The sequence below is a fragment of the Molothrus aeneus genome (genome assembly GCF_037042795.1).
Source record: "Molothrus aeneus isolate 106 chromosome Z unlocalized genomic scaffold, BPBGC_Maene_1.0 scaffold_33, whole genome shotgun sequence".
In the NCBI taxonomy this organism is placed as follows: Eukaryota; Metazoa; Chordata; class Aves; order Passeriformes; family Icteridae; genus Molothrus; species Molothrus aeneus.
Window position 1 is genome coordinate 892,238 of NW_027098761.1, and position 144,179 is coordinate 1,036,416.

Genomic DNA, 144,179 nt, shown 5'->3' on the forward strand with positions numbered 1-144,179 from the left:
GCAGTGGAAGAAGATGCAGTATTTGTTACAGGGTTTTGCAGTACTGAAAACCTTGGTTTCTGTTCCAAAATCCCATTAACTCTTTCTGCACTAACTCTGTGCCATCAGTCATATGAATAAGGCTGCACAGGCCCCAGCATGAGCCTTGGGAGTGACAAGGTCCGAAGGTGGTTGGAAATGATCCAGCTAAAGGTATCTCTGCAAATCGGGGAGCAGTTCTGCACCACAGGCACCACTGACAAAGCTGAGCATTCGCCAGGCAGGTGCACAGGCTGCAGAGAGAGCAGTGCTCTCCTGAAATCCATCAGTTCACTCTACCCAGTGAGCCTTCCTGATCTGCTCTTCTTCCCAGCAGAGCCTTCCTGCACCCAAACACCAATTTTCAGTGACAGTCAGAGTTCTGTGGCCACTCAGAGCACTCTCAGAGCAGATTCACAGAGGCAAAATAAAGCAACATGATTGATGTTCCTTGCAGAGGTGCACTCACAAGGAGGCACTGCTCCATTAAAGACTTTTCTTAGCCAACCAGCCCTGAGGAGCTGCCCAATGGCCTTCCTGGGAGAATGTTTTTTTTCATTACTGGAAAACGAGAAAAATATCTAAGAGGGAAAAAGTAATTTTTTCCACAAGATAAAATGCAGCATAAAGGATAAAGCCACGATCTGGAAGGGTAAAAGAAGGCTCAAACAGCATATGCAGCTCAGCCAGGTATGTCTGGCAAATGGTCTCACAGCTGCCTCCAGCTCTGAAGTGAGCTGTCAGGTCCTGAGCTCAGTCCTTGGCACAGGCAGGCCACAGGTCTGGGATTGAGCACTGAGCTGCAAAAATGCTCTGCTGCTGCTGCAGTGCTGCCAGTGCCAGCCTGTGTGTGAGGCAGAGCCCAAAACAGGCTCATGGAGGGAACAAAGCCCAAAATGTACCAAAATGTGCCAAAATGCACCAAAATATGGCACCTCGTCACAAGCTGCAAAGCAGGAAGGGCAGCAGAAGTGGAAACACTGGAAAAATGTGACAGGTGCAGTGAAGGAAACAGCAAATGGAGTAAACAAAGGATGTGGTAAGAAGGACTAAGGAAAGATTTGTGTCAAATCTTGAAAAAAAAAAAAAACTGGGGGGAAAGCAACAAAAAAACCACATCTTGCTTATGATAGAAGGGTACAGCCAGAGCTGAGGGCTGAAGATGTGGAAGCTGCTGGGGCTTTGTGATCCCCAGTGCAATCCATCCCATGTCTGTCTCTGAAGGCCCCACAGTGCAAAGGGAACATTTCCTCTGTCCCTTGTGGGAGCGCTTGACCAATGTCCTGGCATAGGAAGAAATCCATGGGTCTCAGGTACTCAGCTGACAACTCTGCTTCTGAAATCCCCTTTCAGTGGGAAACTTCAGCAAGGAAGGCAAAAGATGTAGAAGTTTTCTGTGCCTACCCAGGCATGAGGTTAATGAGAATTGAGAAGGGGTGGTGACACTGCAATGAGTTGGCGACACAGTTGCAATGAGCCTTTGGAGAAACGGTTCTGTTTCCTTCTGTTCCAACCACAGAGAGGACAAAGGGAGTCACTCAGAGCTCACCAGCTGAATTCAAAGGCCAAAGTTTGGTCAGGCTGAAGAAAAAGACACCGGTACTGCCTATTTGATTCACCAACCAGTTATCTGTGGCTAATACATTCCCTGATACAAAGAACAAGTGATCCCCCTGGAATCTGTCACAGAGCTCAATTCCATCTGTTTTTTCTCCTGTTTATGCAGGAAATGTCAGCTTGCACAGCAGTCTGCTTACAGCAAAACAAAACACGTGAAAGAAATCCTCACCTACAGCAGACCCACCTGAGAGGGACTTGTCCAGGCCAAAGCACTTGTATGTCATGCACCTCTATTCAACAAGTGTGATTATGCCTAAATGGAAAATTAGCTGCACGTTAACATCCAGACACTACTTATGCCAATTTACATTATCTCCATGCTGGCCTTGGTTCAGCTCATTTTCCAAGAGCTGGCTGTAAACACTCACTTCCAAAAAAACACTTTGTTTGACTGCAGTTCCCTCTCTTTTTATTGCCACGTTTTCCTGTCTTCTGTTGATTTTTCATTTCAGGCTCACCAGTATCACCTCCTGCCTGTGTCATCTCCCATCAGCAGTGCTGGACTGCTGCTGTGGCTGATCTGCTTTCTGGCAGGTCCATCCTCACCCACACACATGTCTCTGCTGCCTGCTGGCCTCAGCCTGTGCTTGGCTGTCTCAGGGCTGTCCCCAGCCTGTGCTCCAGTGAATGCTTTTCACTGCAGCTCTTCCTGTCTTCAGTGCTGCTTCCATGGAATTCACACTCCAGTTCTCTGACAAAGCCCCACCATAACCCCTGCACATCTGTCAGTGTCCTTACATACCTCTTCTTTACTCTGACTGAGTTTGCTTCTTTACACTGGTCTTCATCCTCCACTTGTATACACACACTCCTTTAAGTCACTACTCCTTTCCCCCCACAGCTGTCTCCATTTTTCCACTCCAGCAGCAACTTCTCCCTTTCTTTGCTAAATTGACCTTGATGTCAGTTATGTGTTTGTTAAATTCTTATTGTCTAAAAGAAACATTCTAGTTGCTAAGCAATGGTTTTCTCTTTATTAAAATCTTAAAACCATTCAGATTTTCAAATTTAGTCAGGGATCATTTGTGAGCAAGACAAAATAAGTGCTTTTCCTTCTGCTAACAAACAGCAACAGGGTGCCCAGCTTTATTGATGTTTTGTTCCTTACTAAACAGAATTTAATGCAGGTGCTGTCTGGTTTAGCACCACTGTAATGCTACAAACAAGAGCAAGTTTATCTGATAGAGGAATGGCAATGTCACCTGGTCTTGGCCTCTCCGGATGTGCTCCCTGGAGTTGTTCTTACTGTAGTATCTGTCGATGTGCAAATGCAATGCCAAGCTCTGCTGGAACTGAACCTCAAACTTACTTTGGTCCAAAAAAGGAATAATTACATAACTTGGCCTTCCTAGTTGGAAATCAGGACCAAGCCATGTAGGTTTCTCCTCTGAGATGTGATTCTCTTTATGTCAGACCCATGAAAACCCCAGACCAACAGAGCCTCAACATTACAATGAAATGAGACTAGGAAAAGGAACCATGACAGGATCTCTGTATAAATACCTCTAAACCTTCCCTTTGCTCAGAAATAACCAAGTCCTACCGTCCCCTTCCCCTGTGCTTGTTTCTATAACTGCTCCTGAGACACTGCTCAAGGGTTTGAAGAAATCTTGTCATATATTGACTCTTGTCACATGCCAAGCGTCTGGATCAGAGAATGCAAAGGGAACAGAAATTTGTGTCTCTCCAGGCAGAAAATGTCCCAGTGGCAGAGAAGAGGGAAACTCTGAAGGGAGAATGCTCAAGGGTCAGAATTCAGGAGTTGTAGCTGAAGGCCCTAAGGCTGCAGTAATTTGCCCATCCTGGAAGTTACACAGTGGCTGACTCCACCAGAAACCAGATGTCACTTTATTCTGTCCTCTGAGGGCTAAATTCAACAGGGATGCAGAACAGCTGGGAAAAGTGTCAGCAGACTCAATTGTCTGTGAGGAATCCCATCTTAAAGGGCCTTTGATGTGAGCACTTTGTGTGCTTTGAGGTGTCTCTGCATTTCTCTCCCACCACTCAGGAATGCAGAGATTTTTGTCTCATAGTACTTCCCAAGGGTTTTATTTATCTTGTTTTAATTTTGTTTCTCATAAGGGCAGTGAACTTGAGCAAATACTTTCTTATTCATGAGAGAGTCATTTGTGTCCTTTTGCAGCTCCTTCCTCTGTCACTTGATGTCATGTGTGTAAACCACCTCTGTCTCTCACATCTCTGCTCCATAAAATATCCTCAGAAGCAGCAGGAACTGTGACCAGAAGAAAGCATTTCTATGGAAAGTATATTGCAATTTCCTGCACTGGACAAAGAGGGGCTGCAGGTGGATGTCAGCTCCATCATGGACCTCCTGGGCAGCTGGGGACTGCCTTTCTCCTCATGCTCTTCCTCACAGTCTGTGCCTCACAGGGAATCAGCTCAGGCCTCTGGAACAGAGACTTGGCTCTTCTTTGACTTTGGTGCTTGTTCCTCTCACATATTCTCTCTCCCAGTTGCTGCTCAGTGATTTTTGTCCTTTCCTAAACCTGTGATCCACCAAAAAAAAAAAAATTTGCCATGTAAACCAAATTCATTATCTTATTGAAAAGATTTTGAAAACAAGCTCAGAATGAAATTATAATTTGGCTACAGTACAAGTTCAGATGCTCTATTTTCATAATCCTCTTACTTGGTGTAATTATGGAGTATGAAAAAAAAGGGAATGCCCAAGATGCAATATTTTTTCTGGACTTTTACAACCCTGGTGGACGTTGAAGACACTTGTAGCTTCAGAGACTTGTGTATGAGGTTTCAGACTCTGCAGGACAGTCAGTAAGAGAACAATAATGAACCATTTCTTCTGAAACTCGGCCCTTCTAAAATCATATCCATAAAAGTATCTTGTTCATTTTCATTTCTGGTGTCCCTCTTTCTCTTCCCAGCCTTTGTCACCTGTCAGTAAAAAGAAGAACTGTGCAATGTGAATAACTTAAAAACTCTTGGGGGGAGCTCAAGTTTCAGTCACTCTGCCAATCCATAGATACACCTACCATCTCTTAGGGAGCAGCAGAATAAAGGTTAATTAGCTGCACACTGGCACAATTAGCACGTAATATTGGATTTTTAGCACAAAGACAGTAATTTTCTATTAAGTGCATCACAGTGCTCATTTATGAACAACTCAGTTTAGAATGTAAGCTATCTGGCATGTAAGCGAAATATGAGTTAGGATACCAATTCCAGATAACTCATCCCAAGAGCAACAGATTCAATAGGATCTGATCCATCGAGAGAAGACATTCAGAGTGGGAAATACAAATCACTGGGTTTTGGCCAGTGTATTGCATTCCAAAGAAATCAGAGCAACAACAAACACTTTTATCCCTCTCTGACAATTTTATTGATCTTCTTTGTCAGGATACAACTTTCCAGATACACTGCCTGTTTAGCAACACAGAATCACAGAATGGTTTGAGTTGGAAAGGACCTCAAAGACCAGTCCCAACCCTTGCCATGGGCAGGGACACATCCCACTATCCCAGGGTGCTCCAAGCCAAATCCAACCTGGCCTCGGACACTTCCAGGGATCCAGGGACAGCCACAGCTTCTCTGGACAACCTGTGCCAGAGCCTCCCCACTCTCATCATAAAAATTTTCTTCCCTAGGTCCAATCTAAATCTATCTGCTCTTGGTTTAGAACTTTTGGCCTTTGTTTTATCATTAGAGACCCCAGTAAAAGGGGAAGTAACCTCAGTCTATTGGGTTGGGGTTTTATTCTTCCTTTGCTGCTTTCTTTGCCTTTACTTGAAAGACTTTCCAGATGAGTTTTCACATAGTATTTCTAGTGGAATCTCATTGCAGCTCTACTCTCACCATTTCAGAGGGGTCAGCAGCCCTGTATCATAGCTTTTCTAGTCCATGAACTTCATTAATAATGACTACTTTCATTACTTTTCACACATTTTTATTTTGGTTCATAAAGACTGTCTTCCCTGTCATATTTTTTTGCTCCCCTAACCCCAATCAATTAACATCAAATTCACTTTGTAAAGTGATCACATATTTGAAACCTGTGTTCACATCCACTACACTGAAGGTCCATCATTCTTCCTGCTTTCCCTTGAATTGTTGTGATGTTGATTTCAGAGACAAAAAAAGGTTGCATGCAAATTTAAAAAATGGCAAGCAAAACCTATTCATAGCTAACGAATATTGTAATAATTATTAAAGATATTCAGAAGCTGAGAGCAAGAACCCAAATCTGATTCTCAGTGCAGTATCTGTCACCAACTACTAACTATAACCCCCAAGATTCACTGGAGTGAGTAAATGGGAGCTAAATATTGATGGACCAGAAGATAACTCTGTTACTGCAAATTGCTAAAAAGCTGCTGTCACTTAATTAAAATAAAAAAAAAAAAGAGAAAAAAAAACCCAAACAAAAAACACCAAACCCCAACCCCCAAACTTAGTTTTAAGAAAAATCTTGCTTATTCTGAAGCATTTTAGTTTTTTCTCAATGCCTTCTACCCAGCCAGTGTCCACCACATGCCCACTGTGCAATATCTAATTAACTGCAGCAATCAAAGAGGGGACAAGTTTGTCATAAAACCCAGCCTTCTGAAAGAATGATTTCTGTTAAAGACTCCAGTAGCTCTTTCTGATTAAGTCTCTCTCCTCCATTAATTCCCAGTTCTCATAAATACTACACAAATTCATCCTTAATGCAGGGCCTTGTGCTGAGTGTCAGTTCTTGTCATGGTGAATGTGTTTCTTTATCTTGTACTTGATTGAGTCAATTCTGAATTCTGCCTATTCATTTGTTCTACTTTTTCTCCATTTTCAGATTTCTCAGTCATAACTACAGTGTCAAAACACAATGCTCCTGACGACTGACTCCTTTTTGCCAAATTTCACATGTGTTTTCAAAGATCAGTTGTGCAACTTTCACTTCACCTTTACTGCCTCACATTCAAATGACAGATGAACTTTTATCAGCCTTGCAAAATGTAAATTCAGCTCTTCAAGAAGCAATCAATTACAAACCAATCTGTATTTCCAACCTTGTTTTTGTAGCCTCTTCATCACATATTCACTTTTCAGGTTTGGAGAACAGTCAATGTGTTTTGAGAGTACAGCTTCAGAACCCAGCTTCTCCCTGTTTTAATGTAAAATAAGTACAGATAATAAATACAGCAAACACTTGAAGTGATTTTCTAAGGTGATCTGCAAAGAGACTGATGGCAATGGTATTTGAAATTTCTTCCAATGACCTCTCTGCTTCTGTGGTTTCAGCTCAGGCACACCTGGTGCTGTTTAGCCTGTTCAGGGCATTAATGCTTTTGTATTTTACCTTTCTACCATCAAATGCTCAGGAGTCTCCACTGGGCACCCACTGATGCACATCCCTTTGACCTATTTTTTATGTCTAACCCAGCTGCCTTTTTCCAGCTCTGCCTTGTTCCTTCTTTACTTCCTGAGAGACTCCTGAATAAAATCTTTAACAAAGTGATTACAGCCCTTTGTTCAATCTAAAGCTTAGCAGGCCTTGAGGGCTGAGAGCCCGGGCTGGAGAGTCATGAGCCATCATAAACTGAAATGAGGAGTCATCAGCATGTCAGCAGGAAATGCCTTCAGTATCCAAAGCAGCTGCCAAAGGGCTGAGCTTTTGCTGAGCTCCTTAGGATCCATTGTGGAAACAGCCTGAAAGATTGTTGAGCACATTCAGGATTCCTAGAAAAAGCAGTTAAAAACTGTAGAGACTGGGAGCAACAGAGTCCTTTTGAGAGGGGACACCAGGGAAAACACCGGGAAAAAATGACCATGAGCAAGAGATGTGCAGCTGGAGATCAGGGGAGGCAGTACCACAGCCTGGCGCCATTCACAGGGGCCTCTGACAAACCCTTCTAACACTCATTTCCATATTTTATGAATGGTGCTTTGGAAGTATTCCTTCGACTTCCTTTTCTCCTGTTTTCTTTTGAAGTAGAGAATTAGAAATAAGGTAACAAGTATAAAACTTACCTTTTCTGATAAACCAAACACCACAACAGAGTGACTCTCTTGCTCTGCTTCAATCTTCTCCCTTTTTTAGCCTGCAGGAATTATTGGCAGGAAAATCAGTGCTAGACACCTATTTTTAAGCAAATGCCTGCTTGGCTTTATATCTGAAAAACAGTATAAAAGGGAAAGATTAGTATAAAATGTGTTCTCAAAAGCACATATAATTGTGCAGATAAATAAATAGATAAACAAAAAAGCTGTTGTTCCCTCCCTATGTTTCAAAAATGCTATATACAAATTTAATACAATTCTATATTAGCCCCTGTCCAGTAGAAATGAAATAGAAATACTCATATTAGCTGCATATATAATGAAGACAGAGATCCAGTGTCTAGTTCTAAAAGAATGAAGTATGAAAATCATACAGTAACATCTCAGTTACACTTTATCCTGAAGCAAAATAAGCATTTGGAGAAATGAGCAGCACTTCAGGAAAAAGGCAGAAATTCAGGAAAGCAGTAAATCAGTGATTAGACTTGAAGACACAAATATATGAGCTAATATGCAGAGGCACTACAGGAAAATTTTACAGATGGTAGAGGTCTGCATTATTGAAAGACTTAAATCCACTTGGTTTTCCCAACTCATAGGTGTTTGTCCATACCCTCCCCAAAGTTTGCCAAAATGAAAGCAACCAGAGTTCAACTGAACTCAGTGTGGAAAGAACCTGTCACTAAGGCCCAAACCAACATGCAACTCGAAATAATTTCTAACTTAATTTTGTTTATTCAGTCAGCTACTTGTCTAACAGATTTTCTTTAACTGATGTAAGATTCCATTATCGAATTATTTTTGTCCTCCTCAGACTGTATTGCTGGGTCATCAGTAATGTTTTTATTCTACTAGGAAAGGTGTAATTTAAGAAACAAAAGGAAAATACTTACAATTTAAATTAAAAAGTGACATTTTGTGTGCAAGTCTCAAATTGAACAGGACCAAATGCAGTTGATAGTCCACAGGACCAGAATGTCCACAAATGAGAACTAATTCCCAGAGTTCTTCTGCCACCACTGCCCTTGTACACAAACAAACATAAACACGGAAAGACACAGCCACAGCACATCACAAAAGGAATATTCCTCACCACTTCACCTCTGTCCTTCATGAGAGCATCCTGAGGCACCACAGCTTCAATCTGGTGGAGAGAGCTAATGCCAAAGGCAGCTAAGAGGGCTTACTGAAGTCATGGCAAATGAATTCCCTGCTTGGGGCTCTGGAATTGATTCTGACTTCCTGGACAGCAGAGAAAGATTCATCACTTGAGAGAGCAGCACTGTAGCAGTAAAGCAAATAGGATGTGACAGGGGAGGTGTATTGAGGAAATGAATTAGCAATTTCAGAATATAAAATGGATTGTTGGAATCAAAAAGGACTCAGATGCACTCTGGATTTCATGGCTCTGTAGGAATGTGCAAGGAATGGAAACAAACTCCTTGCTCAAAGTGAAATGTTTTCTCAAATGTTTTCTTCTTATGTATACACCCCACATGCACAGGGATATTGTCCAAGCTGAAAATAACTGCAAATGATTCTGTGGATTAGGTGTTGATAGTCCAGAGACAGGGAAACCTTTTTCTGGAATCAGAGAATTAGAAAATCAGAGAATCATTAAGTCTGGAAAAGACCTCCAATATCATTGAGTCCAACCTTTGACTGATCTCCAAGTTGTCAACTAAACCACAGCATTAATTGTCACATCCTGTCGTTTCTTGAACACTTCCAGGGATGGTGATTCCACCACTACCCCTGGCCAGCCCATTCCAATGCTTGGCAACTCTTTTGAGGAAGAAATTCTTCCTGACATCCAACCTGAACGTCTGCGGACACAGTTTGAGGCTGTGTACTCTTGCCCTGTCACTACCTGGGAGAAGAGGCCGAGCCCCACCTGGCTACAACCTCCTTTCAGAGCTGATCTTGCCACTGTCATGGTCACTGACATTGCAATAACCACAACAGAAGAAGAAATTATTTCATCTGCCCTTTGAAGACTGTAAAGGATGGCAAAATCTCTGGTCATGCTGACAAAATATTGGCCATTCCCCTTCAAGCCTTTTCATATCTATTCCTTAACAAAAATGCGCTTGCTGCTGTTGGCAGTCAGCATGCTGGAAGGGGTTAATACAAATAGATTGAGACACCAGAAGGCTCTTGCCCCACCAGGCCAGCAGGAAATATGCCATCTGTCCTCTGGGCTCTCATATACTCAATGAATATTATTTTGTCAGAAGTTGCTGGAAGACCTAATTTAAACCACCACTTGGGGTTTTTTTAACAACATAAGGAAGGGACAGCAAATCAAAAATGTTGGGGAGGACATGTCTGTAAGTCCCATCAAACAAAAAGGTCTGACCCTGCTCTGTCAAGGATTGCCAGAGTAGTTTTTCTTATTCTCTGGAAGAAGACTGTAACCCAGCATCATGCACTGCAGAAAGTCTGGAGGATGCTCCCTGGAAAAAACTGCTGACACCCAATTCATCTGAAATAAAAAGTTAAAAGGGGCATTTTTCCCTAGGACCAGTTTTACTGGCCTGTACTGTCCTTCTGTCTAACACATATAAGTGGTACAGACTACTACAGAAAAAAAATCCAGATACATAAAAGTGTTTCAGTTCCTTTCTCTGTGGCTGTCCTCATTGTGATCAGTGAAATGTTGCTTTTTTTAATTGCTGCTAATTAGTGAATGGTTCCTAATTTTCTGCATCACCCACAATTTGACACCTCACACAGGCTCTCCTGGTGTGCCCTTTCTCTTACATGAATGTCCAAGCAGCAGATACTGGTCCAGGGCTTCCAGCTGAGGGTGTTCCTCCTGGTACAAACAAAAGGAAGCCACTTAAATCAAATGCCCATCTGCCAACACATTCAGTAGTGAGAGAGCTGCAGAAGCTGCATTCCACAGGGGAAAAATCAATGGACTGTGCATTCAAAGCATGGAATCACAGAACTTTTGCACAGAATTGTTTTCTGTCACACAGAAATGTTTGCTATCAGGTGCTAAAATAATGTGCAGAATTGTTGCTGTTTTCATGAAACAAACTGGACTTGTGCATGCAGGTTTTGAGCGAGACACTCAGGCAAGAACTACCAATCCCACTGAACTACTAGTTTTTGATGCACATGATATTTCTCATCACAGGATATGATAATACAGAATAACAGAATCATTTTCATTGAAAAAGACCCTTAAGGCCAAGGCTCACCAACAGCCCTTGGAACTGCAGGACTTCCTGTGAAGCATCCCCTCTGAGCTCTTCGTTCTGGCCTCTGTGAGGACTGGATGGCTGGGATGCAGATGCCAGCAGGGAGGACAAGATCTGTCAGCTGAAAGGGGAAGCATGGGCAGCAGCTTCTAGCTCTGCAGCAGGCACTGCTGGAAGTCTGGCACTCACCTGGAAGAGGATGCTCTCCTGAAGGGCTGTGTTTTAACACAGCTCCCTCCTGCTGGCTGGCAGTGCGATTTTGGGGTAATGCACGGGAAGCCTTCCCTTGCATGGGCGTGGGGGAAATCGGGAGCTGGGAGGCAATGCCCTGCGTCCTTCCCCCAGGAATGCAGGAGCCCTGACGGCTGGCTGAGAGCTCCTGCAAAGCAGCCGCTGGCTGCCCCCTGCCTGATGCCAGCTCTGGGGTGGCTGTGGGCAACATGGGCCTGCCTTCCTGTTCCCTCAGGGCGGCCAACAAGCTGCCAGCAGTGAACCTGCTCCTCCCAAGGCAGCTGCTCTCACTGCTGAGACACATCAGCCAGCACGGGGCCACCAGCAGTATGACCTGCAGCAACGTGGCCATCTGCCTGGGGCCAAACCTGCTGAGCCCAGCCCAGGAGGAGCAGATGGAGCTCCAGGCCATGCTGGCTGAGAACAAGAAGGTAATGTTGCCTTCAGCAGCCGGCTACAGACTCCCCTGCCCTTACAAGCTTGGCTGCCCAGAGGTGCCTGTGCCTGGCTGTCCCCTCTCTCCAGCCAAGGCCATGCAGGAGCTGCCCCACAGCCAAAGCCTTCTGTGCAGAGGAAAAGGCTCAGCAGGGATGGCAAGGGCTGCCTGGCACACTGTCAGCACCTGGGCTGAGACCAAGGCTTTTCTTTGTGCAGGTGAAGCTGCTGGTGGCCGTTTTGATTGAGAACATGGATGACATCTTTGCTGAGCAGGTGGCTGGCCTGGAGGAGACCCCAGCTCCCACAGACACATCCACAGGTATGATCAGGTACAGAGGCTTGTCCTAGCCTGGGACTCAGGGTCCCAGAAATCTCAGGATCAAGAAGAAAAGCAGTGTGGGGTTCCCCTCTGGGTTTTGTTTTGATGTCCTTGTGTTCCAAGTCACTTTGCTGCACATGCTTTTGCTTTCTAGAGCTGGGACAGGAAGAGCAAAGTGGCCCTGCAGGAAGAGCAGAGGAGGAGCCCCAGGCAAGAAGTGATCCTGATGCATCCCCCTCTCTGCCAGATGTCCAGCAAGAAGATGGCAGAGACGCCACAGTGCTGGAGGCCCAAAGAGCAGAGGTGTGGCAGCTGCACAAAGCCTGGCGCAATGCAGGCCAGAGAGGTGGGCAGTTTTACATGAGGCCAAGGAACTGCTGTGCCTGCTCCTGAGGGCGCAGCCCTGCAGCCTTCCTTCCTGCCTGCCTTTTCTCTCTCTCCCTCTCTCTCTCCCTCTCTCTCTCTCTCTCTCCCTGCCTTCCTCCCCCCACACTGACACATGCCAGCAAAATCTCCACAGGTTGCTTGCCCAGTGCCTTAGGCATGTATTTCATTAATTTACAAAATAGTTGCAAATTAAAGCAGCAGTGGGGGAGCTGTCACCTTGAGAGGCCTTCTGCTCAGACCCCGCTCATGCCAGCTCCCTCCAGTCCCTTTGGGGGCAGCTGTACTGTGTGAGAGGGGCTGATGAAAAGCAGAGTCTTCTCTGCAGAGCTAAGGGGACGATTTGGCAGTTGCTCCCTTCCTCCTCCAGGCTGTCTCTTGTCACCTCTCACCTCCAGAATTTCTGCTTTAGGCACCTCCGGCTTTGCCTCCAAACACCCATCAGAGCTCCAGAGCTCCACAGAGTCACTGGCAAAGGCCAGTCACAGGCAAAGCCCTGATGAGCCTTTCTGCATCAACAAGATAGGCTGACAACAACTGACATTGGTTCCAACAAGAAGGGACTAAGCCAGGACAAGAAGGGACTTAGCTCATGGCTCCTGGCTTTGCCTCTCTAATCCAACTTTGTGGTGAAAGGCTTGAAGGCGGCTATCTCCAGGAAGAGAAAAAGAGAAGGAAAAGACAGTGGGAAGAGGCCTGGCCAGAAGACAGGGAATGTCAGACAGGAGGGAAGCAGAAGAGGACACACCAAAGAAGACTGGAGAAATGCAGGAGGCTCCGGCAGGCCAGGAAGCCAAGGTAGGGATGGCCCAGGCTCTGCTGCCTGCCTTTCTCTCCACACTGCTCTCAGTCAGCCCGAGGCACTGGTGAGGGCTGCTGATGGGCAGGGCTTGGCAAGAGCTCCATGGCAGCTCTGCAAGGGCTCTGCAGCCCTTGGCTTCCTCCATGCCCATGTGCTGAACCTCGGCAGGAGGACAGCTCTGTGTGGGACAAAGTGGCCGAGGGAGAGGCTGTGAATATGGGGCAGAAGGAACCCCTCTCCCTCTAGTTCAGTTTCTAGATGTTTATAGTGACATGTGTCAGGCTAAGGTTTTCATTGTAGAGGCTGCTTTTTCACATTATCTATGTCTACGGATAATTAGGTACTTATAGAGTCATATGCTGTTTTGTCATGTCTTTCCCCACATTCTGGAGCCTGACCAATATGTTTGGATTCTTGCAGCCACAGCAGACACTTCAGCCCCCAGTTCTCCACCTGGCAGAGCTGGTTGTGCAGCATCAGTGGCCTCCAGCTCAGCACAGAACACACCTGAGGAAGAGGAATCACCACCAGTGGACCTGAAGCTGAGAAAATTATTCAGGAGAGCAGGAGGTTCCTTTCTGAAAGATCTCTGTCTGGTCAGGTAATTCCATTGGATGGGAACCAAAGAGTCTGGACTGAGAACATTGGAACATTGTTTAATGGCTGAGAAGCAAAGGCTTCTTTAATTGAATTTAATTTATTTCATTATTATTTAGTTATGTAATTATTCTTGGTAAAGTAAAATTTCTAAAAGAGGAAATGAAAAAGTCTCCCCCCCTTAGTGGGGATGAGAGGTGCAAGTGTGTGTTGGCCTTGTTTGGGTACTCATTTTCCTGGGAAGAATCCTTCCTGCTGGGGCATTTGTGGTGAGGAAGTGGAAGCTTGGTAGGTTCTAAGAGGCTTTGTTTGATGGGAAAGAAGAGAAGAGTGTTTGGAGAAGTGGCACTAAAGGCCAAGTGTCCCATGCAGGGACGGGCATGCCAGAGGTGCCTCTGTTGCAGCAGCAGATGTGGGCTGTGCCTCTTTTGGGTGGGAAGGCCAAGGCAAAGCAAGGGCTGGGCTGCAGCTGCAGCTGCTGTGTGAGCCCTGCCGTGCGTGTAGGTGCTCCCAGAGCCGTGGCTGGGGCTGGGCTGGAGCTGCAGCTCTCTGTCCTTTTGCAGATTATTACACGTGTTGGCCAAAGAATGTCTGTCTCTCTTTCTGTTGATGTGCTGACCCATTGCCTGCAGTACATTTGTGATTATGACTCAAGGGGGGGAGTGGGATTTTTTGGATTTACCAATACCTTATTCCCAAGTGGCATGACTTTTGTCTTCTGTAAAGTCACACATAGCAGTTTAGGGGGAAGCATTTTGTTCCATAATAACAGGAAACATTGCAGGCTCAGAACCATCTTCAGAATCTTTAGGGTTCTGATGGATGGGCTGTTGCAGAAGAGATGAATATTCTGGAACTGGTCATAGTGAGAATATCTTTGTGTCCAAAGGTAATTTGCTTCATTGTGGACATTTACTTCCTCAGTGGAATAGAAACACCACTTGGTTGTCTGGCTTTTGTGACAGTGTTCACAGGGGTTTTCAGGTGAGAGAAGAGATGAAAATGTTGACTCTATGTTCAAAAAGCTTGATTTATTATTTTATGATATATATATTACATTATAACTATAGTAAAAAAATAAAAAGTTTCATCTCAGAAAGCTAGCTAAGCTAAGAATAGAAAAAGAATGATAACAAAAGCAGCTGGCTCAAACAGAGAGAGAGAGCCAGCTCTGCCGTGACTAGTCACTAAATCTAAACATCTACACTAGACTAATCACAGATCTACTTGTTGCATTCCACAGCAGCAGATAACCATTGTTTACATTTTGTTTCTAAAGCCTCTCAGCTTCTCAAAAAGAAAAAATCCTAAGAAAGGATTTTCATAAAAAGATGTCTGCGACAGGCTTTTCCTGTCTTTTGGCTTGGTTTTTTTTTTTTTCTTCCACCCTCCAAATTTACAGATTTTTGCCCCTGGAAATGTGATCCTGGAAATACCCTGGGTGCATAAATGTTTGCCTGGATCACACACGTGGGGCAGCAGCAGAGGGCTCCGAGAAGCAGCACCTTGTGATGGGTTGTGTGAGCAGTTGGCTGGGGGTGCTGAGACTCCCAGGCAGAAATGTGCGCTTTGCCTGTGGGTTTGCAGCACACAGCCCTGGGCAGGGCTGGGAGCGAGCTCTGCCCTTGCTGGCAGCCGTGCTGGCAGCAAGGAGAGCCCCTGGCTTTGCACTGGCTGATTTCTCCCAGCTCTGGGGTAAGGCAGGGTCAGAGCGTGGGGGCACGTCCCCCCACTTGGTGTCTTCTGAAAATCTCCAGCCATGCCCAGCACATGCCCCACCTGCACTCAGGCTGGGCAAGGGAAGCGCAGATTTGGGCTGGCAGCAGAGACCCCCGTTGGCTCAGAACTCGCTGCAGAGGCCTGCTGAGAAAACTCCCGGACTCCACTGAGAGTAGAACTCCAAGCAGGAGCAACCCTGGCAGGAGAAATCATTCACAATGAAGAAAAGACAGAAAATGTGGCAAAAACAGATGTGGGGATACTCTGTGAGGCTGATAAAATGCTCAGAATCACCCCTGCCTAGGCACGTCTTCTGCAAAAATGTTTTGTTAAAATCTGAACACCTCCCATGAAATACAGATTGCACTTTCCCCTTCATTTCCCTTGCTGTGTGAGTGGAGACACTCTTTCCTTATCACTGAGAAATTTTGCCCTTCAGCACCTCGCATTTTATCAAAGATGATGTACTACCACTTGGTGCCATCAATGAAAACAGCCCTGCCCTTGTGGCAGTGTTTGCAAAGTCTTCCCTCCTCCTGTCCCCATATGTGACAGACAGAACCATCCCCTTCTGTGGAACCATCCCCTTCTGTCCAAACTGTGCCTGAGGTGAGTGAGGGCTCCAGGAGCTCAGGAGGGTGCAAGAGCACGGCACTTGGGAAGGTTTTGCAAAGCTTCCTAAGCGCCAGTAAACTCTGTGTTTGCCAGTCTTCCCCTGCAATATTGTCCTACTCAGGAATGATCTTGGAGGACACTGTGCCTCCAGCTCACTCAAGTAAAGTTTGCTTTCTTCAAAGCTTGAATAGAGGAAAATGAAAATTGTGATTTTTTAGAGTGAAATCCGGGGGTTTGTTGTAGCTGGGTTAGCTCCACCATGTGCTGTGGAAAGTAGGGTAAAAGCTTTAAATTCCCAGCAGAAGCTGACTACCAGCCCACACAGACCTGAATGAGGCCCAGGGAAAAGCTGGAACAAAGTCCCCTTTTATTGCAGATGGAGCCTGTACTGGTGTCTCCAGGGCTGTCTGTGGTAAGACACAGCAATCCAGCCAGAAACTGTGGATATGAGAGTTCCAACAGCAACCTGCTTCTCCAGGGTGAGGGACGAGGCCAGCCCGAAAGCCTGGAAGGTGTTCTGGGCACTGGAGAAGGCCAGGCTGTCCTTGTGCAGGGATGGCCTTCAAAGGGGACCTCACACCTTGTGCTGCTGACCAAGGGCAGCTGGTGGCCTCCCACAAAATGCTTATTTTGTCCAGCTCTTGGAAAAGTTCCAGCAAGCAACAATTCCTGCTGCTCACACCAGCCCTTTCCAAGCAGGAGGAATTTGTGTCAGCAGCCTGACAGCTTAGTGGCAGGAGAATAAAACACTCAGCTGAGCGTTACCAACTCTCTGTCAGAAGCCACATCCTTAGCCCCTCATCTCCTCCAGTTGTCTCTGATGTGGAGGAAGCAGCAGGAAATCTCTGATCCTGGAAGGGAAAGCAGAAGGAGGAGAGGCAGTGGCCGGTCCCTGGGGCCTTGGGAGCAGTGAGAGCCATCCAAAACAGGATCTCTGCTGGGCTGTGGAGATAAGAGTGACCAACCAGCAATGTCTGTGTGAGACTGGAGCCATCTGTCAAGGTGAGCATGGAAATCTGACCTTGCAAAACAGAGAAAAAGGTGTCCTTGGGTAATTGCCAAAGCTTGGAGGGGCTCTGAGCCACCTGGTCTAGTGGAAGGTGTCCCTGCCCACGGCAGGGGGGTTGGCTCTAGAGGGTCTTCAAGGCCCCTTCCAACTCAAGCCCCTCTGTGAGTCTGAATTACAAACCCACAATGACAAAGAGAACACAGCAAACCTGGCCCCCCTCTGCGTTATTGGAGGTGGCTGCAGTCATTTGTGTCACCTGGAGACTGGTTTGGATCTGGAGAAATTTTCATGGTTCCACAGTATTTGGGTGTGACTTTCCTGGTTCAGGGCCCCAAAAGATGCCAGAACAGATTATTTACAAGCACAGAAGCTGCCTGTGAACCTGATGGGGGAAGTATATTCATGTTATTGCAGCATTTACCCTGTACAGATGATATTTGGTTTCCATTTTGAAGATGCAATGTTCTCGCACAATGCTTGTATATGCAGAAATACTGGCTTTAAATCCTAATTCCATCATCACACAAGGATGTGTAATCCATCAGAAATATTTAACACAGAGCCATATTAGCTTTGGGCTTGACGGTATGGGTTGCTTAAAGTGTGTGATGAGTAATGGCAGCTCTAACAAATACCCCTCTTGTTAATTTGGGTCTGTCCTTTATCAACCCTTTTGCATAGAAATCACTTCTTTACAGCAGAGACTAAATGAAATTCCTTCATACAGGGGAGAATTGTGCAATTCAGGCTGATTAAAGGGGAAGTTTTCTGTTATTGTGAAAGGACAATCTAGATAACCTGTTTGCTGTACATCCTAGAGGGGCTTTGCAGCTAAGAGTGAAAAGGAAAAAGACATTTCTCTTAAGAAGTGTTTTGAAAGAGCTTTTTGTATCACCAGAAGCAACTACACTGATATTGACCTCCACAAGTAGAAATGCACAACAACCACTTATGTGACTTAATCATCCAATTCCAAAATCTGTTGCTATCCTTTAAACAAGGAAGGAGAGCACAAATACCAACAATTCTCATCAGCCTTCTGGGTTGGAAAGACCATTTAATTTATGCTCCCTTAGCTGTCAGCCTAAACTCTGCTGTGCAAACCTTAGGTCTACATTGGACCTTATAAACTTCTTGAGCACCAACTCAGGTGCAAACCTGCTACAAAACCCTTCAGGCACCACACTGATTTAGAGTGGCAGGACTTCACTCTTCCAGCACAGAATTTTCTTTACTTGCTCCTGCAAGTCATTTCCAGAGTGGAAATGAAATCAGTGCCTTGCTATCTGGATGTCATAGGATTTTCCTCCTGTCCCAATAGACAACAGGGAAAAAGATTTGTTTCTATTATACCATTACATCTAAATCTTTGGTTTGAGAGCAAAAGGAAAATGTTCCTTTAAGAAGTAATTTCTTCCTGGACTTTTTGGCATGAGGACAAACTGTGGTGTGCTGGCAAGAGCAGCACCGTCCCTGTGGGTGCAAACCCCCTGAAGGATGAACAGGCTGCTGTCACAGGGGCCACACCTGCAGCATGAAAACCCACCATGCCATTAACTCAGTGCAAACTAAACACAAGTGACACAGCTCTGCATCCTCAGCAAGGACTTGCCTCTGCAGAGATGTTACTGACAGACTCAGCTCTTGTTTGCAAGTGCTGTTAAATTGTCACACAAATCAACCACCCCTCCCTCTCTTGTCCTTCTTGGCATCCGGCTGCTGAGCTGCTGCTGAGAAAGAAGAGGCAGAGTCCTTCAGTGCAAACGGGGACTTTCCAATGGGCAGAAACTTCCTCCTTTCTTTTGTTTTCAGTGACAACAGAGGGGTTTGTCTTCAATCCCTGTGTCAGCAGGGAAACTGTGTCTGCCCATCACACCTAGGAGCTGAACAACCTGGATTTTTATTGGTGTAAAACCCACAGTGACCTGACCTTCTGCAGGAAGAGTCAAAAGGGATTCCTGGAATGTTGCAATAAGCAGATAGTGGTATTTAACATATATAGATGAATAGGCATAAAATCTCATAAAAGCATGTGGAACTGATGTAAACCTAATAAAAAGAAGCATTTTATTGTAATAAACAGTGAGGATTGCAGAGCACAGGAAAAGAAGTTTCTGGTGGGAGGAACACTGGTTTTAAAGGTAGGACCAGCTCTTGAGGTTTGATTTGTTCCCTCTTTCAGATTACAAGGAAGTCATGGTGTTCCAGGGTAGAATCTGGTGCCAAAAGTTTGAGAACAGGGTGTGATAAGATCACCAGAGTTTTTTATCTGTATCTAGGAAGAAGCCCTGCAGAGCTTCTCTTTGGCTTTGACTGAAAGTAGAAGTCCTGTTTTTACCAAGAATTTTGATCTCTTGGTGTTTCAGAGGAAGAAAAAGAAAACCCCAAACCACCTGAAGTCTGCATTGAGGTGAGGTGTATCCCAGAGGGCTGAGGGCTCACCAAGGCAAGAGACCCTCCTGTAATTTAAACTGTTCTTTCAATAATAACAATAATTTCTCAGTACATGTTGATTTCAGCAGGCACCAGCAGAGTAAGTGAGAGTCTCTTTTCTTATCCTGGCCTTTCACATATCACTAAGGAAAGGTGAGGCTGTGTCATTCTCATTTGGATTTTTAATTCTTCAGAAGTCAAAACTGAATTCAAGTCAGGTTCATTAACAGTGTAACTTACATACTTCTAGAATCTTGTAGCCTTTTATATTTGCCTGGAGATTTGAGCTCGTTCCTTGACAAGAAGAAAAGACTACATATGGGACTAATCCTTTTTTGAAATTAAACAGTTTTCAACAGAAAACAGGGAAAAATGGCTTTGAACACATCTTTGCTAGGAAGAAAGGTGGCTGCTGCAGCAAATACTTACCAGGACAAAAAAGCATGAGCTGTCCTTCTTTATGTTATTGTGTGTGCATGAAATACTGTTACTAAGCCTCTGTTTTCAAGACTATAAAACACACAGTGCAATCTGAATCTCTATTTAATCGCCTCACCAGTACAACTTATGATGGATTCTGAGAGCCCTGTTTAATTACTTTAATGCTTTGATCATTCCTGTGAATGTTCAAAAGCCATTAACCATAGCACTCAGTCTCTAGCAGATATTTGGTCTTGAAGGAAAACTTTTTACTAATTTTTTCCCCTCTCTTTTAAAACTCACTGGGTTCAGTTAATATCAAGAGCTAAAAAGCCAAAGCATGTGGGAAAGCACTATTTATTGTAGCAAACATCTATGTTTTGAGAAAATGTCCTTTAGATAAAATCAGAATTTGCAAGAACTCTATCCTCTCCCTCTCTCCCCTTCTCTTTCCTTTTCCTCTTTTTTTTACCTTTTCCCTTTGCCTTTCCCACTCCCTCTTCACTCCTATTGTCTCTTTTTTTCACAGAGAGAGGTTTTTATAACCCGACCCCTTCAAAGGGATTTACCAGCCCTTCATTAACTCTGCCAGATGCTGTTTAAAGGTGTTCTCTCCGTTCTCTGAGAGGCATCTCTGCACCATCCTGCCCCTGGAGATGCTCTTGCTTGGTGGCAGAGGCTGTCACAGCAGTGCCAACAGCAACTCTGCAGCCAGAGCTGCAGAATTTGTCATTGCTGGCCTGAAAGTGCCAGCCCTGGATGGAAATATCAGTAGGAGCTCACGCTCTGCCTCCCCGTGCTGACAAATCCCTGGAATCCCTCCTGCTGGGCTCTGTGGCAGCACTGCCAGAGGAGACAGAGGATGTGACAAATCCTCAGGGACACCTCGGGCTGGCTCTGGGCAGCAGCACCTTCCCTTGGCCCATGGTCAGTTCTACAGACAGGTATGGCCCCACTGCTCAAAACACTCCTTGCTTTTTGGGGGAAATCCCTTCAGCTTTAGTCATTCAAGGCTCTGAAAGGGCCCAAGGACCCAACCCTCTTTTTCTGAAAAAGAAGATGATGGGCAGTTCTTCAGCCCTTGGAATTAAAAATAAATTCTTTTGATCTAAGTAGCCTCCAGCACATATTTTGTGAGGGAATTACTTTGCCACACATGGTGCACTTTCCCTCTTTTACTGCTAACAAAATCCCAGTGTTTGATGCAAACAGCCCCAGGATATTTTCATGAATAGTTCACAAAATAGCTCACAATCAACCTCTTGAGAAAAGCAAAGTGTGTTTTCTAATGTAACCAATTAGCTTGAGTTTTGAATGTTTTGCATTTGCAACTGAGGCCCTGTAAGCAATTCTAATTGTTGTCAATAGGTGAGGTACTTCTGAACAAAGAAATAAGTTTTACATGGGATTTCATAATGGAAATGGTCATAAAAAAGAATGGATGTTTGGATAGTGTGTTATTATAATGTGATATGTTCAAGGTGTGACACACACACACACACACACACACACACACACACACACACGCGCTCTTTCTTTCTCTCTGTTGTACACAGAGAATGTACAACATCTCTCCTTTATACTTTTGCTTTATAAATACATATTTCTAAGAATTTATAACTTGTATTTGGCTTAAAAGCTCAAAGACTCAGTAGTAAACACCTGTCTAGCCTCCTGGCCCTAAGTTCTGGCCATCCAGGGCCATAGGGTGCCACTTCAAAAGGTATTTTCCAGTCAACAATAGCAGACACAGGCCCCAAGGCACCAACCTGCCCTCTTTGTGTATCATCAGCAATAGAAATCAGTTTTAAATTATTAGAATTTCCAGTTCCCAAATGTCAAAATGTATGTATTTTTGCATGGAAACTATGATGACTTTTGCTGATGTTTGTAACATTTCACAGGGCCAAAGATGATTAAGATTTCTGAAGTTTTACAAAAGAGAGATGCAAATGTCACAGCAAGCATAGCAAGGATGAAGGTTTAATCAGCCTGCAAAAACCCTCTCTTGCTGAAGTATCCATAGAATCACAGCTTCATGCAGAGTGCACCGGTACCACCTCACCCTGTCCATGAGCCATCCTGGAAATGCAGAGCATGCCAGCCCCAAGTTTGGTCCTAGTGCCCATTTTTATGCACAATTGTCTCCAAAACCTGCAGCAGCACAGGCAAAGGTCCTGGCAGAGCCCATTCTGAGGGCATCTCGGGGACCCTCCACACGTGTTCCGAGCGCACGGGGACAGCAGGTTCTCCCTCAGCAGCAGGCTGGTGAGTCCCACGTGCCTCAGCCTTGTGCTGTCCCTGTCCTGCACCTCCTGTGCCCCGAGCCCAGGCAATGTGACACTTGGGCGCTACCAGGGACACCATTTCTGCTTTGGCCGGACACTGCAGCGTCTCCAGGCTGCCCTGGCTCTGTCCAGCCCAGGCCACTCCAGCCTGGGGCAGCTCTCACCAGCAGGAGAGCACAGCCCAGTTTGGTGCAGCTGCTCTTCAGCTCACGGTGCCAGGAGTTGTTTTGTGTGGGGTGAAGCCCCACGGCTGCACCGGCACTGGGGCAGAGGGCAGGGACAGCACGGGGACAGAGGCCAGCCTGGGCACAGGTCACTGCAGGCTCCCTCAGCTTCATTGGCCACGGATGGTTCTGAAGACAGCAAAAACCCCAGGAAAACTGCACAACTGGGAACCAAGGGGATAAAAGGGAGCTTGTGGGCAGATTTTGAGGAGAAAACCCATGAAAACCAACTCAGGTGGACCCAAAGGCGGGTAGGAAGGGGTTACCAACATCAGTGTGTTCCTCCTCCCAAGGGAGAGGAGGAAACTCCCAGCAATACCATCACAAACCTCCCAGCAAGAGAGCCAGGACACTGATGGCTCCTGTGAGCCCCAGGCTGAGCCTTTGAGCTGTGGGACCTCAGGAAGCGTTGGAAGGGCCGGGACAGCACAGAGAGGTGCTGGGGCTGTTTCTGTACCGAGTTCTCCCTGCACTGCTGGGGCTCTTCAGCATCAACTCATCCCAGGGGTGTGTGACTGGCACAAGTGCTCCGGGGCTGACACCATTGCTGTGTGTCATTGCAGGTCCTGCACATACTCATAGCCCAAATGCACGGCATTTTATCAGGCACTTCCTTTTTTCTCTTTGATACTAATGAATTTAAAGAGTTTAATGGTGATTTATTTGATTTAGACATTTTATAATAAACATACTGAAGTAAGAGGTTGGCACTAAATTTTGAATCGATACCATAATTATAGAATGTGTTCCCAAATGAAGTCAATTAATTTCTATTATTTTCTACTCCCATTGTTTGCACTGAAATTTGACTTGCACTCCATTTATTGGAAAATAAGAGACATTTTCCAAGCCTTCTTAACATTTATCAACGTTTACCAATCTTTTCATTTTTAACCTAATCTGCTCTTTGAGACCAAAATATATAACCCTTCTGAACCAAAAAAAAAAAAAAATTATTTTCTGCATTTTAGATCACATCACATCTAAATTCCAAGTAAAACACATTTTTTATCTTCTGTTTATCTTTTTAGTTTTTATCACTTTGTCTATCTTTTTCTGACTGTACTCTCACCTCCAAGACCCTGACCTATTCAGAGGTATCATGTAAATGTCATTTAGTGCACCATTATGGACAGTTTGTGGAGTTGCAGACTGGTGGGGGGAGTGTAAAACACTTACACACATCATTGTCAACTGCTCATTGCAAACTCAAGCTTAACATTTCCTTGTCCCAGCAATTGAGCAGTAACATTAATTCAGCTGCCACAAATCCAGAAATTGTTTAAACCAACATAAAATGGGTCATTAACAAATAGGCATCCTCGTCATTGTTCTGGTGATTATGGACAGAAAATCATGTTCTACAGGAACTGGAAATGTGTAGGCTGTGCAATGGAGAACATTGGATGTTCAGATGGCAGAGGTACTAGGAACAGGCAAAAAGTGCTGGTTTCAGTCTTATCTATCTCTATGTTATCTCAAATTTATGGACAAGAAGCCCTTTGCTCCTATTTACAGCACAGCTGAGTGTGCAGCCCTTTCATACTATGAAAGAACATGGCTCTGTTAAGGGAATATCTCAACACTTCATTAATCTGAAGAACAAATTGGCCAGATTTTCCTTTATCTCCTTCATCTCAATACTTTTGCCCTTTTGTAAGAAGCCAGGCATTTTCTCTTCCCCCTCAGGGCCAGGCTCGTTTCTCTATCCCCTGTCTGCTGGCACATCTCCATGGACTTGGAGCTCCTCACCTCTGGAACCTGGCTCTGGCTGGCTTTGGGGCCCAGCCTGGCTATTTGTCACTTGCAAGCAGCACGTGTTTCTCCTGGCATTTTCTGGGAAGAGCTGAGTGCAGCACTGGGAACGTTCTCCAAAGGAACCTCAGCCTTCTGCCACGTGCTGCTTCCATGGAGCAAATCCAAGGGTGCTGCGTGACCGTCGGCTTTTCATCAGACAAAGCGCTGGGAAGGCAATGCACAGTGTCCTGAAACTGGAAGGGGATGAGGGCTGACCCTTTGTTCCACCCTCCAGAGACCTGCAGGCACAGGGACAGGTGGCTGCACCCCAAACCACGTCTGTCAGCAGCGCCCTGAGCCGGAGCATTTGCCCCAACTCCCCTTCCATGGGCGCTCCCCAGCAAAAGCCAGGATCAGCTCCTCTCAAGCTGTGCTGTGGGCTTGCTGGCCTGGAGGGCTGACCCCACACATGGTAAATGGGATTTAACCAGTGAGACACCAGTTCCAGGGTACCTCAGGGGCTGCATTTACACACCCTGACGTGTCAGTGCTGCCCAGTGACTCTGTGCTCACCTCACCCCCATGGAGATGTGTCCGTGTGCCAGGAACACACTGGAAAAGTGGGCAGAGTGTGGATCCACGTCATGTGAATGTCAACTGCTCTAATTAATGGTAGGCCTGGAAAGATGGACTCCATGATCTTGGAGGCCTTTTCCAACCTTGAGATCCTACGATTCTGTGACTGTTAAGGCACCATTTTGGTCATATTGCAGAGAACATAACCAAACACAGCAAAAACCAGAGGAGGTTTCACACCAGTTCAGCCTGATATTTCATGCTCTGTGCCTGGTAGCGAGTTGAGGCATTTTACTATATCTTGCAACATTCTATTTTAAGCTCATAGCATCTAAAATATTTTCCAAAATTGGCCCAGTGCAATCTTATTATCACACAATCATCCAAGTTAAGGAATACATTTTTGAAAAGTAGTTCATTACAAAGCCCTTTATTGTACTCTGGTGTTGTCAAGGATACCAGTATTTATGGCAAATGCCTTCCATAAGCAAGCCCTGACTGCTGTAACAGGAAATAATCACAGAGACCGAGTTGTATTTCTGTAATTTGCTCCTATGATAAACAAAATGTCAGTTCAAGCCCTAGAAGGTTTTGTTACTATACCATCTACACAAGATTACAGCTGATTTTGAGATTCATCTTGCTTTCAGTGCACTCTGAGTTCTACCTAGAAGCTGAAAAAAACCAAAAACTGGTGTGTGAGAACAGCACATTGATTGCTGGCAAACATTAAGGTTTCAATTCCTTATTAGAAAGGTGGTACTGGTGACCAATATTCTGCTTCCTGTGTCCTCACAACTTATCTGGTGGAAGTCTGACTGTCTGAAGGAAGTTTCCTTACTTGTCAACCAAATATCCTAATGTCCAACAGCTATCAGCAATCCAACTATTAAATATAGGGAATTCTCCAGCAAAGGCTTGTTCCTACTGCAAGAATTGCTTTTTCCTGTTGACACAAAACCCCTCCCAGTGTTACCTGCACTGTTGCTCCCTGTCTTCTCCACGTGGCTCTTTGTGAGCAGAGATGTTCTGTCCTCTTTGTGTCTCTGCTCTAAATTCTGGAATCATATGATGAACCTCATGTTCATCAGGGAGAAAAGACCCAACTGCTCCAGTGTTCCCTCACAGCAAAGGTCCTCCAGCCCTTTGATCATCTCTGTCCCTCCTTTGGACCCTCTCCAGTCTGTAAGAGCAGTAGGGGAGAACAAAGCACTGAAGGGAGAACCATCCAAATTCAGTGGAAGCACAAACTTGGACTCAGTGGATGTGACCTTGGTTGTTGCTGGAACAGGTCAGGAGATGTTTGGAGGAAGCAAGAATGGAAATGGAAAATGAGTAATAAAAATAAAATTAAATAAAAATATTAATAATCAAAGAAAACTGAAATGAAGAAGAGAGAGGAAGAAAGGTATGCCTAATGATCCTTTTCTCCCAAGAGTTTCTGACAGGGGAGCACTGTTACAGCTGGCACCAGAGAAACAGCAGCAATTATTTCTTCAGTGAGGACTTTATCTATTGTGTCCACTCTGTCCTCCACTGCTCAGGCTCCATTCAGGCTCAGCAGCTTGTTTGTAAATCATCCAGTTTTCCTTCTTTCCAAAAGAGACTGATGACACAGTGTTTGGTTATCAGTTTCCCTTGGACAAAGCAGGAGAAGCTTCTTCCTGACTGACCTGCGTGGGAAGGGACCTGCTCTATAAATGCACAGTGCTAGAGGACCTCCACCACTTTCTGTAGCTGTATCACAGTGTAAAATGCAGTTCTGCTGCAAAGTTTGGACAATTTGATCACAAACTAATGACCTCTCTTCATCGCTGCTTCAATCTGAACATAATTTATGTTAGTCTTATAGAAACAATTTAAAGAGAAAAGCAGTTTAAACTGCTTCTGTACTCTCAGCTGTTTTCTGTGGTGGTTTGACAGGAAATGTGTTTTCTGGGATGCTGTGATTAGGCCAATGGATGCTCAGATTTTAATATTGGCACCAAATGTGGCCATTGGGACTTTGGATCCACCTCTGAGAACACGGGGTTAAAAGCAGGGCTCTCCCCGGGGAGGCTCTCTTGGGTTCCGGTCAGGGAAAGGCTCAGAGCTGCCCTGCCCGGCTGCGGGCTGGGCGGGGCAGGGGCAGCCATGCAGCCAGGTGAGGTAGGACAGGCCCTGGACAGAAGGGAGGGGAAGGCCCCTGCAGGATGGAAGGATGGAGGAGCACTGAGAGGCATCAGGCAGCCACCCCCCACCCCTCCAGAAGAGACACAGAAAGAGAGAGAGAGAGCCTGTGCCGGCCGAGAAGGAGAAGGGGGGGTGAGAGAAGGTGCCTGGCTGGGCAGCCATGGGAGTTCTGGACAGACAGAGCCTCAGATTTTTAACCCTTTTCTGGGATGATGGAAACCTTGCAAATGCTAATCCTCCTGGAGCTGAATGAGAAGAGAGATATAGATGAGATAAGAGGAAATGGGCCATGAGAGAAATAGAGAAGAACTCAGGTGGAAGAGATGATGGAGTAGCTTATGCTGGACTCTTTTTGTGCAGCCATGGACAGAACCATATTCCTTGTGATACAGGGACTGCATTCTAGGGGGAGGCAATGCCTCAGGACCAAGAGGGTTTGGTGTGGGTACCTCTCAGCCCCAGGGGGTGAAAAAATATGGGGGGACAGGTGTCCCAAAGTTGAGACTGTGCCTTTTTGGAGTGGGACGAAGCATCCTTAAAAGTCGACCCTAGAAGCAGCTCTGGTCCTTGTTCAGTGGTGAGAGCACTGGACATGAAAGGAAGAGGTCACCATTGGCACAAGAAGGACTCCTTCTCCTCTTGATGAACTGAGGATTGAGTATTCTGAAGGGTGGTGCTGGACTGAGAATCGATGATTTGGGGGATGTTTTGTATTGGGAATTTGGGTGAGAAGGAGGAGGAGATGTATTTGTGGAGTTTTCATTTTCCTTGTGTGTTTCTTTTTCTTTTCCCTTTCCCTTGTAGTTTAGTTAATAATTTTTTCTTTCCTAAGTGGGAGCCTGCTTTGCTTATTCCTGGTCACACATCTCACAGCAGAAACCAGGGAGAGGGTATTCTCATGGGGGCACTGGCATTGTCCCAGTGTCAAACCATGACATTTTCTTACCAAAATGTCAGAGACTTTTCCCCTGTTTAAAATAAAAACAAACACACAGAAAGGATTGCTTGTTCTCTCTACATACAGAATGTAGATATTTTCCCTCTTTGACAACTAAAAACTATATCCACTTCTCTTCACATATTTTTGAGAAATGAAATTAGACAATTAATAGTCTAATATGACTAAAGTCATATTAGACTATTAAAAAGTCATAATTTGAGGAACCAGCTTTGTTGGGACAAGAGAAGTTTACTTGAAGGAAAAGCACATGACTTTAATATTTCACACATCTGCATGCTGTCAGCTTGGACTCACCTCTTGAAAATGTCATTTCATCTTTCACTGTGTTGGTCACAAGAGCCCAAGTCACTGTTTTGGAATGGATATTCTTGTTCTGAGCAGGGAGATAAGGCTCACATTATTCAAAAGTAATCATGAACCCAGCAATTAAAATGTACCTTCTACAAAACAATACATCCTTTCAAAATTTCTGTTGATATCTGAGCTAAACAGAAACAATGCAGTGAAATGGAAAATATCCCAACCCTATGGTTTGCACACAATCCAGTAATTATGTTGTGTAGTCATTAATAAGTCGATTACAGGAAGACCATAATTTTCACTGGCACTATTAAAATGGCACAGCACAAATTCTCTCAGACACTTTGGAACCAGGACATGGATGTCCTCCAGCAAGCACTGAGCTAGGTTTTGAATTCATTGATTCTGTAGTGATTTGTACCAGCTGAGTTTCTAGCTCATTGTCTTTTGTAACCTAGTTGTGTCTGCAATTTTCATTTTAATTAATTCCATCTCAGAGTTTTCTTGATATGCCTTTGTGAAAAATTCAGCTGTTAATCAGCATTAATGCAAAGTTATCACTTGCACCACTGGGTTTCTGGGAACCCTAATGCTTAAATATTCTAATGTTTAAATGCCTAATGTTCTAATGTTCAAATATTCACTCTAGACCTTTCAACAACCTGCTTTTGTTAAAAGAAGAACCAAGAACACTGAACATGTACTAATAACTGTTTTGGAAAATCTGTTAATGAACACAGATATGCTCTGTGTGGGTTTGATGATGACCCTTATCCTGTCTTTTGTGAGATAGAATAACTCAAATTCTTTGCCAATTTCTTGCGTCTTTTCAAATGCAAATAATGTGAATATTTTTCCCTTTTATCACAACTGTAGGGTAAGAAGAGAGAGTTGACAACTCTAAAACATCAAACAGAAAGACCAGATTCAAATTCTGTCATTAATTTCTAAATTGTAATGTAATCCAGAGATCAGAGAAGGTTTAAAATATCTGGCCATTGCTACAGGGTGGGGGTTTATTTTTGTGCACCCTGCCCTGCATTCTGTGCTAAATCTTGGATTTCTGAGACATATTCTTTTAGCAGTCTTGCAATCCAGAGTCATGCTCAGATTTGTGTGTTGCGTAGCAGTTCTGTAAATCTCAGCCTGATAACCTGCAGATCATGGTTCCATCTCCTCAGGGCATTCATTTAGGGACATGCACAGTGAATAGATGCACTGAATCCATTAATTCAGTGCACAGCATGTGAATAAATCCACTGAAACTGACAAAAGTGCTAACACAACTTGAGTCTGCAAACCTGCGGTACCAGGCTGAACTAGGCCCTGGAAATCACTCATCCTGTCTGGTTTTGCCATTCCCTTTCTGCCACAGAGTAAAGCCAAAGTAAAATATGACTTTTAGGCTGATTCCTGTGACAGACATAAGCAGCTTCCGAACCACCAAAGATCCCCCCTCTCTCTCTGGCAACACTTTGGGTGCTTAGGAAGAAAGGACAAAAATTTGTGTCTGGCTCATTTGCTAAGGAGTCGCTTCTCCTCTTGTATGGTTCATGGATGTCTGGTTGCATATTGTACCCCATATGTACCCCATATGCCAGAACTCATATAATAAACAAAGATGTGAGTAATGAACTCACATCATGTGAGAACTCACATGATAAATGAAGAAAGTAAGTACTTATTTCTGCAAGTTAAGGAAAAGAAAGAGAGAAAGAGAGAAAGAGAGAGAGAGAGAGAGAGAGAGAGAGAGAGAGAGAAGAGAGAAAGAGAGAAAGAGAGAAAGAGAGAAAGAGAGAAAGGAAAGAAAGAAAGAAAGAAAGAAAGAAAGAAAGAAAGAAAGAAAGAAAGAAAGAAAGAAAGAAAGAAAGAAAGAAAGAAAGAAAGAAAGAAAGAAAGAAAGAAAGAAAGAAAGAAAGAAAGAAAGAAAGAAAGAAAGAAAGAAAGAAAGAAAGAAAGAAAGAAAGAAAGAAAGAAAGAAAGAAAGAAAGAAAGAAAGAAAGAAAGAAAGAAAGAAAGAAAGAAAGAAAGAAAGAAAGAAAGAAAGTCTATAAAAATGTTCTGTCCTGTTGGGCCATTATGTCTAAATTATTCTGGTAGGTAGAACTTGATGGAAAATATGTCAGACATGAGTTGGGGAATGGTGTGCAACCTTTCCAGCTAATAAATGATAATTTATAAAACTGAAGCTCATTATAATTCTTTTGGTGTAGTGTCATTTAACAATCCTTCTTATTTTTATTTACACCATGCTCAAGAAACTTGATACTTGAGCTTGATAAATGAAGAAATTACTGATAAAAAAGAGGCATTCAGTCTCAGGTTGTGTAGAGATGCTCCCATAACTCCTGGCAGAGCTGGAAACACCAGCTGTCCTCAGCCTTGCTCAAGCCAAACCTCTCTTTAGTGAAGGACAGCTTGACAGCTTTTTCTAACACTCCTCCCACCCCACTGACATTCCCTCAGACAACAGGCTGCTCCAAAAAACAAGTTAAGCATTCTGAAGAGTAGGGGTGACTCTGGGAGTGGTGATGGATGAAGTCTATGCTGTCCATACATTACCATCTGTTAAAAAATTGCATTTTTTGCAAGCTTTACCGCCCTAGAGAGAATGTTGAGGCATTTCAGGTACAGAGGTGTAAAGCACAGTCAGCTCCTGCTTGGATGATGGTCCCCAAAAGGCTGAAATAACTGTGAAAACATCAGATTTTACAGCATAATAACATTGCTGACATCCATGTACCTGACCAACAGAAGGTCAGTCAACAAAACCCATGAAGCTGCAGCAAAGAGGGAGGCAGTGCAGAAAATTTAGATGTTCCAGGTCGTCTCAAGATGTACATTCATCACAACTGTTTGAAGGCCACTGTGACAAATAACTCCAGGAGAGACTCACATGGAAAAGCCTTCATCTCCATGGAAGTCAGAGTGGCAAGCTGGGTACATCATTGCAACACTGGGACAAAATCCCATTTTACTCAGTCAGATATTCTGCCCTGGATACACATGCTGCATTTCTCAGAAAAGCCAAATTGTTCTCCAGTTCCTGCAGCCTTCCAAAAGGGAATTGCTTTAAAGGGGAATGCTCTCTGCTTCTGTTTGCTAAGGCTTTATCATTTTATTGAAAAGATTTTATTACTGTTAGGACTTCATACCCAAGCAGGGCTAGAGCTAAGTGTCACGTTGCTGGGAAGTGCTACAGTCTGTGATGGTGGGACACTTCCTGCTGACAGAACAAGATCCCATGTTTGCAAGGTTCAGCAGACTCCAGCTAAAGGAAGTATTTATAAAAATGCTGCCACATCAACTGCTATTTTCCTGCTACAGCTTTGCCTCAATTGCTTTACCTCAACTGCTTTACCTCAATTTGTCCTTTTGAATGCCACACAAAAACTATTTCCTTGTTCTCCTTTTGACATCTAGAGGTAATTTTTTTTTCCTTTACACAGATGCAAATCCAGACTAAAGGTACCAGTTTCTATTAATTTCCTGTGTTTCTGGCAAGAAGTCTGTAAAATTATGCTAGATATTTACATTTATAAAAATGGCTGACAAAACTTTTCCTTTCTTTGTGTGTATGTGTTTATGAGTGCTGATCCTAGGATTAAAGTGACCTGTGCACAGGGGATGAGCTAGAAAAGCTGAAAAATCACATGTAAGACTAGATATCTCTGAGCACAGAATATGAGATATTAAACAACATAATTAATGTCAGAACATGTACCATTTTCAGTCTATTAGAGACAAGGGAGAGAATCATAAATTGGATTAAATGCTCTATATATCAAACTGTCCAGAGCAAGGCAGGGTGTGTGTGTGTCTATGCAGTGGTCTTGAGCTGAGATGGGACAAAGGAAGGTTCTTAAAATGCACAAGAATGAAGGCAACACAGACAAAGAATTAAATTTTCAACCCTCATCTGGCACAGATATCAAGGCAAGGGATTTTCAGTCCTAAATTCTGTCTCTAATGGGAAAACACAGGAAAGATGCAAAATGAGCAGAAAGATTTTCTCAGCAGGACCTCTGGAAGCTCTCTAAAACAAAAATATATAAGGTCAGCTCATGTTTCTCATTGCCTTATTCAGCTAAATGTAGATATTTCCTTTTTGATTTAAGTGATTGACTCTAAAATCTATGCCCTCAATCAGCAGGATCTCAGAAAATTCAAGACATCTTCCATGTTTCATCTCTACCTGCCTTACCCCAGGAAGCATCCTCCACAAAGTGAAAGAGGCACAGGAAATAGAACCACTTGAAACAATGACAGTCATCAGTTTTACTCAAGTTAGAAGATTTTTCTTTTGCTCTCCAGACCATTTATGTTGAAAGGGCCTGGTTTATTCAAACAGCTGAGGGATCCTAGAAGCAGGAACACAGTCAACAAAATTACTTGCAAACAGTAGGTAGCTAAAAGGAAGAAAGGGATTTCTTTGCCACTTCTGTGGTGAAAAGGGCAGGACACAAACTTCAGCAGATGAGTTTTAGGTATACCACAAGGAAGCATTCGCTAACAGTCATAATGACAAAGTCCTCAGAGAGATTTTCGTGGAGATTTTTCATTGGTTCCAGGTGTGAGTTGTTCAACTGTGACTCGTGTGACTAATGATAGCTGAATTTTTACTGTTAATCTACAACATCTCCTACTTCACTTTTGTAGTTCTTCCTCTACTTGTTCTCCTAATCCCACTAATTCTAATGCCTAAATCCACTAATTCTTTGCCAGTCAAAAATCCAGAGCATGGCTGTCATCCCCTAAATTGAATCTGCATTGGACAGACAACACCATCACTGGCATTATGTGTCCCTAGGATGACTTTTCTAACACTGAAAGCACTTCACTCAGTACAATAGAATATTTTTTTTTCACTTAAAATGGACCTGCAAAGACCATCTGATCCAACTGCCTGACTCCTTCAGGGCTGAACAGAAGTGAAAACTGGTTATTAATGACAATGTCCAAATGCCTCTGAAAAAATGATAGGTTTTGGGCATTGACCACCACTTGTGGAAACCTGTTGCAGTGTTTAGCCACACTCTCCCTAAAGAAATGCTACCTTGTGTGAAGTCTGGACCTCTCCTGATGCAGCTTTGAATCACTTATTCCTGCCCTGTCACTGGATCCTAAAGAAACCTTTGAAGGTCCCTCCCAGCCCAGACTTCTCTCTGATTCTAGGAGATGAGATCAGCACCTCTCTCTCTACAGCCCCTCCTCAGGAAGATGCAGAGAGCAGTGGCCCCTCAGGCTCTTTCTCTTCCAACCAGACAAGCCAGGGAGCTCAGCTGCCCCTCCGAGGACAGGCATTCCCTGTCCCTGGCTGTGCTGCCCTCTTCCATACCCATTTTGTTCCCGGTGCTTCCCAGTGATACCTCTGCAAAGTCTCTGGTCCCTCAAGAGAGTCACAGCACCTCCCAGTCTGGGATGAGCAGCAACCTTGGAATGGGGCATTCAGCTCTGGCATCCTGACAGCTGGTGAAAATATTGAACAGAGCCAGACCTAGGAGTGAGCCATGTGGTCACATCCCTGGTGACCTGTCACTAGCCAGGCATAGCCCCATTCCCTACAAATCTAAGTGCAGCTGGTTCTTCACCCAGAACAACATGAGCCCATTCATCCCCTAGCTGGGCTACTTGTCCAGAAGGCTGCTGTGAGACACAGTATCAAAAGCCTCATTAAATATAGAAAATTATATCCACTACATTCCCTCCATCCACTGGGTGGGTGACTGTCTTAGAGTGAGATCAGTTAAAAAGGACTTTCCCTCCGTACAGCCATGCTGGCTGTCCTGCCTTTCAATAGTGCCCCATATCATCTTCTCCATGGTTTTCTGTAAGCTCCCTGAATCAGAGGACAGAGAGGTTCTTCCAGGGACCAGTTCTTCCTGCACTCTGTTAGTATGAGATTGCTTTTGGAGAGGCATGGTTCTCTCTGATTACCATAAAGGCATTTTAAATTGCTGCCTTGGGTGGGATATCTAACTTCTACCTGTCCATCTACAAATAGGGTGAAGATTGTAACTATCACATAGTGCAGGATTCATTGATTTTACCAAAATGGGGATTTAGCCCTTAAAGGATGGAAGCCCTTTGAATGTGGCTGGAAGTTGCCATTTTACGGTTACTATATGATATGGACTTCATAGAAGAAAAAATATGTGAGGCAAGTCTTAGCTACAAGCCCTTTTCTACCTGACCAGTCTATGCCAAGAAGATAGTAACCTGCCCTGTGCTGTATTATGAGTAAAAGCAAGGTTTAATCATGAAACTAACATTCTAAGTGCACTGGTTTTTAATGTCCTACTCTGAAATAAAAGGAACAATGGAAACAAAACAGTCACAAGGTGTCTGGAGGCCACTTTCCAAATCAAGAGCACAAAATTCTCAGTGATGTCCTTGGGGCATGACAGGTGCTCATAATCCCAGGACTGGTGTAACCCTACACTGATGTCACCATAGGTAATTCTGTTTTTAAGAATACGGCACAGAATTATTTGACTTGTGAGCCTTTTTTCTGTCTTTTGGTGTTCCTAAGTGTCAGAGTCAGACCTGAAACAGGGCAAGACTTAATGCTTAAATAACTTGCCATTGCTCTCTAGATTGCACTGTTGATGTAACCCCCATTCAGCTCCAGGAAAGCTGAATAATAAATGCATCACTGTGTCCCATGGCAAAGTCCCATCTGCAGGCACTGACTTCTTATGCAAGCAAAAAAATACACATCAGCACTCAGGAGCTGAAAACTGAAATGGAAAACATTTAAAATTGAAGAAAAGCTCTGACTCTATGCAAGAAAGCTATTAAGTGTTAAAATGTATTATCCAAAGAAATGCAGGGGTTTTTCTTCACTTGGAAGTGCTGCACTGTGTACTGCTCATTATCCAACTGGTTGTACTAGGTGATGCTAATGATTCCAGTTTTGCAGTGTGGGAGTTTTTCTAATTTGGGGAAGGATTATTTAGGTCTCTGTGGTTCTCCCAGCCCTATCATGAAGCACCAGCTCTGCCTGTTTGTGCTGTAAATTGTCATGAGCAGAGACTGTGCTTGTGCTGTGCTGCTTTACAGCCCAACTGGTCCCTGAATGTTGCTCCCCAGTGCTTCGATGGCTAGAAAATAAAAACTGTTATAATTTATATTAACTGCTTCTATTCCCACAACTAGTATGGGGGAAAATAAAATAAAATAAAGGTACAGGTATAAGAAGGCAAAACAGTGTTAAGAGTAACGGCAAGACTGAAACACCAATGAAAATTGATGGGAAGGGTGTTCAGCCCCTCCCTCTCTCCCTCTCTCCTAAGCCCCCTGTCTCTGATGGCCTTTTTCAGCTACATCAGCCTCTATTCTGCCCCACAGTTATACAGATCCCATTTCTTCCAGTGAACTGGGGCAGCTCAGAGTCAGGATGCTCACCTGGATTGTCCCTCTCAGTTGGCAACATGAGGACAGGTCCCGCCAGAGGGAAGGCAGATTGGTAACCACAGTGAAACTGGATAGTTCCTCTTCCTGGCACTTCCAGCTCTCTGCCACAGCTGCAAAGAAAGCACTGAATAAATACACTCCAGTGCCTCAGCCTGCAGATCCTTCTCCAAACTAGGAGTTTTTATTATCAATTTAGATGGATAAAGATTTGGGCCAGTGGTGAGAGCTTTGACAGTGGAAGGATGGCTGAGGGTAAAATCAGAGGAAACTGAGAAGTTATATCCTAACAGAAGCTGTAACAGTATAGAAATTATTGGGTCCTTGGATGGAATGTGGCTGGAATGTTTGAGACCCATCTCACAGTGACTGCCACACCCACAATCTGCGCCTGCAGCACCTGCTAAGGGCGATGGAATGGAGGGTGGGTGGCTGCGCTCTGCTGGAATCCTCACAGGGAGGGAACTCGATGGCTCTCTGCAGCTGATGAACCCCACAGCACCTGTCAGCCAGGGCAGGGAGATGTCCTGCTGCTGAGCCAGCAGCTGGGCGGGATGAACTCTCCTTGGATGACCTGGGTTCATGATAAGCTAACTGTGATATTAACACACCCCTCCAACCAGTGTTACCTGCCCCAGGGTCTGACCACCCCTCACTGGGCACCTGCTCTGTGGTTCATCAACTGTGTATGAGCCAGGGAGAGAAATTTACACCATCAGTAACAAGGGCATGTATGACCTGAGCCACTCCACCTCCACTTAAATATGAATATATAGTATAAAAATAAGTCAAGAATGGGTAAATTTAGGGAAGATGGCATTGTAACTGCTGGGATCAGTCAATAGGCTGAACCTGCCTTCTCCAGTGCAGGGACAGTGGGGTGAGACCTCTGTGTGTGCTGAACACCTTTATTGGGGTTCAGAGCTCGTCTGTGCTTTGATCGTGTTTCTGCAGTCAGATACTGTCAGTGATGCTCCCCAAACCTTGGTCGGTCACAGTTTTGTGTTAAAGAGACTCTTATTCCATAAACTGTCCGTGGCATCCTTCGGGCGCTGGCAGCGCCAGCCATGGGAACAGACTGGAACCAAGTGGGGAGACCCCTCAGAGCTGTTGGGCTGTGTCCCTGAGAAAGTCAATCAAAGCCCCTCCAATCCAGCAGGGCTGTCCAGTGAAGGGTCCCTGTAATGGGACACTGACAGACTGGTGGGGCACAAGGGGCTTGGCTTTCCTGGGGTGCTGACAGACAAATCCAACACCAAGGGTCAGGACATCTCCCCTTCCCACGTGACACAGTCCCACCTGTCTTGTAAGTCATGTAAGTCCTGCTAGGTTTCTCTTCAGGCTCTTTTAGAGAGCTCAATGCCACCATTTAAAGTGTTTCCTTTCAGCAAGGCATTTTTTATTCTGCCAGAGTGCAGAAGGGAGAGACCACCTTGGCATTGATCCTGAAGATGCTGCCGCTGACTGTTGCGAGCATCAAACACAGCCAGTGAATATTCAGTGCCCTGGCTTACACTGAACTGTTACTGTAATGAAACCAATTTTTCAAAAATCATCTGTGCATCATTGTTCAGATTATTTTACTAATTTTAATATGCAAAAGGAACACAACATTGCCAAATGTAAATGCAGTATTACTCAGTATAATTAACAATATTTTGCTGACTGACCATGATAAAATATCCCATTACTTTACAAACCTGACACCTCTCATTCCCTCTCTACAAAATTTCCTCTTATTCTACTAGCCTTTGGAATGGTGAGCCCTTTGGAACAGGGACTTCACATTATTTTTGTACATCTCCATTGCTTCTTGTGACATAGACATGGTTCTGGAAATTGTTTTGTCTAATATGGATCATTTCTAAATTGCTGTAACACAGCTATTACCAAGAGCCAAGCTGGGACAGGGATTGACATAGCCCAGAATTTTGAGTTTCTCTTTGAATTTCCCACACTCACAAATTGTTCCTGCTGCAAAGGCATAAAATATATGGAATATAAATATTAGTATAGCCAAAATCCATAATGCCATTAATCATCTGAAATGTTTTAACTCCTAGATAATATTTGCCCACAATTAATACATGAAAAACTGCTGGTGCAGATGTAGTCTTAGAAGACACTGTTACCCCAGAAGATCACAAAATTGTTTTTCCATTTACAATGAAAATTTTAGCCCTGGATCCAAACTCCTCTGATTTCTAGAGGAAATTAGGTGAATAGTGGATCTCAAATTAACCTTCATGTCTCTGGATTTTCTTGTATTGAAAGATGGAACACCTTTCCAGAAATCTGCATCAAAATATCTCCCAACAGTCTGTGCTGAATCTTCTGTACTGTGAGCAAGAAATCTGATATTGGAAATCAGTGATTAGTTTACAAAAATCTTTTACTAGGCACTATGCTGGTGAGGTGGCACAGGAAAGAGATAAATTTTAACAACAATAAAACTCCAGCAGGAGCAAGTTGAGTGTTCAGAAAAGCTACCCATTGCTTTGATTTCTTGCAGGTGATTATAATTCTGCTGATGCCAGCCCTTTATCTCTAACTAGGACAGGTTACATACACATCAGCAGAAGTGTGAGCACTCAAAACACTGCTAAGGTGTGTGATGGAATGCAACCAATTCATTAACACAGGAGCAGTTCTCTACCATGACAAGGCAGGCAAGAACTGGCAGGGCATGCAAACACAGTTTTTATTAGAGGATACAGTCATCCTCTATCCACTTTCATTTTGCTCACCAGGTTGTGCACAAACTACAGAGAGAATTAGTCAAAATTCCTCCATGGCAACCTTAAATTAGCTGCATTTAAGCATTGAATCTTGATTATTCCTGTTTTATGGTCCATTTCTCACCAAAATAAAACAGTGTTTTTGCAGCAGTGAAATGTAAGAATCATCATGTTGCAACAATGCAGAAATTCTGTTTAAGTATGCAAATCATAGGTGAGAGCCTGACAACCAAGAAGTCCTCCTACATCTTTACCAGGGAGAATAAAGAAAATACCTTCAAAGAAATTTATGCATTTAAAAAAAGAAAGGGATGGGTTATTACAATTTATATCTCTCACAACCTTGAAATCTGACATCACAAATGCTGTGAGAAAATGCAGAGACTAAACTGACATCCTAAAAATATTAATAAGCAAATGCAGCTGTAACTGTAGCTGCAAATCATTGCCCCTGTTCTCATTGACTGAAATGGAAGAATAGTGTGGCCAGTTTATGTTGCAACTATCTGTAAATTAATACCACTCGGCAAGCTGAACTTGTGGGTTCATCTCCCAAAGATTTTTTTCCATTAAAAAATACGAAATCAGGGAACGTAAAACTTTTCACCAGAAAGCATGTAAATGAGTAGATTTCCCATTTCAACAAAGTTTAACAATCTATACCAATGCCTTCTAAGTGATATTGCTTTGTAGTTCAATATTACAATGTCTAAATTGTGGGGTTTATATTTTTATTAATAGATCAAATTTGATCATAAGATGTGATATGTCCAAAGGACAAGAAAATTATCCAGTGAAACCACTTGTTATTTTACTGGAAGTTGTTGAAATTTTGCCTTCAGGGAGTGGAAAAAAAACCTATCAAAATATCTGGGATTTGCATGTTTTTGATTCCATGGCTCTTACCAGTCCCTCCAAGCTGGCAGTCGGGACAGGAGGATTTGTTTTGTGCTCCCTATAAATAATCCAAAATCAGGAGCAGTAGTTGAATGCTATATTAAACTCATCAGGTCATCTATGATTGCTCTGTAACACATCTCTCTGTGCCATGCAATGCCCAAGGTTGGATGGGATGGAGTATTTCCAGGGGTGGTAGGCTAACAATACACACAGGATGGATCAGGGAAAAAGAAATTCTGGCCAGTCACACATCACAAGAATTAATTTTTTTGCTGCAGGCAAAAAACTTTCTTCTTCAGTGAGGCTGCACAGCTACACCTCCTGCTCTTTCCCTCTCCTCCACATCAGCTAATGGCAATTGCAATTCCTGATTCAGCCCCCTCTGTCCCCTATCACCTTCACTCAAGCAGTGAAGGAAAAGAGCTTCAGGGAAATGACAGAGAAACACAGCAAGAAAGTCTCAAGCGTTCAGTATCAAGTTCAGACTTTGACATTTATTGCCAGAACCTGGCAGCAATCAGCACAGGAAACACTTTTAGCAAGTAATTTGCATTGTGTTCCTTATACTGGTTTTCTCTGTTAGACAAGTTGAAGAGGAATAATGTCCATTTTATGCACAAGTAGTTTATTTCATCATTTCCATCCATACTGGTTTTATATTTGCATATTATATACTGGTGTATTTCTGAATAGGTGCTGCTGCTTTTATTAGAAATAAATAAATTCAACAAACAGGGAGAGTGTGAGCATTGCAGCTCCTTGACTTGGACTGTTTTTTAACCCATGGATTAAAGGGAATCATGAACAGCCATGTCTTGGTGTCTGCAACATTTTCATTTGCAGTGAAACACAACACAGCTCGTGATTAAAATACCACTGGGAAATATTAACCAACCAGCACAAACACACACCTTTTTTTTAAGGTGACTGCAACAGATCATACTGGTGCATGACTTTGAAAAATGAGCCCAAGTTTTGAATGGTCTGAACTCCAGCTTTTGGCTTACCTGTTTAGAGCAATCTGGCTCCTTAATGCAGTGGTGGCTGTGGGATGCTGCTAGAAGAACCTGGCAACTCAGTGCTGTTAGAGGCATTCCTCAGAATTTTTCCATCCTCCTATCTCATTCCAGTTTCTGCTTCAAAGTAAAGATGACAGGGATGAGTATGAGAAACTATGAAGTTACACTGTCCTCTGTCTCTCCCTCCCCCCATCCCAAGCTTTCCATCCGACTCTAATAATCCTTTTCTAAATATTTCAAACAGTTAGTCTTCAAAAGCTCACTTCTCCAGTGTGAAACACGGTAATTATATCCATATTAACTAAACTAAATATTTCAACACATTGTTGAATAATGCATTATTCATAAATTCTTTCAATAAATACTAATTGGCCTCAAAGGAATTTATTTTGTTTATCACAAAAACCACACCTTCTGAAACACCTCATTGATTGTACTTGTACTATGCTTTTGTGCAGCTTCTTTAACCTGTTGTCTGAGCATATGGCATTCAGTAGGTGTTTTAATTTTTTATTTTATTTTAAAATGTAGAAAGCAGCAGTGCTGTCTATAGGCACTGGTTATATCCAATATGTGCTTTCTGTTCACATTCTCACAAACCCTTCTGCCTGCTTCTGAAAATACATATCTGAATCTGAATACACAAATGACCTGCTGTCTCTTGCAGATTATTTTTAAAGAAATATACTAGGCAGGGAGAGAAATGGAACCCATTTCTATCACTAGGTGTAAATGTCCAGACAGGCTGGTGTATCATGACAAGTCTCAATAAACTGCCTTGGTTCTGTGTCGTGAGACAGGGCTTTTTAACAGAGCAGCTGGTTTCAAGCAACTCATCTTTAAAAAAGAAGTGCTGTTTTTTTCTAAACCTAGAATTCCTCCCTGGAAACAACATAGTGTCCATTGCCCACTACAGAATGACTGCTTGGAGAGACTTATTTTTCTCCATTAGCTGTAGAGGAAAATCAGGAAAAATAATTTTCTTTAGGATGAAAGTAGGGTTTTTTTTCATTTTTTCTTCTTCCTAATACACCTATATAAAATACAAAAGGGATGACTATTACAATTTGAATTAGTGCAGAGAAATAATGCTGAACAAAACGCACAAGCACAACACATTCCTGCAAAGGGCACAGGCAAAAAGCACAGATACTTATTTCCTGTGGATTAAAAAAGGGATTAAACTTGCAAGTGAAATAAAGAGTAAGATTTTACTACCCTAGAATTATTGCTCAAAATCCCCTTTAATATCAAAGGGACATATTTCTGATCAGAAAAGGTTTTTTACTAAGGAAGGGTCAATTAAGTCTTTCTAGTGTAAAGACTGACAGAACGATGATAATCAGAAAACCTTCCCTATCCTTTGAGTTTTCCACTGGAAATTCTTAGCCTTGCACATAGCACGGGAGTTTTTATTGCTTGTTATTTCCTGCAGACACCACACCAGCAGCACTAGGAAATGTTCTCCTTTCCACAGAACAATTCCCTGAATCCCAGGTAGCCACATACCTGAAGGCAACACTGAGTTCAGCAGCAGCAGATCTTCTGGTACCTCTCAAAGCCAGTGCAGACTGAGAACATTTGTTCACTCCAGCAGTTTCAGGGACTGGCTTTTCTGTTGCACAAAGCAAATGGATTCAAGTAGTCCCAACTTTTGCTTGGATCAGAGTGCATGCATTTCCCCTTCCGCTGCACAGAAAAAAAGGTTAAGGAAGAGGTAATGTGAAACATCCTGCAGAAAGAGGAGAGAGCCATCCTCCTGTGGCTTCCCATGTCCCCATGCTCAAACACTGCCTTCTTTAGGGTCATCTATCAGACAAAAACAAACCCTTCTCTCAGCACTGCTGGGTCCAGTTCAGTGCTCTAAAACAGATCAGCTCCTCCTTACAGCACACCCTGCTTTACTCTGGAAAGTATTTTCCTTCCTAGTCTCCATATTTAAACTGGGTAGTTTTAAACCATAGAATTATAGAATAGTTTGGGTTGGAAGGAATCCCAAAAGTCATCCAGTTCCAACCTATTCCACCATGGGCAGGGACACTTTCACTATCCCAGGTTGCTCCAAGCCCTGTCCAGCCTGGCCTTGGACACTTCCAGGAATGGGGCAGCCACAGCTTCTCTTGGCACTCTGTGCCAGAGCCTGACCACCCTCACACTGAAGAATTTCTTCCTAATATCCCATCTAAACCTAATCTCTTTCAGTGTAAAGCCATTACCCCTGTTCTGTCACTCCATGCCCTTGTCAAAAGTCCCTTTGCAGCTCTCATGTAGCCCCTTCAGGCACTATAAGTTCACCCTGAAGCTTCTCTTCTCCAGGCTGAACAGCCCAACTCTCTCAGCCTTTCCTCACAGCAAAGTGGTTCCATTTCTCTGATAATCTTCATGGCCTTCTTTTGGACTCACTCCAGCAGCTCCAGATCCTTCCTGTGCTGGGTCCCCAAGCTGCAGGCATCACTGCAGATGGGGTTTTACCTGAACTGGGCAGAGGGGCAGAACACTCCTGTCCTCTGCTCTCTATGGGGCTTTTGATGCTTCCCAGGACATGTCTGGCTGGCAGCACATGTTGCTAGATCATGTCCAGCCTCTCTTCCACCAGCACCCCCAAGTCCTTCTTGGCAGGGTTGCTCTCCATCTGTTCATCAGCCTGGCCTGATACCAGGGGCTGCCCTGATCCAGCATTTGGTCCTGCTAGATCTCATGAGATTCCCATGGGCGACTTCTGGAGCTTGCCCAGATCTCTCAAGGTATCCCCATCCTCCATGTGTGTGAACTGCACCACTCATGGTATCTGGAATGTCCATCTCTGGAAGTCTCACCTGAGCTGGGAGCGTATCATGCCCTCCTGGCAAGCTGAACCTCAAGCAAAGAACACAAGATCATGAGAGATCACACAATTCTTTGTTCCACAGTTCAGAAACTCAATACACCCACAAGAAAAGAAACTACACAATGAATTGTCAAAGTAAGTAACAGTGCAAGGGAGGACAAGGGATATGGCAGAACTGTCTCATTTCCTGAGGAGCCTGTCTTTGCTGCACAGATCAATGGAGCCAGTTGGATGTGAAAAGGCATATTAAGGGTATGGTGACCTAATCTCTAAGCCCTCCACACCTTAGGGGCTGCCCTGATACTGCCCCACAGGGCCCATGGGCTGCAGTTCAGGGCACCTCTTGCTGCTGTGAGGCAAAGTTACAGGGCAAACCCTTGCATAAGTATGGCAGATAGAATTTGCCTTGATATGTCTCTTTCTCAGGCTATCAATTTCATCACAGCCAGGGAACACAGGAGCATGCACAATACTCCAAACTAATTTAATCTTCATGTTTTGTGCCAATGTCCTTAAATCCAGATTGAGGAACTGAGATGATCCAGAGGAGAGAGTAATAAAAAGAAACAACAATTAAGTGCATGAAGGAAAGGCTAAGGGTAGGGATGATTATCCATTGGATTGGAACCAGAAGTGTTGCAAAGGTTCCCAAACATGAAATTGGCCATCACCAAACTGAGGTTTCACCACTGCCAACAATAATAAGAAAGCAACGCTATGGATATGCAAAGCAATGCAGTGGATATTCAGAAATAAGACAGTGAAAAGCATTTTTATGATGTTTCTAAAGTCTTTAAAAATGCTATGGTCAAAAGACATCACTTTATTATAAAATCAGTGAGAAAAGAAAAACAAAAAATTATTCTACTTAAATGAATACACTCCAGAGTGCATATATCAATACTATTAAAAGTAAACCACCAAACAAGACAAATTTCTGTTGCAAAACTCTTTTTTTCTTTTTTTGTAGACAAAAAAAGGTATAATGAATACAGGTGTATAGGATATACACAGGAATTGCAGCATATTTTATATTCAAAATTTCTGAAGATATGAAAGTGAAAAAATATTTTCAGTGTAGATATCTAATTTTTTTATAAGCCTTGTGTAGCCCAAGATTATTCACTAAACCCATAGCTAATACATGGTTTTTAAGGTTTTGTGATATTTCCATCTTAAAAAAAAAAAAAGAACACTCCATCAAAACAAAAACCTACAAATGAAGAAAGAAATCTGAGCAACCCTTAAGTTGCATTACAAAGTTTTGGGGAAAAGTGATGCTATACTTAAAATGAAAGGTATGAAAACAGCTAATCAAAGAGGTTTAGTGAAAGTAGATTTTCAATCCATACCACAAGTTAAGTGCCTGTGTTCCCAGTGTGACTTTGATGCAAGGTGTGATTGAGAATGTTCATTTCCATAAGTTGAAACTTTTTGAAGCATCAGGCTTATTGGTTTCCAGGGGTTTTGTTGGTGGAGAGGGGGGTTTAGCATGGAAATATTTTAAGTTATTGAACATCCTTATTAAATATGATCCTTCATGATTTTTTTAAGAGTAAAAGCAAAGAGAAAGGCAGATGTTGCACAGAAAAATTACCGTGAAATCAATGAAAAAAGCTGAAGTTGATAATTACAGAAACATTAGTACTGTCTGAATGTGTCAGAAACCTGCACTCTAAAAAATTCCAAAAAGACAGGTTTTATCACAGATTCTGGGCGTTTAAAATTTGTTTCTATCTTTAATTTCTGTTAAAAAATATATTTATTCAATGAAATACTTAAAAAACACTTTGGAATAGCAATTGCATGTCTAGTTTTCAGTGTCCAGCGGACTTTTGGAAACAAGCCACAATAAAGCCCTAGTGGGAATTGAATTTCAAGTCAACCTTTGCTATACCTTTTCCACAATGATTTAAATCTATGTTGAAAAATAATTCCTGCTAGGCAGTTGTTTAGGTTCTGGTGGCACAGGTAGGGGTGTGGCACAATGCCTGCAGAAGCTTTTGTTGTTGCAGTCCTGCTGAAGGAAGCAACATTTCTGAGCTAAGGCACAGCTTCAAGCTGATTATCAAACCTGAAGGTCAATATCACTGAATAATACAACACGGCCCCTAAGACAAATTTCTTCATTCCTCCCATCTAAATGCACATTATCTAGACACTGATATAAAAAAGTGTATCTGCCCAAGCCTGGTGATAAAATACCATCTTGGATCTCGAAACTATTTTACAGTAGAATCATGCTTAAGTATTTTTAAAATATCTGTTGGAGATTAAAAAAAGTCACAAAGAAGCACAGGAACAGTACTCCCCTTTATCCTTAGAGGATAAAAAAGAATGTAATTTTCGTGGCAAAAGAGCAACCATATATATGTATACATGTTATATAATGACATTTACATCAAATAGATGGGTATCTAGATAATTGACTATATATATATACACATGTGTGTATATAAATACATATAATTCTATATGCATGTAAACATTAGTAATGTAGTAATTAACACAAATCTCTGTATATAGACATATGTAGGGACAAAAATGCACATTTAAATTATTATTCATATCTAGGTATTTCTATACTTGGACAATATAGACATATAATTACCTGTTATTATTTCTTACCAATATACCTATGTCTGTATATAATAAACATACATTTAATTATTAATTGCAACAAAATTTCTCTGAGTAACTTCTGCTGTACTTTGGTACAACTTTGTCCAAAGTTCTGTACAACTCTGGTGTCCAGTTCATGCCCCCAATTTTCAGCTAAGTGTGAGAGTGGCTCTCTACGGTAGATGTGAATATCCAGTGCCTTACATTCAAAAAGAGCAAAATATCCACACATATGGATTGAAATAAACCTATGTGAAAACAGCCAAAAGAAAATGCCATTGGTACCACATTTAGAGGGTTTGTTTTTATGATGTGCAGGCAGTTCCAAGCCATTTCAAATCTAACTGCTGTATCCTTGAGCGGCTTCTTGAGTAGAATAAACTGCTGAGCCTGGCAAAACTGGGCAGGGGATGATGTGAAGGGAACATTTGACAATTTTCATTCACCAGAAGGCAATTACCAGCTTGTTTTGTATATGAACTGAGCAGGCAGAACATCAGTACCAATGAACTGTGGATCACCCTAGCAAAGGCACCACCCAGGAACTGCACTTCCACTGAGGAGAAACACAGATGAGGAGCAGGGATGTTTGTCAGTAGCACTGACAGAAGATTTAGCATTTAGTCTCAGCACAGACCACCTGGCCTTGAGTGCTATCCACAGCTTAGATCTCCTTCTATCATTCATCACTGGATGTCTCATTTTAGCGCATATAATGTTGCACTGAATTTACCAGTGCTGAATTACTCTGGTGATGGAGTTTTCCAGTGACCATTCTGTGAACTCAGTCTTGGCTTTGTCTTGTCTTGGACAACATAAAGAACGTGGAGAAGTTCCCATCTTACCGATTCCTGGGGGTTTTGGGGTAGGGAAAGTGTTTATGTATTCAAGAAGAAAAGCCAGACCTGACACAGCCTTCAGCAGTGGCTGCTGCTCAGCTTTAACCAAGCCAAAAAACAGCCATCTATCTTCTTGTTTTGTTTCATGTCTCTTAGCTTTGAATCTATAAAAGCACTTTACATCTCATCTATACATCTTATTAAACAGCCTTCTGTGGCAAACTCTGACAGAGCTTTGGAAACTGCTAATAAAAGTGCCAGCTTGCTTACCTCCACCCTCCATGTTCTGATTGCAGTAATGAGCTGCAAGGGAATTCCTGCTGGAAAATGCACAAATCCACATGGTTTAAATGGCAAATTTTTAATGAGTTGAGGAGCTGGTAAATTATTTCAGAGAAAATTTTATTCAGAGAGAAGTTTTAGTTTCAGCCAGTCCTGAATATCTCCCAAATTCCATTCAAATATTCTTGATAGCTTCAGCTGGGGAAAAAAAAAAAAGGTAAATAAAAAAAAGTTTAAAAAGAAGGGGGTGGAAGTAGTTTTTTTCCTCTGAATTATCAGGTAGAATTACAAAGATCCTTTAAGCACTGGTCTGCACAGTCCCCAGCAAGATGTCCTTACCTACAACTCCACAAGAAACACATCTAGTCAGGTCATTTCTCTAGTTCCTCCTTGCTGAATGCCTTGATTGCAGCATCATCATTTCTCTCTTCTATTAAACAGGGGAAATAAAAGCATTATTCAGAACACAGCCGAAACACTCACCTTTTTCTCTCTAAATGAATCAGGCAGAATTCTGAGAAGTCATGGTAGTTATTTCAATCGTGTGCATGATAAAGTCTATGATACTTTTTCATGTAGTGCATCTTCAAAATTCAGGATTGTTTTTCAAATATGTGGTTCTAGAAAGCTAATATATTGTTTCATATATATATAATATTTGCTAAAACAAATATATTTCACCATGATACTTAAGAACACTGTGTTAAAGTATGTTAATGTCTAACATTTGCCAGACATCACACACATTGTGGTTTAACCCCCGCCAGCAGCCTGGACCCTCACAGCTGCTCACTCACTGTCCCATCAGTGGGATGGGAGAGAGAATCAGAAGGATAAAACTTGTGGGCTGGGATAAAGACAGGTTAATAGGGGAAGCAAAAGCCGCTTGCGCAGCAAAGCAGAACAAGGAATGAATTCCCCCTTCCTATGGCTGGGCAGGCGTTCAGCCATTCCCAGGGTCCCACTGCATATCTCAGTGACTTGGGAGGACAAATGCCGCCAGTCCACATGTCCCCCCTTCCTTCCACCCCCCACTTGTTACACTGATCATGATGCCACATGGTCTGGAACATCCCTGGGGTCAGTTGGGGTCACCTGTCCTGCTGGGTCTCCTCAGCACAAGGAGCAGCAAAGGCCTTGGCTCTGTTCAATCCCTGCCCAGGAATAACAAAAACATCTGTATCATCACCCCTGAGTTCAGCACAAATCCAAAACACAGCCCCACACCAGCCCTGGAAAGGAAATTAATTTTACCCCAGCCCGAACCAGCACATACATCAAAATAAATTCAATTTGCTGTAGTTGAACTAGGGAGAAAATTTGCCTGCAAACTATGAATTGACAGGCTATTTCACTTTTGATTGCAAACACTGGGTGAGCCTGAAAAAAAAACCAACCTTTCTCAACAGCCAGGTTTGAGGAAAATGTGAAAATACTATCCAGTTTCATAATCCTTACAAATATTGTTTAAAATTTCCTCTTTTTGAGGGAAAGGACTTTTCTTCATAACTGCTAGCTCTGTTTTCAGAAAAGAGTTTCATTCAAAAAAGTCAGTTTCATTCCAAATCTTGAAATAGAAAAAAATAAAGAGGATAAATACTAAATAAGATATTACTGTCTTGAAAGTACTTCACCTGAGTTATCACTTCAAGGAAGATGCTTTTTCTAAAAATAGAAACACAACTGTATTTGAGATAAAAACATAACACAAAAGAATGCATATCACTTTTTCATAATAAAACACACCAGTGAATCTTGACATCAGAGAAGCTGGCAGGGAGAAAGTGAAAATACAGTTAAATCTGACAAAGAGGGCTATGTCACACTGAAATGCAGGAAAAATCAAAGTTCAGAAAGAGCTGCCAGTTTAGGAGTTAAGAGGCAAGAACCTGCAGAGTGACTCCTAGAGGAACATGCACATCAAAATTGAACTAATGAAAAGAGAAAATTAAAATCTTTTAGCAAAGTGAAATTCCTGGACTTCAGGTGGAGGGGAGACCTGAAAGGACACTGAAAGGCAAAGGAGCTCAGGAAAACTAGCAGACCTTTAAAGAACAGCCCACTCTGGTGTGAAGGCAGACAAGTCATTCTGTCAGGACTTGGCTAAAAGGACATGATGGCAGAACTCCAGCATAAAAACACAGCAAACAGGGCTGGGAGCAAGGACAGAGCGCAAATGAGGAATTTAGTAAAGCTGCCTGGGCATGTAGGGCTGGTGTCATTCAAGCCAGAACTCAGCCCAAGGACAGAAGGGCCACCAATCACACACACCTTCAAAAAAGTACACAGGGATGATCTATAAATCAGTCAGCCTCATCTTGACTCTTGGTAAAATCACAAATACAGACCTCTCATAACACATTTCTGGGCATATGAAAAAGTAGAAAGGGACTGAGTACAGTCAGCATAGATTTATCACAGGTGGAGCATGCCTGACCCAACTTACCTTTTCTGACGAATAAAACTGGATTAGTCAGGCAGGGGAGCAATGGACTTAACTATTTGTCCAAAGCTGGTCAACATATTATGCCACAATATGATTGTGTCCAAGTTTGGACAGTACAGCCTGGCAAGAAGTGGACTGCTGTGGTTTTATTGCAGGACAACTCATTTAACACCTCTCAGTGACCTGCAGGACACACTGGTGGGCACATTCATCAGCTTTGTAGGTGACGGCAAGTTTGAATGACATTTGAGGACTCTCATCCTGATAGGCAGGACAGGGCAGGGGAAACTGGGCCAACAGGGTCTCCATAAATTTCAGGGAAGAGCAATGAGCAGCTTTTACCTGGGATTGCAGACCCAGCCAAGACAGTAACAGCCAACCATGCAAATGCCTTTTGAATGCATAATCTGGAGTTAAAGAATGCTTTTTAATCCTGAAAATAGACAGGCAATGGAGCAAGTTGCTCAGAGATGTTGTATCACCTCCTTTTTTGGAGATTTTCAAGAATCAGTTGGAAAAAGCCCTCAGCTTCTTGGTCTAATCTCAGTTCTGACATTTCTTTGTATATGAGGTCATACTTGACACCTCCTGAGATCCCTTCCAGCCTGAATTATCCCTGTGACATTAATACAAAGTACTCTTCCTAGGCACATGAGGGAAATGTGAAGGATACATGAGAATGAACATCACTGGCAGTGCCAAAACAGAGCTAGCATATGAGCATTGGTGCTCCTCATATTTCATTTGTTCTGCACAGAGCAGTTAAGAATAAAAGTAACTGCAAACATTTACACCTATTACCTATCTTCTAGTTCTGATGAGCTGAACAAGAAAATAGACCGCTGAAATCCATAGAAAAAAAGCAGTGGCTCTCTGAAAAATGAACATATAATTATTTTTAAAGTTAATAAGAATGATCTGAAGCAAATGTAAAATGCATTAGACATAATGTAAAGTTGGTTTCTAAATAGGCTGGGATGTTTTAGAAGAAATTTCTACTACACCAATGAAAATGCATCTACACCAGAACAGTAACTGGGGCAATGTAGATGATAGTGAATTACAAATTACACTCTTTTTCAAATGAAATTCCAGTAATTTGCTATTTTAAGTAAAATCTTTTTAAATTTTTCAATATGACAGTCTGCGATTTTTTTACATTCTTTTCATTACAACATCTCTACAGTGAATTCAAAGTTTTACCATTCTTATGAAATAGAACAGATAATTTTGCTGAAATCATGACAGGTAATTGAACACTGAATTTATTTTTTTTTCTTTACTAATTCTTTCAGCACAAGCAAAAATTGGAGAGATTGAAAATTGTACTCTAGTGTGATGCCCATCTTGAAACATTTTATGCTTTCATAAGGAGTCAGGGCTTATGTCCTAAGAACTGACTTGAACCTTCCATAACAAAGAACAGGGGTGAGCAGCAATATCATGGAGTAATAAATATAAAAGTAGCAGCAGGAATATGTAACTTTATAATTACTCAGGCTTTCTTTCAAGTAATTACTCCATTAGGTTGGCATGAAAAAATATCTGCTACTGATGAAAACATGTTCCAGCTGTAACAATAAAATACTGCCTACAGAGCAAGCTGGAAGACTGCAGTCAAGATCAGGCATACTCTGAATTGTCCTCGCCATAATGCACCATCTCAGAATCCACTATATTCATTTAAAAACACAACTTTTGTGTTTATTTTGTTTATTTTATTCCACAAAGTATGCTATTGTTCCAGTGCAACTTTTCATGAGAAGCTCTGGCAATTTAGGTATGTGACCTCATTTCAAAAATTACTATGCCGGCTTCTGTCCCACAAAATATCTTATTTTAATTGGATTTGGTGCCTTTAGCTATCTAGCTAGCCTAAACACATGGATCTGAACTTTACAGTGTTGCATACAAATTAAGTCTGAGTTCTGAGTCAAAGCTCCTTTGAAAGTTTGTCAAAAATATTTCAACTTTACAGGACCTTGCAATTCATAAATGAAAATAATTACTTCAAAAGACTTATTTTGAGTAAGTGTTACTTGAATTTTTCAAGTATGTCTAATAGCTGAGAAGTGTTAAAAGATGCATCATGTTTCACAGTTGAACACCTTGCTATTTTCAAGACTTCAAGTCAGTTTCCAAAATGCTTTCAAAGCTCTGGCTGGTTTATACAGTGATATTTTTTGGAAAGGTATCACAGGTGCACAACACCTTGAGTAAAACTTATGTGAGATCACCATTAATGTCATGGTATCATAATAAATAAAAAACAAAAGGGAGGAATCAAGAAAACAAGAATGGGGTGGTTCTAAAGCTAAAGAATGTGGTTTCCCACTAATTCTTCTTCACATGTTCTCAAACATTTCTGATTACCAATATTTAAATGGTTTAAATACCAAGTCAATTACATTAGTGTTTTGTATTAGAAATGTAGGAACGCTTGTGTTTATGGCCGCACTAAAGCATTTTTATAAATGTTCTCAGAGGTATTTATTTAAAGAAACTCTTCTTCCTTTCAATAATATTTCAAGTCATAATCTCAAATCTATTTTGATTAGGCATGTGTTTTCCATAGTCATTGCAGCAAATAACAGAGACAACACTTTTGAAATATTTTCCTCTATATCCACAAAGGCAGACACCTCTGTGTTGGACTCACAAAATCATGCTGCTCAAAATGACAACTCATGAAAATACTTTCTGTCTTTCATTAATTATTTCCTGCCCTTCTCCTCCTTGGTTTCTTTCTTATGCTCCACCTTACCCTTCCCTCTCTGCACAACCAGCTGAATTGGCAACTATGGAGCCAAAACTGACTCTTAAACCTGGTAGGAGTTTTGTTCCTGCCCCTGGTAGAAATATTTCAAAGGAAATGTGCTTTAGCTTGAGAAATTTATTGGAGTTTTTTAACCTGTCCTGAATACAGAAAAGGGTACTCTCTTTTGCTGGCTTACTTTCATCTTCCCAGAATAATAGCTCTGCTGAATATTCTTCCTTTTTCCATTATCATGGTGTACCTGAGATACCAAAGGCAGGAAAGAAAATGGAACATAATGGTTTTGAGGCAAAGCAGCTTTACATCCTGCTTTCTTCAACATTGCCCACATTTGAGAAGTTAACTTTGTAGAGCTTCAGCTTTATATCACACATGAAACAATAATTGCTCTATGAATTAAACCATAATGAGAATCCATCTCTTCTGGGAGGAGATTGCCTGTCTGGCAATATCACTGTGGTGTTCAGTGCAAGAGAATCATAAATGGGACTGAAAACTGCATCTGTTCTCACAGGGTGGTCCTTTTGATTTCCAAGAGACTGCTTTGTGCAGAATGCATTACAAAGTGCATGCAAAAATGAAAGTACTTAGGCATTCATCAATGTGAGAGCATTGGGGGTTTTATGCCCAAACCAGCCACAGCACATGTCACATATCCTGAGGAGCACAGTTTGTAGATTTAGTAGTTCTGAAGCTCTTTTTCTTTTCAATTATTTGGATTTCCTCCCTGTGGCAGCTCAAAACTGTCCTTTCCACCAACTATATCATCACCAAGGAAGGTGGGGAGAGGTAGACAAGGACACTTTCACTCCCAAATCTCCCCAAGACCCTCATATTCACTACTTATCTTTGTTTCAGTTACAAGGGAATCTGTAGCTGTGAGAAACATTCAGTAAAGCAGACAGCTTCCCCTTTTAGCTATCAAGCTAGGAGATGCTCGGTGACTCCTTCCCTGTGGTAGTGGAAATAAAGGTTCTTTGGATATCTTACTGCTAGACATGGCCCAGAATTATTTCAATCTAATATTACTGTGTTTATTAACATTTCACCTGCACATTTTCTCATTCCTGTCCCACTTGCAATCAGTCCACACAGGTACAATATTCAAAGTGTATGCCCAGCAGGGATACACTTTAAACATCCTGCAAGCATTTATGGAGAACCACTTTTATTCCACTCTCTTCATATCACCATTGGAGAACTACCCTGATTACTCAGTGTCTTCAACATTCAAACACTGCAAAATTTAAAGTATCCATAGTGAGAAGCCAGGCTAGGAAAATGCTGCTGCTAAAAATGCCATGGGAAACAAGCACACAAGCATCTCACAGGTTCACTTGCAAGAAGATGTTATACTGATATTAAGGTTATGTCAGTTCTAAAGGGAATTCCAGACTCTTGGACTTGGTTCTAATTATTTCAGGGAGAGAAAGAGAATCCCCTTTCAAGGAACTGCCACAAAGATAATTAGAGGGCAGGAACACATTTCTTTTATGAAGACATGATAGAGAAAGGGCTGTTCAGCCTGTAGAAGACAATGTTCTGGGGAGACATTAGAGCTCCTTCCAGGACCTAAAGGAGGTCCAAGTGAGGTGGAGATGAACTTCTGACAAGGGCCTGGAGTGTCGGGACAAGAAACAATTTTTTTGTACTGAAAGAGAGCAGGGTTTAGACCAATATTAGGAAGAAATTCTTCCATGTGAGGATGGTCAGGCCCTGGCACAGGGTGCCAAGAGAAGCTGTGGCTGCCCTATCCCTGGAAGTTTCCAAGGCCAGGCTGGACAGGGCTTGGAGCAACCCGGAACAGTGGAAGGTGTCCCTGCCCATGGCAGGGGCTTTTAACAAAATGGGTCTTCCAAGTTTCCTTATAATCCAAACCATTCTATGATTCAAGATCTGCCAAAAAAGCATAAGTATCACTAGATGGAGTTCCTCTATTTTGGATACCTCTAGAGAATTTGGACACCTCCATGCTCACCCATTAGTGAGTGACCTTAACTGGGCCCATTCACAATTTACAGTTGGGCTGCAGGTGCAGATTTTTTAAAAAACCTTCTATCACAGTAACTCCCTCACTGACATAATTATTTACTGACCTAGAAGGTCTCTGTGCAAAACAGCTCAATCTGTTCCAGAAGACAAGGCCTTAGGAAGCCATCCAGCCTCAGAGCGCAGAAGCTTCCATATTCAGAGCAGGCAGTGTTCTTCTCACAGCCCCACCAGGGCTCAGTTGTGGGGCTGCACTCACAACACCTCAGCTGCAATTCTAATTGTGACAGACTTCAGGCCTGACCTGGAAAGCACCTCCAAATTCCAGCTCCTTCTTTCAAATTTTCTTACAGTTTATCATCCAGACTCCAAAGCAGGCTGATTAACCATACATAAAAGGGTGTCCTTTCTCTTATATTTCATAGTCACCTCTTCTACTGCATCCAACTTTCTACAAGCACACAAGACCCTGTATTGATAAAAAAAAAAAACAAAACTAGTGAGTATCAACAGGAATTGTAAGAAAATGCAACATAAGCAGCCTTATGGTTATTCTAGAACAAGGTTATTCTCAAAATCTTTCCACATATGGCATACTGACATTATTCACAATGAATAGAGTAGTGGGTGCATACACCACTGCGTTTTGGCAGAGCAAATTAGACCAACTTCAATATTTGTATCTAACTTGTCAAATTGGCTGTATAACTAGTAATAGTTAATAGGGGCCCTTCATTAGCTCAGGCAATCAAGCAGTGATTAATCAGAAGTCACACTGGCAATAACCTCCATTAGTACCCTGTGCCTCAACGTTAGAGGATGTGCAGTGCCTGTGGTAAAAACAAGCAGAAGGATGTTAAAGGAAGAATGGAAAAGTGTTTCTCCTTTGCATTTAGAACAGACTGTTAAAAAAAGGGACTGAAAACATTTTCACCACTCTGCAAGAGTTCCTGACATTTTCACTGGCTTGAATCAAGCCTAAGTTTCAAACCTTAAAAAAGGCATGAATAGCAAAAATCTCATTCAAATCAAATAAAAGGGAGTCAATCAAATTCTTTGTTTCAATAATTCTGAAGAGTTGTTACATTTCATCTGTAGTACATACTATAGATCATGTTTAGTGTCCACATAAGCAAATTCTCAAAGCTGTTCTTTAAATTAAAATGTTTGCTTTTACACTTTTTTTCTGGTACTGGTAGTCTCATTGAAAGGGACCTTTATGCTCAACCAGTTTGTGTTTTAATGACTCAAGTATTTTCCTCTGAAAAAGTAATTTGAAAACTATTCAGCCAGCTGTGCTTCTATTGATGTGACTGAAGGGTACCTTTTTGCAAGGCTGATCTTCTGAAACAGTCATCCCATAATCAAAGGATATTGAAGGAGATGTCATATATCAAGTAAAATGGGAGGAAATTGAAGTACCTTCTTTGTGGCACAGGCCTTACAATTACTTTACCGTATCCTGATTCCACTAGAAATAGAGTTTAAAATCATAGTACTATCAGGTACCCAAAAAAATATTGATTTACAGAGATACATGTTTGTTCCAGTCATTGCACGTCTTTGCACTGTTAGCAGTTGCTAGGGCACAGCTTCATTTACTGAATTGTGAGCATCGCACATCCAGTGAGTGCCACAAAGGTTCTGAAATCAAATGCCATTCACAACAAAATTGCCCAATTATATCTTTGAAAAGCTGATTGTGTTTGAAAAATGTGCATTGTGCTTGAAAATAGCAAGAGGATTAACACAATGAGGATTATCACATTATTGATGGGACTATTTTGCTGTAAAGGGCAGAGTCAGGCAACTTAGAGCCATTCCATTTTAAGAGAAACATGCTGGGATGATCCCACATCACTCACACTACAAAGTTACATTTCCCTCTTTGCTCTCTCTGACTCATTTCTTAAGGATTTTTATCAGTCTCCTTTCAATTTCCTTTTCATTTTCTTCAGGACTTAAAAAGGAAGACAATACAGTATAAATTAGTCGAGTTTTGTCCTCATATAATTCTTTCTTCTTCTGAAAAATAATTATCTTCACAACCCGAGACTGTCTTTGTAGCAGAGTGAACAAAAAAAACCCACAAAACAAAACAACAAAAACAACAACAACAAAATAAACCAAAAACATTTTAATGTAGCAAGGAAGGACACAGACGCTTGAGGACTGGTAGGGAAGGTGAGGAGGGGTCACCTTCCATGTCAATGACCAGCTGGAGTGAAGGGAGCTCTCCTGGGGATGGATGAGGACCTGTTTGAGAGATGATGGATCAGGATTTAAGGGAGGTGACCAGGATTAAGGGTGACTTTATGGCGTTGTGCTCCATGCTCCAGGAAGACTGAGGAGATGATTCCCTCTACATGCAGACAAGAGCAGCCTCTCATTCTCAAGCCCTGTTTGTCACAGGGGGGTTCAACCACCCTGAAATCTGTTGGAGGGGCAACACAGCAGGAATAAGCAAGCCAGGAAGTTCCTGGAATGCACTGATGATGCCTTCCTTCTCCAAAGAATAAAGGAGACAGAAGGAGGGTAGCCGCGCTGGATCCTGTTCTCATCAACAAGGAGGGGCCAGTAGAGAATGTGAAGCTCAAGGGCAGCCTGGGCTAAAGGGACCATGAAATGCTGCAGTTTGAGATCCTTAGGGCAGACAGGAGAGGGCATGGAAAGCTCAGTACCCTGGACTTAGAAGAGCAGACTTTGGCCTCTTCAGGGACCTGCTGGGTAGAGTCAGATAAAACCCTGGAGGAAAGAGCAGCCCAGTAAAACTGATTGATATTCCAGGATCATTTCCTCTGAGCTGAGGAGCAATGTATCTCAACAAAAAGGAAGGCAGGAGACCTGTGTGGATGAACAAGAGGTTCCTGGACAAACTCAAGGCCCTAAAAGGAAACCTACAGAGGGTGGAAGCAGAGACAGAATGTCTTGGAGGAACACAGAGAGACTGTCCAAGCAACAGGAATCCGGTTAGGAAACCTAAGACCCTGAAAGAATTAAACCAGACCAGGGATGTCGAGGGCAACAAGAAAACCTTCTGTAGATGTATTGATGGTAAAAGGATGGCTGGGAAAAATGTGAGCCCTCTCTAAGGAAACAGGAGACCTGGTTACTCACGACATGGAGAAGGCTGAGGTACTCCATGCCTTTTTTGTCTCAGTGTTCACCAGCAAGGTGTCCAGACACACCACCCAAGTCACAGGAGGCACAGGCAGGGACTGGGGGAATGAAACTGGGGCAATGAACTGCCCACTGCAGGAAAATATCAGGTTCCAGAACATCTATGGAACCTGAAGGTGCACAAACCAATGGGACCAGATGAGATCCTGAGGGTACTGACAGATGAAGTGGCTGAGCCACTCTCCATTGGGTTTCAAAAGTTGTGGCAGCCCAGTGGACTTCTCACTGACTGGAAAAGGGAAAACATAACCCCCACTGGTAATAAGAGGGATAGGGAAGACACAGGGAGCTACAGACCAGTCAGTCTCCCCTGTGTGCCTGGCAAGATTCTGGGAACTGTGCTAAGACACAGGGACAGCCAACATGGCTTCACTGAGGGCAAACCATGCCTGATAAATTTGGTGGCCTTCTATGATGGGCTACAGCAGTAGTGGATGAGGGGAGAGCTGCTGATATCTTCTACCTGGACTAGTGTAAAGCATCTGACAGTGAAATCCTTGACTCTCACGGTGGTGAGGCCTTTGCACAGGTTGTCCAGAGAAGTTGTGACTGCCCTGGATCCCTGGAAGTGTCCAAGGCCAGGCTGGATGGGGCTTGGAGAAACCTGGGATAGTGGAAGATGTCCTGAACCAGAGTAGGGCATTTGTAACTAGATGACCTTTTAAACTCCCTTCCAACCCAAACCATTCTGTTACTTTATGAAATTCTGTTACTTCTTTAAAACTCTATCCTTCTGCTGAGATCCAAAAGATGACAGAAGAGAAATGAATACAACAGTTAATTTTTTTCCTAACATTTGTTATAAATTGAAGTTCTGTTCTAGGAAAACAGCCTACTCAAAGCAAGGATTCTTAAGAGTTTCATGTGTCTTCAATTACTATATCACTGTTATGTTTTTCCCTTAATCCAGGTGTAAACCAATAAACTATTAGAATATTAGTCATCCAATTGAAACAAAAGAGTTCCATGACTAATCATGTTTTGTCGGTTTTCTGTTTATTGTTTATATATATTTAAATAAATTGACATAAAACAATAATAGCCCAATAGCATAAAGAAAAGATATTTTTCTTTTTCTATGGCTTCTGAAATTTCGTATCTACTTTAACTCTGAACAATTTCTCTCTGGTGTTCCTGGCTCCCTCCCTGGGAAAAGAACAGGAGTTACACAATTCTGCATACAGCAAAGATATTCAATGGGCAATTAGTACAGGCATATCAAAGGTTAATTGTACAGGAGGACTAGGTAAATGTGTTCCAGTTCTGCAAATCTTTGAATTAATAAAATGCCCAACCTATGTTTAATCAAAAAAGAAATGAGGAGATGATCAGAGAATCCCTGGAACACTGCTAATTAATGATCCCTTCCTGTACTTAAATCACTATTAATTTAATTCTCAGAAGTATTCATGGTTTAAACATATATTTGACTAAGCAATAATAGAAGGTAATAATAAGACTTGTGGATTCACTCAACAATCTTGTATACAACTCCTGATTAAAGGAGTTTAGGAAACCCTAAATGGAATGATACAGAAGATTATGGAAAGAAGCATGTCTGATTAGACAGCTCCAGACCACAGATATTTTGCATTGAATAGTTATAATTAAGTATTTGTAGACCATATAATTCTAGAGAATCTGAAACTCCAAGTTTATTCACTAGAAAGATATCCAGAAATTAGGACACTGAAGTAATTTGGATAATCTTCTTGGTCCAATTTGGCTGACAATTCAGAAAAATTTCTTCTGGAATCTTAAATCTTTACAATAATGAAGACTCACACAAAATAATTTCTCTTGTAAATGTAACAGCCAGGTTAGGACACTATAGACACAGAGCTCTCAAAAATATAACTTCCAGACTTAAGCAAGATTAACAGTATGAGAAGCCAGAATCCATACCATCCCTAAGGGTCAAAAACACTTGTCTTTTGAACAGGAGTTTTGGATTTCCTTTACACACAAAAAAATCAACTCTTTCAACTCTTAAATCATAGAGAAGCTTTAGAATAAATACAGGAAACCTCTTCTCATGAAAGTAGTATTTTTGCTAGTAAGGGGCATCCTTTTGCCACAGCATCAGTCCTTGAGGACACAATGTCTGCTTGAGGACACCTGAAAAAAAGACACCTGAGCAATTAGCAATGCTAAAGCTGAGGAGTGACTTGGGTTTTTTTTCTCAATGCTATTAGCAAAGAGATAGAAGAAGAAAATTACTCAGTTTAATGCAAAACAGAATGTTGCTTCAATAAGAATCTTCTGAAAGGCACTAGAACAAACTCTGTGAGCAAATCCACATACCCACAGAGACAGTGTTGATTTCCAAGGAGAGGACAAGAGGCAGCATTTAAGTAGCCAGACTCCTTCCTACTCGGAAGTCAGTGGTAAAATTCTCAGAGGTATCAGTGAGGGCAAGATCAGGCCAGCAGCAAAGTCTTTTTTAAACTGCATCCTACAAAATCCCCTCTGCTGGTGTAACTATGCCACACATAAACGGTACCCAGGGAACTCCTTGGAAAAGCTCCAGGTAAGTTATAGAGGCGTAGGAAAAGAAACAAAATTGGAGAACAGAGAAACAAAGGGCTCCACACCTTCCAAGCACTACCTTGGGAATTGCTTTCATGTGCATGTTATGAGTAAGGTGTGGAGGTCGGCTCATGCAAATGAGGCGGAGTTGTTGAGAGTGATGAGAGAGGTTCTGTTGGGGTTGGCGGTCCTTCTGACGCGTACTTTTGTCGTTCCGCTGTGGTGCTGGACCCTTGTCTGCTCTCCCTTCAATCCCCCGCGGTGCGGGGGCTGCCGGGCAGCGCTGGCCGGGGCCAGGCGGGGCCGTGCGGAGCAGGGCGGGCGCTGCCCCTGAGGGCGGCACGGGGGCACTCGCTGCTGTCAGGCCTGGCCGGGGAGCACCGCACCACCAATCAGGAGGCGAGACGAGCTCCACCAATGAAAGGCACGAAACGACGCATGAGGACTGCTCATGAATATTAATGAGGTTGTGCTGCCTGTGAGCGCTCAGCCAGAGGGTGCAGAGTGGGCTGGTAAACAATTGTGCGGGATTACTGAAAAAAGAGAGGGGGAAGGAATGCAGCAGCTGCAGGTATCACTTGAAAAGATTAATATTGCTCACTGTGAAACAAGGACCAAATGCACACAAATAATGATTACCAAGAGAAAAGGCCGGCTCGCAGCTGCGAGGACGCCGGCAGCCCGTGCCCTGAGGCCGAGGCCGTGGCGGGCGCTTTGCAGGCAGGGCTTTTCCGAGCCGGCCGCAATGTGCTGCCTCCCGTGTGGGCCCGGCTGCGGCAGAGGCGGGCGGGAGCGCGGCGGGGCCGGCAGCGGCGGGCAGAGGCCGCAGAGAGCAGCAGCCCGGCCGGGCCCTCGCAGCCCTCGGCCGTGTCTGTGCGCACAGGGCAGGAGCAGAGGCCGGAGCAGAGACAGGAGCCGGCAATAGCGGTAGCGCGCCGTGCCCAGGGCCGCAGGCCTTCGCCTTGAGCCCTTTGCTTCGTTTCCATGAGCCCTGATCCCCATCCTTGGCCAAGGGCCCTTGGAGCCCTTCCCGGGTCTGCAACAAAAGCTCTATCAGCCATGAAAGTTAAAAGAGATAAAAGACAGAAATAGAAAGTTTACAGATTTATTCTACCTGTTTTCAAAGTTGCCACAAATTCTTGAGTTTATTAAAACAAAAAAAAAAAGTTCATTACAGAATAACTAAAATTTCATCCCATTTGTTACACAGCATAGGTGGTATTCAGGAAACAAAGGCGGCAGCTCTCTGGCCCACACGGTGCTGCTGGCAGAGCCGCTGCTGCCTACTCCAGGCTCAGGCAGGCACCTGAGCTGCCTCGCTGCACGGCCAGAGCCATCTCGATGCTGCAGTGCAGGCCAGAGGCGCCGCTCAGCCGGAAGCTGCAGGACTTGCCGCAGGGCAGCGCCGTGAGCTGGCAGTGGCGCGACTGCGGCAGGAGCAGCCAGGCCGACAGCACCAACGTTTGCACCCAGCAGGTGACTTTCTTGGCATCCAAGTAGGAGCCCGTGCAGAGGGTGTCCATCAGGTACCACTCCTGATCCGTGGGCAGCTGGCCACCAGAGGCGTGCAGGAAGCACGTGTGCCCCAGCAGCTGCTCCCCGGAGCACAGGCACTCCAGCGCCACACGGATGCGCCTGGCTGGCGGCCACTTCGTGCTCTCCAGGCTGAAGGAGTGGCCGGGGGGTGGCCGCAGGATGACCAGCGGGCGGTAGGTGCTGCTGTTCTCCTGGACACTGCAGGCTGCAGGGCTGGTGTCCGTCCCAGCAGCTGGGTGCAGCTCCGGCATGAAGCTCCTCCGGGAGAGCACTCGGCAGACACCGAGGAGCTCGTCCACCAGCTCCTGCAGCACCTTCGTGCTGGGCAGGCCCTGCTGCAGAATCACAGAACAGCTGGGCTCAGGGGTGACCTTTATGGACCATCCAGTGTGAGCCCACAGCAGTGAGCAGGGACATTCCCAATGAGATCAGGTTGCTGACAGCCCACTCCAGCCTTATCCTGGATGTGCCCATTGGTGATGGGCTGGGCACAGCCAATGTGCTACCACCCCAGTCTGCACCCTTGTCCTTCTCATGCTCACTGACCTTCTCCTTGCTGCTGGATCCCTCCTGCCTCCTCCTGCTGGCAGAGCCACGCTTTCCTCTCCTGATCAGCCAGAAGGCCATAGCAGGAACCAGAAGCAGGGCTGCTGCACCGACCCAAAGAAGCCACTGCTTTTCCAGTGCAGAACAGAGCAGGGTTTCCATGGTCCCACTGCTCTCCTCAATCTCCTGAAGGAGCCGAGTCATCTCTTGATGTAAATATTCCTCGCACTCCAGCATCCGTTTAACTTCATGTTTGTCAACTGGAAGTTCCACCTTCAGCCCACCGTGGGTGGCTAACAGGGCCAGGATGAAGGCCACTGTTGGAAACATGGTCTGGTGGAAGAAAGGGGGCTCAGCTTGTCTGGCTGGGAGGGAGCAGGGGGCAGGTGGCACCTGGAATGTCCCCAGAGCCTCTCTGGGCACCAGCCATGCTGAGAGCCCCAAGCCCCTCTTCCCCCAGCCCTGGGGACAGTGCCCTGCCCTGAGGGTCCCAGCTCTCCCTCTGGCTTTAAACCCCCAGGGCACCTTTCCCAGCCCCCATCCAGCCCAGCTGTCCCCCTGTGTGTGCACTCACTGGCTGCCAGAATCCAAATGCCCGGTGCTGCCCCTGGACACAGGTGCCAGCGTGACCTGTCCTCTGTGATGTCACAGCCAGCAGAACCATATCACTCAGCTGCCAAGCTGGCCATGCCCCTGCTCACAGCTCCCACTGTGACCCGTGCCCTGGTGTGTCACAGCCCCCAGAGCCGCACCTGCCAGGCCACAAGCCCCAGCCCTGGTCCCCACTGCCGGCCTCGGGGGCTCCTGGGCATCCTCACCCTGAGTGCAAAGGCAGCCACAGGAGCCCCCCCAGGGCGCTCTGGATCCAGGCTGCAGACACCCTAAAGCCAGCACTGAAAGGGACATGGATGAGGACTGCAGCTGGATCTTGCAGTGCTCACCACCCCTACCTGCCCTCTAGGTGAACCCAAACCTCACCTGCTGCACCTTGAGCACATTTACTCTCCTCCTGTCCCTTGTTTCTTGGGAGAAGAGATCCATCCTCATCCAGCTACAGCCTCATGTCTGAGACTTGTAGAATTTGGCTGGAGCACCCAGCAAGCAAACCAAAGGGTAAATCAACACCTTGTGAGTGTTGGGGAGTTCTCATTAGTGCCCCTCTGCTCTCTGGTGCAATGGCACTGCCAGGCTTCTGGGAGAATGGGAATGTTTTCCTCAGAGCATTTCTTGTTTGTTTATCTGCACCAACTCTGCACACTGAGATTTGAGACTGCTGAGGTTCATTCTTCACAGCACACGTAATTCTGGGCTTGACAGTCAAGTGGTTCCAGTCTTTGGACAGTCCTCACCTGACCCTACTTAAGGCATAGGAATAGTACATTCCTGGGAAGAACACTCCCATTTTCCAAAAAAAAATCCCCTCATTTCAGGCTTATTTATAATTAAAAGTTTCTTAAATTTCAGAATTATCTTATTTCAGGAAAAAAAATAAAGAAGAAAATTAAGCCCAATGATGGAACAATCACATAAAATCAAATTTCAAATACATACAACTCTTGAAATTTCGCTTTCTGTCAAATTTCACCTCTACTACCATGAACAAATCATAACAGCTTCAGTCCAACTCTTGCCACATTTAACAGTGTGCCATGTTTTATATTCTGACTTCCGAATGACCTTTTGAGTCAGATTGTGTATGTGAGTTCAATTCACCTGAGCATCATTCCCTGCTGCCATAGTGGATAGACACCTTTGCAGTTTCTGACTGGCATGATGTTGATAATCCAGCCTGGTTTCACATAGCAGATCTACGCTGGATTAAATGCCTGTGCTTTGGTGGTTTCAGGTTTTTAGCTTTCTGGCCAGTAATTCTTCAAGGCCCAGGGCTGTCAGTTTCATCCTTTACGGAGGCAAACTCGGTCCTTTGCATAGTCACATGTGAGCTGTGCCATGAAAAACATCTCCATGATCATATATAGAATTGGTTGATTCGCCAAGCAGAATATTGACGAGGTATGGGCTGATCCAGGCTCTCATTAGGTATTGCCTCCCTCTTTCTATAATTTTTTACTTGCTATGTTTCCACTTAGGAAGGATGGGGAACTTCAGCTCCCCATCTAGGGTTTCTCTCCTCTTTTCAGTGCTATGAAAATACTTCATAAAGCATTTCTTGCTTTTCAATTTTAATCTGATTTAATGCAATCAAGATTTCAGAACTTTAAGAGCTCAGAGAATCCTCTGGCAAAAAACAGTTAAGGGCACTGAATTCATATATAACTTTTTAACATTTCCTGTCCAGTGCAGCTTAAAACTTCCAATAATTTGGAGAAATAAAAGTGCAGGAGACAACCAACACCAAGAATGCTGACACTTAGAAATACAGAGCACAACAGAAGTCCTGGGAAATGGTTCAATGGAAAATGGCACCAGCAGTGAGCAGAGCCCGAGGCTGCTCACTGCCACCGCAGGGGCTCCTCAGTCTCCTGCTGCTTTGTGTCTGATCCCTGCTGGGCTCTCTCTGCCCCTGCAGCAGACGCAGCCCTGCCTGGAAAGGGCTCCATGCTCTGGTGTTCCGGCCTCCTCCAAGCTACATTCTTAGCAGCACTGAAAGAAGAGGTGAAAGCAAGAGCCATTTTCTGTCCTGCCTGGAAACTCCTCTCCTTCAGTGCCACTGCCAGAGATCATCCCTGTGTCAGCTTGGCTCTGTGCCTGCTGCATCCTCGTCCCTGTGCCTTCCATCAGCTGGAACTCTCCTGCACATCAGCACTCGCTGTCCCACATCATGAACAGAGAGCTGTGTCAGAAAAACAAAGATTGCATTTTCTTGGCATTCATAACAGACACAAGAAACATGAGTCACAACAACTGCTTCTTGGACATGATAGAAAATATTAGATTCATGTGAAATTCAGTTAAAAAGACTGCTGCTATCTAAGCTTCCAACTAAATGCAGTGGTATTGAGTTTTATGAGTGGCATCTGCATTTCAACTAGAGTGTGTTTTGTGATCCAGAAATTTGTTTAATTTAAAAATAACTAAAATTCGTATCAGAAAAGCTTTTTGTGCAAGGGATAAAATTGCCTGAGGCACTGATGATGGAATACAGAATACTTATTGCCATCTCAGGTTACATAGGTGTCCCTGGTAAGTAATTAACTTCCAAATAAATGCATTGACCCAAAGAAGAGTATTAACTGGAGCATAATTTGGGGTCCAGAAATTTCTTGAGTTTAAAAAGAACCTCACATTGTGTTAGAACAGCATTTTGTGCAAGGGATAAAATTGCCTGCAGTGTTGGAATACAGGATCCCTATTTTCATCTCAAGTTGCATGGGTGACCCTGGTAAAGTAATATTGCTTTCATGCACAATGCCAATGTTTTCATATTCTAAAGAAATAAACAGTTCCATTTTGAAGCTCTATAATGGCTTGTGAGATTTTGAAGGAGAAGCTTCATTGTTTTATGTCTCTTGGTGAACCATTGGCCTGGAGGATGAAAGACGCCATACACACAGCAAGTCCCCAATAGGAAGAGATACTCAGTTTACCTGAAATTATGGATTTCTAGAGTCAGTTTTGGATGGAAGGTATGTTGAAGGCCAGCCCAGGACACGGTTGGATTTCTGGGCTGCAACTGCAGCACTGTAGAACCTGGTGACATTCCCATGGCCCTCCATGTTGAGTTTGTCCAGGTCCCTCTGGATGGCATCTCAGCCCTCAGATGTGTCAACCACACCAGTCAGCCTGGTGTCATCTCATCTGTGTGTTTTTTCTTGGGTTTGGGGATTCTTTGATGGGTTGAATAGTTGGGTTTGGTTCTGTTCTTTAGTGATTATTTTTAAGCACAGCTGCTAGATCCCCACGTATGATCAGTGTCCATATGAACCCCGCTTCTGCTATTGCCTCCTCTTTCTCTGCCCAGTTTCATGCTCCATTCCCTTTCTTCCTGCCCTCCTTTTCTATCACTCTTTTCTGCATTCATGCAAAAGTCTCTTTTCCACAGTCAATTGAATGAACTTTAATTGGCTGTAGTAATAATACATGTTATAAAGTGGTTAATGTTGTTACAATTGCCTAGTTGTAAAATTGGCTTTCATGAGGACAGTATCGTTTCGTGTGTTGTAATGGGGGTTTATGAGTTTGTATTGGGCAGACTGTTCCTAAACAAACTTTTGAGACATGACCTTAAAAGGAGTAAAATTTCATCCACTGAGGACTGTGATGACCACAGCAACAAAACTATGTTGGTTGTAGCATCTGCTGGTTCAGATGCTCTCACATCTACAGAATGCTCTATCTCACTGAAAAGAGTGAGATAGGGCAGGACTATCTAAAACCAAAAATAAATATGCATGTAATAAACAGATAGTGCCATGTTGGCTCTCATGAACATTAAACATATCTTATAAGGTTAAAAGAAGTTCTGTTGAGGTGTGGTGTTTTTATATATAATGATGTTGAAAGTTGTAATGTTGTATATGTTGTAATGTTGAAGGTTGATCTCCAACCACTGGGAAAGTTGAAGCAAGACTGCACAGACTGTGAGAGGTGGGAAGGTGGGATGGAGGAGGAGCTGGGTCAGAAGAGTGCCACATGCACCAGTGTGGGGAGGGCCGGCTTACCAGGGGCTCGGTGTGGCAATAAGATATATACAAGGATTGTTACAGGTTAAGGTGGGTATGCCTCTGGCTGCTAAGCACCCATTGCTGCCCCTTTTTCCTTATTATTCAGTCTCCTGTTGTGGTTCAAAAAACCTTTTAAAATTTTAAGAAGTGAGATGTTGTTTCTCACAATGCATAAAGCTGATGCAATATCAAGGGTATAAAAGGCCAAATTTGTGCACGAGCCTCTGGCATTTTGCCATGCACCCAGCACTGTCCCTTTTGCTTTGCTGATTTTTTTATTGTTCTAAATAAAACATCTATAACTCATTCCCACTTGGAGTTTGGGTCATTTATAACATGCCTGGGCTTGTGGAGAGCTGCTCCTGGTGCTCCTGGTGGTCACTGTGCTCAGCCCTCTGCACCAAGCAGTTGTGGCCATGGAGACACTGGTGGGAGCTCTGCCTGAGGCCGGCAGTTGGCCAGGGCATACATAACATGTTTCTGGCACCTCTGTTTTCCCTGCATTGCCCTGTAGAAAAAAGAGAATCTGAATGGGAAAAAAGTGTCAGATTTTACTTTTTATAACAGATGCAGGTTTACATCCCACAGTGTCACCACAGGTAAGATTTAATTACATACAGAAACTATCAACTGAAAAGAAACAAATGCTACATCTCATAGTCAGGGAGCCATATCTACCTACTTTTTTAAATATCACTCTTCAATAAAATATTGCAGATTACAGCAAGTTCTTATTTGACATTTCCTACTCCAATTATTAATTTCACCATTTCTGTTTTCATCTTTAGAGAAAAAGAATTTACCCAATTGCTCAGAATTACTACAAATGCTTATCAACAGAACTGTTCCAGAAACACTTGGAATGTTCAAATTATAAACTGACTCTTAGGAAATGGACCATGTTTAATAAATATTCAGTTCTTTCCACTGTCACTTTGATTTCTGAACTGCATCATGACTGACTCTACTCTTTTCCATGGGGAAGTGTTAGAAGACTTACACTCAGGACCAAATTTTGAAGCACCTCTCTCAGTCTCCCTTGGAGGATGTTTTTGTAGTTCACATCTAAAAAATGTGAACTCAAATAACAGATACTCACAATAACAGATATATACAACGTATATACTCACACAGATATAACAGGTGTTGAGATATTCCCCACCCTGGTAATAGCCATTCCCACTTCAATGGAATTAACTGAATTGCACCTTATAAAGGATGTCTTATGAAAATTCAGGAGCAGTACAACAGAAAGAAAGAAAAAAGAAAAAAAGAGAGGGAAGGGGAGGTCAGGGGAAGGGGAAGGGGAAGCTGTAGTGCCCTCTCAGCAAGGTGAAAAAACAACCAAAGCTGAAGTGGCCACATCCTTCATGCCTCCCAACCCATGTGCCAAATATTACTGGAACACTTCTACTTTTATCCACATGATTCTTTTCATTAACTTTTCAGATATGTTTTTTGTTGTTTAATTCCATGCAAAAAACTGAACTCTAGATGGTGCCAGGCAGTATAATTGAAGCCTCTGCAGGATGAAGGGGCAGAAGGGCTGGATCATGGAAAGATTCTGTGACATTCTTGTTAAACTTACTTCAGGTTTTCAGGCCTTGAGGTTCAAGTGTTGAGAATTTAAAGAGGATTCACAGTTTATGAAGAGACTACAGAGATACCAGCTACTCCAATTCCTCCTTGTGCACGCACAAGCACAGAGCACATCTTGGCTCTGGCAGTGCTAGTGAAAACCTGCCATTGATACAGGCAACTCCAAAAGAAAATTACCACAACAATGCACCCACTTGCTGGCTTTGTACCATGCTTGGTGTTGATCCATGCCTATAACACTGCACAAAATGCAGGACTGCTTCCCATATTTTCATCTTTTCTAATGGAGAAAATTACATCACGTGTTATTCATTCTTGTAGGCCCCAGGGTTTTGGGGTTTTTTTGTTGTTGTTGTCGTTGTTTTGTAAGAGCTGCATATTTCTTTAGTCTGACATCTTGAAATAAAAGTTTTCCTCCAATTTCTCTGAAAAACAAAGAAAATACTATGGAGAAGAAAATGGAGGGGGGGAACTTTGTATTTTTTACAACATAATAGATTTTAAATTAATTTTAAATTCAACAGAACTGCGGCTGTTCAAAGAAATTTCTCTAAAATGACCTGTAAGTTTACAACTACCTGGCTGGTGTACTGAACATAGTGCAAGCTGACCCACAGAGAGTGATGCTGCAGATCCAAATGCATTTCTTTTTTTATCCAAACCTCAAACCTCCTCTTCTGTGCCTGATGCTTTTTTACACACTTATTTTGAAGGTGGAGCCCACCATGCTTAAAAAACTGGGAAGAGAAGAATTCCTAATTCTAGTTAAAGATTATATTGCCAGGAAGAGTATTACTGCAACCATTTTTCAGTCTGTATGTTGTCTGTTAAAAGGACTGCAGAGCTCTTACAAGTGATATATCAGATACTTTTCCTATCTGTCTATGATAATCCTTTATGATTTCAATCACCCTACATGTTAAAGGAGACTCTTTTTTTCTATATTGGTAAACAGAATAATAAAATGTGACAAGAGTCAGCAAGGCAGGGTCCTGAGGTCACTGATCCCTTTGGTAACTGCACTGGGTGGAATGAGACTTTGTGAGGCACCTGAAGCTCCTCTTCTACCCAGTACTGTTAAATTTCAGTTTGACACAACCTTAACTGGTGATGGTGAACCACCTGATGGAAATACAGAACACAGATTGCTCTGCAAAATGCAGCTTCTGATAGAGGGATGAAGAAGCAGCAGTAGTTTTGCGCAGAGAGAGAATACAAGTCTTTCAGTCCACAGGAGGTACTTTCTCATGAGAAAGTAACAAACTTCCTTAAAGAGTATTGGCAAAGACATCAGGAACTAAAACTGGATTAAGGAAGGTCTAGAAGAAAAATTAAGGAGAAATGTCAGAGAGTCTGTGGGATTGCTGTTTCCAGAGGAAAGTGAGGAGCCTCACTTTATGACGTCTTAAATACCCTCCAGCCTTCTCTGTCACAACTGCAGTTTGTGAAGGTGCTATTATTTCTCTAGAATCAGGGAAATAACTAGTTACATAGTCTTCCATAAGGCTCAATAAGCAGCTGTTTCAGCAGGTTTTTTTTTCTGCAAAAACTTGATTGTTTTGCTTATCAACAAAAAAGGTAAAATTTCAGTCCCACCTCACCACTTCACTGCAGGCCAAAGAAGAGTTAGCAAATAGACAAGCCTGTAGATATTCCAGTCTATAGCACTGGGCCCAGTATTGCTTCATCTGTTTCACACAACTAAAGACCCCAAAGTTCAGAGAAGAAGAGCAATGACTGGAAGTATTAAAAGAGATTTCTGGAGATCACATACTCTGCTCTTCAGGAAAGTGCTTCCCACCTTTGGGGCCTGGTCCTCCTCTCTTTCCACACAGATGGAAATAAATCTGGGCTGGGATACAGGTAAAGTGAGAGACCAAGAGAGTGATTTCAAATTCCTGCATTGTATTCTGGCCAAGAGGGCAGAACATCACCTCCTGGGAGAGCCTGACAAAGTAACACTGCTGCTTCCTCATCCTGTAAACTCCAGAGCAGCTTAGAGATCCACATGAAACAGATCCCTCCTGTGAGAAGTCAGCATGCTGTCAACATGGCATTTCTCTACTGAGAAAAAAGAATCTGTAAATTTAGAGCTTTACCTCAATACTAGCCCAACAGGAAAGAAAATATGGAACCCGAAGAAAACACAAGTCTGGTAAGCCTGCAAACCTAAATTTATAGCCTGTTTCTAAATCTGTCTAAGAGTGTATGCCCACCAACATGCCAGTCTGGGCTTTATGCCTGGATTTCTTTTGCATGGAGACAGACATCTGGAAGAATCACATAGTAATATCCTGAGTTAGAAGGGATCCACAGGGATCATCCAGTCCAACTCCTGGCCCTGCACAGGACACCACAACAATCCCAGCCTGTGACTGGGAGTGGTGTCCAAATGCTGCTGGAGCTCTGTTAGACTTGGGGCTGTGACCATTCTCTGGGGAGCCTCTTCAGTGCCCACCACTCTATGAGGGAGAACCTTTTCCTTATATCCAGCCTAAACCTCTCCTAACACAGCTCCAGCCATTCCCATTCCTGTCACTGGTCACCACAGAGAAGAGATCAGTGCTGTCCCTCATGAAGAAGTTATAGACTCTGATGAGGTCTCCCCTCAGTCTCACAGAAGCTGATAAAAGCTCAGGCCTTCCCTGGTTCAGATGCTCTCACATCTACAGAATGCATCTTTGATGAAGGATAAAGCCCAGCATCCTGTCCCATAGCCATGACTGTGTTCAGTCCAGAGCTAAATTACAGAAGCATTTGAAAACAAATGAATTTAAATACCCTGCAACCTAAGCTATTTTGATAGATACACTCTTGGTTTATTTTATAACCCATTTTCTCCTGGTACAAACTCTGGGTGGAACGGCACCATTGACTGTATATAAATGAAACATTTGTCCAGGGCGAGTCACTTCAGGGAAAGCTCTTCAGAAACCACAGCACTGCTCTCACTGTGCAACCTTAATCATGCACCCCAAACAAATCATATAGAAATCATGGAGGCAGAGTGTGTGTTATCGAAATATTGATAGGAGGGAACAAAAAAAGAGTCATTTAGCTGCACAGTTAACTTTCTGGCCCAATAGAAAGAGCATGAATTTCTGTTAACTTCTCCTGCTCCCAATTCTAGTGCATTCTACTGCAGTTCATTTATTGATTGAAGGTCCTCTTAAGAGACAGAGATGGCAGAATTGCAATGAATCTATGACAGTCTTGAGCAGATCCATCCATCATTGTCACTGACCTCAACTAGGTTATTCACTTTGTTCAGAAATCACAAATAACATGTTCATTTAAATGTGCCTGTCATCATATACCCGAGACATTTGTGATGCTATAAAAACATTACTTTTAAGCAGAAATCTCCTGTGCAATCTTATCAGATCTGTTCCTTGGTGCATATATGCCTTTCTCCTTTTTTTTCCTCTCCAAATGTTTTGAAACGAGCACAACCTACAAATACAGTGAAACTGGCAGTTCAAAAAAAGGTTACTATTCTCAAAACATAAAGAATATGATGACATTTCAGTAAACACTGTATTTTGTAGCTTAGAACATCAGTTAGAAGTAATTCCTTCATAACATCTCATGTCAGGAAATCACTTCAGCAAAAGCTATTTTCAGCTGATAACTCTGAAAGAAGACATCAGAAATTACACTCTAAGTTCAAAAGCCCAATAATGGTAAAAAGATAGATTCAAGTGGAGCTGGTCCAAACATTTTGGCTGTATGTGTGTTTTTTGTTGTTGCAAAATGCCACTGAGGAGCAAAAGTTTTATTTTTATTAGACCAAATGACTTCAAAGATAAATAAATAAATAGATTGTGCTTTTCTTTTTCTGCCAGACTACAGCAGGCTAACTGGGCATGCAACCTTGCTTTTTTTCTAGCCATCAGGATTGAATCTTTAGAAAGATAATCTTTTATTGTGAGCTATTTACCTCTTAAAACTGTATTAGCTTTGCAACCCTGTGTCCTCCTTCGCAAAGCAGAAAATGGAAAATCTCAGTGGATTAAATGCTCTATTTGCTCTCCACATGAATATGTCATAAGTGAATTACACTGACCATGTTCCACCCCTCCTGCTCACTGTGCACAGGCAGACAAGCAGGAGCAGGTCAGTACTCATCCCCCATGATGATGTGCACCAAGTAACACTGATGTTACCTGGACCTTGCAACCCCAAAATGATATTATTCTTCACTTTGTTTCCTGTTATCCTTGGCCTTCCCACTGTCCCCGTTTACACAGCATTAAAAATGTAACACTTAAGAAATGCAGCCTTTTGAAACCATGGAGTTTCCAGCAGCATATTTTGAGCAGGTGGCATTTAACATCACAAGCACTAAAATAACTATCTCTTTCACTGTATTTTTCTCTGGAAATGGCAAATCCTCGAGGACACATTACTTTCCACAGTTTTCTGATGGGGAGAATGAGGCACCAGTGGAAGTCAGATTCAGCAGCTCTGGGAAGCGATGAAGTTGAAGCAGAACTGCAGCACCCCCAGCTTCTGCCCTAGCACTCTCTGCTCTGTCTTGGCTCCTCATGGGCACACCAAAGGTGCCTTTTCCTTCCTGAGGTGGAGCCTCACTGGAGTATTTGGTGTAAAAATGATGAAGAGCCCTGAGCACCAGCCTTATTTGGAAGAAGTAGAAGTGGTTCTTTCTCCAAACTAGGAGTTTTTGGGGAAAATTAGATGAGACTGAGACCACTTTCCTGAAGAAAATCCCTGCCTACCGTAGGCGAAAAACCCATCAGAACTCTCCTGTGTTTTTCCTCTTTGTTCTCAGTGTGCCAAGCAAGGGGACTCTCCTCTGGGATCTCAGGGTCTGGTACAAAGAGATCTTGTTCCTTTTCATCAAACACAGCCATACAGCACCACAGCATTCCACTTCCTCTGCTGTTTCCCACTCTGGCACTGCCCAAATGTTCAGGCAGACAGGAATGAAGCACTGTCAGATGCTACTCATTAACAGAAATACCAGCAGTGACAACAGCCACTGTTGATGATAGAACATCTCCAGTGGAAAAAATGCAGGGAGTTTTACCAATTCTCACCCTGCACGTCCTCTGCTTGGGAAGAAGTTTCACATGCACAGCCCAAAACCTACTGACCTAAAAAAGGACAGCCCTTGAACTAAGAAACCTCTTAGCCACCACCATGTTGCAACCATCAGCTGAAACTGTCTCCACATGCATATTTGTCACCATGGTATTTTCTGAAAAATCCCTTCACCAGGATTTTTCTCCCGAGAAGCTGAGAAGCCTCAGAAAAGAAATGTAAACAAAAATTATCTGATTGCTTGGAATGTGGTCTGGAGGTTGCTTACCAACGGGTGCATCTTTGATTGGTTCCATGTGAATTGTTTTTACTTAATTACCAATCCCAGTTCAGCTGTGTCAGACTCTCTGGTCACTCATGAGTTTTTATTATTCTTCCTGTCTAGCCTTCTGATGTCTCCTTTCTCTTTCTTTAGTATAGTTTTAGTATATCATTTTCTTTTCATATAACATAATAGCATAAAATAATAAATCAGCCTTTTGAGAACTTGGGAGTCAATTCTCACCTCTCACCTCGACCTGGGGACCCACAACACCACAACAATTAGTGACCACACAGATCAGGATTAGATTATGCGTATTTGTTTCATCAAACCAGGAAAAATGTCAGTTGTTGCAATGAAAAACTGCTTCTTGGCTGGGAAAAGAAGGAAAGTCTCCTTGTCAAGGTGCCTTGTTCCTAATGCACTTTCTAATGCACTCTGCCTTGGTGCAGGAGCTTGTGCCTCCAGCTTCCACAGCAGCAGCTACCTGGAGGTTGGATGCTGTGCAGCCTGGAGAGTGCAGCTGCCCAATTCATGTCAAAAAAGCAATGGTTTGGATCACACCAAAGTACCCAAACATGTCAATTGAAGTATCTGCTGTAAATTGGAGGTGTGATGAAACAATTTTTATTTGGCCATGTTGTCATTAATTGGCTTAAGTTTTGTTAAAAGTCTCAGTTGTTTGTAGCCATGGATGTGGGAGTTGAACAGAGTTGCAGAAATTACAAAAAATTTAAAAAAAAATTTAAAAAATCAGCTCTGAGAAATGCAAAGTTGCTTGTCAAAGTCTGGATTTCCATCACATCTCAGTGAACTCCAGGTGTTTCACTGAAGGTGACAGACTGAAGGTTTTGCAAAGCTACCTCTTGGGTGTACAGTGACTGCTGCCTAAGAAAAACATAAGAAAAGTATTATCTCTGTGAAACAACTTACAAAAAAAAAAGAAATAAACCACCAAAGGCGACATAATTGAACATATGGTGTGAATCAATTACATGATCCATGCATGGTTAAGAACAAGCAGGGATGCTAATGAGCATCTGAGGGCAATGGTGGGAAGATACACACTATCCTGGAGATATTTACATTGCATCTGAGGAAGATTTGTCAGTGAAAAAGATGTCACATGGAAATGATACTATTTTATGGAGCAAACAAAAAAATTTCTGAAGAACTGCATATAACCTAATGCTTAAAGGTCTGGATCTTTAAAAGACACTTCTGGCACCATGAACTAAGCCAATGCTGCAGGTCAGAGAACAGAAGTGCCTAATTTCAGAGATAAGGAAAAAGCAAAGAGAAACTCTAACACACAGCTGGTAAAAACACACTTACACACACTCAGAGTAAAATATTGTGAAATATTCTGTATGTAACTCAACTAAATTTTAAACTGCGAATTTTATTTTAAGATATTCACGCTTTTCAGAATGACATCTTTATTGCAGCTGTCACTGAAGCACAAGGTCTGGTCTTAAAGGTAACAGTTGGTGCCAGATCAAAGTAGCTGCCTTTCAGCAGAGCATAAATGTTCCCCTCCTTCTGTAACTTCTCCACAGCCTGTCTTCAAAGCAGAAATCACACACATTTTCCAACACTCCCAAGAATATGCAAAAAACTGATTACCCAAATCAAATTATCTTTCTCCCCCTTCTGCAGGCTGGGGAATAGCTCTCAAGACAGGCTATTTTATTCCAGGATTGTTTCATTTCCTTGTCATCATTCCTCTTGTGGGACTTTGATCCCTGAACCTTTGGGTGCATTTGCTATCAATATAACCATCTACATCACATCACTGTAATTTCCAGGATGATGATTGATACCATGAGTTCACACCAAGGGCTGGATTTGCCATTTAATCCAGCAAAATGCATCTGAGATTTATTTTTTCCTCCAATGCTATGCAAAGGTGCCTAATTAGCTTTCAATACTGTGAAATGAAAAACAGAGCAAGGTATTTTGTTCTGCATTTTGTGTTAATGGTTTAACCTCCACAGCGTATCTGTTCCGCAAAATCTTTGAAAAGCATACAAATTAATGACAGGATATGTACCACAAAAACCACAGCAACTTCACCATCTAATTAGCACAATGTGGCAACATCCACACTGATATCATGTTCAGCACAATCATCTTTGCAAGACTTTATTTTCTGCTTCCAAAGTAACATTAAGGAAGACAGCTGCTCTCACATTCCACACATCAAGTCATAAAGATTATCAAGGTGTCAATGGAGAGCAACACTTCTGGGTTGTCAATATTTAATCAGCAGTAAAATTAAATGACAGGTCATTAGAACCAGTTCATTAAGTCAGGAGTTCAGTGCAGATGCTGAGCTGGACGTCAGGAAGCTTCTGAGCAAAGCATATGGAATTTTCTGCCACATTTGACCATGGAAACCTCACACAGGATCTGTATATGCACCCTACAGACACACAGCCCACAGCCCCCCTCTGTGTTTTTAGGAACAGGCTGCATCAGCACCATCACCCCTGAGGAATCACCACACTGCAGCTGTGGACAGGCAGCCTTGACCCCTTCATTGATGTGGCAGAGTCCAGCACAGAACAAAGGGCTGTCATTAGCTTTCAGCAATGGAATAATTTCCCAGCTTTGTCCCAGGGAACTTCAGGTAATGTGCTAGTAAAAACCACACCTGCTAACCAAGAAACTCTGTCCCTTGCTCCTCTTTCTCATTTGAAGACCACTGGAAGGCAGAAATTAAAGGATTTATGATCCTCTGTTAGAAACCTGATGTGGTAGTCCTCCTCTTCATTAAATGACTGAAAACGGCAAATCACTGTGCAACTCTGTTTTTCCTGCATGCTTTTCCTTCCCAAAGGAGGACCACAACCATTTCTGGCTTATTATAAAGTCTCAGCCATCAGCAGTGCAGAGTAACAACACTCATTTGTCTGACTATTAGAACTTCTTCCATTTCAAAGACTTCTCCATGCTCTCTAAATTTTAACAAACTTGGCTTGATGGAAACTCCTTCCTCAGACCACCCTGGGAGAAGCACATAAAGAGAAAACCTGCTCCTGGGCTGACTATCAGCAACCGTGCCTTCACACCCTTTGTGCAGCTCAAAAATGAGGCAAAGGAAGTGGTGAATGCTGAAGAAACTTGTCTGACCAGGTCTAAGGAGAGGACAAAAGCCCCTCTGATTATGGGTGTAGCCTTGCCACACAACTTCCTTTTACTCATTTAACCAGTAATGGGTAAAATAATAATTACCTTCACTAAAGGAAAATTTCCCAACCTACAGCCAAGCAAATCCTTTTACTTCCTCCACACATTCTTTGCAAATAAGAAAAAGTGCACTGCAGTTCTTATACTAGCACAGACCTGAGGGCAGAATGTAACTGTGTACGGCCTGTTCCTCATATTTCCCACTAGTTTATGTTTGTTCCAGTTCTCTCTTTTATGGGCAATTTTCTTCAAAAAATTTTCTCCTTCACAGCACATTACTGTTCTTAATTAGAACATTCCTAAACAATTCCCATTCAAACTTCTGTTCACCACAGATAACTCACAGGCAGGTATCACCCACTACTGCCATCATCAGAAAGGTGCTTGGGGAGCTGCTATGGTCTTTGAAAAGCCCCCTTGTGAGAATATCAGAATCAACTCTGCTCTTCAACTCTACACTATTTCTTCTTTCTTGCAAGGTCAAAATTCTTCAAAGTAGTGTCACCAAAATAAAGTTTTTAAAACGTAATTAGGTGACTTAATTATTTGTAGGTATATTTCTCTTTTGCAGTGTGAGTGTGGTTGTAGTGTAATTTTCACCTGCTATCACATGCAGTATGTGCCCTCCAATTTGATTTTTTTTTAACACATCAGAAAAGAAAAGCCAGACCTGCTTTCTCTGCCTGTTATGTTAATCTGCCCCTGCCCTACTTATTGTTCGTGTGTCTAATTTGACGTAAGGTGACAAACATCCCTGGCACAGGCATTTACATTTTTGCATTATTGTGGCTTGGAAGATTATTTTTTACTTAGAAAAGTGTCCTTCCTAATTAGACTAATAGAGGAAATTTATTAATTTCACCACTCATTTCATCTCATGAACCTCAATATGTTATCATTTGCTGTATCCATTTCCAACATCACACTCCTCGTACCAGGCGTGTCCTCTCTGAAAGTGTTCTGTTCCTGAAACTTACTTTATTCTGATTAATCTCTTTGAAACAGCCTCGCCTTTGTTATCAAGACTTCCACACAACTCCTAGCACTCAGAAGATGCAGCAGAAATGTTACTGCTTGCGAGTTGTGTAACTAGTTGATGTGATTAAGGCAGGGAGACAGCAGAAGGAGTACGGTGTGGGGAATGTAGATCTAATACCTTTAAGCATGATTCCTGTACTGTCTTGGAATTTCATCAAATTATTTATATAATGAATGTACCATTTAAAGAACCTTAAAATTACAGAGAACACTAACAGTACAAAATGAACCTCACTCACATAAGCACTCCAAGTATCATCATCATTAAGGGGAATAGCTGGATTATTCTCTACAATAGTTCTCAAAGCCTGGCAAATTCCACTGAAAAGCAGTAAGGCAGGAGCAGCCAGTGGCTTCCACTGTTATTCAGTCAATGAGATCACAGAGTCTTTCACTTTACAGAGACAAGTAAATCTGCTAAATGCTATATTCCTTAACAGGAGGACAGAGAATGGAAATCAAAGTAATAAAACCCCGAACAGATGTTCAAAGTATCTAGAAGGGAAAATGGGAATTTATACAGAAATGCAGATTTATTACAATCACTCTGTTATTGCTACCATTTAAGTGTGCTAATGCAAAATGTATTTATTAAAGACCCAATTAAGAAAATTGTTTAAGTAACTCGCAGTAGTGCAAGCAACACAACTGTGAATGACGATGCAGCTTTAACATACAAAAATAATAAAAAAAATAAAACAAAAAAGATAGTACGAAAGCATATGAACTTGTAGGAAAAGATAAAGAGCAGAAATGAAACAAAAATTACCACTGAAATTCTGTATGGGTATTTTTTAATTTAATGCTGGGGACCTGTGAAAACTTCTGTGACTTCTTAGTTTTGTTCAAGAGAATGATTTCATTAACTGTGGGTGCAGTCCTCCAGTGCTGAGCAATTGGGAATTTTGTCTCTGATTTGAGCAGACTGAGGCTTGCACATACAAGTTACAGCTGCTGAAAGCTGGGAGCAGCACAGAGGTGCAGTGCTTCAGGGAAAAAAGACAGACAGGAACAGGTTTACTTTGATCTTTTCACTTTCATGCAAATCAAGGCTCACAGCTTTTTTTTTTTTTTCAGAATTACTGCTGTTTTATTGAATAAAATCTAAATTTCAAGCATGTGTCACAGAGACTTCTACTTTAGGTAAGAAAAACATTAAAGACTTCTTGCTGGAATATTAGCAATATGTCAATCTTTTGATAGAAAGAATTAAGTCTTCACACTCACCGGATGTCTACACAAAGATTCATGTAAAATATTTAAAAGGAAACAAACCTAAATTTTAATACAAATGTAAATGTTTTGATCACGATCATAAAAAATATCATCAAACATAGCTGAGTTAAACTGGAATAGCAGTACAATGGAGAATTCTGTTTGTCTGGAATTCCATCAATTTGCTAATAAACCGAGACACACTGGACGTAAGACTTGAGGCGGTAATAATACAATTTCTTGAAGAAGCTGTGACAAATACACTCTAAGAAATGAATTGGGGCTTCAAACTACGGCAGACAACGTGGGAGTTGCAGGACACACAACTCGGGGGGAGGTGTGCACAGCGCCAGGAGGAGGAGGAGAAGGCATGTGGGTGACAGCGCGGGCAATGCCACGTAAAAGGCTTGTAGTGAGAGACTAAGGCTTTTCACGCGGTTTTTAAATTGTTCTTGGGGTTTTTGGTGATTTTGTTTTGCTTTGGTTTGGCTTCTTTACAAAATTACTTTACTTTGAACTAAAGAAAGATCCCCGCTGCTGTCCCGGCCCCGTTTCTCCCGGTGCTGCCACAGCACTCTAGTTCTGCCGGCGGTAAGCCTTCTTGTGGCCCCGGCTCTCCTGCGCGCCGCCGCCTCTGCGCCGCCCGGACTGCCAGGAGCCCCCGGCGCCGCAGCCGCCGCTCTGCCCGGCGCCCGAGGTCCCGGCCCCGTCCTGCCCCGGCCCCTCACGGCGCTCCTCCTGCGCCCCGCTGGGGCCCGGCAAGGCGACAGCGCCGGGGCCGGCCTGCTGAGGGACCGCCTGCTGGGGGCCCGCCTGCTGGGGGCCCGTGTCTATGTGGAGCCGCGCCAGCTCGCCGCACCGGTCGGCGGCCTCCTGGACGAGCTGCCTGACGAAGGCGGCCGTCTGCTCCTGCAGGAAGGGCTGCAGCTCCCGCGCCAGGGCCTCCTCGTGCAGCCCGTAGCGGCACAGGCTGGCCACGATCCTGCCCTGCGCGAAGGCCACGTCCCACGAGCAGGCCCCGCACAGCACCTCGTTCAGCCACATCTCCAGCGGCCACAGGATCTCGGCGTAGTTGCTAAAGAAAAATGCCCAGGTCTCGGGAGTGAACCCCGCCACGAGAGCCTGGGGCTGCGGCCCCGCGGCGTCCGACTCCTCCTCCGGGCCGGCGCTCCTGGACACCGAGGGCTCCGACACAACCATCTCCACGAAGCCCTGGTTGTGCGGCGCCGGGTAGATGATGGTGTGCACCGTCTGCCTGCACAGCGGGCACGACGGGTTCTTCCTGGCCCAGCGCACGATGCAGCCCCGGCAGAACTGGTGCAGGCAGGAGCGCACGTAGGCGATGTTGGCCGAGGCTTCGCGGCAGATGGGGCAGCTCCACTCTGCCCCCGTGGCCATGCTGGCGGCGGTGGCAGGCTGGGGACAGCTCAGGAACGCGAGCTGCTCGCCCTCGCTGGTGTCGCACGCTGTCGAGAGGGAGAGGCTGTGGTCATTGCTATCCCAGGGAGAGGAGGAAGGAATGGCCAGGCCCCCGGAGATGCTATCCTCCCGGCTCGCTGAGTCCTGTCACCCACCCAGAGGGACCCGGGGGACACAGCTCACCTCAACTGCCTGTGCCAAAGCAGGGTGGGGAAACAAGAGTGGTGCCCCGGGACTGGGAATGGGAGCTTCCAGTGGCAACCACCCAGCACCGGAGGAAACCTCACTTCAGTCCCTTTTCAATCCATTTTAACTCCAAATAACCGGCATGAGGATGGAGGAAGAGTGAGATAACATTTTACCATGGGGAGGGATATATGTCTCGCGTGGTGGGAGATCGAGATTATTGGGTTTTGATTTGGCAGTGTATTGAAGCATACCGAAAAGCTTTTGCAGATGACTGGAACTAATGGCAAGTCCGCTCTTCAAAACAGCAATAATTTAAAAGTTTCAGGGTAAACCACAGGCCTGCAACATGAAACAATGGTATTTTACTCATTTTGCTGTGGAGGTGTGCCTTTGAGACAAGAGCTTCAGGGATAGGTAGCATTTTGTGCATAGTGGTTTACAAAAGTTGATAGTCCTAAAATGGGAGTTATATAGCATATATCTAGATATTGAATTTGTGCTTGAGTAAATAATTGCCAGAATTAGCTAATTCCACACTAACTTTGCCTCCTAAGCAGAAGTACTCATCAAGGGAAGTTCTTTCTTTCTTACTTTCGTTACCAAGCTGATAATTTTATGATTTCTAGTACATTAATTAGCCCTAATAACATGTAAATATGAGTTACAATTTAAGGATATGCTTGAGGCACAGTGAAGATTCTATTGGGATCAGGGAAGTCATTTCACCAGCATTAAATCAAGTGTCAAACTGCCAAATCAGATCGTGTCCAAAGTTTTGTTTGGGCAACAGTTTTCTCTTGAGAAATGGCCATAAGTATTTTGTGCCTGGAAGTCTTAAATCAAGTGTCCATAGCTCTGCCCTGAAAGCTCCTGTTTTAACTTTCTGAGGTAATCAGATTACCTAGAATAGACCCAAACCCTCTGTGTGCAAGCCCTGAGAAAATACCAATTTAACTTCAGTCCTGGTTCTATATCTCAGAGACATATTTGCACATTACTTCTGTAAACCCTATGAAACACAGGATATAATTTTATTCCTCTTAAGAAAGGCAGTAAACAAGCCATGGCAATGGCATTCTTGAATTCATATTCAGGTCTGCTCAACTAGAATCAAGAACTCAGTGTTGAATTAGGATTTTGAATTTAGTGTACTATTCTTCTGTTGCTGGCTTTCAGCAGTGGGAACGTTTCCCAGAAAAAGACGAGGACCTTCTGCTTCTACAGTCATTGGACTAGTGGAAGTGTTGTCACATCCCTGACAGATCTCCAACTAACTTATCATTATTGTAATAAATAATAGATATCAAAGCTGTGTCTTTCATGAAGGGCTGCTGCCTATTACAAGAGTAAATTTCCATGTTCTGTTTAAAAACAAATCAAACATTGGCATCAGACTTACATAAAAGTAGAAGTACAAGTCCAGTACACCCAGAGGCACAGTTGATTTATGCTGGGTGGGCGTGTTGGTGTGATGACCAGCCCGTAAAGGGAAAGAAGCACCTAAGAAAGAAGAAAAAACTGCACAGCCTCAATTGCAGAGGCAACATTATAATGAACCCCCTTTCCCCATCCCCCTGTGACTGCTGAGGGACTGCTGATGAAGGTAGAGAAATTGGGTATAAAATTAAGCCTGGGAAGAAGGCAGGATGTGGTGGGAGGACTTTTTAAGATTTCTTCTAATTCTCATTATTCTACTCTGATTTGATTGGTAGTAAATAAGCAAATTCCCCAAGCTGAGTCTGTTTTGCCCATGAGATAATTGGTGAGTGATTTCTCCTTGCCCTAATCTTGACCCACAAGCCTCTTCTGATATTTTCTTTCCCCAGACCAGCTGAAGAGGGAACTTGATAGAGTGGCTCTGGTGGGCATCTCTGATCCAGCCATGGTCAACCCACTGCAGGTTTTCACCGGTGAGCAGCATTTTGTCATTCCACATGGTATTGTACTGCACACAGCTGTAGGCACACCCACCACTATTGAAATGTTATTTTTGCCCCAGTCCATATCCTTTCTCTTCCCATGTGTCATGATCATTTCTGCCAGACACTGAAATGTAAGTGGTTTCTTAGTGCCCTAAGGCAGCAAAGGCATTTAAGGAAACTGAAAAGACTAGAAATAGTTCTAAACTCAGAAACTTCCACATAAGCTTTGTTATTCATGAGCTGTCCTGCAGAACCAGCAAAAGCCCATAGAAATATGACAAACTAGCTCCTTGGCATTAAAGATTGTGTCAGGGACCAGTTTCCTCAGTCCCTGTGATCCTGACACAAATTCACCAGAGTACACCACGGTTCTCATAGCACCAGTGCCAAGACCTGCTGTTCTGCAGAAAATAAGGTAATTAAGACATCCCTGTTGGAGACAGGCTGTGAGTAAAATACTTCTTATTTAACATTTTCAACGTGTTTTCCCTCGAGGGCTTTTCAATACACTGTAATGTAAGATTGTCAATAGAAACTTACTGATATCTTTGTAATGGGATTCAAGAGAATAAATTCTATCCTACAAATCAATGCTATATATTTATGCATTCCCTATGAAAGCCAACAGAGAAATGCTTAACACAAGAATTGATTTGTCACTAGATAGTCTTTTGAAGGGATGTGTTAATACACAGACCAAGACACCTCTGAAAGTGCCCTGCGTTGATGAGAAAGGTGATAAGTGTAAAATGAAAAGACAAAGCACAGTCAATGTAGAAAAGGTTTTGAAAGTTAGAATCTGTTGAAATCCCCTGAAATACAAATGTTAACAGGAAATACAGATGTTGGCAAGGACTGAAGGAAAAAGAGTCTAAACACTGTATGCAAAATTTATGCTATACTCACAAACTGAGGTTAAGAGAAATTCAACATTTTCCCATGGAACTGAGAAGTAACAAGGTATTAATGAGAATAAATATGTGATCTTAAAAGTTTTTCATTTAAAAAGCAATAGCAACTATTTCTAGAATAAAAATGCCAGTAAGTCTGCAAAAACAAAATCACTACATCTTTTCTTCTAATATCCCAAATAATAAAGTCAAAGCTCATTTAGACTGACCAGATTTGAGTTTTATTCTGTCATCAAACATAATGTCCCAGCATGACAGGAAAGATCTAGTTTCCAGTTCTTCCCCTCCCAAAATCGTTCAAGTCAACAGAGTGTGGAGGTGGGGACTGGCATCATGCTGGTTTGTTTCAGGGAGGAGGCAGGGGGTTGTTGCCTGCAATCTCCACCTAGGATAAGCCTGAGACTGAGAAGAAGCCCTTCCCAAATAAAATCTCATTGAAACCTCTTATAAAACAAGAAAAAAAAAGTTCATTTTTATGCCTGAGGATTTCTCTGACCTAGCTCAGCATGGGGTCATGAAAGGTGTATGGAAGGAAGATGGAATCAGTAGGAATGTTTTCCCAAGTCAAGCAGGGAACAGAACTCCTACCTACTGTGTAGTCCACCACCAGTCAGGTGTCCTGTCTATGTACTCTCCCTCCACTGTTTTATGCCTCTCTGCCAGGAAGATGATCAGGACAACACTAACTCCTCTACCTCACTCCTGTTTAAAATTCCCACTAGGAGTTTTTAGGTTTTTGTGTTGGCATTTAATTGAAAACAAGTAATAAAGGGCCTTATAAGTGAAAGTGGGAATTAATATGTGCTAGTGAATTCTGGGTGTAAGTTACCCCTTTTGCCTTTCTTAAACCCATCCATGCTGACCAGGTAACCTGCTGACCCTATAAACTCCATGTCCAGCCTCCTCAGGTAGCAGTTAAATAAAGAGCAGATGATGGAAGAGTAATAAATTAACTGTGTCTAGAATCATGCTTCTCCACTCCCTTTTTTGATTATTTCTTCTGCGTGTGCTTCTGTGGTAGTTACAGAGCAGATCAGTGACCTCAAGATTGCTGGAACTGCATACAATTCCCTACAAAAGCCACTGCAGGAGGGGTGGCCTCACCTTCACATCAGGCAATCATTTTTGGGAAATAAATAAAACTACCAAAAAAAGGTGTCTTTTCTCCAGAAGCCAGACACATCCTGCTCTCTGTGCCACCTCTTCCTGGACATCATGTTGCCTCCCTCCACCTTTTCTGCTGCAACTGCATTGCAGATACTTTCACAAAGACCAGACATGGTATAAATAATTACATCGGGAAATTAGTTGTGCTTTTCTGATTTTCCTAATTTAATACCCTTGTTGTAGGCATAGAAGCCAGACTGAGAAATACATTAGAAAGCCTGTGAGGTAAGTTCACCTAAGGTGTGGCTAAAAGACTTAATGGTAAACATCAAAGAAATCTTCCAGCTAAAGACTCAGAACAGGAAATGAAACACAATCTTTCAGCTTTTGCAGCTGAAGGAAATCAGTGGCTAATTGCAAGTTTCTGTAAGCATTTCAAAATTAAAATACTAGGAATGACCAGGAGGAAGGATAGTGAGACTTTTTTTGTACAGGTCCAGTTAGAGTCCATGAAAGTCACAGGGAATCTGTCCTCACCCCAGAGCCTTTCTCTTTGCCCAGCAATTGCCCTGAGCCACGTGATTAAATCACATCTTTGTCTTCCTTTGGTACCGCTAGAGTAGATTGAGATACTCCTTTGCTTTCTTGCATCAAACAAACAAAAAAAAAAATCAAAGAAAAAAAAAAACTAAAACAAAAACAAAACACTCTCTGCTTTAAGGCTGAGGACCAGATGCTTAAATACTGCCAGTCCTTTCTTTAGTGAAAGAGAACTGTTTTGATGAAGTCTAATATTATGATTGTACTCTATGCACAGGATTGTTTAATAGCAGTATAAACCTGATAAACCTGCAGCATAACATTTGAATATATTTGAAATGTATAGGTCCCTTTCAAAATGAAAACATTACCATTAAAAACAATAAGTAGGTTTATAAGCAACACCTCTAACACTTATTCTATGTACAAAATCAGGACAACTGCAGGCTAAATTCTTCTCTCATTAGTATGTTGGCTGTTTGAATGTAAAATAAGTCAGTCTTTGTGCTAAAATTCATTGTTTTCCACAGTGTTAAAGGACTACAAAGTTGTATTTCTCAGGTATTCAAAAACCTGAAAATCAAAGTCTGTCTTTTAAATCATGAATCACAAGCATTTGAATTTAAAACATTTTTTATCTGTAATGCAAATAAATCAGATCTAGGAGAAACAATGATCATAACTGAGGGTGAAACAATTTTCTTTCACCCAGAAGTGTACACCTTTTGTTAACAGTAAAGGTATCAGGATGGGAAAATATTTTGTTGAGTTTTTGGGGGAAGTTTGTTTGGGTTTTTTCCTAAAAGGATGAAATATTTTTCTTTTTCTTTTTTTTTTTTTTCACTGCATACTGGAAGCACTGAAACAGTATTAATGCACTGAAGACTCTTTTGAATTGTTCCCCTTTAGGTATCATTAGATGGTACCATGTCACAGATTCCTTTCACTGAATAAAACAGTGGTTTAAAGAAATTCTATTATTGTAGTAGAATTTTGTTCTGTTACATTAGTCTATGATGCTTATATTCATGTCTGTGTTTTAAAGACTCAGTGATCCAGGAGGAATATGAGGCTGGATGGACGACGTGTATCACTGAGACAGGGGATCTAAGTCTAAGCCTTCATTTTGACTTAAGAAAGCAACATTCACTGGTTAAGGTAAACTTTGGACTCCAAACAGACACCAGGAATAAGAGAGTTCAGAAATCTTTTAGTGGAAGTCTTAAGAAAATCAAACCAGCTACCCAAAAAATACCTGCAGGGGAAGCACCCATAATCCAACTGTAACAATATTTTCATTATAGTAACAATATTTTCATTATAGTCATGATGTCAACATGACATGAATAATTTTCTTTCTGCAGAAAGCAAACCCAAAATCTTATACAACTTGAACAAAAAATGAGAATGTTTTAACCTGTTTAGAAGATCTGTGCTGCAGATTACTGACCTGACACACACAGTGTGTCTATCTATGATAAAGAAAGAACAGTAAGGATTCCATTTCAAGCCTCCTTGTGCAGAGAAATTGAAAGCTGACTATTTTGAGGCTAATGCAAATTAGCACAGTCAAATTAATGACTTAGTAGCAATCCGGAGGTGAGATGTTCTCAGTTTCCGTAGGTAGGGGGAGAAGTGAGCATGGAACATGTGTCAGTAAGTAAGGCTCACTGTCTCATACACCACAAGCCTCCTTGATCATTCAGCTCTTTCTGGTACTGCTGTCCTCCAAGACTGCCGTGTAAGCATCCATCGAACGTGGTAAAAAGTGCAATTTCTTTAAACACTTCATCACTACTTTACCACATTGTTACCACTTCATAATACTTCATTCATTTGTGCTCCAAAGTAATTTGTACTCATCTCTCAAAAACATCTTGATGTCATTTTGACTGGAGTTCTGTAATCAAGAAAAGGACTGCCCTTGCTCTGCTGTTGATGCCTTCCAAGTTATAGAAGAAATAGGCTTTGAATTAAGGTCTGCTGATTAAATTTAAAGACTTTTATGCTACTGTAACCAGTATGAATATTTGCATAATCATAATTAGGTTTCAAAGTTCAGTTTACACTTGGATTTTCCATCAGATTTCTCTCCACTAGCATGGCATCTGCCCTTAAATTTGCCCTCCCAACTGTGTGAGAACACATATGTCAATGCTTGAGGCTTTCCCCTCTACCCAGAATGTTTGCAAGGCAGACACCTATTGAACTACTGTGGATGTAATTTTTATGTCCAGCTGTAACAGCAGCCATCAATTGACTGTAGATCACAGACTATAAACTCTGTTTATTGCTAGAAAAGTTATAAGCCTAAGCATCATTTATCCAATCTCTCTAAGTATTTCAACACAGAAAAAAAAAATGAAGCTCCAAAGCAAACCCAGGCCCTGGAAGCACATCAGCTCCCTGACCTTACCAGAGAACTGTGTTAATTCTACCAGCCTCTCGTTTGTACAACACCAACTCTCTGTCTCCTCAAGGCAGGAGTGCACTATGCAGCCTCTGAGCTCCTGTAAGAAAAAAGAGCCAAAGCCACAAGAGGCAACACAAGATCCCCCTTCTCTGGTTCTTGTTATATAAGATTTTGATGTCACTCTGGAAAAATCTTCACAGAAGTTAGTGCTACTACGTGATTTTCTAAGTACCAATAAGCTTTCCTGGCTACCCTCAGTCATTAGAAGAAGTTCTCTCACAGCATTCAGGCCACTGCTGTAGTTGCTGAATCACTCCTCTTGGGACATATCTTGGTACCCTGGGATGCTCTATGCAATGTGGAGAGAGGCAGGCAGAGTCCCACCATCCTGGTTAAGTTTCCTGTGCTGCTGTGTGAAGAAGCTTGTGCTATCCAGTTTACTGTGAAATCATTCTTAGCTCAGGCCACATCAAAGTAAAATGCAAGTAAAATCATTCATTGCTTTCAGTATAGAAGCAGCTACAGAGACTTAAATGAAGAATGAACAAAAAAGGACTTTTAAACTACTTATGGCTAAATTCAATCAGAAGTGGTATTGCTTCCCCACTGGCAGACTGACTCATCACTTTTCCTAACACTTTGCTAGAGAATCTCCGCTTACTCATTTTAATGAGTAAAAGTCTGTTTCTTATGGCACATTCTGGTTTGTACAACCTGGCCTTCTGAAGACTTAAGGCTGAGACAGACTAAATCCTTCTTTACCTTGGCCATTCTGTCATGTTCATGAAATTATCTGTCTTTTCCTCTGTGCTGAAATAGTTTCACTTCCTTCAGAGAAACCAGCTTTTTGAACCCAAGTATCACTTTCTGTGTTTGGTTAATTAACTTTCTCACCTAACAAATTAAAATCTCTTCTTTTAGTACGTATCTCCTAGATCTTTACTTAGGAAGTGTCTTTGCTGCTAAACCTCTTATGAATCTGTGAGTGATTTATGGTTGAGAGGACATTTATGTGATTCATCTGAGAGGACATTCATGGCTGGGGTAATCCCCCCCAACACCTCACATCTGAGCACACTGAATGCAACATCCACTCCATGTACAGAATTTCATGGCCCTTTTGTCATCCATGTCTGATTTTTCTTTACAGAAGGGTCATTCCTTCAGAAAATGTGGCAGAATATCACTGATGAGGTACACTAAAGGTTGCCTTCCAAAAGGTTCAAATTCAGCCAGACAGAATTTAAGCAGTCTTAGAGATATCATCTCCTTGTTATCTTCCATTTCTTCCTTTCATTGTTTCTTACTAAATGATACCTGTGCACCATCACATTTGTTTTGATTTCTTGGCTTTTCTGTTACCTTTTTTCTTATGAGAGTTCTGAGCTTCAGGTGTGTTAAAGGACATTATGCTTCTATGGAAATATAACAATTTTAGCTCTAAAAAGAGCAGTGCCTCTGTCTTGAAGAATGTAATCTCTTATGCCCTGTGGCTTACACCTAATTAGTGTTCTTTTCCTATATCCCTTTTCTTTGAAAATTAATAGACTTCATAGTGCAATGGGGAGCTAGAAGGAAGCAGAGGGTCACTGAAGAGATGATCTGAAATAGTCCAGCATGCCCTTAGGACAAACTCCAGAGATATTAATAGTCCAGAGACTATTAAGCACCAGCATTTTAAGAGGAAGAAAAAGCAACTCACCAAAACAAGAGTTGAGTAAGGAGCACAAAGGCATTAAAAATCAATGTGCTATAACTTCTGCTACCAACCAGCTTGGTCAACTCTGTACCAATGTGCTGGCTGGCTAACTCATAAGAGCTCACAATCACAAAAGGGAAGTTCTGTGCTAAAAGTAAGTTTTAAAAATTGGAATAATGCAGAGTTTCTGACCAGGAGGTTCAGAGAAGTGGACAGTGAGCAGACCTACTCTCTGCCTGTTCAGCCATTAGAGAAAGTTAATTCCTTTGACAGGGCACTTTGCCAGCTCTGATTTACCTGGCCGAGCCATTTTGGAGTAATTAGGACCATTTCCATTTCAGAGTAGTCCTGTCCCACTCTTGCTGCTGCTCATTGGAACAGGCAGCAGCTGAGAGTCTTGCAGAACAGATAATAAAAGAAAAGTGCAAGTATGGCGGGTTCTGCTGGTGCACATGCATGTTAAAACACAGAGAATTACTCTGTGGCAAAAATGGCATTTTCAGACAACAAACACGGAGGTAACTACTGTGAGGGGAAAGGGTGGCACTGCTTAGAATTGCCTGGTAGGAGAATTTAGGTAGAAATTATTAGATGGCAATTATTAAGTGAGGAAAGAATGCTTAATAATTCTAAAGATAATAAGCATCTAAAGATGCTTAATAATTCTAAATTTCCCAATCAAAGCTGACAGGTATTTTCAGAACATTTTGGGAAGAAAAACATTTGAATGATATTTCATTAAGAACTTGATCTTATTTTCTTTGTTACAAAAGATTTGCAAGAATTATTTGCCTAAGCTTGTTTTTAGTTTAACATACCTGAGCACCTGCGTCCGCATTGATTGTCCCACTCAGAAGAATAACTGGGGGGAGCGGGGGGGGGAAGGGAAACCTCAGCAATCAAGTTTTAGCAAATTGCTGTCTTTTTCCTCAGCACTTTCCTCTCCCACTCCCTATGTCCCTGATAAGAGCAAAGATCTTTTTATTCTCACAGCTGCTGCTCAGCACATCTTGACCTACCATGTGCTGCTGCAAGTATTGGTATAGGTCATTAAAAAACTTAAATTAGAGATTTGGATGAAACACAAAAATTCCCAGCCTGTGAATTCTGGATGAATTTGTAGTGTGATGGTTTTTTTATTTATGCCTTTAATCAATCTATTTGTATGCAACTTTACTCAGACATAACAATAGAACTGTGCTTATTATAGATTAACAGGAATTTTGTCAAACCTCAACAAAATGTGAAGCAAAGTGTCATCAGGTACAGCATGACCAGTTTCAACTTCACTTTTAAATTAACTTGTATAACACTGTAGCAAAAAGACACATATCTGCATCCAAAAATGTTTTACAAGCGTAGCAGTGCTTTTTCTCACCATTCTCTCATGCTTGTCACAAAAAACTTACACTGTCTGGAAAATGAAATGTTCTAGGGCATATGATCAGTCATTAATTTTGAAAGCTTCCAAAATTCTGTAGTTCCTCCTCTTCTAGAACAACCTTTTTACTTCAGTTATTCAGAGCTTTCCTTCGAGGGAAAAAAAAAAGGAGAGAAAAAAAAAAAAAAGAACAGAACAACAACAAAACCAAAAGCATCTAATTCAGAATTACTAGATTTCACATATTTCATATCCGTTTTACCAAAACATCCTAAAGAAATAATAGAATAGCAGAATTAGACAGAAGGAGGCACAAAACATGCAAAGATAACAAAAGGGGATTTTCACCTTTGAAAAAATGACCAAAAAGAGCAAAATTTCACAGGAATTCTAGATGGTTCCTGTGGAAGGCCCAGAACTATAGCAAAATCATGTTGCACAAAGGAAGGCAACACAGCAGAAGTCAGACTGATGGAGGGGTGAAAAGATAAAGGATGAAGGTTTTTACAGACCACATTTGAATCAAGTACCTGGAGAGTCTTTATGCAGAAGCTGGGGCTGGGGGGAATTTTGGTAAGTACCTGTTCTCCAATGTTTGGACTCCAACACCGCAGCTATTTGGGTCCCAAGATCTTCATGCGCAGATGATCATATCTTGGTGCCTAAAATTAGGAAATAGAGGGATGGCTTAAACACTGTGCAACTGGTTTGCAAAGGAAGGAGCAAACTGCAAACCTGATGCAGTTAAAATGGTTTTCGTGCCCTTACAACCCACGTAAGTTACAGTCCCCAGGCCGTGCTTTGCTTACTCAACATACAGAAAAAGGAATGAGTGCTGTGTTTGGCATGACTGTACGTACTTCTGATGACATTCTTCTGAAGACAACCTGGTACACTGAGTTCCAGTGAGGGCATTGATACATAATACAAAGAGATCCCAGTGGTTTCTAAAGGCAACAGGAAAGTGAATCTTGTGAGCTCAGAAATGAACAGGGTAAAGCTCAAAAAACAATTCTTCAGCAAGTAAGGCAGGGGTTTTGTGCCAAATCTAAGGACTCTGGTCCTTTTTGCTGAAATTCACAACAGGAATGTTGCTGAGAGAATACTGAAAGAAATACTGAAACACAAAGTGCTGCAAGGAGAAGTATCTGTGGGGGCAATAATTCAGCAGAAACAAGAAGTCTGCAGCCCCAGGAGCAGGGACACTGAGGCAGCCTGGTCTGCTACTCTGAGAGAGGCAGGAAACAAAGGATGGAGTGGCATGGAGGTGTTGTGGCCATGCTCTGTTTAAAGCAATGTAATCAAAGAGACCTAAGACAAGGAAGGGTCCAAACAGTGACCAAAAGTTGAACTTTGCTTCATTAACTCAAAAATATATATTGCTTTTAACACTCCCTCATATGCCAACAAAATAAAAGCTGCATATGCATGGCAAGTGTGAATAAAGACCCTCAGATTTCACCTGGTCATAAAATTACATCAGTTAGAACTTTACCTTTTTCCCACTCTCAAAGTAAACAGTAGGCATGTGACTTAAGAGGGAAAGGAGGTCAGAGGAGACTCCACCTTTCTGTTCTGGGGCTGTTGAAGGGCTATGCCCATCTCTGCCCATCTCCTCCCCCATAAAGAGGCCTATGGAATAAGCTCCGTTCTCTGGTGATATCACTGACTTACCTTTCTGATACCAGTGCCATGGCAATTTCTGACCCATATTCTGCCACAGCAATCAATAAATCACATTGTTCATGAAACAGCATATTGACCATGACCAGACTTACAGCACTGAATTGGTTCTAATCAGAAATGGAACCCAGCCACAGCCAGCCCCTCTGATCCCTGAGGCCCAGATGGAGCACAGGGTAGATGGAGTATGTTCTGCCAAATTTCATACTTTAAAAATATTTTCTGTGAAAGTGTATGATTAAGTTCTTTCAGGTGTTTGGACAGACAGATAATATACAGCTGAGAAGGGGAAGATCTTGCTGCCTCTGGGCCCACTGTGTCTGCTTCAACTCTGCTCTGAAGTTTTCCTAGGCAGTGGCTTTTTGGCTTCCCAAATGCTTCAGCTTTCCTTTCCATGTGAGACAGAAGGTGTATATACAATATGTACAATCTGCATGTTTTCAGTGTGGGCTCTGCCCCTTTCTGGAGGCAGGGCAAAGCACAACCCTTTACAAAGGGAATATGTTTTTTCCTTCTCTCAGGTAGCAGCACAGCCGAACCAGGACAAAAGCACCACGCAAAACATGGCAGTCGCATAAAAGAAAAAGGAGTCACCATTCCGGGAACCTGCTGGTCACATAAATAAAGCAGAACACTGTGTCAGGAAACCACAAACATACAGTCAGGCTTCATTAAAGAAGGGAAATCCATCTCCCTTGAACAACTGTGAGCTGCTCAAGGTTTACTGCAGCTCCCTCTCCTGAATTTGAGACTCTTCCAAAGACAGAGTGGGAAACTGAGACAGAAATTGCTCTCAGTTTTATGCTAATTTCATGACTAAAGAGTCTTCCTTTTTTTCACTAAGCAAATTGGAAGTCACACCTCATCCAAGATTTTCCGGTCTTTTGGGTCAGTTCTAGAAAGATCTAGCTCACAACTGTCTCTAATCTGAAGTCCTATCACTGCTGGTTTTTGACTTCTGAATCTAATTCCTCCAGGTACCCAGACCTGAGAAGATCCTAGTATCTACTGGTTTTATTAGGGCAATGATGAAGCGTATGTCGTTATACTTCTTTCAGACTTCATTTTCCAAAGGTCAGTTTCCTCATCCAAATGAAAACAATGACACTCACTGACAACACAGAACTCAAAGCAGCTAGAATGCAGGAAGAGTGTGATTTTTTGCTTTCTCTTTAAAAACTACCCCCTCCGTATTAGCTCAGTAGATTGTAAAATACTCATTTTCAAATGCAAACTTTGGTTATTACCCGGCTGTCTAAATTCATGCCCCCAGGTATTCAAGTGTTCTTTTTGCCCAGATCTTAAACCTCACAGCCACAACTTAGAGCTGTAGTGAATTTAACAATCCAAAACAATGATTGCACAGAATCAACTGACAATGGGTAATTGCATCGGGAAAAAGAAGTATGATACCAAAAGGTTTTGTTGCAGCCATAAATGAGCTACCTTTATAAGAATTCCTTAATCTACTAAGCATTTCTAAATGGGTTTACTCTAATTCTCCTTCAAATCTTGAATTTATGACTTTAGTTTTAATGGACTTATTCACTGAATTCTGAGTGTTCTGAACAGGTTCAACTGAAACATTTATTTTAAATAAGTGTAAATTATACACTGCAAGCAATCACTTTGTTTTCTTCATATTATACAGTTTCAGTTTATTACAAAATAGACTTTTTCCCCTTGCTCTGCTATTTCAGTTTGTCTTTTATGGATATAGCTTATTAAACTTCAATAACTTTAAGGCTAGGGTTTACATTCTCCCTGTTGAGCCTTTATGTGTGAAACATTTCACACTTGTATTTACTTCCACTCTGCAGACAAATACAATGTGTACCTCAGAATTGTCTTTAGTGTTTTCTGTGCTCTTTCACACTACTAGTTATTAACAGCTTTTAAAAAGAGGAATTAGATGTTCTCCATTTTTTTATTTTCTTGATTGTAGAACTCATAAAAATCTGGTTTATTGCTCTTTGAAAAAGCATCTTTTCTCTATGGCTCTATGAGCTCTGAGCTAACCCATTCCTTTAGTCAAGAAGAAAAAGATAATGATATTTTTATATTATTAGTATATTTTACATTATTAATGTTAAGTTGACAACCTGCAGGTCTTCTCAGTTTTTTTCCCAAACAATTCACCAAACAATCAGTGTCTGAGGGCCAGTGACAACCAGTCAAGTCCGCACTTTTTAAAGATCAAAATTTTCCATGTAGCCCAGATCAAAGCTGGGACTTTGAGCACTGCACTACAGGGGTTTTGTTTTCAAACAGAGGCATCAATGTCCTAAGTATCTGTGGATAAACTAGTAAGGACTGACTCCTGACAAAGTGACCTGCTTCTCCATCCCTCCTGCTGCCTGGACTGTCCAAGAAGCTGTGGAGCTCCTCAGGGAAGAGACTTTTTGGCTTGTGACTCAAAGAGGTGTTCAGACACAACAGCTGCATTCTCAATTGCTCTGTGCTCAGCAGCTTCTAGCTCAGTCTGGTAAGATCTCAGATGTAGCTTATGATTGATGAAGCCTGAATTTCAGGAAAGCATCCAGGATTTTTCACCTATACTAACATTTTAGAAACAGACATATTAGCAGAGCACAGCTACCTGAAACTTTGGCTGTTTCTTTGACATTTTATATCCTGGTAGCCAGAGAACACTAGACAGAGCAAAACAGAAATTATCTTGTTTCTGATTGAAAGCTGAAAGTAGAATATATCACTGAAGGGTAGTCATTTATGGTATCTACATGTTCCATTCATGAAATCAGAATAACATGAAGAAAGAAGGAGGAAAACTGGGGAATTACCACAGGAGGATGAAGAAACTCCTTTCTCCTATGTCCCTAATTAACGTGACATGGATCACTAGCTGCAGGCTGTGTTTGTCACCTTTGAATTATTTATCATTTGATAAAAAAAAATATGGTTACTATTTGACAAATGGCTTCTGGACAGGGACTGCTTAATCTTTGCATGCTTAGGAGTTTCCATGGCAACATGCAAGTCCTTGGCAAAACTCAAAAGAACAATTAAAAGTAAAGAGTTTTTTATATGTATGGGATGCTTCCACTGACAGAGAACTTCAAAAGAAAAGGTGGATCCCTCTCAATTACCCATCCTTCATAAAAGTCTCATAAGAAACAATAAACAGAAAAGAGCTTTATGTTCAGAATTTCCAGCCAGTTTTACATCTTAGGTTTAAGCCCAGGGAAAAACAACTGTTCACACAAGCCGGAACCCCACGATCTTAAGGACTGTTTCTAAAACAGGCCCAGAAGAGGATGAATATCTTGCAAAATGGAGGAATTAAATGCCTTTCATTTCATTCTGAAACCAGTTTACATTCTCTTATCAAGCTGTGACAATGGCAAGGTGCTAAATGTCCCGCTGAAGAATTGGAAAAGAGACTTTTTCCTCCTTGTAGTTCTAACAAGTGCAGAAATGAAATTGTGAAAAGGGGAAAGAGATGAAATTTTGGTCTTGGCAGCAACTAATTCCTGATGTAAATGGAACTGGTTGAATTCTCTGTCTCTGCTTCCCACCCAACATTATCTGTGTTCAGTGTGTCCAAGCTGTCAGACCTCCTCTCCAAGCAGCATTCCTGTATGCGGTACCTCATCACCGGACTCAGGGCTGCCTGGAGACTGAGACAGCACAAGAATATTGTTAATAATGTGCAGAAAAGCTCTTCAGATACACTGTTCAAAGCCTTTTTTAAAATGACCTGGAGTTGCATGCTCTGAGTCACATCTGACAAAAACTTCTTCCTGATGCACACAAAACCTGATCAGGTCAATGTAAAGAGAGAGGAGCACTTTTGCAAAACAAATCATGAAACCAGCTATCCTAGAGCAGGGATGCCCTGGGAAGGTCTCTACATCAGCTAAGCAGCTGACAAACTGTGAAAAAAGTCATGAAGGAGCATGAGAAGAAACACGTGAGAAAAAAACAGAGAAGCAAGCATGACTGGAGGAAGATCCATTGTTCTCGGCGGCTCCTAAACATCATTACAACAAAAATCATAAATGATTACAGCAAGAGAAGGACCTGCTCCATTGTCTTGGGCAGTTCCAGCCCTGGAGGAATGGGTGTCTCATCTCAGCAGAGACAATTGCTGCTGCAGTTTGAGTGATCTTTAGCAATGCCCTTTAGAGGACCGTGGAAAAGGCAGCAATTTCTACTGTGCTTTGTTAAGGATTGTTCCATGTTTGTTTATGACAAACATGTACACAAAATCTTCTGGAGACACCCCAGAAGAGGGGAACTTTCTTTAATTCAAACAAAATTTTAAATCCTAGTGAACTTCCAGTGCCTGCTTTCAGTTAAATTTGCCAGGCATTCTGAGGGATATGAAACTAAATAGTCAGAACAAATTGACACTTGCTTTCCTTCTCTATCAATATATGTATTTTAGGCAGCCTTTTATGGCCCAAACAAAATGCATTCAACTTTCCCCTGTGAGTTAAAACCTTTTTTGCTAAGTTGGTCTATCCTTCTTGCTCTTCACAGGATGTGTGACCATTTTCTTTTTGTCATCCAGTTAGAGGCCATCAAAAAGACGCCAGAATTAAGGAAAAAATTTCTTCCACAGTGGACTCTCATCACTGTCTTGGTTAAATACAGACTATCATATTGCCTGAATTTGCTTTATCAATAAACCCTAAATCTCTAGCTTATGAGTGCCAAAAAACCTTGGAAGAGAAAGGCATAAAGATAAACAATGTCATTGAAATCAGGCTGACGACTCCAAGTAGGTCTTTAAGAGTGATTATTTATCACTAAATCAAATATCAAGGAAAATATTAAAAGGTTACTGAGTCAATAAGGTGTAAGTGCAATAAGTTGAAGCTGTAGGAACTGAAGGTTTTGATCATTCAGCATGCCAATCTTACCATGGCTCTCCAGTTTTTATGTTTGCACCTCACATTGCCTAAGAAAAATAATCCTCATCAAAGACATTTACATATTTCACTGTGAACTTAAATGTCTCCCTCCATAATTTCTCTTATATTACTTGAACTGAAGCATTTACACCAGTAGCATCAGCTACCAATTACTTGTGTGCCCTGTGGCAGTGCATCAAGGAATTGAGGCCATCATTGATTCCTCACGCTTAGCTCCATTCAAACCTGAATAAAATTGCAGTGCCTATTCCAAAGGTTGTACATTTCAAATCATGAGAACTTTTTCCATTACTTTTAGTGATCTTTGTAGCTGATCCTTGAACTTCTTTTCAGATATTTTCAGGTTTATACCAGCACAGAGCAAGGGTCTGATTGACCAAAGTGACCGGAGAGAGGAATTAATCCAGAGGGATATGTTTTAATTAATTTTAGCATTTTATCCACAACACGCTTTCCAAAGGGCTGTTCTGCTCACTTAAGATTGTTTAACTTCACAGACAGTTACTGATTGATGCAGCTGCAACAAAGTCATTCAGTCAAAGCCAGACATAAAGGACTGACCCACCCTACAAACTAATCTACAAGGTATGGTCACACAGCTGAAAAGGTTTTCCTGTGAGGCACCCAAAAAAGAATGAAAGTTTTTAAACTGACCTTGACCTCAGACCATGACACTTAGCAAATTAGCCAGGAGACACTGGCTTGTAAAGATGCAGCCTCAGTGATCAGCCTGCAGAAAACAAATCAACCTACTGCAAGTTCTTTATGAAGATTTGCCAAGAACCATCTCATCGTTTGCCAGTACTAAGAGTGAGTTAAAAAGCATTCATGTAGCAACAGCAGGCATTTCACCCATATTCAGTAACATGCAGTGTCAGTCAAAATTAGGAAGCCTTTTCAATAAAGAAAAGCTGGAGAAGTCAGAGATCACCTGTGCTGAAGTCAAGAAATGTTGGTGAAGTCAGGGGAAAAAGCTGCAATCATGTCAAGATATTAGGAGATTACCAAAGCAGGTAAAAGAGAGAGAAAAAAACCTGATTCAAATGTGGTTCTTACAAATTGTTTTTTACTAATGAGCTTTTTTCCTAACCTTTTTGTTGGGGGCAGGGTGTGTTTGTTTTTTTGGGGCTTCTTTTTTTGGTTGGTTTTTTTTTGGGTTTTTTTTTTTTTTGGTGTTGGGGTTTTTTTTGTTTGTTTGCTTTGGGGGTTTTGTTAACTAAATGGTTTTTACTAATACAGCTTCAAGAAATCGTGAAAGATATTAAAGTTAAAAAAAAAACCAGCCAGTAAAATTGAACAGTTTTAGGGTAATTGAAGCCAGGTCAGAGAAACCTTGGGGAAGGTTATCAAACTGAGAGTAAAAAAACCAAGCAAATGATTCTGAGGACATGATGACAAACCAGTAACTAGAGCCATTTCTTCTGGAATGACTTGAGGAGCTGTTTTTAAAAGCCCTGACCTGTACACCCCCACAAGCTTTATTAGCAGAGGCATGCTAAACTCTGCTACTACCAAAACTATGGAAGAGTCAGTGGCACCACAACAGGGTTTTCTCTTCTGAGCACTTGATTTGAGCCAAAAAACCTCCCCCATATGTTTGTTCACAATTAGGAAAGTCTCACCTCAGATGCAACTTGGACCTTCAATAATTCACATTGAGCCCACAAGCAGCTGCACAAGACCATCTCTTAAGCACTTGTTAAGGGATCAAATCATGTTAAGGAACAAAACATAATCAAAGATTTGCATGCTACAAAATGCAAAGGGGACACAAAGTATGATTTTCAGAACAAAGCACTGCAGTGAAGGCAGCAGACTCATTCCTCAGAGTCAAAATCTACAAAGACAGAGGTCAGGCTCTGAAAGTTATCTTTTCCCAAATGTGAAAATGCCTGAAAATTTGAACAACTGACAAAAGAGCCAAGAGAGAGATATGTGTGCATATTGAAAGTGGAAAAGGTAGTTGTTAGGTGGTGCTAACAACAGGATTGGTTTTCACAACTTCGTGGCGCAAGTGCAATGGGTGGTGAGGCTGAGGATGCATTCCCAGTGGGTACACATGTGGAAGCACAGCTGTATAACACCTACATTAATGGATGCACAAGCCAGACAGGCAGACTAATATGGACAGAGGGCAGCCAGTCTGAGGAACAAGGGCAGACTCTCACAGGGAGTATAGTATCAGCATCCTTCCATATACAGGGGAAAAAAAGCACCGCATCAGTAAAGATGCTTTGCAGGTAATTTAGTAGTCAAAACCAAAGGGAAATACACTGCCTTTATAGGCTTTCAAATCATTACTGTGCTGGTTTAGGTAGGATGGAGTGAATTTTCTTCACAGTAACTAATATGGTGTGTGCTTAGGATTAGTGCTAAAAACAGTGCTGGTAACACAGGGATGTTTTCCCTACCCAATGTTTCCTGTAGAGTTTCATTTACAAATTAAAAATCTTTATGGGGCATTGGGATACAGGTCGTAAATACTGTATGGGACTTCACTGTGTTTTGCTTGTTATTGTCGCTTTTGACTTACTAGACCCACAGATGTTTGCTCTGGCAGAGGAGCAAAGCAAGTGAAAGATTCCCAGTTCATCAGGCTGCTCAGAAAACCTGGAGCAATGGGTATGAACAGCACAGCCCTGGTTCTTCTGAAAAGGACCAGTGGCTCAGACTGGCTGCAGGATTTCATGAAACATAGATCCTACAGCTGGTCCCAGTGTAAGTACTAATTAAATGTCTGATTTTCCAAGAAGTCAGTTGAAACTTCCAACTTATTTCCAGTAAGGACTAATTAAGTTTCTAAATTCCTCAGCAAGCTTGATAAGTAATGCTCAGGGAGTGTGAGAGCTGTTAAAATACCCAGCTCTTCTCTCCAGCCCAGAAAAATATTATCTGGTGATGATACAATAGACTTCAGATGGAGACAGTGAATTGTGCATGAAAACCATCACTGAAGAGGGCACTACCTCCCTCCCTGAGCACTGGCTTCAGCTTCCCTCACTGAGGGCTGAGGGAAAAGATCCTGATCAGGACTCTGATAAATGGAAAATAATTCTTCTTCACATGGATCTTACTACAGCCAGTGGATGGCACCAGCACCAGAGGCATGCCATCATGGAGTTGTGTGTTTCTGCAAAACAGTACAGAGCAGTTTATGAATGCCAGCATTTCATTAATGAGCTGTGAGAACCAATCACATTGATCTCTCCCTTTTTTCCCAGTCAAGGCTGAAACTTCACCTGTACAAATCACAAGAGCAGGCTCAGTCCTCACACAGGCAAGGGAGGTGTTTGTACTCAAAGACAATCTGACTTTGCCTCATCTTCTCCTATTTTTTGATTTATGCCACATCATCCTTGTAGGGAACTATTTGTGATTTTTCTCTGGCTGGACTTTCAGGGGCTGCAGAGCAGTGTCCTGTCAGATATGCTGGTGGTGACAAGGAGCATGTGTCAGAGAAATTATGAGAAACATTAATCAAAAAGTCAGGCAATAACAGACCTACCACAGAAACTGTTATCCCAGTTATTGCTGGGACTTAAAATCCAGTTTTTCCAGACTGGCCATGTCCTCTCTGACACACAGACTCCCAAATGGTCATTTTTCATTGGGTTTGCCAAATCCTGTGCAGGAAAGGCTTCTCAACAATGCCCAGTCTCTTGATTACTATTATGTCATAACAGACAAAGAGCCAATTCAAAATGACAGCCTGGCATCCTTTTCTTGCACCATGGAGATCATATGGAGCAGGGAAAGGACACTGCAGAACCTTCTATGTCTTATAGCAGTTTCAACTTTGTTGTCTTATATATTACAACAGTTCTATTATCATTACGGTGCAAGGATTCCATATCCTCAATACCTCCTCAATGTTTCTCACAGGCAGCTCCTCTAAGCACTGACTCCTCTTGTCCTTGCAGTAGCTATCAGCTGACCCCTCTGGCTTCGTAAATTACAGAGACAGCAAGCTGACTCCAATTCTGCAGAACTCCCTTGGAGGAAATGCTAAACCAGTTATTATTTGTACAATTACTCCTGTTTCTTTTGATGAGACACTCAGCACTCTTCAGTTTGCCAACGCAGCCAGAGGAATGTAGAATGCACCAAAAGTTAATGAAGTTCTTGATGATGATGCCCTCCTGAAGAGATACTGCAAAGAAATTTGGGATTTGAAAAAGCAGCAAGCAGCTGGAGGAAGTGTCTTCAAAACCTCAGATTCATGCAATGGAAAAGGACCGAGTGGCCCAACTGTTGGAAGAAAAAAAAATTCCAATCAAAAAGTACAGGAGGACAGAATACAAAACTTAACTGACATGTGGGTGACTTCTGCTTCCTTTGCCCCCAAAGAGAATGTTAAAGCCAAGTGAAGAAGAGTTACTTGGGCTCCTGATAAAATAAACCAGGCAAATGTGAGCTTTTTGAAGACATTGAAAATGCAATGCCGACTGAAACAAAGAAAATGAAGTTGTCTCTGCCAGCAGTACCAGATGTAGAGGATTCTATCTTAGAGAACTCTGGATATGACAGCCATTGCCTGATGGTTCCTGATCAAATTTCAAAAGCAGAATGGATTGCTGATCCTAACATGAATTGGACCCAGAAAGACTTTGAAGAATCTGTGCAACTCTGTGAAGCATTAGCGCTAGAAAAGGATATTGCTGTAAACGAGGTCACCATCCTACAAGCTAACTTTGATAATGTAGTGCTGAAAAATGAGCAGTTAAAGTCAGAAATAAATGAACTGAAAGAGAGACTGAAGGAAAATCAGAAATAGATGAATTTGAAGCACTGGAAAAGCAAACCCGAAAAGATCGTGAGATTCAACTAATGCATGAAATTACCAACTTAAAGAATCTAGTTTCAAATGCTGAAGTGTACAACGAGGAACTAGAGGCAGAAATAAATTCCAAACTGGAACAGCTGAAAGAGAACAAAATAAAAATATTACAGAATCATGTGGAAGAACTACAAAAAGCAGAAGTGGAAAAAAAGGAGACATCTTTTGCATGATGTCTCCTTTCATACCTCCTCAATGGTTCTCACAGGCAGCTCCTCTAAGCACTGACCCCTCTTGGTCCTTGCAGTAGCTATCATCTGACTCTGACTTCTCTGACTCCTCCCTTTTATGCCACTTGTTCTTATTGGTTACAGGTGTTGCCTGTTATCATCCGGCCTGCTCCTAATCTTTAGTAATAGGGTTCAGCTGCAACTTGTTGGGGGATAAGATTACATTCTACATTACCCATACTGTGTCCTCCTACACAACTTCAAGTAAACATGATCCTAAAATACCAGTGACAAAAAATACTGCTGAGGGAAACACAAATAAGTCACCATGCCATAGTATGTAGTCATCACTTTGTGCAATGTTCATTGACTTGAACAAAATGATGAGACTTTATTCCCTGGTGAGAAGTTGAAGTAGTGCAAGCATATTTATAGCCCACAAACACACAAAGAAAACCTGTCGATCTCTACAGTGCAACTCCCATCTCGCCTTTCAGTCGTCGTGAATATTTTTGGTTGCAGAGGGCAGAAATAGATGGCAAACTAATTAACTCATTGACTTGATTCTCCCATTCAAAATGTTGCCATCTTTAGGAAATAGCAGGGGACACAAAGGGTCATCCCTTATTGCAGAACTCAGTGTACTGCATGTATTTTGGGTTACACTTTGGTTGCACTGGCTGGCTTTTCCTTTTACAAAAATATCCCTAAAAATGCAATACATAAAATAATCTTTGACTCCAGAAAGTTTATGCTCAACTCAAGCAAATATTTAATCCTCTATTACATAAAACATGAGCTGACACTGCACTTATTGTCATAAGCACTTCATTAAACACACTATTGGTCATGTATAATGTAGCAGAAATTGTTTGCTAAAGGAGCAGATCAGTTGGCATGTATTGGCTTACACTTTGCCAGGCCATGAAAATAATTTTCAGTCTGATGGTCAGACGTTAAAAATGGGAGAAAAAAATTGGAGATATAGCAGAGTTACTCTTGAACAAATTCTTGAGCAAATTTTAACAGTCTATGTTGAAATATCAATTTTAAGATGTACTTGTAGATAATTAATTAATCCAATTTGATTAATTTTATGCATAAAAATGGCAATAGCAATTTAATACAGCCTAATAAACTAATATTTTCCACTTTTCCTCAAGACAGCTAAACAGTTACAGAACCTTCCCAAGGGTTTCACTAGAGTAATTCTTTTTCCTCTGGACTGCAAAAACATAATTTCCTAACTGCTGCCTCTCCTTAAATTACTCAGGAATGAGCCTCTGGATTCTGAAGAAAATCTGCTGCCCTCTCTGTACTCCTCCAGCTCTGTGAGGAAGGAGTGGATACTCACAGGGGTGTCAGCACAACAGCCAGAGCAGAGGCTCACCTACAAATCACAAAAGTACCAATCTGCATAAAATTAATGTCATTTTGGCTTGAACTTGGATATAGGTGTACCAAAGTGGAATAACAACAGGATGCAAGGTTTCTGTGATCCTGGAAGCCAGGCACAGTTTTGGATAAGGATGTGACTGGTGTGATCATGCCAAACGGCAACAAAAGTGGGGAAATTTACACAAGAAGATTGAGTATGAAGAAGAAAATCCAAATAAATGGAAGAGTGAGCAGAAGAGAAACCCTCCCCATATGGACAGGGAGGACAACAGCATAAATACAGGCATGAGGAGGGAGGACCTGAGAAGGAGGAAATCAAATTGAGCTTAGCTCTGACTTTTCTCCCTGAAGCTCTCTCACCCCCACTCACCATGATTTCAGGGCAAGCACCAATGTGGGACTCCAGCCCTCTGGACTCCCTCTTTGGCATAGGCTGTAAAAGCCACAACTAATTTAGAATACAATTATTTAATTAGTGGTTAAGCGTATAACAAGTGCTGATTAACGTGGTGTGAGAACTGGCCACCAGCAACAAGGGCACTGTTAATGAATTAATTCAATAAAGCTTAAAAGTGGCCTGATTTGTCAGTCTTCTAAACACTCCCATCATAGCAATCCCAAATTCCCTGAGATAGATAGGTAGATAGATAGGTAGGTAGGTAGGTAGGTAGGTAGATAGATAGATAGATAGATAGATAGATAGATAGATAGATAATGTACACATATATTTTGCTGCAACACAGTACATAGATATAGGTGTTTTAGAGTGCACACAGGATCTCCCAAAGAAAAAAAGGAACCAGTGTGAAAAGTCTTGCATTCCATCTGCCTAATGGAAAGCTGTTTTTCTGATAAATCTCTTATGAGAGAAGACCCAGTGATAGTCTTCTACCAATAGATCTTGATCTGAAATAATGGTTGGATTTCTCTCTTGTCTAAATGCGTAGAAAGTGATCTTTCTAATTGTTACACACTATTATACGATACTGTTGATTTAAAATTATCTGTGAAAACAAAGAAAACAGACACAGATCTCTCAAAAACACCTGAGCTAGTTAAAACTGGGCAAAAAAGTTGCAGCTTCCAGATACATTCCTCATCTAATAATTTGACATCCAAGAGAGAGTTAAGACTGCAAGTGATTGTGTGAAGACAGATCATGTCAAACTTTCTACATTAATCTCACTTGCATATTTCCTTTCATTTGTTCAGGTTTCTAGACACAAGAAGAAAAAGAAATCCAATCCTCAAATAACTTCTAGCAACAGAGCTTGAAAAGAAAAGAAATAATGTTCAGGAACTGACATTTCAAGAGGTAGGCCTCAATGCTTCTACTCACAATAAACAGATCCTAATGTAGCTTGAACAATATTTTAAACAAAGGTGTAAAATAAAATCTGCTCTGAGTTGGATTTGGTCATTTTTCAAATTATAGTTAGAGCAAATGTTTTGCTGTATGTAGATTTATTACCATGGGATTTTTTTCAGGACATGTAATTCACTCGTGGATCTTCTGAAGTCTTTTCTATTCCAGTCTGTAAATAGATGTACAGGCTACCATTCGAGCATGACCATCTCTCAGAAAAAAATGATGACAACAGTTTTCCCTCAGGACTTCTCACTTATGTGAAATAACGAGGTCCAGAGACTCTGAGGTTGGCAGGCTGGTTTACTGAAGTTTAGGATTTGGTCTTGTTGGCCATGACAAGGTGCAGTTAGTGAAGCTGTTGGATAACAATTTCAGTATGTCCCATTTCAGAAATCAAGGAGTAACCCTGCATTTTCTCACCTAATATGCCGTTAGAAAGAACCATTTTTTCCAGAAGTCTCTCACTGTACAGGAAGCTAACCCACCTGGATCTCCCCATGATTTCACAGGAAAACCTCTGGGGGCTTGGATTGTGTCTGTTTTTCCTCTTCCCCTGCAGCTGAGCCTGCAGCCACTTCTGACCCAGGGGCAGACCACTGGCTGTTCCTCACCAGCAGAATGGTGAGAAAATGGCACAACTTCACCTTAACCACAAGGTCAAGCTATCAACTACAGAAAGTTCCCATTCCCCTCACCTCCAACAGAGAAATTCTATTGAATTTCACTCAGCATTCAGCCTTTGTTTTTTTGCAAGCAATGCTCATTCTGACACAGCCTTGCTGTGTGAGTATACAAGTGAATATATATTTGCTTTAAAGCAAAGCCTTGGCTTAGAACAATATATAGTGTGCTGGGCATGTAACTTGTGGGAATAAGATTCAATGTCTTTTTAATAAAATCTGTACGTTCAGGGAGTATGTTTTTCTTACAAAGCCTGTTGTGAGAGGAGGAATTCTCCACAAAAACTATGTACTTCAGTATGAGGCAACAATTCTTCCTTAACTTTTTCCATCCTTCCATCTCCTCCTTGATAAATGAATCTAATATACTTTCACTAACTAAAAAGAAGGAAGTAATTTAATTTACTATCAATAGAAAATGTTGTATTTCTTAATGCTACATAAGCTCCTCTTAACACTGGCAAACCCCATGCCTATGAAATACAGTTACCAAATACCCACTACCTACTTTGATGTGCCCCTCTCTATTTCATAACTGGGAGCTCTAAACTTAACTATTGCTGGAAGAAGAAGCAGGAAGTAATACACATCAGTAACTGTCTGTACACAGCCCCAGAAAAGTTGATTTTGCTTGTGAAACCATAGACACAAAACTCTGATATTGAGATTTAACAGCAACAATAACTGAGCAGCTGAGACTCAAATATGACTACTGCTACATGATACCCCCATATGCCATTAATATGTGCCAGTCCTGTGAGACCTCCATTAAGTTTTAAGTTAATTTAAAAATTAACATTACAGTAAACTAGGAATACACATCAGAAAAATATCCTGAACCCAGTGCTGTGTTGGACTTGAACAAGATGACATAACTGTTACCTAATGGAAGCCAAACATGTCCTGATCAATGCAGTTTTCCACTCCATTACCAACACAGAGTCATTGAGAACCCCTAAACTGGTTATTCATCTAAGTGTTTTTTTATTGGCAATAAAACTTTCAAGCTATGACTTATGCATTAGTGCATATTTTCTTCTCATTTGTTCCTTGCTCAGTCCTTGTGTCCAAACAGATGGAGCAATAACAAAAAAAAAGTTATTCTAATGCTCTGTATTCCCACTGTCAATTACTAGAACACACAGTCTCAATCTCTTAGAATACTAGCAGCTCTGCAGAAGAGGTCAGATTTCATAAAAACCCCAGGGGGTTTAGTGACAGTAACTTAGAAACGCAAAAAAAGGTAAGTGTTCTCTTCCACACATCAATGCAAACAGCTTAGAGTGAAACACAAATGATGCAGAAGGCTTGGCATCAAGAGAGGCTCTGTGTAAAGAGGTGCTTCCAACTCATAGGAATAGGGAGAGAAATAGTGGATTTGTCTTTACAAACAAGCTGTGGGTCTACTGGTAGATAAAACTAGCACTGGGAGATAAAAGAAATAATGGGAAGGATTCCACTGATTGATGAATGGAAAAAGATATTTGCTTTTACAAATAAACTTTAGGTTTGCTGATAAATGAAATTAGACATTGAAAGATGAAAGAAACAATGGGGAAGAAAAAACCCTAAATTCCATAAGAATTAAAAATGAAAAGGGAGGGTTATATATCAGAGGGAAATCTTTGGTATCAGGCGTATCAGGGAGTCTGTACCTCTCAAGTACCTCAGCTGGTGGGGAAAGAGAGAAGGGAAATGCAGCTGGGAAACTGGGATAAAAAGGTGGCTGCATCCTCCAAAAATTCGAGAGTTCCCAGGGGAATGCCCCATGGCCTGTCCCTTTATTTGAATAAAGCCAGAAAGGACTCCTCTGTCTCTTTTTTGGACATAAACCTCTGGTATTTGTGGATTAATTTTCATAACAACAGTAATAAGTAGAGTAAATTTTTCAGGACAAATAGATTTACTTATGAAATGGCTGTTTCTAAAACCAGTCAATCTAGCAGGCAGCCCAAGGAATGGAAATTCAGCTCTCTGGGCAGTCAGTGGAGGCAGGTAAGCACTTTCAGAAGGATGAACCTTCTGAGCAGCACAGAAGAGAACAGCACCTGTCTGCTGGCAGCTTCACAGCTCTGAATATGCACTTTGTTCAGAAGCACTACTGTGATCCAGAAGGATGTGTTTTCAAAGAGACTTCTCATCTCAGGCATTCAAAATCTGTTCTTCCCTCCAAGTGCTTAAGTACCCTTGAAAAAGAGGAACTTAGGTGAAAACAGAACTTACAGATATGAAATTACTTTTAACTTCTATTTTACTCTCATCTTCTGTTTAAAATCATGGGTAGAAGCTGCAGATAAATATTACAGGATCCTTTCTGACATGAAGTGTGTTTTGCAGGCTCATAGTCAGCATGACACCTTGATGCTCACAGGAACAAGGGACACAGAGAGGAGTTCAGCAGAAAGAAGGAGTGTAAACTGTCATCACGTCCTTCTTGTCAGGACTGACTAAAGAAACTTCACAGGACCTGCTGTATCAGAAAATTCAGTTTCCTGAGAATCTTGCTGTTTCCTGTGAACTGCCTCACTTTGATAAGATGTTGTTCAGCATATTGAGCCCACTTTGAATCACAACAAAGCATTTCATTATAACTCCTCTGACAGCAGTTCTGAGCCAGATATTCCAAACAATGCTTGGGAAAGGCCATTACGTGTTTATTTATCCTTGAAATCATTGAATTTTAAACTTCCACTCCATAAGGCTCTTCCAGCTTGCTTGTGCTTTGGACTCTTACAGAGTGCAGAAACTGCTTATGCCTGTCTGCTTTTTTACTCAAAACTGGTTTTCTAATCAAAGAAGAGGACAGCAACCCATTAAATAAGGTGCTTACATGTAGCATTTCTCCACAGCATGCATATTATCTCAGTGCTTTAAGGGAGAGAACTTTCTATGTGCCAGGTCTGCCACTGACTGTACAACTGGCCAATAAGGCAATAAGTATTTATTATTATTATTATTATTATTATTATTATTATTATTATTATTATTATTATTATTATTATTATTATTATTATTATTATTAATATTATTATTATTATTATTATTATTATTATTATTATTATTATTATTATTATTATTTAGAATCAGAGAGGGGTTGCAGGTTTACTAAAACATTGCAGCAAACAACACTCAAAATCCATTTTTGCAAGAGATTGGCAACATCAGGTCTCTTTTTGCTCAAAATAATCAATGAGCTTTGAGTTCACAGTTCTTTTTTATCTGCATCTAATGCACCTCTTGCACTACTAAATGTTTTCATTTATATCCTGTGTGCTTAATTAAACCTCAGTGACTACTCTACCAGTAAAGTAGGAGTAATTTAGAGGGTAGCTGTAAAATGAATTTGTAGAACAGTATTAGTTTGGCCACAGTTTTCTCTAAACCACTGCTGCTGTTACAGCAGCTCTGTCATAACACCAATTCTGACAAAACAATAATGTTTCAGGACATCAATAATAAGCTGCTCAAAACTGGTGATTTTGTACTTTATACTGATTTCCTCTGTTTTACGCTCCCTTTTCTTCCCTCTCCCTTTTCCTACCCGTCTTCCTTTCCCATCTCCTCTCACCACTACCTTACCCTTCCCTCCCTTCCTCCTTTTCCCTTACTTCCTCTCTCTCTCCCTCCTAACTCATGAAATCTGAAAAATCATTAAACAGAAGCTGAGAAACACAAATTCCAAGGCAGTAAAAATAATTTTTAAAGCCTGGATGCCTAACAACATATTGAATTTTCATGCCTGCATGCCAGGTGGGTGAATCACTTTGTTCTTTCAGAGGAGACTCACAGATCCAAACCTGTCCTGCAGGAGGATTTGGTGCTGTGACTGCCCTGTCCTTTAACCCAGTTTACACATCCCAAATTTCCCCATCAGCTGTCCATGGTCTGAGCCAACCCTCCCATGTGCAGGATCAAGAAACAGCAGCACCTGAGTCCATCTCTGAAATGCCCTGGGGGAAGTTCAGTGTCTCTGCTAACTCTGAGTGGGAGTGCAGCTTCTTAATTTGTCCTCCTAAGAAAAAGTCTAAAACCTGGTTGATGTAGATCCTTCCCTTTCTGGCCTTTCTTCCCTTTTCCATCACTGGACTGAGCTGGCTGGGACTGGGCACATCTTTAATCTCCAGGGTGGAAGTTTGTAACGTTCCACCTCACAAATTAGGATTTGCTCCAGCAATACCTCATGCTGCTGTTTCTAAAATAAAGCTTCCTATTTCATGGAGAGCAAATACTCAGGTAACGTGAAATTGGAAGCATTGATGGGTAGTTTATGGGGTGGGTTCTCTTTAATATCTTTAGTGAAACCAGGTCAACTTAATAGGTTCTCTTGAATGGGATAGAACTTTTTTTAACTATAATTTTCTCCATGGGCAGGGACTCTACAAGAAGACCAGAATGTTCTTTTTCTTCTATAGATTTATCTGGCTCATGGACATTGCAGGTCTGCTTTTGATCAGAAATAGATTGTTGACATTTTATTGTATTTTCATTTGATAATATAAATGCAAATTATCCTATGTGTGCCCAAAGAGGAGAAAAAAAATTATTTATATTTTAAAAAGCTCCTTGGGGAAAACATTAAAATTTATCATTGTAGGAGAAAAGTATAAGTTTTCATGCAGGGGTAAAGGTTGGTGTTGAGCTAATTATTTTAAAACTGGACAGCTATTTTCTAGTGCATTGTTTCATGGTGTTTAATACACTGAGCTCACCCATGGCTAAAATTAATTATTTTCCTTTGATAATCTACAAAACATTACAGTGGATACTAATCTTTTTAGCAAAGGGAAGATGGAAGCATAATGTTGAGTCACATGTGTTTAGTTTATTCAAAGCCAAAACAGAGAATAACTCATAGAATCAAATGAGATTGGAAAAGTCTTTTAAGACCATTGAGTCCAACTTGAGCATCTAACACTGAAAATTTAATAGTTCAGATCCTTGGTTAACATATAAATTAATACTGAAAGAAGCCATGGAAATACTTCAGCTAACATTCTGCTAAAATAGTCATGGAGCAATATCACCTGCAAGGTTTAAGCTTTTTAAAATAATCTAAAATCTCTCTACCAGATTTCCTAACTTCATTTAAAAAATGCTTTTCCAACCATTGAAGTGAGTATTAAAATGTTTAAAATGCAGAGCACTGACATACTTCTTGATATCATGGCTTAGAGGAGTAAAAATTGTTGATTAAACCTAAAAAAGGCTAATGCCAGAATATTAAAAAATCTGCAGGATTTAGCAGGGGATTGATAATAATAATATTGTAATAATTTTCTCAGCTGCTCAGTGATTATTCATAAGGAAAAAGACTGCAGACATCTACTTAAAGCTTGTACTACCTACAAGAGAGATCTTCTGCTTCACTAATTTTGAGAGCTACAATCAATCCATGATGACTTTTTTCATACAGGTGCATAATTTCACTTATATGCAAGTCTTTTCCTCATGCAAATACATGTTGGACCTGGATTTTCTCCTTGCCCAAAAATTGGACAAAAAAAACCCAGTTACATTCTAACTGTCCAGGTAAATTATAAAGAGTACAAAACTGGATTCACTAGGATGAGACCCAGTGAAGCTGTCTGTGTCTGGCTAGGAGATGTTCCATATCCTAAGACATTTCATGTTTCAGAAGTTAGGTTTTTTTTCATTCTTGAATAAAATCCAGAGGTTTTGATTATGTCTAAAACAAATTAATCAGAAACAGGCAGGCACAGCTGCAAGGTTTTCACTGTTCATACAATCACAAGTTTGAGCTTAAATGTGGGTATTTTTAGAGTATGATTAAAGTAATAAAAGAGGCAATTTACACATCCCAGTAACTAAAGCAGGTTCTCAACACTCACTTAGAATTTGGTATTCTAGGTTCCCTGTCCTCCACCAATATTTGGTTTTGATAAACTGAATCAAAATTGCAGAAGAATTTTGCCTTGCCCTCAAGGTGCCTGATAATTACGAGATGAAGAACAATCCATGTGCTAATGAGAATAAAACAAATGAGTAGGAAAAGCAGGTTTTTTCAAAAAAAGGTCTAGAGATTTTATGGCAAAACATTCTACTGCTTTCACTGAGCCCCCTCCTGTAACCCACATGGTTACCAAAACAGAGCTCTTAAGGGTGCCACTAGTGCACAATGACTGCACAATATGTTTTCTGCTTTTACTGGGATGTGGAGCTGCAGAGAACCAAGATCTGGCAAAGGTAACAAGGAAAGGAAACCTGTTAGCATGTTGTGATAAAGTGCTGTGAAATAGTCAACATAATGTCTGTATTTGAAAGTGTTGGGGCAGTGCAAAGACAATGTACCTGGCAAAAGATGAAAATTGTTCTTTTTTTGTGAATAAATATCATCCAAATTAGTAAAAAATTATAAATAGGAGAAAGTAGAGGGAATAGATTGTTTTCAGAAACACAACTTGGAAAAGAAATTAGTTTATAAAAAGGATGAGTGTTTATAAGCCTTTAATGCATGACTACAAGGGACTAATGAGGATCTCTATGCAGCAAAATACATGGAAAGTTTATGTTATTTACACTGAGTTTTTCTTCAAGGTAAAGTTTCAAGCAAATGTAGAACAGTAAGTGCTACAAATTTACCAACAGAAAACTCTGAGAAAAAACACAAGACCATTTTTAGAAGCCTTGATGATGTCCACGTAAAGGCAGACTTGTGCTTCTAACACTGGTAGCAACAAACCACTATTTCTCTCCTTGACAGAATATCAGATTTTTTCATCTCCTAGTGCAGGGTCAATAGCTGTTAGTAAGATGTAGCACAGAAAAAAGAGAAAAGTCAGAAAAGTGTGTTTCTGTCCCCTTTTGCCACACAGATCATCAGGCTGCCCCTGCAGGGAGCATCTCCTCCCACAGCACTGTGAGCTCTCTTGGGTTACCTCTGTGACATATGGTGGGTGCTCAGGCCATGAGAGAGAAGAACATTTCCAAAAATATAATTATGGCTTCATTTTTGTTTTTCTATAAGTACTGACTAACTCAGTTTGAATCACTCACGTTACTCTGGATTTATCCACAGGCAGCTGGAGCAGAATTTTACCATGGGCACCCTTGACTTCTTGACAAATTCAAATTCAAAACAAAATACAACTCAAAAACCACCCAGATGAGAATGAAAACTTAAACAGCTTTCATTATAAAGAACCATTTAACCAGAATCTTTAGGTTACAGCTAAGGGCAGCCTTCAGAAATGCAACCACAGCTGTGTGTTCCCTGTCTGTGGCTGGGAACAACTCCCATTTTTAAGTTTGTTTAAATCAAACAGTAAATTAAAATGTAACATGTCTCTAGACACTGGTCTGTGCTGCTCCATCTCCAAGCTCTTCTCCATTTCATCCCTCCCATCCTCCATTATTTCCTTTCTGGGATTTGTTACCCTCTATTTTTTTATACAAAGAGCTTCTTCTGCCTCAGGAGTCCTTGGGAGCCACCAGTCAGCTGCCTGAGGAAATCCCCAAGTTTCTTGATGAATTCACTCTCCTCTAGTTTGTGTCAAGACATCCAGTCCCCAAGGCTTCCTCCTCCTTGAGCAAGTAAATTTGCTGCTTACAAAACTACCTTGGGGAACAAACTTGCCCTCTTGCCATGAGCCTTGTCCCCCTCAGCACTTTTAACTCCATGACTCCAGTCCTGAATCCAAGTCCTCCAAGTTTTTTTTTTGCAGACATTTACAAAACAGAAAGAGAGAGAGCATGAAATGCAACAGCATTTTTTGTAATATTGCCCTTACAGGGTGAAGACAGTTTGAAATTAAACCAGCTGGAGCTTGACTTGTCAGTCAGACCAGCTTGTGAAGAGCTGTGCTCTTGACTGACATGTATCTCTGCCACGGGTCAGTACCAAGGTACATGAGCTGTCAGGGAAGTGTGAAGCTCATAAGGCTCTCAGATAAACTCACTGCTGAAATCAGTCCACACAATCCACATGTCAGGTCTCATTTCCACCTATGCAGTTAATGGTGTGTGGTTTGGGGCTTGCCTTCTTAACAGGCATAAGCTTTACTTCTTTGTGTATATTTAGCATTTCTTAAGACACAGCAGGCCAGCTTCTTAGCTGTTATGAAATGTGTGCAATGCCAGAAGGGACAAGACCCTGAGCTGGCTGTCTATGTAAGAAAACCTTGAATAATTATCTGGTTGACAAAAGCACATGGAAAACAGGAGCTTCAGATGCTGAAAATTTAAGCTGCTTATCACACACATCTTTTACCAGAAAATTGTTATCAACTACTAGAAAACTAGCTAGGAGGAATGGCAGTGAAGATTACCCCATTTCCTGATCCTTTGAATAAAACAGGGATTTTTCTGTACTGTGCTCCAGTTCCAGTAAAGGTCATCAGACTTGACATAGGAATAATCTGCTGAAATTCTGAGGTTCGTTTTACATGGGAAGAGAGGCACACTGATTGCAATAATGGCTCCTTCTGTCCCTAAAATCTGTGAAACTATTAAGTCCAAACGATTAAGCAGGAACAATGCCAGCTCATAGCCAGTTGCTAATGTGAATTTGAAGAAGACAGGCCTACAGTGGGGCTGTGCCTCATCAGCTGTAGGAGTCTCTGTAGTGTGTTCCTCATTTGATGGATACAAACACAAACTCAGCTGTTCAGGTCACTGCACGGGGAGTAGCATTTTTGAAGGGATGACTCAGGAAAAAAAAATATGCTATTCTAAAATCCGATCTGAAAAACATTAAAGAGAGAGCCTCACAAAAAGGCAAAGACTACTTAGGTAGAAGACACATGGGAAAGAAAACAGGATTTTCTTGTGCCCTTACAGTGGCTGTCCACAGGTTTAGAAGAGTTCTTTCAGAAGAAATTCCTGCAAAAGTCTTCCCTCACACCCCACTGTGATGTGTCAGAAACCTCACTTGAATGTGTGTGAGCAGCACATGGTGACACACCTGGCGCAGCAAGGAAAAGCCCTGTTCTGCTTCACACTGAAGCTCCCAAACCCCAGGCTGCTGGTCTTTGCTAGAAAGCCAAGTGTAATGTTCTAATAACTTTAATTTCTCCAGCTTGTGCAAGCTGATTATACCACACAAATTCATGGGCCACTGCAATAAAATAACACTCAGTGGCAGGGCAGTTTTTAACCTGCATTTGCTGATTAGGAAGCACAGCAAATAAAAATTGCATTCAGAGGTGCATTGCTACATAATTTTTGTGACACTTGATGGTGCCTTTAGTGCTATCCATGTCCATGAAGTGTTCATAAAAGGAACCTCTTGTAAAGTAGTTTCATGGTAACCTGACTTCAGTCAGCATTGAATGATAAATCAGAGCATTGTTAAATGCAAATAACATTTCATAACATCTTCTCTTAAGATGTAAAATAAAAACTAGGAAGCTCTGTACAGTGCACAGGAATAGTAACACAGTGTTCTTTTGCTTAAAGTCAAAGCAACTCCTGATATTCTCAAAACTATTTTGACCCTTTGCTTTTAGTAAGAAAGACTTCTCTCCCACCCTTTTATCCCTAGTGATTTCACAAGAAGTCCTGGTCTGCTGCCACTCTGAATAGATTTGAGCTACACAACTCTCTGTTTTCTCATAGCCACTGAGCCTTTTATTGTGCTGGAAACCTGGCCTGTTCTTAGCACTCTAATACAAACACACAGAGTATTTAAACATTATTTCATTCCTTTTTTTTAGCCATGTGGCAGCTCTGCATATAAAAGCCTGTCCCATGCACATGCTGCACTCAATTCCTGAAAATAAAGGACACACTAAAGCTCCTTCTTGTCAGAGCTCATGGAAGCTCTTGGTCTGTGACTCTGCATGTCTTTGAACTACGTAAGGCTAACATCTTCCCACAGTAATTTTACATATAATGATCTAATAATAAAATCCTTCAGTAAAAAGAGGATATGACTTATCTGCTGCAAAGGTCATAAATGAGGATTTTAATGATGTGAAGTGTAACATCTGAGCTTGCAGGCATCAGAAGGAGCATTTAATTGATGAAGTATTTATGAAGTATCAAGCATTACTTACTGGAAATGCTTTAATTTATGACTGAAATAAAATCCAACTTCCTAAACAGGTTAACAACAACAGCAATTCTGTAGGACATACTGCTGCCATCAGCCCCTGTCCATAGATTCAGCTGCAGGGTTTGCAGTCTGCTATTTCATCTCTTTTGGTGGAAAAAAAGAATTATATTCTGATCCTCTCTTGAATCTGAGAGGTGCCGAGGCTAACTAGAAAAGCAATTAATGTGCGAGTGATGTGCCGTGAAGAGACCACTTCCCAAGGCAAGGTATTCACACACTGCCATGCCCCAGTCTCTGGGAAGACCGGAGCGAAGGCACTCACTTAGGCCTCCAATTCCAGTTCTTCCCAATCAGAGGCAGCAGGACAGAACATCTCACAGAACATGTTCTAAGAACAAGCCTCCAGCACCAACTTCTTTCAGCTTTGAAGCTGTGGAAAGTGAGAGAACACCCATCCATCCATCCATCCATCCATCCATCCATCCATCCATCCATCCATCCATCCATCCCTCCCTCCCTGCCAGTCACCCTCAACAGGATGAAGGGAAGTGGGATGGGAAGTTCTGTGGGACCAGAGGGCTGCAGGGATTTTTCCTGCCAGCTGCTGCTGCAGGCGAGTCCAGCTCGACTTGGCGGAGAGAAGTTTAATTTGTACTGGTTAAAACCAATCCAGGTTTTAACAAAGACTAAACATACCCCAGCACCTTTGCCCCGGGGCCTGATGTCACCCCTGTCCCCTCACCTGGAGCTCTGCAGGGACAGGTCACCCTCAGCCCTCTCCTGTTCAGCTCTGGGCTGTTTGGCAGTGCCTGCCCCTCTGTGCTCTTCCCCCCTCTGCCCTGTGCTTGCTTTCCTCACTCCTTTACTTACTCAGAGATTCCCACTTCCAGTCAGCCCCACCCGCGGCTGAGGGGCTCAGCCGGGCTCAGCTGTAGCTCCTTGGCACAGATGAAATTTTCTGGAACAGACCCTAGCAAAAAAAGTTGACTTCCCACCTGCTGCCTCTCCTTAAATTACTCAGGAATGAGCCTCTGGATTCTGAAGAAAATCTGCTGCCCTCTCTGTACTCCTCCAGCTCTGTGAGGAAGGAGTGGATACTCACAGGGGTGTCAGCACAACAGCCAGAGCAGAGGCTCACCTACAAATCACAAAAGTACCAATCTGCATAAAATTAATGTCATTTTGGCTTGAACTTGGATATAGGTGTACCAAAGTGGAATAACAACAGGATGCAAGGTTTCTGTGATCCTGGAAGCCAGGCACAGTTTTGGATAAGGATGTGACTGGTGTGATCATGCCAAACGGCAACAAAAGTGGGGAAATTTACACAAGAAGATTGAGTATGAAGAAGAAAATCCAAATAAATGGAAGAGTGAGCAGAAGAGAAACCCTCCCCATATGGACAGGGAGGACAACAGCATAAATACAGGCATGAGGAGGGAGGACCTGAGAAGGAGGAAATCAAATTGAGCTTAGCTCTGACTTTTCTCCCTGAAGCTCTCTCACCCCCACTCACCATGATTTCAGGGCAAGCACCAATGTGGGACTCCAGCCCTCTGGACTCCCTCTTTGACATCAGCTCCACAACACTGTAAAAGCCACAACTAATTTAGAATACAATTGTTTAATTAGTGGTTGAGTGTATAACAAGTGCTGATTAACGTGGTGTGAGAACTGGCCACCAGCAACAAGGGCACTGTTAATGAATTAATTCAATAAAGCTTAAAAGTGGCCTGATTTGTCAGTCTTCTAAACACTCCCATCACAGCAAGCCAGAATTCCTCGAGCCCACAGGGAGGAACCTGGTGAGCCCATTGGTGTTTGGAGGAAATTAGTCACACATGGGAATGTAACATCTTAACACACTGCCCAGGACATCCTATAAAGGACATGGACCCTCTCAAGAGACTCATGAAAATTTAGGAATTGGAATTGTTATAGAATCATACAATCACTAAAGTTGGAAAATATCTTTGGGATAATTGAGTCCAGTGGGCTGGTGCTGTAGGAGACATAATTGGTATATTAAATTGCAACAGTGTGAAAGGGCTTTGACAGCCCAGGAGGAAATAAGGTGGAAATGTAGCATAGCTGAACTAAGAAAGGAGGGGAAATCAGATGAAGGGGAGATAAAAATGAAGTGGTATTTCCAAAACAAAACTTTCTCCAGTTTCAGAAATAATCCAAACACATGAATGACCAAAGTTTCTTGGTGGAAAAATAAAGTAAAAAGAGAACTGATGGGATTTATTACTACCAAAACCAACTGCAAACCCTCTTCTTTTATATACATGAGATAATGGCAAATATGCAGAACATCTGCATATCCACAGGGAGTGGGAAGAAATGCCACCAAGAAATAATGTTCAAGAAGGATTTTTCAGGGAAAAAGAATCTTGTCCATGTGTTGAAGACTTCCCTCTTACCTCCTTTTCTATGTATAATATACCAAGGCATAATAATTCAACCATGGAGAAATTTGTTGGGATGATTTCAGAAGTAGCCACCTATAACTGGACACTTAACCTTTTGCTGAACTCCTACAGGCACCTGGGCTCCAGCCACATCCTCTCTTTTGTGACCCTGCTGGGCAGCCAGCCACCTCTCAGCTCAGCTGCTCCTCGTTGTAGGGACTGGTGTCCTTCACTGCCATGAGGTGACACTCCGTGGTTGGAACCCTGCAGGTTACTTGGGTAGTACTTCCCCATCCACCCCAGCAAGTCTGGACCCAGCTCCTTGGACACAAAAGAGCAGAAGTCACTGCTGTAAGCAGGAAAATCAATGCTGTGGATGGCAGCCCCTGCTGACACCTAAAGTGTGGCATTTTGGAGCACCTCACCACCTACTTTTCATTACCAGCCCAGAGAGTTGCCCAGTTGTCTTCTGAGCACTTCTCCAGTGAGGCTTGGTGAGTCCTGTGACACAGTCCTGGTTTGTGGAAGAAGCAAAGGAGACTCGGGGTGCTCCTGTTGCTTCCTATATGCTCTCATCAAGAATTTCCCTTTTTAGAGAATGAATCTGAACTATAATTTAGGATCTATCTCAAAAATTAGGCCTACATCCTTAACATTCTTCTGTCATTGCAGGGAAAAAAAAACCCAAACAGATATAAGAACTCAGTAGGACCCTTTTTTTTCTGCAAAGAGGATGAAAGGGAAAAAGAGCAGTAAAAGGCTTCTTCTAGCTGGCTGAAAGTGGCAGCATGCAATTTGTAGAAGTTACTGAAAAATTGCAAAAACTATTACGTAGTACAAAAAGCATTCACATGTTAAATTTACCTCACTTGCTAAGGAACAAAGGCTTGCATGAAGCAGAAGAAACAAGCCCTAGCAAAAGATCACATTTTCCCCTTGACTCAATATTTTGTTGCACTGAAGGCCAAACTCTAGTTTGAATTCAGCTCCCAAGTCCGGAGCAGGCCAATAAAGTTTGTGGCTGGAAACATTTTGCCATTTCCGCACACTGAATATTTCTGCAGCTACTGGCGGTGTGGAGAGGATCAGGAGGGAGAGGAACAAAGATGTATAATGGGAATATCCAGAAATCCTGGAATCGGGGGCAATAAAATCAGGTAAAATTTTTCTTATACCATAGTGCAAGAGAAAAAAAAGTAAAGGGGATGACTGAAGAGTTGAGACAAAGGAATAATTTGAGTGGCTTAGATAGACTAAATCAGAATGGCTGGCATTCAGATTTTCAGACAGATTAACAAGCTAAAAAATTTCCTGTTTTAGAAGGAAAGGAAAGAACATACAAAATGGGAAAGAATGGGCACATTTCTCTGTTATTTAAATACTTACATCTCCCTTCAGCCTATTCCTAGCATAATGTCAAAGAAAAATGTCTCTGTCACCAATTGCATGGGCAGCAGTGGCTACATTTCCCTTCCTCCCCCTGATCCTCCAATTCCCAGTCACTGGCAAATTCTGATTTCTATTTTGTGCAGCAGCTGGGGTGTTCTCTTTTGGAGTTTCCTATGAATGTAAAGATCCCCTGAAAATTCATACCAATGCACATTTGTATTACCTAACTACTGATTTATTCAATATGCCACAATATTAATTTGTATTTTGAAATGGGGAGTTTCCCAGTTCCTTTTTGTTTTTCAAAAGCAAAGTTTTTTTCTCTTTTTGTTTTATTTTTACATCCAAAAATCCAACCATCTCTTTTCTCTTAACTGCTGTATCTTTTTGTGTTCTCTACATTCTCCTGTTTTCCCATCAAAAACTTTGGTTGTTCCTGTGTTTGAATTAATTCTAAAAACAGAGGAAGTTTTTGTTTGCAAACACCACTACATTTTTACCTTCCCTTCACCTGTTTTTCCCTCTTTCCTTGTTCAACTATTCTACACTCCATTTTACTGCCTCCCCTCAAGGAGCAAAGTAGGGAATGTTGTTTATAATAAGCTAAATCATGAACCTGACCGCCAAAGAGATGTGCCTGTCCCTTCTCTGACTTTTAGAGGTTTGCCAGGGGTGAGGAAAGTTGGTCACCTGGGAACTTGTGTTCTGAAATCATTTAGTAAGCACAGGAATGCAGCAGAGGGAAAGAAAATTAGAACTAAAGCTGACTGACTATTCAATTATTAATCCGATTCATAAAGAATTTAGCCTTAGTTTTGTTTAGCAAATAGTTTGGAAACTTGTCCATTCCTCCCCTGTGAAGTGTTTGGTATTTGAAAGGTCTGGAAAGCTTTTTTCATCTTGAATGTTTGTCTATGCTTCCTTCCTTTACCATTTTGGTAGCATGGTGTGTATACACTTGGTTCAGGCAACAATCAAGACACCACGGCTGGAAAATTTTAAATGGAATTGCATCACTGAGGGTGAAGACAATACACCAAAAATTTTTTCAAGATCAGTTTTGCGAATTGCCAGCCATGGTGAAAAATACCACCTTGACTGAATTCACCCACATTTTACTCAGGTAGATAAATTCAGAGTGACAGCTCAGGATCACACAACATCCAGATGTGTCTTGAAAACCTCCTGAGACAGGAGGGAAAATTTTACCAGTTGTTTCTCACACCTGCCTTGGGTCCCTGCTCCTCTGCCAGACTCACTACACTGTGGTTTCTTCTACCTTGTTTTGAATCAGATTCTTCCCCTTTTCAGATTATAACCATTGCTGCTTAGCACAACCCAAAACAAATAAGATTTTCTTAGTATCAAGTATGACAGAGCCACAGGGTGGGCCAGGCTGGAAGGGACCACAGTGGTCAGCTGGTCCCACCTCCCTGCCCCAGCAGGGCCATCCCAGAGCACAGGGCACAAGATGGTGTCCTGGTGCTTCAGGAATATCCCCTCTGAGGGAAACTCCACAGCCTCTCTGGGCAACCCCATCCTGGACCCTGATCTCATCTCCAGGTGTCCTTTAAAGAATTGGGCCTCTTGAAAAAATTTGGTTTGTGTTTCTGCTCTTTACAATTTAAGACACTGGGTCAGTGTCTTAAAACTCACTTAAAACTATTTAGATATGAGATGCATGCTAACTCCCCTCCATTCTGGCAGTTTTAAGTAATTTTACAAAAAACTAGTAAGGAGGAAGACCTCACATAATGATGAGTTGTTCCAGAATATTTCTCATTACTTGATTTCCTGACCCCAAGACAGAACCCTTGCTGTGACTTCTCCCCAAAAGTGTGCACACACGCACACACACTCTATAAATCCACACATCCACAAGCTTTTCCACAGAGACAATAATAGTTGAGCAGCAGAAAGGAAAAGCAAGTAAATCACCAATATGATACAATTAACCTCCTTGCTTGAGAAGAGATCATCAACTCCATAAATTAATTTAAGGAATTATTGACCAGTCAATAGCTCTTTAAAAAGGGACTTAATTTCTCTGAGAATGTATCAGCAAAGTTCTGCTGCTCCAAAACAAGAAAGCAAAACTGTGGATGACAGAAACCAAACTGGCCACACCAAAGCAGAGGAAACTACACCTTGAACTCCTTGAAGGAGTTCAGAAAAAAATAAAACCCCTGGTACTCACCACATAAAAATTGAAAAAAATCAGGGTCACTTAGACTAGAGAACAGAATAACAGTCTTAAAACATGGGGAAATTGCTCCAGAGTTGTGTAGAGTGAGCAATTATCTTAAACTGCATCATGATGTTGATTTTTTTTTTCTCTTGAACTCAGATAATTAGCTTTTATCCTGGAACATGAGAAGCATCTTGTCTCATGGCCTTGCCCTCCTTGTTAATGATCTTTAGCTAATTAGAAGTTGGGAAAGTAGAAGCTGACAATGTACTCAGAGACCAATTGAAACAGAAGTCATCTGCAGGAGTGAGAAAATAAGCCCAGGCGGGTCATAGCCTGTAAATCATCCCCTTGCTGCAGTGCTCCAGCAGCAATGAAGATAAACAATTACACTTTGCAAAACGAGAGCTACTTTGCTCCTCCTTTTGTCAGGGTGCTCTATTTTATAAGCCTGGTATTAAAACTTAAAGCTCAGCTTATCTCAGTGCAGAGTGAACCCTCATTGCAGCTCCCAGCATCTGTGCAGAGCCATGTCTCTGTTTGGATGCATGCTCTGAAAAGCTGTCTTAAAGCCATAAATATATTTTTTCCCACTATTGAGCCTGAGCCTACTGTTTCTCCAGAAAAATGTCTTATATCTAAGTTTTTGTCAGTAGTTCTATTAAAATCAATTCTCAACATTTATCTGTTGAATTTATTTTCATTTTCTTGCTCTCATTCTCATTCTTGGACACTTTTTTTTCTTCTTGTATTTTAAAATACTAACCAAATAACCTGCTAGTGACAAGGCATCCTAATAATATCATACTGTATGTCCAGAGCAAGATAAAAGTTATGAGGAAAATGAAATGACAAAAGATATTCTCAGCCAACTAATTCACTTAAAAAGCAAAATGTGGACATCTTTTATAGCAAATGATAGTGATAAAGATCCTTCTGGACTGTAGTCTCTAAAAGCTGATTTCCACAAATGCTGTTTCCATAAGTGTTGTCATAAAGTTATACTCAAAAGTCAAATTCAGCTGCTGCACACTCTGCAGCTCATTTAACAGTACACAGGGAAACTAATCACTAATTTGTCTGAACAGAGCAAAACACTGGTGCAGAAAGTGGCTTCGCACAATCTGCCTTTAGGCAGATTTAAAATCAGGAAGTCAGATAAGTGGGTAACTAAACCATTAACTCGGGTAGGATGGAAAGCAGGGCTCCTCTCTCCTGGTGAAAGAAAACTCCCAGTCCTGGAGTTTTCCCCTTCCCACTTGGACACTGAGCATCAAAGCACTCTCAGAAAATTTCTGAACTCTGGGGAATTGAAAAGCAACAAAATCCTCTGTTCTTCCTTCAAGCACTATGGTAAAAAAACACACCAAAAAAAAAAAAAAAAACCAAAAAAACCAACCCAAACAAACAAACAAAACCCAAAAAACAACAACAAAAAAAAGCCCCAACACCCAAATTACCAGTTTTTCACCCAAGGGCCTCCTACTTTCACCCCTGAGGCAAGACTGAGGTAAACAAAATATACAGGAAAGTGGCAATTACTGTCAACTGTGTGTCATAATTATTCCCAGGCATTTTGTGTCCAGTTTTGCAAGCCTTTGTGGAAGTGGTGACTGTTTATTTTAACAGTACTGCTGTCAAGTTGCCGACCCTTCCCATTGCCCCGTTCTGGGAATGCAAACTGGAGAATCCCCTGGTGAGACTGGGCAGCCTGAGCTTAATCTTCTGCTTGTGTTCAGCACCAGAAATACAGAACCTGTCATTTCAAACACCTATCAAAGCAAACAGTGGATAAGGAGAGAAAATGTATTTTAAATAGTGGACACCAATTTTCATTGCCTGTTTTGTTTCAAGCCCATCAGACTTTATTCTGTCTCAGCTGTACATATATTTAACAAATGGCTATGTCAGAACTGTTTATTGTTAAAGAACAGCATAAAAAGATGTCATGCCCTATACATCATGATAGATAAAATGAGCTAAGTAGTTGTGGCATCAAATGAAAACTTTTAAGGCTGTCTCAATTTCTCCTAATCCAAATTAATTTGTAAAGCTAATAAAACAAAAATTGTACCTCAGCTAAATCCTACCACAGTGCTGTTTCTAAGCAAACAGTTCCTTTCCCCTTGGCTTGGTAAAGCTGAGATACAGCCAGCCTTACTCAGTAAAACTGCAGCATGTTTGAGTGGTGCATGTTGTAGTCAGTGGGATCTGAAACAACAATAATGTGTATTCCCAAACATGGGCAACAGTGATTTAATGCTTTGAATAAAGCACAGTAAAAACATTAATCAGAGATCTGTAAAACTTTCATGTCATGTGATCACAATTGATCAAAATTTTTGCAGCCTAGTGTAGTCCTGGGAAGACTTTACAGGCTCTTGCACATAAAAATCTTTTTCAAGCCTGTTCTGAAACCATCACTAGAGCAGAGGCTTGTGCTGGGGAGCTGGGTAGGAAGGGGCATCCCAGATGCCAGCATTTCATAGTAAATCTGACCTAAGTCCATTAATAAAGCAATTCCTGCATGGCAGGAGGCACATAAAACTCAAGTGCCTTCCTTACTCTGGGAAACAACTCCTGATGAGGAAGAAAAAGAGCAATTACACCTTCAAGAAGTCCCTGTTATCACTAACATGATAAAAGCTGCCTTATTTTCTCCAAAGAAGTTGTAAATAGCCAAGATAAAACAGACAGAAAAATTAAAATCTTCCCTTAGAATATGCGCTAAAGGTGAGAAATACCATGTTATTTATTTGCTTTAAGTCACTTACAGTGCAAATTCATTAGTCTGAAATTCTCAGGACACAATGAGAGATTCAAAGGAGTGCAATTTGCTTTCTTTTCTGTAAACTATCTGGTTTTTGAGTTAACATGTAATTTATGAACATACTTTATGCAGAGGAGGAACTTGTTCAGCTATGTCATTCTAATAAATTTAAAAATAAAATGATCCTCATTTTCATGGCTTCTATATTCAGCTCAGTTCAAGCTAATAGAAACTACGCTATCTCTGATATTTGACTTTCTAGTTGCTCTACTAAAAACTGGATTAATATTGATCTTATGAATTATAGTCTGCCAAAGGCATGACAGCTTTTCTGTCAATCTTTAAAAGAGAAGACAACATAAGGCCTCTCCAGAAAAAAAAAATTATAGATTCTGAATGAGAGGAAAAAAAAATCTATAGTTAGAAATTACTGAAAAACTCAAAATTATTCCACCAGCTTTTTAGCTAAGGATACTTTCATTGCTTGTGAAACTGGAAAGAACGTTTCTAAAATACAAAGTTAAGATGATCTGCATGCTTCCTGTAGTCAAATTTTTTGAGAGATGAAAGTAATACCTTTTTCATCATTTTCATTTTGCATGGTACAGGTGAAAAGACTTTAAATCTGAGTCACTAAGTTCTTGCCATGGGCTCTTAAGGGAGGAGGCACACAGTTGGATACCAAAAAAAAAAAAAAGAGAGAGAGAGAAGTGGGGTAAAAAGCCCTGCTGTGATTAACTGCAGCGATTTACTTCATCTCCTTCCACGTATATCTCCTGTGATCTTGATTCGCCACTCACCAGTTGTTTTATTGTGATGATTAGCGTCATGCTTATCAAAGCCAGAATTTGGTTTTAACTAGAGCTAAATGGCTGATTCAGTGATCCAGGGAAGAACCTATTAAAAAAAAAGGTTTTTCTTCCAAGTCATGCTGTGAAGGATTGCAGACAGAGGCAAGGGCTCTGAAAAGTGTTAAACAATGTATTGATGGCATGCCAGTCAGCAATGGTCCCTGAAAGGAAGGAATTAATACCTGGGCTTCAAATTAAATCTTTGTGCAATTATTTCACAGTTGCTTAGGTGGCAATTCTGCCAGGCATGTTATCCTGAATGTCGCTTGCTGTTAATACTTCAGGGAACCCAAATTTCATGCTCATTCACCCAGTAATTTTTCAGTGGGCTGGCATAGGTCCCCTTCAAGGAATGCCCTAAACCCAGGCCTTGCTGAGGCTGGGAGGGTAAGAGGGTTATCCCAGATACTCGACAGAGGTGACCTGGCCACATAACCTGAGGAGTTTGGCAAAGCCCCAACTCACCAAACTCCTCTGCACTGAAATTTTGTGAGTAATTTTCAGCAAAACTACCCTGTATCCCAGTTTATGGTTTGTTTCATACACCTTCCCCAGCCTGAAGACAATCTCTTCTGTAAAATACATCCTTTATATGTGAGAGAGGTTTTTAATTACTGGTGTAACATTATCACATTCATTCATGCACCCTATGTTAGTAAAGCTCCCAGTTTTCCAAGAAAATAATTGCCTTTTTCCCCTCCTGTTGTTTTTCAAAATCTTGTTGAAGGGGGAAAAGGTGGAAGAAAGACATGAAAAATTCTGCAGGTTTTGATGGATTTTTTTTCCTTTTTTCTGTAAGGGAGCCTCTTCCATTTCTTTGGATAGATCATCAACCAGCTGGTAAGTCTGTGAGGTTTTAACCTTGAACTGAATAAGTAACCCAGGACATAATGAGGTTGTTTAATTAGATGATGCATGTATAGTCCCTCTTCTTTAATTTCTAGATTTTTCATTTTCTTTTCATTCTCTAGCTGTCCAACAGGACACAGTTAGTGGTGAATGTAAAGCATTGATGCCATTTGACCTGCTATTAGGCAAATCTAATACTCAATGTTAAAATTACCTACATGATATAGACAAGCATATATTAGTCTTCCCAACAATTAGTATTTTTCTCTCAAAGAGAAATCTCTTTTAAAGACTCTCATATAACAAAATATGGTTTAACTGCTCAATATTATTTCTAGCAGAAGAAGTGATTCTCAAATGTTTGCTGATTATTTGGTTTTGAAATAGAAATTTTTCTTCGCTGTCCAAATCTTGGGGAAGTGTGTACAGTACTCCTAAGGGATTGTGTCTCTGTGGTGTTCTCCAAGAGCACAAAAGAAAATAAATAGTTATTAGAATGGTTATTTATAAAGAAAGTGAAAACTATTTCTGACAAAATAATCTGTATTGTATTCTAGCTGATAGGACTGTTAACTGTACCACAAGAAGAACAAAGAACAAAATCCCATCACAAAAACAGATTTATGTAATTCTTCAGAAAAAAAATTATGCCTTTGCAATGCTACGTTTCTTTTTAATCTAAAGCTACTTTAGAGTTTCATTCAACTTGTGTAAGCTTGATTTAGGAGTGTGGCTCTAGGTCAAAGAAGACTAACAGTATCCAAGCAACAAGTGATTAAATAAATTATACTTTTCAAGTTGTCTTGCAGAAGAAGAAGGTTTACCTAGCAAAAGTGAAAATAAGGGGGGGAGAACACAACATCTCTACCCAAATTCTATATATATCACATTCCATCTAAATATACAGTGTCTTTCTGAAGAAGCTTTGAAACCTGAAAGCACAGCCTGTCAGCAATAAGCCACAACTTTTCTGTGGGGGAGATTATTTGCACACACCTCATGTAACATGATTCTTCTTCTTCTTAGACCTCATCCTACTGAATGTTTGGCCATGGGGAAGAAAAACAGAAAGAAAGCATCAGTTATGGATTACTTTGCTCTCTCTGGAGCGACCCTCCATTTCAATCTTAGGGAAAAGGATGAAGTTAATGTATTTTTGTGACTCAGGACACCATAATATTAGAGTTGCACAATCATCAAAGCTGTAGCTGAACTTTATGTATTTAATGTCACAGATTCTTGCCATTGTTTCTTGGTGGTGATGGTTGGTTTGGTTTGGTTTGGTTTGGGGGGGTTTTGTTTGTTTTTTCTTTTGTTTTTCACACATATTTTCCAAATGTTTTAATGGTCCAAAACACCAAGTTTCCCAAAGTATTCAGGACAAGTAAAGAGGTAATCAGGAGATCTTAAAGTACTGCACATCTGGAGGGAAAAGGGTACAGAATTCTCATTATTATTCAAATTCTAATATCACTTGCAGAAGTTGTCATTACATCATCATCTTCTTATCTGCCCATGGCATACTATGGCAATGCATTTGCTCAATATACCAACCTGTTTTTAACATTCTGCACATCCAAAAAACATTAAGCCAAAGTAGGATTTAATTTATCATCATTGAACATATTTTCAATTTACCTTTTGTCTCACCTGAATTCTGTAAGAGAGAGGACTCCTAAATCTCAGAAATGTCTTTCTACAGGAATTTTCTTTTTTCTGGCTAACAACTTCATTCCTGTTTGAAAGGAAAATATTTTTTTTTAATTTCCAGTGAAATGAAAATTCCACAGTTAATTTCTGATGAAAATACCAGCACAAAACACTTCAATTTCTGCAGCCATATACTTAGATTCTAGAAGCATAAAAAGATTGGGAATCCTTCATAAGGTAAGAAAATTGTTTACATTGAATTAAGCAATAAACAATTATATGGGGGGAAAAGAACCATAAAAGGGAGAAATTCAGAGAAATTAACAGTTACTTCAGTTCTGTGTCTTTTGAGTTACAGCTGGGCACCCTAACCTCTGAATTAAGTGCTACTGGAAGAAAAAGATGATTCATAAATGCAGATTCTCCCTACCCCATATTCCAGCATTTTCGTGGGTGTTTGGTTTTTTGTGGGGTTTTTTTTGTTGTTGGGTTTTTTTTTTTTGGTTTTTTGTTGTTGTTGTTTGTTTGTATTTTGTTTGGTTTGGGGGTTTTTTTGGTTGGTTTTTTGGTTTTTTTTTGGGGGGGGGTGTTGTTTGGTTTTGTTTGTTTGTTTGTTGTCTGGGTTTTTTTTTGTAGTTGTTTTGGTTTTGGGGGTTTTTCAGAACACAGATCTCTTGCATGCACACCCACGGAACTGAAACAGGCCAGCCCTGCTTTTGCACAGCTGGTCTGCTGAGTGCTGCCAGCTCCACACAGACAATTTTCACTTCTCATTCAGCCAGTTTACTGGAGTTGAAGGCACTTCACAAGATAATTTTGGACACTCCTCTTTTCTTGGCAAATCTACAGGGGGAAAAAAGAGTATTTGGTTGAATGAGCATGACAGAAATTTAAGAAGCTGCCTGACTGGAGTTTAGAAACAGCACCTGTTTGCAATAAAAAGAAAGTGCAAAGCAAAACCAGATCATGTCTATAACATCATGCAGAACCTAGGAATTAAGCTCAAGCAAAAAACGCCACACACCTGATCCCTGAAGTAATCAAGGAAGAAGGACAAAGGCAGATGAGTGTGAGAAGCAAAGAACATTTTCCTTTGAGACCAGCCAGGTGCTCAGAAAATACCTGCATTAGGCATCACTACCTGTTCTTTCAGTACAGTGACATCTAAGGGTGCCTGTGCTAATGCCTAGGGAGAAATCCTTCCTCATGCCCTCTTGTACTGCTGAGATCTTAAACCCCCTGCGAGTCACAGGAGAACAAGGGAACTGCTGCATTTTTATAATTTGTGTGCTCCAGTAAGGACCCTTTGCTGGTTTGACACCAGTTATCTCTGTGAATGGAAATTGATACTCTCATCTGAACCAGACAGTACAGAAAACTCTGACAGTTTTGTAGTGCAATGTGATTTATTGTGATTTTTTTTACTTCTCCCCCTCCCTGCCCTTCAGTAAGTAAATGCAGCCCTGGTTATTTTCATCATGGTATAGCATGCAGGGACTACAGTCTTGGCTAAAATATGTAAATTCTTCAATCAGAATAAGCTGTCTTATAGATAAAATGAACTTCTCAGGGTGACTGCTAGTTACCCTATCTATTGGAATGTAATTAAACTATAAACAGCATTACAGTAAAAACTGGCATTTTGTCTCGTGTTATGGTGCCAACTCAGAGTCTATTGGAAAATAGCTTAATAGAAATCAGATTCTTCTAATCAGCATGATTTTATCCTTCTGTTAAAGGTAAGAGGAGTACTCAGAATGTAAAAATACTCTCTAATAACATGTAGGTATTTGCAATCTTTGGATATTGTAGGTATTCCCTCACCTGAAATTTACAGCATGGTATCACAAAATTGTACATAATTAGCCAGGGTGTAACCATCTTCCCACTATCATAAAAATCCCTCAAAGTCAAATTTTAACTGACACCCTCACTTTTCAAGGGTTCCTATGAATAATAGCTCTTCACTTCAGACAGCATATATTTAGGGGCCAGGGAGAATTTCGTGCACCTCTCTACCAATCTTCCACATAAATTTTGAGCAATATTTCTTGTCTGTGAGCCCTCCCAGCTGACAAAGAACACTTTAATCTCTACTGCCAATATTCTCCAGCTCCCAAACATGGAATAAAGTATTACCACTCCCCTCTTAAGGGAAAGAAGATTTTTGGGTTTTTTCCTCCCATTTTTGTCCTCTTTCCTGGAAATCTCTGGACAAATTTCTTTTGAGTAGCTTCTCATTTTTTGTGTGTGTGACAATCAGTTTCTTAAGGAAACTGCAACTTAGTTGTCACTGGACAACAAATATAACATATTAGGCAAGTATTTGTCCAAGAGATTTTGCCTGTGAGCAGAGGGACATAAAATTTTAGTGTGAGCTGTGCATTCTCATTCCTGAAAATTCAGTACTATATGCAACTTAAGGACAATGAAAACTTCACATCAAAATGGATGTGGAATTCTGTCAAAGAGCCAGCTGCCTTCAAGAGACAGAATTCCTGGCTGTACACAGACACATTTCATGATTCCAGTAAAGCTCAGATGATGCAAAGCAGGCCAGGCTTGCACAGTTTCAAAGGAAATTTAAGCAGAGCCTAAAAGATGTCTGCTCAAAGTTTTTGCAAGAGAAACTGTAATTTTAATAACTGATATTTCCCTGTATAGTCAAAATGTCTGCATATGAAATGTTCTGTAACAGAAGAAAATGCTCCAAGCAGGAGACTAACTAAAGTTATTGTTAGAGGTAGGGGAGTAAAATGGACAAAAGGTTTCTTCTGCGCTCCGCATCACCCAAAAGGTATGTTTGCTTCTCCTGTTCTTTGAAACCAGTGTTGTGATAAGGGTACAGAACTTTGGCAGGGAAAGAACCCAACAGCCCTCTGTTCCAGCTGATCCTCAGAGATCAGAGGGGCTGGTGCAGCTGGGCTCCCTTTCTCTTTTCAGCCAATTTGGCACCGTCAGCCTGGTCACGTTCAGTGGGAACTTTGTGATCGCAGACTCTCAGATGGTGCAGTTCACCATCTCCTGAGGCCATGGCTGAGTTCATTAACTACCTGCACAACCCAGAACCACGAACTTCCATGTGAATTCACCCGAGTTTCATAAAAATTAATGGATCAGTTCATTGGAACAACAGAGGGATAATTCAGAACTGTCAGAGAGAGGTGCACTAGCTACAGAGTATCAGGGTGCAGTAATGGAGATCTATTAGAGGTATACAGATGATACTATATAGATATATGTCATATTTTATACATGCATATATATCTGTCTGTATATATATATGTAGTATATATATACATACATATATGTGTGTATATATATATATATATAAAATCTATCTATAGATACATATATTGAAAATATATATATATATATAAAATAAAATCTATCTATAGACACAGATATATAGACATTCCCACATCTGCCCCAACACAGCTGGAAGCGCAGAACTTACCCAAAAGTGGCCCCTCAGGAAAAAAGGAGAAGAGGCAGAACCTGTGGACCCACCCCAAGCAAGCAGAGACGTTTCCCCCCCTCCCTCTGTGCCACCAACACCACCTTTCTTTTATACTATATTTTTTGCCCTTCCCAAAGGGGTGGAACGGTCGCCTGTTATAGGATGGGATGTTGGTGACCATGGTCATACGTGTAAGGCATGTTTTCTTTTTCTCTTCATTTGCATTCTTAGGGGGGTGAAAACTAATATGTAAATGAGAGCCTCGGTTTGTTTTGGTCAGAATTTATAGTTTATACAAAAGGTAAAATAAACACTTGGGTCCTCCTCCACCCTCTGAGGCAGCTGTAGAGGCTCTCTGACCTTCAACAGAGATTTTTTTCGTTATCTCCTTAACAAACCAGATTTATAACAAGGTTTGTTTCTCACAGTGAAGGGGGAGTGAGGCCAGTGGCTGGCGCAGAGATACAGATGTTGTCCTGCTCCTCACTGAAACAACATCAGCTGAGAGGACTCGCTTCACTCCAGATATGTTTGAGTCCTCAGGCCTAAGCCAGGTGCAAGATAAGCACAGGGCCCAGCTCATGTTATTCTTCATCAATTCTTCACCAACTTAAGGCAACTCTGGGGCAAATCCAAAAATTTACCACAATCTGCCAGCTATTATGAAGCACAGACATTCAAGATTACTTGATTAAGTAAATTTTTTACTTAATTACTTGATTATATTCAAGCCTACTTAAAAATATTTATCCTTAAAATAAGTCTTTCTCAAAGTAGGGGTAAACTTATACAACATTTAGTTCCTTTGTCCCAAGGAAGGACAATTTGCACAGTATAGAACAGTTTTATGGTTTTAGAATAAAGATATCAAAAGTCTCCATGCATTAAAAGAAACCAGTGGCTTGAAAATGCAGTAAAAATTAACAATTCTACAGGAAAGTTATCAAACTTATATTACTAAAATCATTTAGGAACATGTTTAACTAACAGATTTTAAAGCACACTTATTTTTCTTCATGCCTCAGAAAAGGCAGACAGCTTAGATCAATGTGAGATAATGTGTTGATATGTAGCAGCCACTGTTTTCTAGGATTCAATAAAAAACAGGATTATCATGCTTCTAGCTATGCAAACTAGAGTATCTTGGTAGATTGTCTAAACACAAGACATCCAAATACTTGGACTGGAAAGAGAATCACATTTCCAATTTTCTTTTTTAAAGGGTTTTCAAACATGTGACTTTGATTAGAAATATGCAGGACATGAATAAAGGAGGTGCAAAGAATTCCCTACTGAGACTTAAGAAGGAAAGCACCTTTTACACTACTCTCATCACTAAATTCCTGTGAAAAAAGAATACCCAGTTAGAAGAAAACAAAATGCTCCTGGATGAAACGGGGCACAAAAAGAGATTTTAGGAACTGAAATTGGTACCTGGGTCGTGTCAGGGAGGCCTGACATTCACTTGACATTCTGCGGAGCCCTGTGAGGAGATTGGCACCCCACCCAGTGCCTGTGTGAACTCAGCACAGGAGGAATCAGAAAAAAATAGATACTTATGCAGAAAAGACTTGTGGGTATGCAGAAACATGGTTATGACAACAAGGACCTATATCCTTTTCAAGCAGGTGAGCTTCATGCAAATGTAATTCTTAGTCCTAGGAAAGATTCCTGTGTGAAAATGCAGCTGACTTTCTGCAGCCTCCCTTGTAACCCATCCAAAAAGAGAGACAGAGGTCCCAAAAATGCTGCAATTTGCAAGTGTTCTACAAGGGGCAGTGAGAACCTGCCTGACTTCTCTAATGAGGGGAGCATGGGGGAACCAGAGGAGACACCCTCATGGGACACTGCAGAACCCTCACAGAGGTGCACATCTGTGGCCTTGCTCCTCAGGAAGCAAACATCACTGTTTGCTCCTAAAGCAGCTCATATCCTCTTCTTTTCCTACAAACAGGGAGGACTGAGAAGTCAAGGACTGATTATCAGCAGGCACACCAGCTGCAGAAAACAATCCCTATCTGCTTTCAGCTGTTTCTAGCTTCCCATGAAGATGCAGGAGGACATGGGCCCATGCAGGTCTTGTTTTCTAGACAAAGGAGAGTAGCATGGTACTCCTTTCCTAATCCTGTGGAGAGGGAAAGATAAAACATATTTTTCCCATGAAACAGCTCAAACTCTTGAATTTTGTTACCTGATGAAAGCTGCCTTTCAAATATATCCAGTTCAAACTTTTCCAGAGAATCATAAGAGAGAAGAAGAGGAAAAGAAGGAAAATGGAAAAGGGGAAAAAAAAACCATAATGATAAAATAAAATAAAAATTTAAAAAGACTATTCCTTATACTGGAAAAAAAAGGGGACAACCAAAAACTTGGGAATAACAGAAGTTCAATAAAAAACTTTAAAAATTACAAAATAAAAATCTTCCTATCTAAAAGCTTGTGCTTACACCCTGAACAAATCATAGTTTTAATTCAAATTCCTGAGAGTCCACCTGGGTATTTGCTTTTTTAACCAGATGCTTCTAACTACCTGGTAAGTGAGGAATGCCTGTCTCCTAACTAGACTTGTACACAAATAACTGCAAGCCAATCAAACTTATGTGAAGAAAGGTTTTGTGTCTTTCTTTTTAATAATTTAACAAAAAGGATTCTAATTCTTGCATTTAGAATATACCCATTTCTGCTTACATCAGTGTTATTCCATCATAGATGTGAACTGAAATACAGAAAATTCCATTTTTAAATTTTAAGGGAAAAAAACCCTACACTTTTATTATAGGGAGAGGGGGCACATAGTGAAACAGGGTTTGTAGAGTTTCCATCCTTGAATATGATCAAAACCCCAATGACTGAGAAATCTGCTCCTCTTCTGTCAGTTTTGTAGGGTTGAGCAGATGATCTGCAGTGCTGCCTTCCCACCTCAATTACTCTATGATACAGGAAAAGGAAAGAATGTACCAGAAAGGGAAGGAGATTCTGAAATAGATGCAGATGCTCACAAACAAATCCCCTTGTTTCAGAAGGAGAGAAGAACAGTGGTGAAACACAGTGTATTTTGCAACCATCTGGTACTTTCTGAGGTTTTTATGTGTGCTGCCTGTCCTGATTGCAATTCCCTGTAAATGCTCCAATAGTCTGAGGTATCAGATGAGCAGACCTGCTTTACACAGGGTAGGCTATGTGAAGGAAAGTCAAGAGTACAGAAAAAGATTAAAAGGATAGAAGAAGAAAATAAAGTGTTTGTACAAATAGTAAGTTTTCCTAGTGGTAAATGTATATAATTGTGGTCAAAGTTCTTTCCCACTGACCTGTTTCAGGTATGTTTGTGCACACTAAGATGTGATAACCTTTTTGTTTGTTGGTTTTCAGCTTGGCTTGTATGCAACAAGAATTTAAATAATTGCCACAGGAAAAGAATTCTTTTAAATTGACAAAAAATGTTCAGTCTGAGCTGGCAAAAATTTTAACCCAATAACTTCCTGGAAGTAAAGCAGTTGCATTCTTGCTTACTGAGTGTTCCGCATAGTTTTTGTGTGTTTCTGTGAAGTTTTTGTGTGCTTTTCAGAAAGTTGCACCTTCTAAACTGACCTCCCACGTCACAGGGACCACTGCCCATCAACCTTTCTGGCAAACGATTTTTCTCATGGTGAAGACACTTAAAGAATAAACACAAGGTGACTCCTATTAGCCATGGCCACAAGTACAGCTGATGCAGGTGACAGGATGACACCTGGGATGGGGATGGCCAGAAACCATTCCACTCTCCCTCCTCTTCCTATTTTCTGAAGATCAGCTGGGTTACTCAAGTGCTTCAGTCTTGAATCACCATCTGTTAACGGCATCCACACGAATGCCTCTGGGAAATTCATAATGTTAGACTCAGTTACCCTGGAAATGTCCTTCAGTTTCACACTAAATGAGGATCTGTAAAAGCTAAGCCATAGTACTGGAAAGTTTAATGCCCAAAACAATGCAAGACCTCTGCAGTCCAGCAGAAGGAATATTTAGGCTTTGCAAACATCTGTCTTTTTCTCTAGTTTGTCTTTAATGGCGTCTCAGAAAGACTAAGTTCTCTCACTATTCAGAAAATCATTCTTTAAGAAGCCATTAAGAGTAAAGGAAGATAATTTGGTCCTAGTTAATTAGAAAATCTCCTGGCTGTGTTAAGGATAGGTTTGTGTACGTTTGTATGAATACCTAAGTATTCTAGGGAGGTGTAGGAACTTAGGTCTGCTTAAAAATTAATGGTCTTGGAAGGAGACTATTTAAACCAGGATAGGCAACACAGTGAAGGGTGTAAAGGCTAGAGTTAAAAAAAAAATACTTCGAAAAGCAATATTCCCAGGTTGAAGAGATAAGCTTGTCCTAACCTGCCAAGAATATGGTGTGGTCTCCTTACTGTGCTCTAGAGGAAATATGAAAAGGGTTACTTGGCAGTAACAGAGAAGCAAAGAAGTTACTGGGATCTATAGGACTTCAGTATTATCCCCTGGGATGTTACCTGTACAGGTAAATTCATAAACCTGTAATTAAAACCTTTCAGCTTTCTTTTATTTTTAATCTAGCTGGGAGAAATAAAATTAAACACAATTTTAGTCCTAAGCTATCTCTGTTCTCCCAGCTAGCAAACACAAATTTTATGTTTGACCTGAACAACATGCTGGCTAGCTAGTGAGGAATTTTCAGTGAGTTATGAGCACAATTAAAAGCTCATCTTGAATACTGTGATGACTTTTAGTTTTATGACTGCTATGTCATAAAGATCTATAAGACCCATCATTACCTGTAATATCAGAGCCATAAAGACTTCTGTATGTGCAAACTGAAAATTTTAGAGCCTTTTAGTTCTTAACTGATCTGATTGGGAAAATAAAACACAGGGGGTCCAAGTATGAGAAAGCACCTGCAAAATACTTTAGTTAAAACTGTAACTTTTTGTTTAAGGATGAGAATGTCTTAGAGGAATTAAATCTCAGGAATGACTAGAAGATAGTGAGTGCACCAGAGTCAGTAAATAACAGTAAAAGTTAAGATAGCAAGAGACATATTCAGTAACAGCTGTAAGTGCAGTATTTCACTGTAACTGGGACAGATAGGCAATTGTTCTTGTCACTTTCTTCTTCAGCCTTTCTTTTTTTTAAATATGTCAAGAACAAAAATCCCATTTTGACCAATACAATTGTGCCCCATATACAGTAAAGAAGCTGTGATCTTCAGCTGGCAGAAGGATGCTTCTAACCAGAACTGTCAAAAACCTCCATCTCAAGAGTAGCTGTTGTTAAGTGCTGGCAATTTGGGGCAGAAAAATTATATATGCCACTTCAGTCTGTGGAGAAACACTGAAAGACAAAGCACTGCAAGGAGAAGCTTCTGTATGGACAATAATTCAGCAGAAACAAGAAGTCTGCTGCCCCAGGAGCAGGGACACTGAGGGAGCCTGGTGTGCTGACCTGAGAGAAGCAGGAAACAAAGGATGGAGTGGCATGGAGGTGTTGTGCCATGCTCTGTTTAAAGAAATGCAGCCAAAGGGAGCTAAGACAAGGAAGGCCCCAACCAGGAAAAAAGCTTAACTTTGCTTCATTAACTCAAAAATACATATTGCTTTTCATGGTCTGCATACTCTAATGAAGTAAAATCTGTAAGTACTTTGCACATATGACTGAAGTCACTCAAGCCCTGATCATGAAATGGCATTAACTTTACTTTTCCCTCACCCTCAAAGGAAATAATATAAGTGTAATTTCAGAGAGGAGGTGTGCCACCCTTCTGTACAGCTGACAGGCTGTACCCATCTCTCCCCATACAGATGCCTATCAGGTAAACTTTACTCCATGGCAACCAGTGTGCTCATGAGTAGTAATTTCTGAATCCTGTTCTTTTATAGCAATCAATAAACTGCACTATTTGTGAGTCTGTGATCATCAGTGTTCCCAGACTTAGTCTAAAGCATACTGTGAACCTGTGGTTGTGAAAGTTCATATTGAAAATGAGCAGGTTTATTGTGTCAAATTGGCTACTCTGTGAGATTATCTGTGACTCTGCATCACAGGGGTCCTGCAAGGACTAGGAAGACAGACAACATTCAGGCTAAGAAGGGCAAGGTCTAGTTGGCCCTGGGCCCACTAATCTGTGGATAATCTGGAAAGCATGTGGGTGTCTCTTTCCTAAATTCTTACATGGCATGGCCCCATCGTGCCTTACACTACAAACAACAGAGCCCCTTGCTCTGTGTCACAATAATTTCTTCCTACCAGGTGCAAGAGACAGATTCCTTCTGGAAACAACACAAGCTGTAGATCCATCTTAAAATGTTCTGCCACAGATTTTGCAGGTACTGCTCCTTTGCTGAGGGCCATGTGGGAACACAGAGAGGGCCTTCGCTGGCTCACTTCACTCTCCTTCAATGACTTTGAAGATTCTGTGGTAAAGAAACACAAACAGCTTAAAAAAGTGAATTTCCAATGGCAACAACTTTAGAAATATTTCTCTTGTTCTCTACCCCTACCCTCCCTTCACCTTGTTCTCTACTGAGCAGGAGGGATTTTTTTTAAAGTGGACATTCCTAATTAAAAAAGGGTGAATATATCAGTGATCTGCTGCATCAGTTTTATCTTTCAACAACATTTTCAAGTTCTATGTATCTTTGAACAATAGTATCATGGGAGACAGTCTTTCTCTCCTTTCCTTGTTATCCATAAGTTTCTGGAGAAACATGCAGCAATTGATACCTATCTCTACTGGGCAATATAAATTCTGTTAAGCTAGCCTGAATCAATCATCCATAAGGCCTGATTTAATTTATCTCAAACTTCTTACAACAGAGAGGGTAGTCTCAAGATTAATTCATTTCTGGGTAGAGAAGAGCAGAAATCAGGGTACAAAATCCCCTTTTCTTTTTTTGTACAGCACTCTGACAATAAGTGTCAAGGCTATCAAAAGGAAAACAAATTTTCTGTCTCTCCTTGGAAGTTATTGCTTCCATTAAGCCACTCTCTAACTTTAGGCAGAAGATTGAGACACACAACAGACAATCAGAATGAGAACAAAGAGGTATAGTTATCAGAAAAAGTAGGGCTGACTCATACTGCCTAGAGTATACTCATAAAGTATACTCATACTTTTCATCAAATACTCCAAGAATCCTGTTGAGACACTGAATCTTGGGTTGATGGAAGCATGGAACTGCAGTCCACCTGGAACTGCAGTTCAGTGAAATTCAAACTTTAGAAAATAGTCCCTGTGCTGAACAGCCTGCACTAATAAGCACCAATTAATATAGTAGGATGCACAAATATTAAAAATTTACCTTGTTGATTTCAGCTTCAGTTCTTCCACCAAATCTGGGTATCTTTCCATGTCCAAATGTACTACCTTGGGCAAATATTGATACTCAATGAATTGATCTCTTGCAGTGCATTTTAATGAAAAGCTAATGCAATAGATCACATTCATTTCACACCAGGCACTGATGGAAAGCTGATGGGTAAAAATATGCACTTCTGAAATATTGTCCAAAGAACAAGATGTAATGGACCTAGAAAATGTATGGAACTGTGAGTCATTCTGACCAATTACATATATTAATATTGCACTTTTTTGTATCCTTGTTGTCTTTGACACAGAGATCACAGCTTCTGCCAGGCATGGAAGCAAAGGTTTCTGTAACTGAAGTGATGGGAAGTTCTGGGGAGGGTGTTGAGAACCACCAAATCAGTTGCCAGCGTATGCCTGGGTTCAGATCCAGAAGCTAACATGGGCCAGAAAGCTGTTGTCAGTTTTGGCACCCTGCTAATAACATTAGAGGAGAACCAAGAGCTCATGGGGGTCTGAGCAAGAATTTCGTATTAACTCTTCTGGAAACATGACTGAGAGCCTGCAATGAATCAGTTTGGTGCTAACTGGGTCCGTGAGTCATTTGATGTTGGATTATGCAACATCTGCAGAACACCAATGTCCTTCTTTCTCGTGTGTGTAAGTTAGACTGGAACTCTTCACTGGAATAAAGCAGAACTAAATTTCTACTTCTTTCTTGGCCAAATGCTTGACTGTGATCAACCAGGGAATTGTCAGAAGGTTGTCGAAGTTAAGGAGTGCTTTGCAACTGTAGTGAAGGTCCTGCTCTAAGCATATGTTGTTGACAACAAACTGGTATACTAAATATTCATTTCAATGTGATCTGTGTTTGATGAAATTTAGTGGAATCATTAATTAGGATCCCATGTCTTACCTCAGTCATTCCAGATAGAAAGATTCTGTGTCTCCTCCACTTCATCCAGCAAAACTCCAGATTGACCACTGAGGAATTTCCAGGTTTTGTCATACAACAAATCATACCCTAAAATACAGGTTTTAGTGGCACCAATCAATATTTTAGCACTGGTTAATTTCTTATCACCAGGAAGCCATTAGGACATGTTTGCAGTGAGACATTCTCTAAAATTCTATCAATTCCTGCAGTTTTCACTTTTTGGTGACCAGCCTTTTTATTTAGGTTGTCTGCTACTTTACAATTACTTACAATTACTGCATCTGTACCCTTGTGTCAACAAGGGAGTTTAAAAAAGCTTGCTTCACTCTCATAAGGATGGAAATGATGAGTATTGGGGCAATCAGAGCCTTCCTCCATCTCATCATTATCATCACCATGCCAGATGTCCCTGTGCCATATTTTGGGGTCTGCACTGTTTTCCAGTTTTTTGCTTTCTTTAGCTAAACCAAGAATGGCAACAGGTTCAGTAAGAGGCCTAATTTTTCCTGCAGCTATTTTTCTCAGTTTTCAGCTGCAGAAAATACTTTTTCAAGTTCCTTATTCCCTGTTTTTAGGTTTTGGGTTTCACTTGTGAGGAACTCTACTCATGTACTGAGCTTTTCTTAATACTTTCTTTCAAAAGTCAGTAATATCTTCAAAACCTCATATTTGTATTTCAAAGCAGTATATTCTAAATCTGGAATTTTTGAAGGGAGATAGTACACTTTGGTTTTCTTTTGTGCACAAAATAAGTTAGTCTCTAATACTGTGCAAATAATTTTTTTGTCATTATATTTTTTAAACTTTTTACACACTTTTCTAGTTTTCTATCTACCATTTTATGCTCATTTTCCCAAAATTTTTGGGCCCATTCTATTCCCTCTCAGAATTATGTCTGTTATATTTTTGCTGCAGTTCATTCATGGCAATCCTGCTGACTGCACTTTTTTTTCTGTTGCACTAGAGAATGAAAATTGGCAGAAAATAAACCCAATTGCATTCCAGCTGGTACTCAGAGATCAGAGTGGCTGGGCACGGCTGGGCTGCATTTCTGATTATGACCAATTTGGCACTGTAAGTCTGATTTCACTCAGTAAGGACTTGCGCAATTGCTGATTCAAGAGTAGTGTGGTTTACTGGAGCAACAGATTATGCAGGTTCTGAATTGCTATTGTTAAATGCACTTACTCTGTAAGCAGTAAACATAGTGAGGCCAATGACTAACTAAATTGTGTTCCCTCAGCTTAACTTCACCCTTCATTGAGCTTAGTTTCACCTGGGTGTGCTCTGATGCTGTCAGAGGCACAAATCATAAAATCATAGGAAAGAGTCATAAAGGATAAAGTTCCAGCTAGTGCTAGTCCATGATCAGGTGGAGTCTGAGTGATTTTGGTCACACTTGTGAAGCATGCACAGGTTTGCCTTCATTAACATATGACAGGGCAGCAAATGCCACCTGGTTGGAAAAGCAGTGTGAATTTTCAAGTTAATAAAGCAAAGTTCAGGTTTCAAGCACCTGCTGGGTTCTTCCTTTGGCTTAGTTCCCATTGTATTGAACAGAGCATGGCCAAAATACCTCTGTGCCACTCCAGCCTCTGTGTCCTGCTTCTCTCAGGGCAACACACCAGGCTCCCTCAATGTCCCTGCTCCTGGGGCTGCAGTTTGTTTCTGGTGAACAATTGCTCACACGGACATTTGTCCCTGCTGAGCTTTTTCCTTGAGTACTTCTCCACAGGAGCCCACCAGAGTTCCATGGTGAAAATTAAACAAGTTGAAAACAGCATAAGAGAAACCTTCTCCCATCTTCACCAATTTCCCAAGCAGGAAACCATGTAAGATTTTCAAATACTCTTGAAGTTCAGGCCTCATGGTTCCAGCTTAACCAGAACAGATAATAATTTCAGGAATTCCTAGATCTGCCTGTATATGGATTGTACTTGGATAATTGAGTGGCTGACACTCTGCTTGCCAATCCAAGTTTTTCCAAATTTGGCATAAGAAATAATTTCTGTTCCACTACCTCCATCCCCACCACCAAGGGCTATTTTGATCAATTAAAGATATTTGTCATAAGTAAACTGATTACAATACCTTTGACATCTTTGGAGGAGGAAGAGGAGGAGGAGGAGGAAGGTGGTGGTCATATACCATCAACTAACAGCATTTGGACTTGATAATGCAAAATATTAATCATGCTCCTCCTCTGTAGAGCATCAGGAATAGTCAGAAGAGCCAAATATAAATTCTTGTCTCAGCTTATGTGGAAGTGACTGGCTCATGACTAGTTTAGCACACCTAGAAATTATATAGGAGATAAACCAACATTTTTATGCAAGACTGTTTTCCTTGCCTGAGGCCTTAACTCTGACACTCATTAAGCTGCAGATACCTTTGTGACAAGATTGATACAGAGATAAAAAGGTAAGAGGGAAGAATTTGACTTCCATGCTTCAGCATGGAGTGCATGAGTTCCTGCAGTTTGAGGAAAATCACATCTGCAGTTTTTAGATTTTCTTCCTCAATTCTAAAACCTTTTATTATAAAAAGATTTATGTGTGTGATCTAACACCTATTTATATACTGCCTAGATAAACAGGCTAAATCTGTGCTGTCAGTAAACACAACACTAAGCACCCCAAATGAGATTACTCTAACCTTTCTGTTACAAATTATTTATTGATCTTTTGGAACAGTTCCTATAACTTGCCTTAAAATATGCTAATTTTGAAATGTTCTGGATAACAGTCTTGCTTCAGAGTAAATATCCATTGCATTCCCAAATGTCTGCCTGTAACAACAGCTCCCTTTCTTCTTGAGGAAAGGCTGTAGATCTCCAAAAGAGCTTCCAAGCTTCTGCTGGTTCCTGCATTAACAGGATGACCATCTCTAGACAGCCCGTAATGTGTCTCATTGTCTTAGCCCATTGTCTAATAAAGTGGCAGCCTTAGGCTATTTCTGTCACCTTACCTGTCTTAGATCAAAAGCATCCCCTTCTAAGAACAGCAACCTTCTCCTCTGCCCCACATCCAATACCAGGGTAAGGACTGGGGAGACAGAAAGTAAAACTTGTGGCAGGAAAGAGAATGGTATTTCTACTTTTGCTTTCTCTCTTGCTTGCAATTGCAGCTGACTTGGCAATATGTGTATGGAAAATTGAAAAAAATTCCCTTTGCTTCTCATTTATTTTCCTCAGAGCAATCTGTAAAGCCTTTGTGTGGTATAGTGCATTAAGGGCTTGAGAGAGAATACAACCACCTGAGGGGCTGCTCCTGCAGGAAGAGTGCCCACCTGGGGTCCTATAATCCGTGGTGGGAGAGGGTCTGCATCTCACCTCCGTAAGGAATTTGCCTTTCCAGGAACAAAGTTCTGAGCTGAAAGACAGGCAGGTCTGACTACTGTCTCATTTTGGTTTTCTTTGAAAAAGAGTATTTAATTGTAAACTGAGCTTGTCTTTCATTCCATTGTTTGAACCTTTGCTCATTTCTGATTTCTCATTTTCATTTTTTTGCTGTTTGACCTTGTCTTTTATGCCCTTCGAAAAAACAAGGTTAATGTGATGCCTCTCAGTTAAAACTTCTGTTATGCTGCCACAGGCTCAGTGCCTGTCTTCTGCAGAGTCAGTTATCCCTCTGGATGCAGGAGCTTCCTAAGATTGCTTGGTACAAAGTATATCTATGCTGAGAACAACTCTTTTCTCAAACATCCATCCATAATGGATTATGTTATGTTCCACTTCCAGCTTCTAACAGGAGTCATCCTAGCTGAGCACAGAAATGTCAACTTTGCTGTTTTAAGAGGCTGCTGACTGCTTAAACAGATCCTCCTCTCATCAGCTTGTGTGCCATCACTGGCTGTCAAAAAGGGTCAGTTGTGCTTGCCCTATATTGTTCCTATCTGCATTTCTACGTAAAATATCCCCAAGACTAAATTGTACTACTATAGAAAAAGAAGTTATGGGACAAAGGGCGGTGATACCCTCCTGCATGCCTGTCTCTAACATTTGTTTGCTATGACAGATCCTGACTGAACACAAAAACCTTTCCCCAAGTTTGGGTCTTTCTGTTTTGCAACCTCTGTGCTTATGGCACTGCTCATATATGGCTGGACCATGTCTAAAGAGCACTGAAAAAACAAACACATTACTGTTGCGAAAGTTGCACACAAAATGTTGGGGTTTTTTAGCTGAAATTACATCTTGGAAATAGTTAGCATTCATCCTTTTCTGATTCCCTGAAGTGCAGTGTGTGCGGTATATCCTTGAAATATTCTTATCTACTGATAACTGCATGGGAGCATCTAGTCCTGTAATAAAAAACATCGGAATTTGTCTGTTAGCAATTCTTCTTGAAAGTTTGTTCTGGTCTTTTGAGTTTTTGTAAGTTGGTTTTTTGTTGTTGTTTTGGAGGTTGTGCAATTGTTTATTGTTGTTTTTTTGGGGTTTGGGTTGTTGGGGTTTTTTGGTTGGTTGGTTGGTTGGTTGGTTGGTTGGTTGGTTGGTTTTTTACACAACTTTGCTCCAATATTGCTATCTAGTGTTTTACCCAGATTTGAATTATTACATGGTACAGCTCAGGGGGACACACATTCTTTAATTAACAGTGAAGCTTGCACTATCAGATATGGCTATGAAGTGTCAGAATGTTAATTTATTCCCTCTCCATGTATGGAAGTTATTCTGGTTTTAATCAAAAGATCATCATTTTTGTATAAACTCTTCCCTGTCAGCTTCTGTGCAATCACTAGCTGACTTTCCAAAATTAGGAATAGTAGCAGTGTTACATAAAGATAAGTGTAGAGTCACTTTCATTTACTGCAGAGGTCAGCACTACAGGTTATCACAAAACTGTGAGATACATGGACCCAATGGGAAAAAACTCTCAAATTTATATTGGGCTTTCTCTTTTTTGTTTGTTGTTTTGTTTTTGTTTTTGTTTTTGTGGGTTTGTTTGTTTTGTGAACTGATGGATGTTGCCTCACATTTTGGCTCATAACCTTGACTGGCCAATAA